The 144179-nt window shown below is 34.3% G+C and overlaps 3 protein-coding genes across 6 annotated transcripts; 2 read left to right on the top strand and 1 right to left on the bottom strand.

Annotated features, from left to right (window-relative positions):
• Positions 1-62835: 62835 nt before the first annotated feature.
• Positions 62836-134347, bottom strand: LOC145690826 (uncharacterized). 4 transcript variants are annotated; one of them, XM_081766143.1, is made up of 2 exons: positions 133782-134347; positions 62836-68341 (listed from the first exon to the last, which is right to left on the bottom strand). In XM_081766143.1, exons 1-2 carry the CDS (start codon positions 134141-134143, stop codon positions 67558-67560), a joined length of 1146 nt encoding a protein of 381 aa, XP_081622269.1. In that variant the 5' UTR covers positions 134144-134347; the 3' UTR covers positions 62836-67557. The 4 variants fall into 4 exon arrangements, with proteins under 4 accessions (XP_081622269.1, XP_081622271.1, XP_081622268.1 ...); XM_081766145.1 differs by having other exon boundaries at positions 68206-68341; positions 133952-134347; XM_081766142.1 differs by lacking the exon at positions 62836-68341 and adding an exon at positions 114765-121941.
• On the top strand, positions 100365-104272 carry LOC145689044 (uncharacterized). The gene is made up of 2 exons (XM_081763175.1): positions 100365-100865; positions 103756-104272. Exons 1-2 carry the CDS (start codon positions 100412-100414, stop codon positions 103776-103778), a joined length of 477 nt encoding a protein of 158 aa, XP_081619301.1. The 5' UTR covers positions 100365-100411; the 3' UTR covers positions 103779-104272.
• On the top strand, positions 106847-110857 carry LOC145688810 (uncharacterized). The gene is made up of 2 exons (XM_081762982.1): positions 106847-107450; positions 110341-110857. The coding sequence occupies exons 1-2, from the start codon at positions 106847-106849 to the stop codon at positions 110361-110363; spliced, it is 627 nt and encodes a 208-aa protein (XP_081619108.1). The 3' UTR covers positions 110364-110857.
• Positions 134348-144179: the final 9832 nt, after the last annotated feature.

Here is a 144179-nt window from a genome sequence, read left to right as displayed (position 1 = left end):
ATTGTAGCTTATCTTTTATGGGTATTTTTACTTGAAATTACACAACTTTAGCAGGCGAATACGAAATTAACTAAACTATTTGCTGCCGCGTAGTGCTTTCAAACGGGTCAGATCAGGCTTTCATGGGTCAGGGGTCGAGTCAAGCCTGCTTGGGACACGGGTCGAGTCAGGTCACGGGTCAGGGCTGTTCTAGCCACGGGTCGGCTCGGGTCAACTTTCTTATGCGCCGTTTCGGCTAAATTCTTCTCGGGTCGAGAGGGTCGGGTCGAGTTGAACGTTGACCCGACCCGACTCATGACCCGAATAGGTTTTAGCCGAAAAGACGCATAAGAAAGTTGACCCAAGCCGACCCGTGGCTAGAGGAGCCCTGACCCGACCTGTGACCCAAGGAGGTTCGACTCGAGCCGTGACCCAATGAAGCCTGACCTGGCCCGTTTGAGAGCACTAGGTCCCGGCACTGGGCTCAGTAAGCGTTGGTGTAACTTCTAAAAGTGCTGAACACTTATGCTGTCAGTCAAATCAGTGTGTATATCGTGTAAATGTTATTTAAAGTTAATTTAAAATAAAGTATAGTAAAATGTAAAAATTATTTGTGATGTGCAAAGTAGGTATTCATAGGAAAAGAGAAGTTGGGGCCAGCCGAGGAATGGGCGAACTACACTAGACGATAGACGATATCTAATCTTTTTGTAACATGAAGATATGATATGACTTACTTATGTCAAGGAAAATCTTGCGTTTCGAAATCTATCGCAAATTTACCTCCAATCGCATTTTTGTGTTGCATTGAGGCCACAAAGGTACAGCTTTTTCAAGTTTCCAACACTGACGCCATGTCTGTTGTTTCACCTGACACGCTTGGGGGGGTGGGGTGGAAGGAGTTGTCTGCTAAGAGCGGGGCGTACTTTCTCGAGATTATACAGCAATATTTAGACGAGTTTGTGTATGCGGGTTACAACATTTTCTTCTCGCCAAAAAGACAGGTATAGAGAGAGATTGCGGCACATTCGCGAGCAGACTCCCGACTGATGTAAGTGGTATTTTTTACATATCAAGGGGGAGGGGAGCCCCAGATCAGCTATGACAAAATACGGATCTTCGTTAAGTAGGGTTGTTGCAGGTTTGGTTACTTAAAAATAAAGTTTCAGATATGTTATTTTACATGCAAACGCAATAAAAATTACTCAAAATTAATTAACGTTTCCCAAATGTCTATATCCAATTTCATATTAGAACTGATTTATGAGGAAAGAACCTTACAATATTTTTGTCAGTGCTTTAATTAATTAGTGTTTCAAAGTTGACTTGAGATTAGTTTTTACTTATTGCACATGTATATATGTTGGGTTTTCTAAAACATGACACTCATTTGTTTAAATAAATGTTTTAAATTCATTACATAAAAAAAAACAATAGCACTATATAAATAACTGAAAGCACCAATTCCGGTATTGTGTGTGTTTACAATAAAAAATGATAATGCCAATTACACACTGTATGAGTTACTATTAAATGTTCCTACTTCAATTTTTTTGTGGGGCCGCGGTGGCTCAGTGGTAGAGCGTTCACCTCTGGTGCTTGGGGTCCCGGGTTCAATCCCAGCCCCCGCCAAGTGAACTTTGTGGTGGACAAACACCGTGTGCGTGGGTTTTCTCGGGGTTCTCCCGTTTCCTCCCACTTTCTTCATTCCACCATTTCATTCATTACTCATCATCACCGTCTCCTTTGGCATAACCGTGGGGCGTAAAACTTAAAGATTTCATTTCATTTCATTTCAATTTTTTTGTAATTAATGTTTTGCTTTTGTATGAATATATGGAATACTATTTATGGGTTCGAAGATGGACTTTTATATGTAATACATATGAGGAATGCCAAGTACATTTTTTTACATTTTTATACAGTGGGCCCTCATTTCAGTTTAGCATGGTTGCCAGTCCGCCCCTACACTTCAATAATAATAATAATAATGATCATAGATGCATAGCAGTTTGCGATGTAATTTCTAGTTTGCATCGCAATTCTAACCTGCGATACCAGTTTTAAAACCTATTTATATATACGTATAGTATATTAATCCATTATTTTGATGCTGGAGTTCGTTATACAAATACAAAACTGCTTTTTAATTTATTTTGAATTTTAATCTAATAGATGTTGGAAATGACTGTCTTCAGAATTGTTGACAACACCGTGCGACGTAACGCCATACCGGCGAGATTATTTATAGAGAAATAACATCTCATACGTTTCAAGTTGCATCTATCATATACACCAAGATCAGGTTTAGGTTGCTAATTCCTAAGATCATGGACCCTTGTTCTATGTAAGTATGACGAAAGGTTATATTGAGAAAATGTTTAACATAACTATGAAAATGTGTTTGTGTAACATGCTTCTGAAATTTTACCCCCAAGTTCATCATGAAGAATGTAAATACTTGCTAGGTACACTTCATCTTTTGCGGTTAGCATCTGAAAGAATACATTAAATAATTCCCCTGACTAATATGATAAACCACGTTTATCTTTTTACTGAATTTATTTGTACCTTTCAAACTATAAGTTTTCCCATCAAAACTTAGTCGTTTTGGTACCCAGTGCCACTAATTTTAAAAGTGGCTTCATCAGAAGAAACGGCTAATTCTTTAAAACTGTAATATTGGGCGGATACGTAAGAACCATTCACAAAGTTATTAGTCCTCCTACCTGGATTATTTTATTAAGGTACCAATAGTTATTGAATCATGGCTCCCAATTCACACTACTCCAAAAATGTGGTTCCACACGTCATTTTGATATCCGCTTCCCAAGCACATTACCTCACAGATTTTTATATGGACTGCGTGAATGTTAACATTATTATCTCGCTCATAGCAATGCTTTTTAATGTTCTCTTTGTTCCACAGTGAAGCTTTCTTACGCCTTGCATTGTTCTCTCTTCCTCAAAACTTTCTCGATTGTAGCTGAGCTAGATGTAAGTCCCCATCATTGATTCACCTAATTCACTATGTTAGATCTCCCAATAACGCTACAGTTTCCATTTCAATTGCTAAAACGATAATGTTGCTGTGTTTGTTGTTTATATTACTAGACACAAAAATAATGAAAACAAATGTCTATGTATGACGTGGGAGACCCAAGTTGGATTCCCGGCTTGAGCTCATGTGGTTCGGATTCCACGTTAATCAGTAGGTCCACGTCTCATATAGACTCGCTGCTGAAGGGGACGTTAAACTCAGAATCAAGTCAAATCAAGTCAAATGTCTATGTAACATATTGCTCTCTCAGCAATGTAATTTTCTATTATCTACTTATCTATATTCAATTTGGGTCTGTTTTATTAACTTCTGTATTTTTTGTGACATGTATATTTAAACAGTGGTTACATTAATACTATGAGTTAATATAATATTTATGTATAATATAATATAATGAATGTTAATATAATATTTTTATATTGGTTCTAAAAGTTTTCATTGTTTTCTTTAGGGAAATTGATAACAAAGGATTGATGAGTTTCAGCAAATGTAAAATGTACGATTTTAACCAATCACTTATTACTAATGTCACATATCTGGAAATGACGACTTCGAGTAACACAAGCAGGAAAATTGTACGTAAGTAATAATTCTGCATAAAACTATATATAATTTCCAAACGTTTTAGCAACCTTTCTCCAGAATAGAAATACAACAAACAATCCAGTCAATTTCTATGTTTTGGAGTCTACCGTCCTTTCCGCGCCAAGGCTATCTGAGATGTTGACATATAGCCTAATGTGAGATTCGAACTACGCGAGTTCCCACTGGAAATCGAATTCGGATCTTCTGCAACCGAGACGAGTACAATATCCACATAGACAGAGCAGGACTTTCGCCTTATAATACGTTAGAATGACTCGAAAATTACTTTCACTTCTGAGTAAAAGTGTTATTTTAGTGTTATGTATGAGGAATACTCTATTCTTATAAGACTTCCATAATGTTACTTATTTAACAGTAGTTAACCACTCTAGCAGAATATTATCTCCTACTTTTTCTGTATTAGCAAACGATCTGTGAGAAGCCTGTGCAGTATATTGAGGGATAAAATTCTACGAACTACTTGAGATTAATCGAAATTTACACTTGTATCTGCCCAGTACAGAATAATTAAGTCATATGATTGCCATGATTTACTACCTTAACCGATAATCATTTTAATCACTTTCCATAATAGCAAAAATAATGATACTCTGCACCTGATACTTACTTATTTCATGAGTACAAGAAGTATGTAACCTATATAGCAATGTATTGTGAAAGCTTGCCCTATTACTAAAATTTGAATCTTCACTCACTATTACAGCAGATAGCGTCCAGCCATGAAACTTACTTTAAAATGTTACATATTTAAAGTAGTACCATAATAATGTAGTGTTTTACACTCTAGCACCCCAAACCAATTTTCACTAAATTTGACGAGAATAAAGACAGCATATACCAAATTCGGTCGTGAAAATGATCAAAACCCCTTTCTTTCCTATTGAATCAACCCATTAGTTAGATTTATTTCTAACTTCTAAATGAATGTTTATATAATTTAGCCAAAACTACTACAGGCTATGCTTATCTTCGATATTTTACAAAAAAATACTGCGGCAAATATTCTAGTACATTAGACAATATTATGATTGTTTATAGAATTTGGGGATAAACTTTTTCTATATAAAATATTTAATTCTGTTATTTTCAACAGACGATTTTATATATTGAACTTTACATTCAACTTTAGGATTTATAAATAATAATGAACATATCTAAAGCTACATCACTATATTACATTGTGGACAATTATACTTAAAAATACAATAATGATCTTCCCATCTACTAGAGGGATCAACACTACAGAAAAGATTATTGCATTCTTCGCTGGTCTACATTGTAAATGGATTTTAGTTGTACGATAATATTGTAAGGATCCCCACATCAGGTCAAGAGCACATGGCAACACAACACGTGCTATTGATTATAAACGTAAGAGCAGAAGAAGAGCCGACACGAAAGGCACCGAGGATCTCTGAAAGAAGACAGACCTCACAGAGGGACCTGAAGATGACAGATAAAAGGCAGACTATCGAGGGACCCAGCATCAGTCGTCCAACTGATCAAATCACCTACACCGTCCTGAGGTCGCACTTGACTAGGGGTACACCTATCCTTACCCGAGGTCGCATTGGACTAGGAATCCTTCTACAACCAAACCTCGCGAAGCTGCCTTGAGCTGAAGGGGCTATCCTTTAAGACTCACCAGAACCGGCAGGTGCCTTGGAGACTGCCTTGAGAGAAGGGGCACCGTGCAAACACCTATTTCCTCTCATCTGGATATAACGAGATAGACACTATTTTACTCTTTGTAATCAAAGACGTTTTGTATTTGACAAATTTTATAATAAATTGGTGAAGGGGATAAATCTCGGTCCATTATTGTCTCTACCAAAGTCATTACAATATTGATCGCGATATATTTCTACTATGTTTTTTGAGGTCTTTATTATATAAAGTTTTACGTATATTTTATTTCATTTTTAATTCCTGTTTCTCTCCTATCTTATAATGAACCTACGACAAGGTGTTTATACCATCTTTGAAAACTAATCTATTATCATCTATACAAATGTGGACAACTTTATTCACGTCTACCTCGTTGTTGTCCCCATTAATCCCCCAATAATAATAATAATAATAATAATAATAATAATAATAATAATAATAATAATAATAATAATAATAATAATAATAATAATAATAATAATAATAATTTAATCATGTCTACACTATATAGCTCATCCTCATTACTTCTAATGAAATTCATCTTATAATATTTTCTCTATTTGAACAAACAGTCCTTATGTTCATTATATTTGATCTCCTTATGTACTACATTTTTTTAACGCCTTCAACCTTTTCATAACATTTTTATTGAATTTATTTTTAAATTGTTTATGTGTTATAACGATTATACGCTGCTTTACTTGAGTGCACTTTTTTATGTTGATCCCACAAGCTCTCCCATAATTGTTCCTTTGACTTTATCTTTCATTTTACCAAATATTTTCTTATTAATTCGAGGTAATTCTTATGTATTATTTTTAAAAGAATCACTTATATCGAAAAATAGAATAGAAAAATAGAACTAAGTTATCTGCGTCAGTATGGCATATTTCAATTTTTTCCTAATATTTTGGTTTCATTATTTATAATGGAAGTTACATTAAATATTTTTAGAAATATAAAATCGCCATATACACATAGATTGCTTTATTCCAAGGGTCAGCGATGGCTCAGTAGTAGATGCATGGGGTTCATGGTCGGTCCCAGCTCGCGCCAAGTGACTATTGTGGTGGATAAACACCACGTGCGTGGGTTTTCTAAGGGTTCTTCCGTTTCCTCTCACTTTTTTAATTCCACCACCTTCCTTTATTTCTCATCATCACCGTTCCTTTAACTTAGCCAGCATAATCATGGGACGTGAAACTTAAAAATTTCATTTCATTTTGCTTTGTTTTATTAAATAATATTTTGATGTTGCTCATATTTACAGGTGCTAAATTTTCAGTATACACTGTTGTGCTTTCATTTTATAATTTATCAGCTTTTTATAATATTAACTGTTTTTATGACATTTTGCAACATTTTCAAACAATGAGTTGTTCATTCATTTCCAAAGTCTTTCTCAAAAACATTTATTGTTTTTTCTCATCTATATGTATTAAGATGTATATAATTAATTCTTTAACTAATCTGACTTTCCAAATTCTATTACTCTACGTGTTATTATCCATTTTAGTTCCAGCAGTAGACATGACATGTTTTATGTTTCAACAGTGAATCACATAGTTTCCTTTTATCATATAAAAGTGGCAACACCTTGAGATTTTTCGAGCTAGGTAGACATATATTTTGAGAAGGAAATGGATAGCCTTTGTGATGATTATGCATTTTTTGATATTCAACATCTACTTCTAATTTACAACACATATTATAATTGTCAGGAATATATTTGTTAAATCTGTTGTTTCTGTTTCTTCCTAATCTAACCACTTAAATCGTTTATACGATAGATACTGACTAACTGCCTATCCATATAAATTATTTGCGTCTAAGTACACTAGGTTAGAATCCTTATCAGTTTTGTTATAATCTTCCATAAATTCATTATTTAACATATGTTTTAAGCATTGATAATTTCCTTCTCTCATACGTTGCTCTATCATCAAAACTAAATAATAATCACTTAATAGTTCTAATTCTATGCTTGTTATTTTTAATGTCTCACTCAAGCTAAACCTGGAGCTGTCGTATATAAAGTTGTATTAAGCCAAGAAGCTTTTATACATGTTCCTTTAAAATTTTCGGATACGCCTACGGATAAATAATAGCACATGCATACTTAAATATGTCATAGCATTCTCCAGAACTTTTAATATGAAACTTGCTCCAAATGGTCTTAGCATGATCATAATCTTTGTCACTAATATGTGTGTTATTAAGCTTGAAGAATGCTTCTTTTGATTGCACTTTTTTCTTTCTAAACTTATCTCAATCATCTGCATAAATATGTGGGCAGTTTTTCTTATTCGAGTTTCAATTGTTCTTGATCACGATAGAAATCTTATGCGTGAACCACTTGTTCTGATAAATTTGATTCTAATTTGTCCAAACTAGACGATTCAAAATCAATTTATAAATTTTAGTTTGATAGAATGAAATCAAAATGAAGTCTTTTAAGTTTTACGTCCCACGATGCCGGTTAATCTAAAAGAGAGTAATGATGAGAAATGAATGAAATGGTGGAATGAAGAAAGTGGGAGGAAATGGGAGAACCCCGAGAAAACCCACAAGCACGATGATTGTCCACCACAAAGTCCGCACGGTGCGAGTTGGGATCGAAGCAGGGACTCCAAGCACCAGAGATGAACGCCCTACCAATGAGCTTCCGTAGTACTACATTTAATGAAAAGAATAGACGGCAAAATCATAAATTCTTTTACGACAACTTCTCTTCATAAATCCTTTTCAACTACTCAAGAGCAAGTAGATCTGTGCTTGTGGTACGATAAGATTAAACAGACTTTTAAATATTCTGTGCTATGTGATAAGGATTTCAAACGAAAGGTACAAGGAAGTCATGACCAATTAACAAGAGTTGAAAGAGATGTGGTGGTTATTAACTTGATAAATAGTCGCTCAATTGCTCTTGCTTGGTATTCTGTGACGGTAAAAAAAAAAAAAAATAGATCAGGCTAAAAGATGAAACAGAGCACACAAGGAGTATGTGAGAATTTTAAGACCGGAGATTGTCCGATTGTATAATCGTGCCATGAGATGCATTATTCTTCTAGATCAACTAGTTTCCTTATATCGGATTTATATAGATCAAGAAAGTGGACTCTCAGATTAATTTTCCACTCAATTGACTTTGAAATTGTAACAAGCTAGGTTGAATATAAGTATAGTTGTTCTGCACTTTCAGTTTTATCCAAGAACACTTGACTTTTTTGCATTTTTGCAAGTGAAATCCAGATAGTCTCGTGAAGGCAGTTGAAGTCAATTGTGAAGAAACGAAGAAGACCTACTACTGTTGAAATCAACTAGTGGGGAAGCCAAAGCACACAAAGAAAAACAAGATTTAACTCCAGAAGTTCTCCGAGACCTTATTGACCACATGCCATATTTAGATGGGAGCAAGTGAGGAAGGTGTTGTAAAGATGAACCGTGTAACATGAAATCACATTTCTTTTGTGGTAAATGTATGGTACATTTATGTATTACGAAATATAGAATTTGTTTCGTAATATACCATCGTAGTACGTAAGATTTCTTTTACATACATGAAACGCAAAAATGGTATTTTTTGTGGCTTACTACAGTTCCTTTTGATATATTCGTAAATATTCTTCACTATTCATTTGCATAAGTATTATTCACTGTTCATATATTCAGACATTTTATTCTTACCCTTCAATTGAATTCTGAAGTTTCATATGAAGATTTAAAATACTTTTATTTACAGAATAAGTAGCAAAAGTAGTTGTCTCACATATGTGTTCAGAAATTAAAATTTTATATATGATTCACATATTTAGTACAATTGGACATAATTATACACATAAAAATTTTGGAAAATCCATGTCAATTTTCAAAATATATGCCAACCTGTATAGTATAATGGCAATAAAGTTTTATTCAAAAACGTTTTGAGTAACACATAATAATTCAGGTCTGAAGGAGTTAAATTGATTAAAACTCTCTGTTTTCTTCGTAATTATCTAAGAAAAATATTTTGACGTCATTTTTTTGTCTACCACATTACCAAATATGTCTATATTTATTCTACAGCACATAGTAATTCCCAATCTAATTTCTAGAATAACGTTTTTATTCTAGTGTTACTTTTTTTCTACTTTGTAAATGGAATATCAATATTTATGTTGGTTTCCTAATAACCAATATAAAACATTCTTCGAATTTATAAACACCGTCCTATATTTGTAGACTTCACTAAACGTTAAAAATAACTTTCAAACTCAATTGCAAGTGTTTCTTCCATGTATAGTAAGCGAAATAGTTTTCAGTCTGTATATTTGTGACGTATTAAATAAACATCACCATAATACTTTGAGTACAAATGTTTATAAAGGTAACCAAGAAAGTTCTGTCGCTTTTTCTCCCATCGTTTCGAACATCGATATGCGATTCAAGACGTACCTGGAAGATCAAAAATAGTCCCCATTACAATCGACGACCTTCTACCAACGTTCTGGAAGACCATGGATTTTATCGCGGTAGAACTTGGTGGGCTGTGATGCGAAGAAGCTATCAAGTGCATTTTGCACCTCTACGGTCTTAACTGGCGTCCTCTAAGGTGATTACCCAAGGAATGGAACAGGGACAATCGAATGGTGCAACATCCGGGGAGCATTATGGATGCAATAGTGTTCCCCATCCAAGGCGTAAAATGGTCTCCCGGGTCTTCCAAGGCGTAAAATGGTCACGTGGGGCTTACGGTTGTCCTCTAACAGAAGGACCCCTTCGCGATTCAGAAGTGTTTTGAGTTTTGAGTTCAGAGTTTTGAGTTTTTCCTCAACACGGCTCAACTGCTAACAATACACAGTTGCATTAATGCTCTGACCAGGTGGTAGCACTTCCCGATGCACGATGCGCGAGCAGTCCATCAAACACACAGGAGGACCTTGTTCTGGTTTCGGCTGTTTCAAAACCGGTTGATGCGATGCTAACAAATGATAAGCCGTAAAGTTCGTCATCACATGTCAACGCCCTATCCAGAAATGTCTCCTTCTTCAGACGAGGCAGCAAAGAAATACAGGTGTCTGCTTGCATTGCCTTCTGGCCCGGAATCAGATCATATTTGACCCATCGTTCCAACTTGTACTGCCTCCCAAGTTGATGGGGGTAATGTCGAACGGTTTCTCCACTCATACTGAATTGTAGTCCCAGTTCCTCACATGCCTGGCCACTGTTCGCCTCAATTGCTGAGTGAAGATCTTCATTTTGTAAATGTATTGGTCTTCCGGCACTTAGTGCATCTTGGAATGTTTTGTCACCGTCCGTATACTTGTTAAACCACTGCTGCACTGTCCACCTAGCCATGGCACCCTCACCAAAGGCCTGGCATATCTTTCTTCGCGCTGCAGCGGCGTTTGACCCCAGTTTGAGCTCATACAGCATACAAGTCCTTATGACGTTATGTAGAGGTCCATGTTCTATCTGTCCTTAGTCAAGTTCACGGTGTAACTGAACTGCCAAAACCAGGTAGTATGTCGAATATACGCATACCAACAACTGACCTTCGCCTTAACTCCATTCGATTTCAACTCACGTTGTGAGGGCCAATTGAACACAGACCTCCACAAAAGAGACAGAACTTTCTTGGTTACCTTTATAAAAGCTTTAACCCTTAAGAGATCCGGGGTTTTGGGGCTAATTTTTAGACTTTCAGTCAAGCAGCTACTGCATCGTCACTATTTATCCTAGGATCATGGTTCATACCTCATTCTCTTCAGAATGGAGCTGGCTTTCAAATTATACCACTTGCATGCTCATACCATATACCAGGAGCAGGAAAAATGATGTCAAAGGGAAAATTTCGGAGGGAAATTTTTTTCTCGCACTTTGGGCCCCCCTGGAACAACCCTGTGTGAACGTAGCCATCTAAAAAAATCTGATAAATAGTACTTGGTATACTGAATGGGTGTGCCAAATTTCAAGTTTCTATCTTGAATACCAAGTGCGGCAGAAATTTTATCAGGAATTCCCACCAAGCCCCAAATTACCGTAAAACACCATGGTCTCAGGTAAAAAAAATCCTGAGACATCCCTAATTACCCTAGGGTCACGTTTCGCCCATCATTCTCTTCAGAATAGAACTGCCTTTCAGGCGGTATGACTCTCGTGTCTCCATCATGTATGTAAGGCGAAAAAATGAGGAAAAATGGGATTTTTTGGGTCTAAATATCCTTTTTTCAACTTTTAGCCCACCTGAACCCCACTGTTTTAACACAGAGATCTGAAAAAAATCTGGTAAATACTACTCGGTGGGCTGAATGTTTATACACAACTCCAATTTTCCAGGTGCAAAAGTAAGCCCGCAAAAAAAAAAAATATATATATATATACCGACAATGTCCCATATTCCCGTATACAGAGGGAAATTTTTAAACATTCCATGAGACATCTCTAATTAGCCTAGGGTCAAGTTTCGCCCATCATTCTATTCAGAATAGAACTGCCTTTCAGGCGGTACCATTCGCTTGTCTCCAGCATGTATCTAAGGCGAGAAAATGAGGAAAAACGGGATTTTTGGGTAAAAATATCCCTTTTTTCAACTTTTTGATCCTCTGGATCCCCCCTGTTTTAACGCAGAAATCTGAAGAAAAACTCTGGTAAATACTACTCGGTGGACTGCATGTTTGTGCAAAATTTCAATCTTCTACGTGCAAAAATAAGCCCACCAAAAAATACTTTACATAAAACCCCGCAAAAAGTATTACACGAAAATATAAATTTTAGACTTATGACGTCATCACCTCCTATGTCTCGACACAGGAAGGTGTGAAACCATCGGCAATGTCTTCTGCAATGCCTCTGGACTTAAAAAAAAAAAACCGGACGAAAAAGCTCAAATAGGAGAGTTATAACGCAATGTACCATGAAACACCCGTATGGTACAAATTGTACCGTAAGATCCCCAAAGGGTTAATATCTCTTGCACTACTACTTAATCTTTCGATTTTTCTTGAAAAGTTTTATCTAACAAATTATAAATGTCTTTCGGAATTACTTTATTTTGTAAGGCTTGTATATGATAGAATTGCAACTTAAGTGTTTGTACTATGGTACCATTGTTTTCTTATAATAAAACCTCTTACTATTTCTTACTATTTTATTTCGTCTATTCACACAACAATTACGAAAACAATTTCTTGAATTATGTAATTAATAAGATTTTAACTACCACAATTAAGACACTTTTGGTTTACAATGTTCAATCAAGCCTCTTACGTTAGTGTAATGTTTTTGAAATTAACTTATGATATTAATCTCTATATACAAACCAAAGAATTTATTGGGCCTAAATATCGACTACTTTATCTTTATTCTTTTTAGTCTAAATCTATTCCGTAAACATTTATTCAATATGTATTATAACTATACCTTTGTTTTGAGTCAATGTCCTTTTCCTTATAATATCATTGTGCATCTTCCATTTTAAGCAAAATCTTTTATGGATAATGGGTGATATCAATGAAACGGAGAAGGTACTCATTATGCCCAATTTTGAAGTAGTTACTCGCATTGGTATCAATAAAAAGAGAACTCGTCTCGGCTGACCTCGGAGAAGCCGCGCCCCTTTGGAGTAACCACACCTCTATTCTTGAGCCGAGTAACTACTCCGCGTTTGATATCATTAAAAATCAGAGACTCCTCTGTGATGCAAGTAACTTCTCCAAATGTGTGAAGCAAGCTCAGTAGGTGACTCCGTGCGAAATATGGCAAAGTATATGATTGTTTTGCTGCGTAGAAAAACTTATAAACTGCATAGAAATGTTGCAAATGGTAATTACAATATATATATATATATATATATATATATATATATATATATATATATATATACAGGTTCATGAAAGAAAATGTAGAGTGATTAGCACAACTTTTTTTTTTTTTTTTTTTTGAGAATCAACCGAAAGTCGGGGTAACGCACTAAGTAATGACGAAAAGACGCGAGTTTTCTTGTGTTACGTGAGTGATCCGGGATTCCAGGTCGTAGTTTCAGAAGATTCTGGTGTGGCTCAAAGTACTATGTCTATGACTACTACAAGTGTAATTGATGCGATTATTGCGAAATCTGAAAACTGGATTGTATCCGGCAAGTGTGCGTAATATGCAAGCAGCAAAGGCAGAGTGGCAAGAAAAATATACAGTTCCGGATGCTATCGGAGCACTTTTGAGACGAACACGTTAATAGGAAGAGCTCCGTCGTGGCGAAGCGGTTACCGTACATGCCTTTGGCGTGGGAGACCCGCGTTCAATTCCCGGTGGTAGCTCTTGTGTTTCGGATTCCACGTTAATCTGTAGGTCCCGTCTCATATAGCTTCACTACTGAAAGGGACGTTAAAATCAACTCAACGTTGATAGGAAGTGGGTATACATGTGAATGTATTTTGTTCATGTCAAGGCGAAAGGGGATACATATGGTGTGGAAAACACAATCAGATGGACGTGCTTTATGACCTGACTGGCTGGACTTTTTAAAAAAGAAAACGAAGGGGCCAAGTGTCTGATTTCGTTCTTAAAGCCAAATAATTTACAAAGACCTTGAGCAACACATGATATGCGTTAATCTTGATATTGCTGGATTCGAATCAACATCATCAGCTCCAATAGGTTCGTTCTTGTGGTTTGAGTATTACTTTCTTGTTTCCCGTTTTTCTTTTTGAAATTAGTTTTTTTTTGTTTTGTTTTACTCTCACTCGAATATTAAAGATTGTCGTTTGAATGTGTGTCTCAGTCGTAGATATATTTGATATTCGTTGCATTTCACTGTAATTGCCTTCAAAGCTTAGCTTTCCTTCGTTTGCTTTCTGGTAACTGTCACTTTGAAAGTACCACTGGAAACTCTTTTATAACATCCACAAATGCACTTTCATTGAAATTGTCGTTGCTACTTGTCCCTTCCATGGCGTTTAGGATACTGCACCATAGGTTCATCACAAAGAAATGACCGCCCGACAGAGGGAAGAAATTAGTAACTACTTCTTTTATTGATATGACTCACTGCTACGCGCAGAAGAAACGCGAGTGAACGTTCATAAATCTGGAGCAGTCTCAACCTGAGTAGTGGCTAGTTTTATTGATACGAAATTGAGGGAGGAGATTACTCCAGGTGTAGTTACTCTGATTCTCGAGCAGGACTTCTAAGGAGTAGTTACTTATTTTTATTGATATCACCCAATTACCATGAGATGTATTAAGCCTATAAGTTTTATTCGTTTTTATTCATACATCCCATTGCTAAGAGAGTAATTCAGTCAGGAAATTTAATAGTTTAGTACAAAAAGGTCCAAGTATAACTACATGAAAATTATGTATGGCATGATCATTATAAAACAGGCTTTAGATTCTAGAAATTGTACTAATGGTCTATATGGGATACGTCTATACGATTCAAGCAGATTATAAACACTTTTTCTTCTCAATGACATATCCAATACGCTTAAACATTTTCAGACTTACCATAATGTTCAATATTACACTGTCCATCTTCAGGTATTTTACGTAATTTGATGCTCTTAAACATTCGTCTAAAATATTCACCTTTCACTTTTTCAACTTTTGTATGTCAAAGCTGTTAATGGTTTTAACCCTTTTCGGATCCCGGCATTTTTTAGACTTTCAGTCAAGCAGCTACTGCATCGTCACTATTTATTCTAGGATCATGGTTCATATCTCATTCTTTTCAGAACAGAGCTGGCTTTCAAATGGTACCACTTGCATGCTCATACCGTATACCAGGAGAGGGGAAATTGATGTCAAAGGGAAAATTTTGAGGGAAAAGAATCTTTGTCCCCCTGCCCTCCCCCTGTTTGAACGTAGAGACCTTCAAAAAATCTGATAAATAGTACTTGGTAAACTAAATGTGTGTACCAAATTTCAAGTTTCTATCTTGAACACTAAGGGCGGGAGAAATTTTATCATGAATTCCCACAATGCCCCAAATTACCACAATACACTATGATCTCAGGAAAAAAAAATTCCTGAGACATCCCTAATTAACCTAGAATCATGGTTCATAACTCATTCTGTTTAGAATAGAACTGCCTTTCAGACGGTATGACTCTCGTGTCTCCATCATGTATCTAAGGGGAGAAAATGACGAAAAAAATGGATTTTTTGGGTAAAATATCCCTTTTTTCAACTTTTAGCCCCTCTGGACCCCCCTGTTTTAACGCAGAAATCTGAAAAAAATGTGATAAATACTACTAGGTAGGCTGAATGTTTATGCATTATTTCAATCTTCTAGGTACAAAAGTAAGCCCGCCAAAAATATATATACCGACAATGTACCATATTATCCTATACAGAGAAATATTTTTTAAAAATTCCCTGAGACATCCCTAATTACCCTAGGGTCATGGTTCATAACTCATTCTCTTTAGAATAGAACTGCCTTTCAGACGGTATGACTCTCGTGTCTCCATCATGTATCTAAGGGGAGAAAATGACGAAAAAAATGGATTTTTTGGGTAATTTTATCATGAATTCCCACAATGCCCCAAATTACCACAATACACTATGATCTCAGGAAAACAATTTCCTGAGACATCCCTAATTAACCTAGGATCATGGTTCATAACTCATTCTCTTTAGAATAGAACTGCCTTTCAGACGGTATGACTCTCGTGTCTCCATCATGTATCTAAGGGGAGAAAATGACGAAAAAATGGATTTTTTGGGTAATTTTATCATGAATTCCCACAATGCCCCAAATTACCACAATACACTATGATCTCAGGAAAAAAATTTCCTGAGACATCCCTAATTAACCTAGGATCATGGTTCATAACTCATTCTCTTTAGAATAGAACTGCCTTTCAGACGGTATGACTCTCGTGTCTCCATCATGTATCTAAGGGGAGAAAATGACGAAAAAAAATGGATTTTTTGGGTAAAATATCCCTTTTTTCAACTGTTAGCCCCTCTGGACCCCCCTGTTTTAACGCAGAAATCTCAAAAAATCTGGTAAATACTACTCGGTGAACTAAATGTTTGTTCACAATTTCAATCTTCTACGTGTAAAAATAAGCGCGCTAAAAAAAAAATCAGAAAATTCCCCATATTACCCTATACAGAGGGATATATTGAAAAAGTTCCCCGACACATCCCTAATTAACCTAGGATCATGGTTTTCACATCATTCTCTTCAGAATAGAACTGCCTTTCAAACGGTATGGCTCACGTGTCTCCATCATGTATCTAAGGCAGGAAAATGACGAAAAACCGGGATTTTTTGGGTAAAAATATCCCTTTTTCCAACTTTTAGCCCCTCTGGACCCCCCTGTTTTAACGCAGAGATCTGAAAAAAATGTGATAAATACTACTAGGTAGGCTGAATGTTTATGCCTTATTTCAATCTTCTAGGTACAAAAGTAAGCCCGCCAAAAATATATATATCGTCAATGTACCATATTATCCTGTAGAGAGAAATATTTTTTAAAAATTCCTTGAGACATCCCTAATTAAACTAGGATCATGGCTTTCACATCATTCTCTTCAGAATAGAACTGCCTTTCAAACGGTATGGCTCACGTGTCTCCATCATGTATCTAAGGCAGGAAAATGACGAAAAACCGGGATTTTTTGGGTAAAAATATCCCTTTTTTCAACCCTTTGCCCCTCTCCTTCCCCCCTGTTTAAACTCAGACATCTGAAAAAAATCTGGTAAATACTACTCGGTAGACTGAATGTTTGTGCAAAATTTCAATCTTCTACGTGCAAAAATAAGCGCGCCAAAAAATATTGAACATAGGCATAATAAATGAAAAAATAAATTTTTGACTTATGACATCATCACCTCCTATGTCTGGACGCAGGACGGTCTGAAACCATACGTAATGTCTTCTACAATGCATCTGGACTAGAAAAACAAGAAAAACCCGGACGAAAAAGCTCAAATAGAAGAGAAACAACGCAATGTACTATGAAAAACGCGTATGGTACAAATTGTACCATAGGATCCCGAAAGGTTCGTTGAATTTGTTGGTTTACTTATAACTTTTCCGCATTTCCTTTTTCCCAGTAATAAGTTTTGTCGTTATTGTTCTTTTTATAGTTTCTCGTATCAGTTGCGGTTTTGGTGATAGAGACTCCTCCTCCTGCTTAAAAACCAACAGTTTGTAACGCTGCGAGTGTAGCGGGTGTCGTAAAAATAAAACCACCAATATGTTCTTTCGGTGAGCTTTTGATTTTTACATTTGTGTTTTGTTTAAGGTCAAATTCCTATATTTTCTTTGATTTTCTCAGTTCTTTTGTTAAGTATTTTCTTCGTAAACATGTGACATATTTTTAAAGTAATTAGTTTGTCAAGAGAGATAGAAAACAAATCCTTTAACTGAACACATCGGACATTTATTATAGACAAAATCTCCAGAAACCTCATTCTGATTTTAATCCTAATCCTTTAGTACTCCAAAAACGAATAATTTGCAGTAATTAATGAAACTTTCTTAGCAAAGGCTCTTCCCCATGGTTGGTTACCGCGTGGCTCAGCGGTAGAGCGTTCACGTCTGATCCATGGGGTATTTGATCCGAAAATGAAATTAAATGAAATCTTTAAGTTTTACGTCCTACGTTTATACCGGTTAGACCAAATTAGACGGTGATTATGAGAAATGGATGAAATGGTGGAATGGAGAAAAAGGGAGGAAACGGGAGAACCCCGAGGAAACCCACGAGCACGGTGTTTGTCCGTTACAAAGTCCACGCGGCGCAAGCTGGAATCGAACCATGGACCCCAAGCACTGCAGGTGAACGCTCTACCACTGAGCCACCGCGCCCCCGTGATTCGATCTCATGTAGCTCAAAATGAGCTTTGTGGTGGATAAACACCGTGTACGTTAGTTTCTCGGGCTTCTCCCGTTTCCTCCGCAGACTAATCCTCTTTGGTGCAACTGTCCATCACTGAATTTCCTAGAGGAGTATCGTGAATGTGTGATCAGTCCACTCTTTACCTCTTAGAATTAATCAGTGGTGCATAGAATACACTGGCACTTGTGCTACAAAGAGCAGTAGTGGTTACGCCCGTCCTACACTGGAAGTAACGCAAATTTGACGCTTTGGTTTTGGGGCTAAAGTATTTTCCAGGATTGTAATTTCCTTCACCACGGATTTAAGCATGTATTTGCTTTCTTTTATTCATTCAAAGCAAATTTCATATTCTCAGCGTAACATTTATCATACATTCTTGTGTGCTTTTCGTTTATGTAATCTCCACCTGTTCTTCTTGACGCTAAAGCATAATGAGAAAATATAATTATATACCGGTATCCATAATAATATCGGTGCTGTTTGAACAGCCTGGGTGTACCAGAGCTATTTTGAAAATATTATTTCTGCTGCTTAACATTCATACCACAGCTTCTAGTAATACGTTCACATCTACTGTTATATCATACACAAATATAATTGGTAAATCAAATTGTAAAATAAGGAACTTGTCTTTCCTAAATAATCTTATGAAGTGCTGTAGAAAATAGCACCAGACACTCATATCTTCTGGAAACACAAATGCAGCTTGTCTTGTTTCATCATATATACACAGTTAATGAGTGGTACTTCCGTGGTGGCGGGTTCTCGAAATTGTCGATAGATGGCATCTATGTGCAATAAGTTTCCTAAAACCTAAGGGCTATTGCGGTTTACGCCAAGTTTCTCCTATATCCATTAATAATAATAATAATAATAATAATAATAATAATAATAATAATAATAATAATAATAATAATAATAATAATAATAATAATAATAATAGTGCTGGCTGAGATCATTATATGTGATAATTGCTTGCTGGGATCACCACAATCCATGTTTAAATTTTAAATTAAATGTTAAAATGATACGCTAAAAAACATTATCGCCTTAAGTGCTGTATGTTTGTGTGATATGTTGAGTTATTATGTGCAGTAGAGCTAAATCTTTAATTAAAAAATAAATTATTGCTTAACCAAAGATCGTAGCCTATTAAGTACGGAGGATCATCATGTATTTTAAAACACTGTAACCATATTGTATCTCCTCACAGTTTGATCGACATGATTGAATGAAGATATTCTTGAAATGTAGTAAATGAATATCATGTTTTTCTGTATCTTAAAAAGAACCAATAAGAAAAATATCATATTTGCTAAGTCTTCGTCTCTTTCAGATTGTCAGTATGGCTGGGAGTATGATACTACTTGGTATAGCAGGACAGCCCCTTCAGACAATGATTGGGTTTGTGAGAGAGACTTATATGTTGCTAACTTCCATTCTTGGGGAAGAATAGGATCAATCGTTGGGACAGCCTTTCTGGGCCATCTCTCAGATATGTAAGTAATACCTCTACAGTCTTGTTTTCAAAAAATCATTGGTACACACCTTGCTTGAAAATGTCATAGGCCTATAAAAATAGGAACTTCTAATACTTGAGTTGTATATAAATATCTCAATTCAGATTTGTTTAATTTGTGACACCCTATATATATATATATTGTAATGACTTTATTTATTTTATTTTATTTATTTATTTAGTCTTATTTTACATGGTGAAGTTAAGTCATGCCTTGTCTCCCACTTGACCATGCAATGATCATGATTTGTAATACAATAATAATAATAATAAAATAAGTATAAAATATATAAAACACTCCCAATCACACACACACACACACACATACACACATGCATCACATCACCTGCACACATGGATCATAACAAATAACCACGTAATATAGTCACATTCATTTAGTGAAAATAAAGAACAAATGAAAGGTAGGAACAATAAAAATCAGCATTTTTTTTCAGACGTTAGTAAGCCTTGATAGACTTATGGAGGATCTGCTCAACCGACTTCTTAAATAAATGGATTGTCTAACACTGCCTTGTGTTGGATGGGAGGTCATTCCATGCACGGATCGTGGATGCAAAGAATGCATTCGAGTAGAATTTTGACGAATGTAGGGGAAGAGAAAGGAGTTTATTTATATCTGATCTTGTATTGTGATCGTAGTGAGCGTTTAGTGGTTGCAAGCGTTGAAATAAGTAGGAAAGTTGTTCAAACAGCGAAAACTTAGAGAAGTGTGAGTCGATTCAAATAAAGTCTATCGGCAAGTTTCAAAAGGCCCAGCTTTATATATATATATATATATATATATATATATATATATATATATATATATATATATATATATAGATAGATATAGGTAAATATATATATAAAGCTTTTATCTGTTCCCCTCCGTGAGGTCCGTCTTTCGGCGTTCCTGTGTGTCTTTTGTGTTGGCGACGTCTCGTCTGCTAAACTGTTCACAATTAATAACAGGTGTTGTGTTGACATGTGCGCTTTTGTCATGATGTGAGGCTCCTTACACTATATATATATATATACAGGGGCGGATCCAGGATATGATCAAGGGAGGGGCTGAACCATATTTTGCCGTTTAATCCAGTGTAAAGCAGGATTGAAGCCCATTTTATCCGGTGTATATCTGAGCGTAAAGGGGGGGGCTATAGCCCCTCCCTTGGATCCGCCACTATATATATATATATATAGTGTTTCAAAATTTATGTGAAAAGTAGAGCATATTCAGTATTTTTAACATTACACTCACTGGAATACGAATTCTAAGCACAGGAGGATTTTCCATAAAGGTATTCTTCCCCCTCGCGAATAACAGATATTTGAGCTAGTTACTTTATAAATATTATAAATATATATCGTTTCAGTTAATGAAATAAAACGTGAAGTGAAGAGACAGTCAATATAAATACATATTTAACAAAGAGGTGCATCGATCTTATTCCCCGAAACGTTCTAGGTCGTCAAATGTACGTATAAATAACCACATCTTGGCACTTTGTAAGGAGCCATTGATGGTTAATATCTGAATATTTCAAATCCGTTAGTCTATAGTTTCTTTTGGACACTAAATTGTGAAAATCCCTAATCGATACTTCTTGGATTTTTGCTTTCTCAGTAAAATGTAGATCCTGTGATGCATGGTATCCCTGGTTCGAATCCCACTGCATCAAGTAGGCTACATGGTAGACAAACGTGGGTTTGCTTGGAACTGTCTTACTTTATTCATTTCACCATTTCCTTCATTCTCATTATTTCCTTCTCCTTTAGTCTGCACGAGATAACTGTGGGACGTGAAAGATTTTATTTCTGAGAAATTACCTTTTAGTTTCAACCAGTTCACTTATATATATGCTATTTGAAGAACATTAAGGTGAAAAATATGAACCACTTTTTGATATAGGTAATTATTTTTTTTTCTGGAATGTGGTTTCAGTTTCTACTGAATAATAAATAGTAAGTAATTGTTTTATTTTCTTTCAGTATGGGACGTAAGATAACATTGTTCATTGCACTGATAACAGTGCTTGTTGGAAGAAGTCTGTGTGTCCTGGTAACTTCGTATTTCCCTTTGTTTGCAGCTGCTAATTTTCTAAGTAATGCTGGTAGTTTGACACTTTATCAAACTCCACTTGCAATAGGTAAGTAGATATTACATTATCAGCTATCAGCAGAGGTGTTATTCTAATTTTTTAACAACCTGTAATCTATCTATCTATCTATCTATCTATCTATCTATCTATCTATCTATATATATATATATATATATATATATATATATATATATATATATATAGGGTCCGATCCAAGATTTTCTGACGCGGGGTGCACTAATAACTACCGGCACCTTTTAATTAAATTTCATTTTTTAAAATACCCTTATAGATCTGTGGTGTGAATGAGGAATACTGTTTCTCCTTGTGAATCCTTTTCTTTCAACCTTCAGAAAATTGACTTAAACTATTGCTTTTTCAAAACTCCGCTTTCTTTTAAGCCCTAAACGGAAACACGACAGCAAAAGTTCAGGAAAGTGTGGCTATTTTCACTGCTAGTTTCGTAGGTTAGATAGTGTATATTTACAACCAAGGGGGTACAGTGCACCGGTACACCCCTAAATCCAACCCTATATATATATATATATATATATATATATATATATATATATATATATATATATATATATATATATATATATATATACGGTGTTTCAAAACAACACCGTCAACGTTTGGGAGGTGATTTCTGACACCAAGATGAGACGAAATGTATCGACCAACCTGGATACACAAACGCTTCCTTTCGGAGTTACGGACTGCCGGAAACATGAAAAAGATGAATTTCAAAGGATCAAAGCTCCAAAACTATAGGATCTATCGTAGTCGGGTCAAGACTTCACTTAGAAACTAATATGTGCAATATCCAAAAATCCATGTTTCAGAATCCTAAGGTATTCACACAACAACTTTTATAGATAAAGTTTGGCTATAGGCATACAATTTGAAGTACTCACAAGTCAGTAACTATCTCTATAAAAATTGTTGCGGAAGTACCGCACCTTGAATCCAAGACGGCAGCTTAAAACCTATGTCGAAAGGATAGACATATCAAACTATTGAAGCTAGGAAAACCAAATTTGGTATGAATGTTCATCAGTAGGCAACGAAAAGATAAGAAATGTTCAAAAACGCGACATATTGTATTTGAAATGCTGTAGGGGGAAGGCGCGGTGGCTCATTGGTAGAGCGTTTACCTCCGGTGCTTCGGGTCCCTGGTTCGATCCCAGCTCTTGCCGTGTAGACTTTGTGGTGGACAAACACCGTGCTCGTGGGTATTCTCGCTGTTCTCCCGTTTCCTTCCACTTTCTTCATTCCACCATTTCACTCATCTCTCATCATCATCGTCTCCTTTGGTCTAACCGGCATAACCGTGGGACGCAAAACTTAAAGATTTCATTTCATTTCAAAATGCCCTGTGTAATGGTGTGTGCTCAATGGGGAATGGAAATGAAATGTAAATATAATGTATTTTAATGAATATTAAATAGAGTTTGAATAGTAATGAGTTAGTTTAGTATACTATGCAAATTATCTAGCAAAGTTGGTAGAGCTAATTAAAAATCGGTAGAACAAAATATTAATTAAACTGATAAAGTTATCAAGCTGAACAAAATGAATTATTAATTATTTAAATTTTGAGAAAAAATGAGACTCTACTTTACAAAGTGTTAGATGTGATTTTACTCCAGGTATTACGAGACAATACTCTCATTCACATACGCAACACATGAGTGTTCAGCACAACGAAGTTTGGCAGGATTAGCATAACTCCAAAGCAGCTGGAAAAGAGATATGACACAGAAAATTTCTACATATCTTGACTGACATCCTAGGGTACAAAATATGCACTTCAAATTCAGGTGAATAAACAGCTTTAATGCCACAACCGCACGATAAATATTTGCACACACACTTCTTTACACGAAGTCGAGAAGAAAAAAATATTTTAATTAATTTTGAATGAAATTCTGAATGTTCGCCGTAATATTATATATTGAATTTAGAGGCCTTTTCTACCACATTGAAAAGTTCGTCCACGTTATACGAGGATGAATGCTGCTTCCTGGATGCTCCTGATGGATTTCCTATTCTTAGCTCCCGTCGTGATCTCATTCTCTTCCCATTGAATGAGACTTATGTCCAACGTTGCCCTCGCTTCTCTTCCCATTGAAGGGAAACTTTCTGGAACTCTGGCGCTTCTCCCGTCGATCTTCTCAAAAAGGACTGTAGCTTACTTACTGCTGTAACAAGTCCTTCTTGCAGTAAGGGCTATGCAATAGAGAATGAATTGACTTTTTCCATTTTCCAAGGTGCACACAATTTGATTTTGATGTAGTCAACCGCTTGTTTCGCCTATCTAACGCGATCCAGCCCGTTAAGTGGCTAATATGTGTCTAACTAATTTTCATCACCCTAATAGCAAAGGGAAGATGACACTGACGTTAAGTTAGCCCGCATGACTTGATTAATCGTCGAATTGCAGTTTTGTTGTTAACGGTTTTAGTCAGTTGCACCCGTGATAACGTTCTGGGCACAATACAATAACCGTAAAAATGATAAAAGATACGTACAATTGCACAGTCTCGTCTTACTAGTCTGTTGTTTGACTAATGGCGGTTAACAGTTTAGCACACACAACGACGAGTCTCTTTGCTTACACACGCAACATAATATAAACCACTGTGATTATTCTCATCTCAAAGTATGAGCAATGAAGTGTCTATATATTCTTTTAAATGTTCGAACAGTAAAATACTTTAGTTCTCCATCTTTATAAAAAAAAAAAAAAAAAAAAAAAACACCAATCAAAGTAAAATAGTTGCACTCCTAGTTCAATCACTGAATGTATTGATTTGGAGCTGCCAAAATCTACGATAAAATCTTCCAGGTTCTTGCAATCAGTATACGTGATTTACCTAGGGCTGTCCTCATCTTCCAAAAACAGCAAGTGGCACTACAAGCTTACGTGTTTCTCTTTGTGTCTATGACTGTCGGTCACTGACATACGTAGTTCATGCTCGATTGTTTCATTCTGAGAAATTCACTTACAGGAAAGAAACATTTGTTTCCGAAAAAAAATATACATATATTGTAGTTACTCATCTGAAATGTAACGCGAAAAAAGTAACGCAAACTAGGTACGTTACTTAAAAATTTGTAACGCGTTACCGTTACAGTTACTTTTGAAAAAATGGGGGCCGCGGTGGCTCAGTGGTAGAGCGTTCACCTCTGGTGCTTGGGGTCTCGGGTTCAAACCCTGCTCCCGCCAAGTGAACTTTGTGGTGGACAAACACCGTGTGCGTGGGTTTTCTCGGGGTTCTCCCGTTTCCTCCCACTTTCTTCATTCCACCATTTCATTCATATCTCATCATCACCGTCTCCTTTAGCCTCACCGGCATAACCGTGGGACGTAAAACTCAAAAATTTCATTTCATTTTCATTTCACTTTTGAAAAAATAACGCGTTACTAGGAAACGTTACTTAAAAAGTTACAAGTAACGCGTTACTTGCGTTACGTTACTTCCCAACACTGATGCCTACTTTCTAAATTGTTGCAAATTCTGATGTTAACGGTCGAAATGAAGCAACTTCAGTTGTAAGAGGCATGGAAGCAGACACGAGCGAACCGTTTCATAAAACGATTCTGCTTCATCATTGAAATCACTTTCGTCTTTGGATCACAGTTAACAAACGTAGTATGAGGAAGACACAAAGCAGGTAAGCCTAAAAACAGTATTAGCATGACTATTTTTATCTTAGATGTGCTTTTTACTATGGCAAATATGGAGTCCTTTTCCTCGAGAACAATCATGAGGATTTCGTTCTTAACACTAGAAGTCCGCTCGGGGGTCTTTTCTGACCCCAATATGATATATTTTACTATATTTTTAAACTTTTAGTTCTATTGTTTTGTTTGATTGTGATTTTGCTTTGGAGAATTTTCTGTGTATAATTTTACAATTTTTATTCAAACAAAGCAATAAACTTAGTAATACAAAATTTATGAAAAACTGTGTGTTGGAGTCCCAAAAGACCTCAAGTGGACTTCGCGAAACTTTCAAAAACGCGAACACCTTTTATTTTCCTGGAGTTATAAATAAAAGGGTGGGTCTGGAATGGGATATAAAATCAAAAATATGTTTTCTAATAGAACATTATTACAGATTTTACAGTGAAATACTGATAGAATCTGTTTCTAAGTTATACAAATTTGTTATTTTGTACTAAATATTGATAATTATATGGGTTATGCGCATAAATGCCTTACTATTATTTAAAATATTTTAATCAACTCTAAATCAGTGAAATAAATCAATAACCAAACTTAATTGCTGCGAAATTAAGTGTCGGGTCGAATGTGAGCCAATGCGGACTTAACGTTACAATATTCGATGCGGACTTCTAGTGTTAAACATGTTCTAAACGTGCTTCTGCCACAGTTATAAAATAGGATAATTGGTTTATTTCTCCAAGAGAGAAATACATCCTATTTTCTATTTAAAAAAAATGTGAATTGAATAAGTGACTACCAATGATTACTATTTGGGTTCTGATGACAAAAAACTCTAGTTGTTTCTTCTAGTGATAATTTCAGTGGATGACTCCGAAGGAGTGAAGTTGGGTTAATCCTCCACGTAGCTACGAATTTCTGCCCGAAGCACTTCTTCTATCTAGATTTTCAACACTTTTGAAGTACTGCTTTCATTCAAAGCCCTCAAAGGATATAATAAGGAATCATTATTGGTTTCCGTATCTTCCACGCATTACGCATGGTATTTTTTCTTCAGAAGTGTTTAAATAGTAAGCTCTAGAAGCACTATGCTTGTAATAATATAAATTAATACAGGAATTGTCTATCGATCGGGATATGTAATTGCTACGGCAGGACATATTTACAAGCTTCGCATGTGTTGAATGACAAAATGATACTGTTTCTTTTGTACTCCTTTATTTAGATGCCAAATTATATATTTAAGTGCAATTATACATTAGCAAGTGTTCTTTAGTTGAAAGTTTTTTTTTAGTAATTCTATCTATATTATATTTTCAGGAATCGAAACAACTCAGAGCAACAAACGCGCCACCTTGTGTATGTGGCAAAGTGTTGGATGGACTATTGGATTGTGTGTTCTTCCCCTAGTAGCATGGTTGGTAAGGGATTGGGTCACGTTTCAACTGAGTACTACGCTCCCTATTATAATCTTCCTTTTTATGTACAAGTAAGATTTGATAAGATCTGAGTATTAATCTTAAAAATAGAATAATTATAACATAACTGAAAACCATGCAAACAAATCGTCACATAGCCTTATTTCATTCTAATATCTAAGTTTGTAAAAGAATAATCCTAAGAATTTTAGTGCTCGGGTCTTTTACAGAGTCTTAAGTGACGTTTTATTTATCAAATGGTCGCTAAATTTTGAGGAACGATTTTATGACTGCGACTTGCTTGCTAAAAATCACAAACCTGCTTTGCAGGAAGTAAATGTTACGTTGGTCAGTCTTAATACACAGTACTTAGAGTTAAGTCGTCGTAAGTACGATAATGTTTTATTCTTTTCTGATACAGATTGGTTCCTGAATCCCCACATTGGCTGGCATCGCAAGGCAAAGTGAAACAAGCTGCAAAAGTCTTAAACGAAATAGCACGAATTAATGGAAAGACGCTACCTTCTAATCATATGGAGATACTAAAGAGAGTGGGTAAACATCGCGAGAAGACATACGGAATGTTAAGTCTTTTCAAAAGCAGGATAATGGCATTTCGAACATTCATCTTCATAATGACATGGTAAGTTCTAATCCCAGTCAATTGTAACAAATGATTGCGTGTCTAATAGTAGTTGGTAATAACAATTACACCACGGTACTGATTCTACCTCAGTGAACTGGATCACAGAATTGGTTGAATGCTTTACGGACCTTAACGGATAAGTAAACGGAAAACTAGTTATTCTTTGCCTTTGAGTATCCTTCCTACCTTACAAGAACCAGTGATCCTGAAGCCTTTTTTCTGTTGTTGCTGTTATGTTTTTTTATTAACCTTCTTTTGTTAATAGGAAAATTCCATATTCATAAAATATAGTACTATACAATATGTTGTATTTTTAATTATTTTTATATTTCTGGGTTGCTAGTCATGTTAAAAAGAGTTTCTGATGAAAATAGATGTATTTTTCAATCGTTAACCTATTTTTAATATTTTTAAATATATTTTTATTTCTTAGAAGCAGCTAAGTATTTAAATAGGTTCCTCTGCTTAGTATGTTTAGATAGCAAAAAGTGATGATATTAAATCAATTTTAATACAGATCAGTGATCTCGTCATTACTACCACTATAGCGTGTTATCTCCAAAGATCCAGCGTTGCATTTAACACAGACCCATTACTACCAGTTTGACACAGAGCCTTAAGGGCATTCAAGTTCGCATGTTGAACATATGCCTTTGATATACTAACAACTGTATTATTATTCAATGATCATACAAACCTTTCATTTGTTAACAACAATAATTTAGCAAAGATAATACAACCTAATAAATAACCTGTGTATCTGATATTTACAGCTAAAGTGTAATTTCTAGCTTCCAATGAAAATCATTAAAAAAATAAGTGCATGAAACCGATGATTTATATTAGTTTTACTTATTATTATTTTCTTAGGAGAAAAGCTTTCCATTTTGTATTTTACATTTGTATCCATTAATGAACAATGTAGTCCTTCACGGAAATAATTTCGTGAGCTCAGTATTCAGAGGGGATTACCCGGCTCGAGCTACCCATTGAGTGCAAAGGTTTTGTTTAATGTACTTGCACCGATAAGAGAAAAGCTCACGAAATTGTCACCTAACGTCTGTTCAGTAAGTACGCCAGAAATTTTTACTTGGGGGGGTGTTCAAAATAAGAGGGGGGTGCTCTCAGAATAGTGATATAATTTTTTAACAAACTCAAACAAGAAAACAGTATATTTTGTTACGCAACTCTTGCAATACTACTACTACTACTACTACTACTACTACTACTAATAATAATAATAATAATATCAGCTTTTCCCAGTGGTAGGTTCAATAAAGTATGTTCACACATTTTATTATTATTATTATTAAACTCAGACATCGGTGGAACCTATTATTTGTCCGTAAATGAGAGGTGTCTCTAAAAGGAAGGGTTCTCTCTCATAACACCACACCACTCATATTTATGGCATGGAAGAATAAGAAAGTTTGTCCTCTTATGAAAATGTCCACTATTGAGAGATGCCCGTTAAGAGAGGTTTCACTTTATTAGGAATTAACCTCCACTATTTTATCCAGTAATTACATGTGAATTGATTACATACGAATTATTGTAATTATTTTGCAAAATTCTGCTATTATTCAATTCATTCACCTCCAGCAAGTTTTAGTGGGTGATTTTTTCCAAAATATTAATTGGGAAAAATTCCTTCGTCCCATGCTCAAATCACATTCGTTTAGTAATTAATAGTGCACATAGTTCCAATTTCAGTATTTTAATATTCTAACACTGTTGTTAACGTTAATTGTTGTAATATTATTTGATCTCTTAATCTCCGTTCCTGCCTCTTCCTGGCTACGTTATTCGCTCTGAATATCTTTCATAAGAAAATTATTCATTTAGATGTTTTCCAGAAATCCAGTTTTTCAATTTACAAACATTTTGTATCTTTCTGTTTTGTCTTCTTTAATATTCCCTAATTTTAATAATCCCAGGGCTTATAGTGATCTGGCCTCTTGTAAATAGTTGAAAAGTGACCAAAAATGGCCAAAAGCACACGAAAAGTTACCAAAATCTCATCATGACCCTTTTTTCCTTTGTCAATTTATCCATCACCTCTCTCTTTGTTTGTTGTTTTGTTTCTTCTTTACTTCTTTTTGAGCTTCCTCCTTTCTTAGGTTTTCAAAGTATGCTTTGTAGTTACGGTAAGCAGATTTAGCAGATGTAAAAAGCTTCTGAGTAAGTGGAAACAGTTCTGGCCTATTTCCGAATTTCTTCATCCCAGACATTATATTTAACTTAGCATTAAGAGTTCTCAAAAACGTGAAATATTTAAATTCACCACCTACTCTTAAGAAGAACATACAAGAAGCATAACACAAGACGAACATGATGAACTACACAAACATACACAACGTTGAACGGAGCGTTAACTATTACGAGAGAAAACTAAAAGATTATTATGATAGAAGAAAGAATAGACACAGAAGGGTTCTCAACTCCACTGTGCTTTAGAAAGAATAAAAGCTGAAGTGAGAATAAAGCTGACTGTTTCACATGTGGCAGCAAGTACTGAAGCTTTCAGAAGAGTAATGAGTAACAAGTTTCTGCCTTTTTCCATTTGTTTTTATATTTTTCTTAGAAAACTGCCAATGTAAAACATAAATAACACGAAAAAGTCACTTTACCTCTCAAAAAAGTAACTTTTAGTGACAAATTTGAAAAAAAAGGAACTTTTAGTGACCAACTTGAAAAAAAGTAAATTTTAGTTTTAAAAAAAGTGACTCGCTATGAACCCTGTTCCGCTCAATGAATTTACGTGAATAAAAATATACTTTACAAAATATTAAGCTAGTGCCAAATGCGTTCCTGCATAACACTAGACTCAGTCAAAAATATATATAATTCTTAATTCAACCGATCACTTCATTTCTAAAATCGTTTTGACTACACCCTCCTAAGGACCGTCCGTTGATACACCACTTGCAGAGCAGGCTCGAAACCAGCCACAGAGCTTTGGGGGGGGCCATGAATATGTTAGGAGGAGTCAAGTCATTAAAAATTCTCTTACAAATATTTAAATTGTGCATTTTGTATTGAGGTCTGGAGGGGACATGAAAAATTTAGGGAGGGCCAGACCTTCCCTAGCCCCCCTCTGGTTACGAGCCTGTTGCAGAGTAGCACTTACCAACTGAATGTGGTATAGGCTTATTACTGTATATTGTCACATTTTTCCTTATTGAGGAGGAGGTAGGTGAATGACCGCTCAAGACGATGCCAATTTCAGTCATCTGCATCTGTCCATCAATCTCTTTTCTCTGAAACGACCGCGGAGCCCAGAAGGGTAGGTATCAGCAGTCTGTTTTGTCAATTGTTTCGATCGAAACATCGCCCGAAACAATTAGGTTATGTGGTTCTCGTAGCCGTACATGAGAACGAGGTCGCTTCGTATTTTGAAGTGAAATAAAATAAATAAGAATATTGCCTTCTTTCCTAAACGCTAAACCTTTTTTAACTTGATGTAATAAATAATCTATATGATAATGATTGATACAATTGGATTTGGGGAGTATTCCTTTTCCATTCAGGGGTGTGTGTAAAGAAATTTGGAGGGGTGTTAGGGGGTTTTGGGGAGGGTATAGATTACTCCCTGCATCTGTTGTCGAAATGCAGAAGGAAAGGCAGCATATCTGCAACACAATGACCCATCTCTCTTCACCTCCGCCCCCACCAAACACACACTAACAAACACTTTTAACAAGCGAATATGTTATTGCAGCAGAACGCTTTAAAACCCCACTCTGACATCTTTCTCCTACGCATGTTTCTTAGTATATAAATGAGGTGAGGTGATTTTGAGTTTAACGTCCCGTTCAGCAAGGAGGCTATATGAAACGTGGACTTACTGATTAACATGAAATGCGAACCACATGAGCTCCCGCCGGGAATCGAACCCGGGTCTTCTACGCCACAGACGTGTACGCTAACCGCTTAGCCACGGAGGGCTCTGTTAGTATATAAATACAATACAGTATATATTTATATACAGGGTGTTACTGAACAATGCTGACAAACTTTAAAAGATGATTCCTCACATCAAAATAAGATAAAAAGCTCATATGGACCTATGGCGAAAGCTGCATAGTTTCAGAGCTAGGGCTGTTCAAAATCGCGAAAAAGCCAAATTTCAAGATGCCCTATTTCGAATTCGAGAGACTGTGGATAGTGGTCCTTATCAGTGTAAAGGAAATCACACATACGAAATCCAAAAATGCAGATTTCATTAATGTTCAATGGGTGTACAGATTAAATCCTGCAGGATGCAATTTTCACACATGCCATCCACCGAATTTTGAGGTATGCTCTGACTTTCTGATTGGTCCAAAGCAGGCAAACGATAAGTCTTGATAGCAGTGAACACGAAATCCTTTAGAGCAATGTTGGAAGTGTTAAGGATCGTCAGGAGCACGTTCTCTCGTACTTGGGAAAACGCATGGTACGATGTTTGATTTCATGCTTATAAGTGAAAAAAACGTGAAATATACCGTGATGAAATACACATTATTCCGAACACGAAGAAACATAGAGCTGACTGTTCCTAACACTTCCGCGTTCCTTCCGAAGCATTGGATATCCATTGTTGCCAAGGTTGAAAACTCTATTAAAAACATATCCGAGAATTGAACCCGGTAGGGAATACCCTCTACACCTACTGACAATTGATAAAATGTGCACTTTTGGATTGTGTATGCATGGCTTCCTTTACGCTGATAAGAAACACCACTTACAGTTTCTGGAATTCGAAATAGGGCCTATTGAAATTTAGCTTTTTCGCGATTTTGGACAGCCCTAGCTCTGAAACTATGCACTTTTTACCACAGGTCCATATGAACTTTTCATCTTACTTTGATGTGAGGAATCACCTCTTATAGTTTGTCGGTATAGTTCATTAACACCCTATATATATAAAATACAATATAAAATACATTAGGAGTCTGAAAAATAATTTTTATGAGCACAGGACCAGTGAGATACTTCTAAAATAGATTTATAAAGCCATCTTTTAGTGAAGGAGCATAACAAAGTCCATAAACCAACTTATCAAAGCAATTTTTAATATATACAATATTGTTACTAAGCAAATTCAAAATAGTAACAATAGAAGAATTATTCAAATATTGAAGACTTACATTATAATCACGTTACAATTAAATTGGCTTACATAATAAGTAGATATAGAAATATCAATACTATAGATAATCTAAACGTGGTAAAATTTGTATAAGCGATCTTATGTAGGCAATACGTGGCATAGCAAAATCAATTTCAATGTTATTTTGTATTAAATTGTTAAATAATCTACACATACTTATCAAGGGTGTATTCAGATGTGCTATAGTTTTGGATCTTTTACAAATAAATGGCAATCTTTTCCTCAGACAGTTATGTGTAATATTAAAATTTAATAAATGCAAACACTCAGGACTATCAACAATTCCATTTACTAACTTGAAAAGAAATATAATTTGAAAATACCTTCGTCTAGCAGATAATGTTCCAACATCAAATAAACTTAGAAGAGTTGCATTTCATAAGAGTTTATTCTATAGGTTTTGTAATATAAGTATCTCAGAAACTTATTCTGAATCCGTTCAATTTTTGCAATGTACTGCTTATAATACGGTGTCCAAACTATACTTGCATAATCAAGTTTGCTTCGTACTAGAAAATTGAATAACATAATAATGACAAATGGATTATTAAAATCTCTAGTACCTCTTATCACAAAACCTAGAGATTTGAAAGCTTCGTTGACAACCTTTTCTATATGAGCGATAAAACACAATTTAGTATTTACAATGACACCCAAATCATTTACTTCCTGAACTCTATTAAGAATAGTGTTTGTTAGGGTATAATTGTAATGTACAGGGTTTCTGCTTTTAGAAAATGTAATTACATTACATTTCTTTATATTAAAATGTAACTTATTTTCAACACTCCATAAATAGCAGTTATTCAAATCACTCTGAAGTTTTAGAACATCGTCAAGTTCTCTTATTTCCTTGTACAATTTCATATCATCCGCATATAATAAACAGTGTGAATGTTCAAGTACAGATGGTAAATCATTAACAAATAGTAGAAAGAAGAGAGGTCCAAGATTAGAGCCTTGTGGTATACCCGAATTAACATTAAACAATGGAGAATTGTGATTATTATACACAACATATTGTTTTCGACCATTTAAATAGGAAGAAATTAATGATAGCAGTTGCTTTGAAAAGCCATAATTAGATAATTTTGCAAGTAATACAGCATGATCTAGCTTATCAAAGCCCTTCGCAAAATCTGTATAAATTACATTCACAGAAAAACCATTATTAAGGGAATCCGCAATAGACTATATAAATAGAAATAAATTGGTAACGATCGATCTCCGTGGATAAAACCCATGTTGAAAATTAGATATGTAAGGTTTGACATGATGAAATATTCTATTATAGAGAATATGCTCAAATATTTTAGCTACTGTGGAAATTAGAGATATTGGTCTATAATTTTCAATACTCTTGGCATCTCCTTTCTTAAGTATTGGACGAATTTTACTAATCTTCCAGATTTCTGGAAATATTGAAGTTCTTAATATCAGATTATAAATGTAATTTAATGAATTTATTAAAAGTTCTCCACATCCTTTCAATAAATAAGTTGGCAATAGATCGGGCCCACTTGATTTGGAAGATTTTAACTTTTTAATAGCCTCTTTAAGTTCACATTCAGAAATGGAATTCACCGTTAGACAATACGGTATGATAGACTTGGTATGGGGGATAATATCGTAATCAGAAGGGTGAAGAGAATAAACACTTTTGAAATATTGAGCAAAGTTGTAAGCTATGTCCGCATCTGTTGTAATTACTTTACCTTTGAAAGTCATATGATTTATTTCTAAATTTTGGTTCTTCTTGTTTTTGATATAATTCCAAAATTTTTAGGATTATCCTTCAATGCCATTTCTGACTGATTTATATATAAAGCATAAGCCCTCTTCATCAACGTTTTTGATTTTCTACGCAATTCCTTAAATTTATTTAAATTATAGTCGGAGGTTTTTATGTGTTTCCTATAATAATACTTTTCTTTCAATATATTAATAATTTCTGAAGTAAACCAACATGGATATTGATATTTCTTAGATATTTTCTTTTTTGGCACATTTCTTTCAATAATACTATTCAGAGCATCGTAAAAATAATTGACAGCTTTATCAACATCATTTATATTATATAGATGCATCCAATCTTGTAGGTCAAGTTGTTTATAAAGGTTATAAAAATTGGCCTTACAAAAATTAAGCAAAGTACTTGAGTTATATTTTATGCTTGATGTGAAATTTCCAAGACTAATATTAAAATTAAGAGATGTATGATGATTATCTTCCGTTAATAATGGAAATACATTTCTAGTTAGGTTAATATCATCTCCAAAATTAGACAAAACCAAGTCCAAAGTTTTCCTGTACATATTTCTTATTAAATTATGCGATGTTAAATTATGTAAAGAAATGAAGTTCGCCAACATATTACAAACAGACCCACGCTGCAATAAATCAAAATCAGCATCCGTAATTGATGATATATTAAAATCACCAACAACAAGCAAACTTTGATCATATATGTCATCAATTTCCTCTAATTTTTGAAAGAAATCATTATAGGTTCCTACTTGACTCTTCGGTGGAAAGTATACCAATACTATATAAAAATTTCTTCTAGATATTGTAACTTTTAGACAAAGTACTTCAATACAATTCACTGTTATGGATACCTCAGATACACAATAATCTCTTAAAATAGCTATGAGAACACCACCGCCATATTTATGAGTCCTATCACACCGATAAACATTATACCTTTGGTCAATAAATTCACCATTGTATATACCCTCACACAGCCAAGTTTCAGTTAGTAATATTATGTCAAAGCTTGAAGCTGCAATATTTGTATATAGTTCTGTAAGGAGTAGTGTCACAATAAACTGCCTGTACGAACTTTACTAAATTCCATTCTTCAAGCGAATGTACTATAGTAGAATCAATATGTTCTTCTCTTGATGACGACAAAATGGGAACACCAATTAGCCTCTCATCACCATCTTCTGTAATAATTATTGATAACCTGCCGGCAGTATCTGTGTCAGTCAAATTTAGCAGTAGTTTTCCGTTCCAATGCACAACTAACGCATTTGATGCACTCTGAAATTGTTTCTTGTAATTCTGTGCAACTTCACTACAGTTTTTCTCTCAGCATCGGTGAATGGAAGACCCATTTATATTGCTAGTTCCTCTACATTATGGCCTAATGCCTTTGCCGTCGCATTCAGAATATGTATTGCTGCTCTATGAGTGATCTTTTATCGATTAAGAGCAACACCAGTCTTTGAGTAATAAAATTAGTTTTTCCCCCGTTTAAATCTCTTGGACGGTCCGGGCACACACGCATTCGTATTTACATTTTCTGTAATATTCTCAGCTAGGTTTTTCTCTTCATTACTTGAACTGCTCCATGTCTTTTGGCGTATAAAGTTCAAACAAATCATTTTCAGAAGTGCATTTTCTTTCGCGTTCCTCTTTCGTTTGAAGCCGTGCATATCCCTTTCGTTCTTTTCATGCCAAACTCATGTCTTTACTTTTAGTCGTGTAAGAATTATTAATCTGAAAAGGAGAATTTTTCACAGGTAATAATTCTTACATGACTAAAGCTATCTGTAGAATAGTGCCAGATTTGTGCTTCTGGTAAAACGATACCTCAAAACGATATGTCACATGACCCTCTTTCTATTTAAAAATTTTGACCTGAATCCAGGATGGCGGATTTCAAGATGGCCGCAATGGTAGTACTATACAAAATTAGACATGCTTCTTGCTCTATTTCTATTATCCAGGGTATCTTTGCATTACTTTTAGCCGTTTCTAAATTACATGAGTTTATTCCAGATTTCTCCCACATACTATGTACTGTAATCGGATTCAAAATTTTAGGTCGCTTGGGGCACCATTTAATATTATTCAATGAAGCTAACTTTTCTCCTGGCTTAATTTAGTCCCATATGGAACCATTTTAGGGGAAGATACCACCCCGCTCTGAAAATTAATATTTATGGACCACCCTAATATATATATATATATATATATATATATACAGACTGTCCCATAATTCCGTGTGTAAACTTTAATTTCATAGTTCTCAGAACTGGTAAAAGATTGAACTGTGAAATTTGCAGGCAATTTAGAGGAAGGTCAGAAGATTTGTTTGATAGCAAAACGAGATTGCGGGTGTTATTGTTTGTGGAGTTACAGGGTCAAAGGTCAAAATGCGATTTTTTCCTTATGGGATTTCAATGTTAAATAGTAGTCTCACATGCCATTTTTTTGAATATCCATCTCCGGTAGCAAAAATTGGTATATCGAAATAAATTCTGATCCGAAACAATGTGATAACGAGAAATTTGGGCAATCGTGACCCGGTGACCTCTAGCAGGTCATCTGTGACCCTTGAAGAAAAAGCTACCTTTTCAACAGCTTATTATACACAACTAATTCAGTTGAAGATAATGTTAAAAACACATATGCACAAAGGATCTACTGAACATCCTTTTTAGCAAAACGAAGAGGTCAACAATATCATCAGAGGTCAAAGGTCACGTAGTTAAAACGTCATATTTGATGTATTAACAAATAAGAAACTGTGACATTGGAAATAATGCTTTGAAGTGCCATAGAACACATGCATAAAGATCCTTCCAACTGGTGTTTATTGGCATAGGGAAAAGGTCATCGTAAGAGGTCAAAGGTCACGCAGTTAAAATTTCATGTTTGATGTGTTAGCAACTATGAAACTAAGACGTTTGAAAAACGATTTGAACTACCATGGAACACACGCATAAAGGTCCTTCAAATCGGTGTATATGGACATAGGAAAAAGGTAAACAATGTCATAAAAGGTCAAAGGTCACGCAGTTAAAATTTCATGTTTGAAGTGTTAACAAGTATGAAACTGCGATGTTGGAAATAAGGATTTGAGCTGCCACTGGACACATGCAGAAAAATCTTCCAATTGGCGTGTGTGAGGTCAACAATATCGTAAAAGGTCAAAGGTCACGCAGGTAGAATTTCACTCTGTATATAAGTGTCTTTGTGAAAATTTTTTCAAGAGTGTCTGGAGTTATCTGTTCAACGGCACGCTGTATCGATCGTCGAAGTTCTTCAAGTGTTACTGAATGCGTTTTATAAACTTGTTGGTCAAGAAAGTCCCATAGAAAGAAGTCGCATGGGGTTAGATCAGGACTTCCAGCTGGCCACTCAACATCAGAAACTATACTTATTAAACGGTTTCCAAACCTTCCTCTTAAAATTTGCAATGTTGCCCTAGTACGATGTGATGGAGCACCATCCTGTTAAAACCACATATTATTGTGCGGATCAAGATTTTGGGATCAAGTTAATGGAAAGTAAATTCTCGCAACATATTTTGGTATGTAAGTTGATTAACGTTTCCTTCGAAACGGCCCTGTTACACCAGTTGCTGTTAGTCCCATCCACACCGTAATACCCCTTTGATCTGCACGGCGTTCAATTCTTTCCGCCGGTGGACTGGGTCCAAAGAACCGTTCATGTGACGAAGACACTGTTCCATTTAAAAAAAATCAGCTTCATCTGACATTATAGGTTGAAATAAAAATATGGGATTTTCATTTAATTTGTCTATCAATCAGTTACAAAATAAAATTCTGGCACCGAAATAATCATCATGTAATTTATTTATAATCTTCATACTGTACGCCTGTACGCAATATCCTACTCAGTGAACTTCTTTTAACGTTGGATGTTCTGCGACGGATTGATTTTCTTGGTGAACTAAGCACAGAACGAACCACTTTGCGTTTAGTATCCTCGGTAGAGATCCTTACAGGTGGTCCTGCCTTTCGTTGTCGCTGAGAAAGATGTTCCTTTCTAAAACAGTTATTTCAAAACTGTTTGCAAAGATGAAGAATTTGGGTATTGCCCACCGTGCAAACGCCTTTCTCCGCGTTTTTGTAATCTACTTCCTACTAAGAACTGTATGCAAATTGGCACGTTGTTCCTTTGTTAGAATATCCACTGTGACTTACACAATTACACAGACACACACACACTTCCAAACACGTAGGCCTATGAGTATAGGGAAAATAAGAAATACAACAGCTTTTATTTTCTTACACACTCACAAGACACACAATATTCCCAAACACTTAAGATTCACAAACTCATTTAATTTTAAGCGCAACTTCACACTCCATTGCCTACTGTCTCTGTCCAACCAGATTATCATTCTAGCAACACCAAACCACCCTTGTAAACGAAACAGACTGATTATTTGGCGTGAGTTCAAAACAAACAGGTCGTGTTTATGCTTCAGTCACGAAAGGGTATAAATAAACGATAAGAGTGCGTCTCTTCCTACATATGGGGAAGCAATTTATTTCCAGTGGAATTATTTTTATTTTCTCAGTTTCCTGGGTAAGCATCAAGGAAATATTAAGGCTGCCATATTTATTTCTCATGAGAATACGGGACATCTTTGTTCTCCCCTCAAACTTCACAACACAATGCATTGCTTGGAAACAGTTTATTTTCAATGCATTATCCTTTTCTTATATGAATACAAAGAAATAACGAACAATCTGTAGTACAGTCTGTTTTCAGGATTTTTTTATTTTTGGAGAATTCCTGACTGATTTGATTTTACATGTGATATTTTCATTAGAAAATGCTACCTAAATAATGTTTTTTAGAATCTAGACGAAAGAAAATCCTGCACCCACTATGCTCTAGAATGTCCTGCACACAATAGTGCGCATTCTATAATGGATTCCTAAATTTAAGTATTCTTGTTATTTAAAAGAAAAGATTTCCGAGAGCCCAAATAAATATTCTTAATTTTATATACCATACCAACTAAATTAGTTCTCAAACATTGCCGTCTCATACTTGCCAATATACGAACTATAAACTTCTTATTTCTTGACCTTTGACCTTTTATGACACTGTTGACCATTAATTATGCATGCATTCCATGGCCGCCTTTTTGCATGTATTCTATGGCAGGTCAAATAACTTTTCACACGTCATACTTCGATATTTGCTAACACAAACTATCATGTTTTAACTGCGTGACCTTTGACCTTTTATGACATTGTTAACCTTTTTCTAAGCCTATGCACTCCCCTTGGAAGGACCTTTATCCATGTGTTCTATGCGAGCTCCATTTATTCTTTCTAACGTCACAGTATCATACTTGTTAAGACATCAAACATGACATTTTAACTGCGTGACCTTTGACCTTTTATGACATTGTTGAGCTTTTTGCTATGCCCATACACATCAATTGGAAAGACCTTTATGTATATTTTCTATGGCAGCTCAAATCCTTATTTCAAACATCACAGTTTCATACTTGCTGATACATCAAACATGAAATTTTACCTGCGTGACCTTTGACCTTTTACGATATTGTTGACCTCACACACACCAATTGGAAGATTTTTCTGCATGTGTCCAGTGGCAGCTCAAATCCTTATTTCCAACATCGCAGTTTCATACTTGTTAACACTTCAAACATGAAATTTTAACTGCGTGACCTTTGACCTTTTATGACATTGTTTACCTTTTTCCTATGTCCATATACACCGATTTGAAGGACCTTTATGCGTGTGTTCCATGGTAGTTCAAATCGTTTTTCAAACGTCTTAGTTTCATAGTTGCTAACACATCAAACATGAAATTTTAACTGCGTGACCTTTGACCTCTTACGATGACCTTTTCCCTATGCCAATAAACAATCGTTGGAAGGATCTTTATGCATGTGTTCTATGGCACTTCAAAGCATTATTTCCAATGTCACAGTTTCTTATTTGTTAATACATCAAATATGACGTTTTAACTACGTGACCTTTGACCTCTGATGATATTGTTGACCTCTTCGTTTTGCTAAAAAGGATGTTCAGTAGATCCTTTGTGCATATGTGTTTTTAACATTATCTTCAACTGAATTAGTTGTGTATAATAAGCTGTTGAAAAGGTAGCTTTTTCTTCAAGGGTCACAGATGACCTGCTAGAGGTCACCGGGTCACGATTGCCCAAATTTCTCGTTATCACATTGTTTCGGATCAGAATTTATTTCGATATACCAATTTTTGCTACCGGAGATGGATATTCAAAAAAATGGCATGTGAGACTACTATTTAACATTGAAACCCCATAAGGAAAAAATCTCATTTTGACCTTTGACCCTGTAACTCCACAAACAATAATACCCGCGATCTCGTTTTGTTATCAAACAAATCTTCTGACCTTCCTCTAAATTGCCTGCAAAATTCACAGTTCCATCTTTTACCAGTTCTGAGTACTATGAAATTAAAGTTTACACACGGAATTATGGGACAGTCTGTATATATATATTAGTGTGTGTGTAAGCCATACTTGCATATTTGGATTCATGTTCAACACAAAATTAGGCCTATGCTGTATTCGGTTTTGCCCCAAAATTTTTTAGCCTCTCCATCGAAAATTTCTGGACACGGGCCTGCGTGAGCGGATGAATTTTCTGACAAAATTTATATTAGCAGAATTGATGCCTTCTCCTTCCGGGGTTCTTACACTTATCGTTGGTGTGTTTTAGTCCATAAAGCCTTTTCAAAATGTCGCAAAACCAAAAGCACTTGACACTGAATTTGATTACTTTGCTTATACTATTTATTACGGTTATAATCTACGTGTTAGAAGAACATTTGTTCTTTATTGGTGCATGTACATATTCATCATGTCAATGTTATACGTGCTCATGAGATTCAATCAAAATTAATTCTTATTTACTGTACTTTCATTATCCTGTCTTTGTTATATGTCTTTTACTGGTAAAGATAAACATTAAACTACAACGAGAAGACTCCTTCTGATTTCATATTAAATTATAAAGTACGGTATACAGTAGACTTCATTTAGTTTGACATTCAACAGGTGCGGATTGCCCTACTGCATCAGGCAGGCATGATGGAGTTATTTTTTTTACTGAATTTATTGTAGGACTACAACAGTACAGTTATTCTCTATCAGTTTTTATTGTTTAAAATGTACAATTGAAATTAACTTTTGGTTGTATATGATTGAAATGATTATTCTATTTCTGCCAAACATTATGTTATAGGTGAATTCAGTCTACGACTTGGCAATTCGAGATAGGAAAAGGCATTGCCCGATTATCCGGCATTTCCGGTAATTTGGCAATGATTAAGTCTCGAATACGCTGGATTATCGGAAGTCTTAATGACACTTGAAAAAATTTGAAAAGACGTAAAACTGAAACTCACTTATCTCAAATTTGTGTTCTTATTATGTTGTGTTATGTTTATAATACTGTTCGTTATACTTTTTATTCTTTACATTTTTATATTCCTATCCTATAATCATTCAGGAACTTAGGATTTTCTTCTCAAACGTAATATATTGCTTATTCTATGTGGCAGTTTTTTTTTAAAAAAAGCATTATTGTTGTTTTGAAATACAAAACAGCAAGCTAGAAATTAGTAAATGTAATGTATATGACAAAAAATGATAAAGTTTGGTACTTCACTTGATAGGATATTTTGTAAGAATATGTTACTAATAAGTTAAAGTTTTCACAAAGCTGACACTATTTTCTCTGAAGCATTTAATGTAATAACTAATGCTTTTAAACAGCGGCTGTTTAATAGATTTGTTTCATGGACAAAGTTTAATACATAAATGAAACTCAATTGCTTGGTGCAATATCATACAGAAAATGACGGACATCATACTCAGATGCAGTTAGTAAGGGATGTGGAGATTCAAACGTGTAAATACGGCAAAGAACTACAGGAAAATGCAATGTGAACGAATACACGGTACAAGCTTGTTTCATAAAACTGCTACGATATATTCCGATAAGTTGAAAGCGATCAGCGGATGTCACTAGACTTTAAGAAGGTCCTTAAAGTTTATGATTAAGAAATTTGGAGAAACTGGAACAAATCTAACAGATGCTACACAAATTTACCGAGAACCAAATAAAAATCTGGCGCTTTAAAGTCTGTTCTATCCTGCTTCCGTGCAAGAGAAATGAGTTGCTTCTTGACTACACTGAGAAATCTACAACGATAACGTTGCATGTATCATTGGCAATTTGTGCCTATTTACAGAAAAGGGATCAGAGGCGAATTATGTGAGCAATATAATGTATAATGAAAAAGAAAGACATATAGAGATTTCGAGATTATTATTTTGTAATCGGTAGCAAAAATATGAGTTGTTGTTACTATAGCAACGATATAAATAATTGTACATATACGTAGACATCTTAACGAGTAAAGAAGTGTGTATGAAGGTCTATATATATTTTATTATATGTGCAGAAAAGTTAATTATATATACTCATCGTGGTCAAATATTAAAAGCCAATTAAGAAAGTGATAAAACGCGTTAAGTTATTTAGAAGATTAACCTAAAATACGAACCAGGCCCTTATAAATCGGAGAAGTGAATCTTGTATGAAAACATATAAATTCTGTCAAGGGTTAGTTTGCCCTTTTAATTTAAAATATTTCCAAAACTAACGTTTCTTCTAAAAAATTCTATACTGAATGTAATGTAATTCATAATTATAGTGATCGATCTATTAGTTTACTTAATAATGCCAAAAGAACGGAGTAAATAAACAAAACACATCAGAATCGGCAACATTTATGTCAATCATAAATTGATTGGTCAAAGGAAAGATCGAATCAAGTTACACGATAATAATATGGATAAACAGCGCTTCAGAAATTGCACACATTGCCTGAAACTTTGCTTTATTCCTCGTACTCCTCACATTTTGCCTAATAATTTACAATTTTACTGATCGCTGGTCTTGCAGTATGTCGGTACTATTTATATAGCACTAAAACATTATTCGTTTCATAAATATTTATCATTTCTGAATTAAATGGTAATGTTTTTAGCCGACAGAATTGTGTTGATAAACGTGATTTTCTTTCTAATAATTCCATTCAATATTATGTAAGTTATGGAGATTTGAGTTCTGCAGATAAAAATTTCCCATTAATTTTACAGTAACTAAATTTATACGAGCAAAAATTAGTTGTCATATAAACCGAAATGTTTCAAGAGTACTATGATAAACATAAAGTTAAATAACTTATGTCTTGCCATTATACTTCCTACTTCATATTAAAAAAAATAAACTAAACAAAATATTTGACTTCCACCGATATAAAATGATGAAACTACTGATATTTGTAATACAACTGAGCCATTATTTAGGGTATTCCAGAGAGAGATAAATCATGAGTGTATTAATGGATGACGCTCAACAAGATAGGTTTTGTGAAGAACTTGATGAATTATAGCGTCTCTGTAGTAATCAACGAAACAACGTAGCTAGATAAGGTAACGGCTAAATAACAATTTCGCTGTAAACAATAATTTCTTAACTATAACTAGAGCGGAATTTGTAATGTAAAACTGCAGGAATTAATCATCTATGAGAATGATTTTTGTATCGTTGTTATAGTTACTTTATGATTTCTTCCCGCCCTGAGCTCCGTAAATCCTGTGTTATCGGAAAGTTTCCCTACGTTAGGAAGAAATGTAGCCAGTAACAACCATTAAGGCCACTAGTCAGTTTGTTGGCAATCAGATTTGCTAATACTTACGATTACAGCTTAGCGTAATCGATTCCATATAACGAGCATTTGATGATATTCAAGAATGACTGATAATCCAAAAATGCATAACATTTTTGAAATTTATTTAACGTTTTACAATCTATACAAAGCACATTTAACTTTGTAATAATGAAATTGATAAAAGTTCAAACTGTAGTTTTCATTAGTCTTTATAACATATATATTAATTATAAACGCAGGGTCAATTCGTCACAGAAAGACCTACACTGAATCATACTTATGTAACTATCCTTTTTGCATTACTCTAGGTACAGGGACGTAGCCAGGATTTTGCAATAGGGTGGGATCCGTGACGAAATACTGTAATTATCACACCAGGTGCTCATCATTCTAAACTATATTTGTTTGTTTAGCCAGGATTTCATAATGGGAGGGGAGCGTGATATGAAATACTGTGGTTACACACCAGATCAAGTGATCGATCAATCTAAACCATTTTACTGGCAACATACCCATATTAGTTTGTTAGGACAATAAAATGTGGATATGTTAGTAAGTATTTTAATAAAAAACTATGAAGAAATCTTGAGTAAAGATTATAAAATAATATTGAAAAAGGTGGTCTTCCGAAGTCATTGGAACTCTGTTCACTTGTCTTCCTTCTTCTTTTTCTTATCTTCGTTTAATGCTGTCAAGGATAGCAACGAGATTTTTTCGGGAGTAAGGATATCCTATAGAATTGATTAATATTACCGCGAAATACAAACTGACTCATATTATTGGTGATTCTGGGCATTTCTTAAGTTCGAACCGGTTTATCGATCGTCGTTTCTAGTCCATATGATTAGCAATGGAGATAGGTGGAATTTGGAATGCTTTGTTACAATAATATCCATTTTCAACTTGACCCGCAACCTCCACACAAATCTCCTCATAGAAAAGATTAACCAAACGCTTGCTGTAGCTTTTTACTTTTTACGTTGATTAATTTTTTCTCGTTTCTTTTTGTTTCATCCTTCCTTAATATTTTTCATTTTTGGATCAGAAAGGGGGGTCCGGACCCACCCATTGGCTACGTGCCTGTCTAGATATATCCTATGTATCTTTCTGTGTCTTTCAGGTCTGTGTGCTCTTTAACATATTGGATTATTATGCTAAACTTTAACATAACAGGAAATCTATTTCTGAATTTCTTTCTAATATCGTTGGTGGAAATGCCTGCCTACATCGCTGGAATGTGGTTGACAGATTCTTATGGACTTCGGTGGCCAAATTCGTTTGTTTTCTTCACTGTTCCTTTGGCAATAGCAATAGTCCTACTTGCTGTTCCAAGTAAGTGCCATAGAAGATTACGAACGCAAAAGTAATTTTAAAGAAGATATGGAGTCAAATGTAGTGTTGAATCTTGAGTGTAAGTGGGTTGATGTATTGTTTCCATTGATACTAAATTCTATACAAATTTAATGTATGCTGAGCGGGCCTAGGCTAATTATTATTATACTTCCTTGTTAATCAAAAGTTGAGCTGTTGAATATTGTTGCTGCTAATTCAGACTGAGGTTTTCCCCAACTATCTCTTTCTATGTATATGGAATGATATTTTAAAATACATGATGGCCCAAAAGTAGGTATACACTCTTGCATTGATCAAATATAACATTCTAGCTAATGGGTTTATTTGCCGCGGCTGTTCCAAGCTTAAGGTATAAGTAAAAAGGCTTTAAGAACAAATAAAAAGATACTAAGTCTATCTGATAGATAACAATAAGAAATTATATAAAAAGCAACGAGTTGATCAGTACCGGGCTGTATACCTACTTTTGGGTCATGTATAGCTACTAGCTGACCTTCTTCCACTTTCCCAATTGATATTTTTATGAAATGGAATTCTTAGCTAAGAAAACTATTTTCTCAAATCATAAGGCTTGATACGTACAACCATTCACAAACCTGCTTTAGATCGGGTCCACGCTCTTGCTGGTGTTCAAACGCCTAGTCAGATCTAACGCAACTTACACGTAACCATCAACTATTGCTAACAGATTGTAGAGCAGAGTTATTCGTTTGCTCTTCTGTAAATGCAGACAAATGGTTGTGCTAATTTTAAACAAAAAGCAAAACATATTTCTTTTTGTGAGCTGACAATAAATAATTGCCTTTCCTGTACTTCTGGCCATGGAAACCTAGATGGCATAAATAAAATATTTCGAAAAAAAAAAAATATATATATATACTCCAGAGTTTTACGTCCCTCACACCTGCGTTTACAGGAAAATCTACATTCTCTCTATTCTGCTACAAAGTAACATGCCCATTTCGAGCAAAGAATTTTGTTTACGAAAACTTACGTTCTTTACAACAAAGCATGTGTGTTATATTGCAAAGAGTATGGATGTGAGAAAATTATAAATAGTAGTACATTTAACCAAATCGTAAATTATTCTTCTTTTCTCCGTGCATATTCTTGAGGGGAAACTAACGTAGAAAGTGCGCATCTACATCTTTAGTATTTCAAGCAAACGGAATCATATGGTTACTACATTATATTTATAATTTCAACCGCAACCAATGGGAATAATCTCGTTGGCTGTATAAAATAAATAACACTGGTCGGCAAAATGAAACCTTTTCGCTCCTACGAACGAAAATAAGTGATTCCTACAGGTTTCGTATTCCTGAGTTCGAATCCGTATCCCGTTTCTCTCCAGAACGTACCAATTTTCAGGGAGGAGCGGAGTGTTTCAATGTCCGCACAAAGATGCTATTCTCCACCCATAATAATTTGCACGTTATATATTAAATATAAATATAAATCATGCAGATAAAATTGCATAAAAAATTAAACTTTAACACTTAACTTAAATGCTTCACCATCCCGGTTCAGGGCCTTGACGAAGCCCTTCATGAGCCCTAATTGAATATGAAGGAATGGTAAGAATATTTTCTCCGGATCCACAAGACGTTCATTAGCCACGTTCATCTCCCCTTGAACCAGTTGCTTCCTTGGCGGCCATTTTGTGATGGTGTACTGATCTTTGGGTCGACTATCCGAATGACACAAGAAGCAGTAGTGCTTTGTGTTACTTCCTTGTAAACCGGTAAGGATGGCAATAACCTTAAGGTCAGCAAATAACCACTGGAACTGTTCGCACTTTATTTTCTTCAATAGGTTTCGCATGTTCTCGTATGTTTGTTGCATATGTACAGCATGAGCAATAGGGATGGGTGTCTTTTCATTGTCATTGTGTAGTAACACTGCCTTGAGACTTATCTTAGAGGAATCTACGAATAGCCTCCAATCTTCAGTGTTGTAGTTCAACTTCAGTTGTACCATAAGCGATGGAATCACTGCACTACACCAAATCACCATTCTTTGTAAAATTAGAAACTAGGCTCACCTCTCTTTTCCTATACATCTATATATTCACATCTTGGTTTAGTAGATTCCATTGTTGAAGTCGTGATGCAAGCAACAGGGCCTTAGACTTGGGAAGGCTTAAGTCTCTGATCAGATCATTCGACTCTTCCTGGCTTATCATATGTGGTTCATTAGTGTCAAGCACTGGAGCGTAATTGGGATCTGACTGTGTACTCGAAGATTGTGCATCATCCTCACAAACAGCAGGTTCTTCATAGGATGAAACACTCCACAGGATGTATCAGTCTGGTGGTACGAGTACAGGCGGACAAACATCATGTTTCACAACTGTTCTCGCGGAATCCAAGTTTGGATACTGTATTTTATGCTTCATGTGTTTTGAGAACCCTTTTATATTAGTCAGGCAGAAGTAAGAGTCTGAAACATAATCACGGGGTTCGCGCTAAACTATAGGTACGGCGAACGGCATCGATTTATGTGTACCTTTCAAACATTCTGTGAGAGTACGCGCACACGAGTTACAACTTTGTTTCAGAGCCCAAACGCGATCCTGGTCGCCGATTTTTTCCCAAAGTACAGATGATAGGCTGTCTTCAGGAACGGTGACAATGGCCTACTTTGTTCCTTGAAAATCACTTCCCCACATACGAAGCAGAATGAATCTGTCGAATTATTGCAAGTTTTCGGCATGTTCGTTTAACACAAACGTCAATATTACACGCAGAAATATTTTCCCCTACGGTATACACAGACACAGCGTAACACCACCTTCTAACACGAAGATCAACTCGAAACTGAAATAATTGTTTCACGCGACAACGTGGTGTATGTCTTGGCGCCTTTTTTCAACAATCTGTCTGTAGTCTAGACAAAAGGAAGCCGACGAATGATCGCAAGTTGATTACGAAATCTTTCTCCGTCAATAACGCCTAGGTTTTAGTGTATACAGTGTGGAACGACAATAAATCTTTGCAACCCAAGGGGAGGGGGTAGTGATGGGAATATTCCCGGGAAGATTCCCAAAATGGGAACTTATCCGGGAATTTATGTTTAATCAGAAAGAAAATTGCATTCTATTACTATATTATGATTTCAAAGTTGAATTAATTTTTATATCACAGCATATTATTACTGTTGTCCACAGAGAATTATTTAAAAAGTATAATCTGAACGGTACCATGTTACTTTATTAACACTTTATTATATTTAGAAAGTACGCAAAAATGTATATTTATTTACAATATGTTCTATTAATTAAATATGTGTGAAAAAATTATTTTGTAAATTATATAGTAACAGTTTAAATTTATATGTAAATGGATTTGCTCAACTTGACTCTATTACTGATATTATAAACACATTAAATTTATAAATGTTGTAAACCAATTAGATTGGGTTAATGATAGAAGATACCTGTCTCACTAATAAAAAGACACCTCAAGTTACTGTTACTCAAACATCTTTTCTATGGTTTAGATGAATATCTTCACTGTGATCTTTCTTTATAATGTAAATATCAAAATTTATTTGAATTTTAAAATATATAAAACAAGGTAAATTTATATTTTCTCTAAAAGTACACTTAGTTTGTTTTATTGTTACGTATATATTTTATATTATTACTTTATATATTGTATTAATATATATTATTTTTTTAATAATTGTAATACTAATTGTAGCGTATCTCTTGCAATTATTATTATTATAACTTGTAATAGTAACTGTATCTCTTGACGAAGCCATGAACGCTAAGTTCTTACGGCGGAAAATGAAATAAATAAATAAATAAATAAATTTATCAACATCTGCGCATGCATATTTATGTTCACCACATTTGCAAGATACTTACTTATCTTTATATTTTAGCACGTAACTTCGCCATACACGACCTTTCGTTCTACCTATTTCTCGAAATTCCATACATTAATTCACATGTAAAAGAAGTCCGAGTACTTCTTTAGAAATTCGAGTCAGATAGAGGAGACAGCCCGACGTCTATTACTAATTGTGGTTCAGGGTTTATTAATAGTACTTCATCTCTATTTCTACATAATTCTAAATTACCTTACAAAATGGTTCCTTTTCATCATTTATAAAGTAGTGCTTTGCTAATTTTGGCATTTTTAGCATTGGGGGCCAGAATTTGCACCTAATTGTTTGAGGTATTCTATTCCGATGCGTTTGTTTTATGGTTTCAGGAGTTAAATTACGTTACAAACATTAAATTCAGACAGCGTTGCAGAGCGAGCGTTAGCGAGTGAAGGCGGGTTAGAGCCCCCCCTTATCACGTTGTTTTCTATCTTCGTTACCAACAATTCACTTTCTTTTCTCACATAAATCACTTTCACATACCTTTCCTTTTTGTATAAATAAGCTACTGCCTAAAAAAATGTGCTCGATACTTTCTTGACAACTAAAACATCACTATCAACTCATTTCTTCCATAAATCATCCTACCTATTGCTAGTTTTGGCCCCCAATTCTAAACAATTACGTTACTTTTTAGTGCAAATGGAAATGGAACTTAAAAAATCATATTATTAGTTAAAGTACTGTCAAATAATTTTAAATTTTTTAACCTCGAAATTCTTTAAAATCTAGAAGTAAATCGTAATATATTAAAATAAAGTAATTAGTCATATGTTTCCTATAATTTGGAAGATAAAGTAAATAAAACAGAGAAGTTATACTTTCATCTCAGCAGCTCCACAACTGATACAAAAGAATGCTCCTCAGTTAATCTATTAGGAATATACTTAGATACAAAATTAAATTGGAATGTGCATACTATGCAACTTTGTAAAAAATTATCAAGGGCAGTATATGTGTTACGTAAATTAAAAATATCTGTAAGTAAAAGTCTATTAATCACTGCATATTATGCTTTCTTTTACTCTCATCTTTCGTATGGCATACTATTATGGGGTAATTCTTCCGGGGCACAAACAGTATTTAAGTGGCAAAAAAGAGCGATAAGAACGATAACAGGAATTCCAGAGAGAGAATCTTGCAGACATTTTTTTAAAGATTTTGGAATAATGACCATCCCATCCTTGTTCATATTATCGTGCCTTATGTATATCAAAGAAAACTGTACAAATTATGTTACTCGAAGTAGTGTTCACTCACACAATACAAGGCGCAAAAATGAAATAAATATTCCCCATGTGCGGCTGTGCAAAACTCAAAATAGTTATAAATATATAGGGATGAAATTGTATTATCTGTTGCCACTCACGGTGAGAGAAATGGAGATTAAAAATTTTAAATGTTTTTGTAAAAAGTGGCTCTTAGAAAAGTGTATATATAGTATTTCAGAATTTCAGGAAGAAATTTCAGGATTAGAATAGAAAAGTAGTACTAGGTAAAATATAAAATATTGTATTGATTAATTAAAATTGTAAATATTACATGTACGCAAACTTAAATTTTGACGTTGTCTATTACAACATCATGTTGTTTAACGACAATAAATTATTCTTATTCTTATTCTTATTCTTAAATAAATTCCTTCCCGGGAATTTATAGGCCAGGGAAAAAACAAGGAATATTCCCATTTTTAAAATTCCTTCCCACCGGGATTATTCCCACTGCCCATCACTAGGAGGGGGTATGTTTCCGGTGGGTCGTGAGCTAGAGAAAAGAATGTTCCCTGGGATATAGCCTAGTAACAGTTCTTGGATTAAAATAAAAATTCAGAATTATGCACTCCAAACACGGAAAACACATATTAAATACGAAAAATACGATTTTTCTGTCAATTATGGAAACAGCACCCCGCCACAGAAAAAAAAAGTGCTGGGACTTTCTCGATGAGATATTCGTAATGAGCTTCTCAAAACCTATCCGGTACACCCTTTCACCCTCGTGAGAGGATTTTAATGCCGACCAGTGTAATCTCATTCAAATTCGAGAAAAAATTATTTTGTAAGGAATATTCTAAAGGAAATAGTTTGGGATGTAATATGATTTATCAAAATATCATAATTATAAACACTAAACAATATAATAGTGAATTAAAGAAAATGATCAAAAAGCAAGCAAGCGAGCAAAATAAAGCAACGCGAAAAGTACTAATATGAATTACGTTTACAGCATAATCAAGTAATTAGTGTACTTTGTTGCCACGCGGCAGATGAGGATTGGAATCTTATCCCCTCTACTAGTTTTTTACGTTTGGTTTTGTAATTCGATTAAATCATTACTAGAGAAGAGTTGAAAACTTCATACAATGTGTTATTGTTAGTCTACTTATTAACATCAAGGAAACGTTAATTAAAACCTGCGTGGTTCTTGGTTAGAATGAATCTCATGCTACAAGACAAGAATAAAATCTTTTCAAATATTCTTGCTTTTATCCTGCTGATTTTGATATATTTTTCATAAATTTCTCGTTTGGCTTCAATTTGGATAACTGAAGGTCTTCTGATACTGAAGGTGAACTGATAACTTTATGGAATCTTGAAATGGCACTGAAATAAGAAAGAAATCGCGTGAAACAGACATTAATCATTGTAGTCTATTTGTCCTTCTGATGTTGCTTCTACTTCTATACCGGTCTTTTTAATAGTTCTAGGTTAAAAATATAAATCACATATTAAATTTCCTACATAAAATTACCGTACTTTCGTGTAAGGTAAATATTTTTGATACACGTGTACAGGGAAACAAAACTACATTATGCGCTCAGTAATATTATCATTCAATTTCCAACCCTATCTGGGGCAGAAGTACATACAAAATTAGTGAGACATAATGGATCTCTGTTCAATTTTTGGATTCAGCTTTCTTACGAGCCGGCTACGTTTCCATGACCAATACTATACAATAATATCACTTCACTATTTTTAAGAATAAACCCATAATAGAGTCTTATTTTACAATAGAATCTGCTAATTTTATATTTTGTTTTCAGCCTCCAGTGTAGAAGTAAGCCTGATATCTCTGTCTGTGTTCATCAGATTTTCCAACACTCTAACATTTTACGGAATGTATCTCTACGGAACGGAATTGTTCCCAACTTGTCTGAGGGAAACAGGAATGTCTTTGGGATCCGTAACTTCATCTATTATTGAGACTTTAGGGCCATTTGTAGCAGGGCCTAAAATTCAACGAAATCACAGCTCCACACTGGTAAAAATTTTATATAGTATAGAAAAACTACTTTAGTCAGCATTTGTTTTGACATATAATCAGTGTTCTGTCCAGTACATCAAGTTACCAGCGACCAAAAAATATTATTATTATTATTATTATTATTATTATTATTATTATTATTATTATTATTATTATTATTATTATTATTATTATTATTATTATTTTGTAGGAAAATTTTGGCATCTAGAGCAAACAAAAGGCACATTAGGATACATATTTAAGTTGCATTGTATTAAACCATAAGATACAGGAAACAAACCGGTAAGAAAAATAGTCACACTGCAAGAAAAAAAGTCACTTTTTCTTACATAAGAATTTCAGTCATTTCTCCGTGATCATCACGCTCTCAGTCTGTTTTCTGCTGAGGCAAATACACCGTTATACCAGGGCTGTTCCTTTGACTTCCTACCAACTTCAAAACGCCTTTCCTTTCTGGCCAGCCATTTCATAACATCAGGGGTTGGGCTAAAATCTTCCAACGGACCCTTATTTATATTAACGTGAAGGTAATTTTTCACAGTAGTGGGAGCCAAAGAGAGTCTGTTATCTGTTTGTTTTCAATATGTCGTAGTCACTTATAAGTCTTTCAACATCGAAAGAAGATGGTTTTGAAGCAACAACTCGGGCTAGACTTGTTGACAGAGCATGAAATGACTGATTTCCACAGATTTTCATGAGAAGGCTTTTAGCGTCCAGACCTTTCAACATACTGCATGATGATGCCTCTCTATATTGCATTGCGAACTGCAAAAGATCTGTATCAGGACAAATAACTTTGTGGCATTCTCTTAGGGCATCATCAGTTATATCCTATTGCAAAACACGCAAAGGCTCCAAAGCAACAATACTGTCTTCATACAGCAAACGCTTACTAATAAAGTTAATTATGGAATCCAGGACTTTGTAGCCTACTACAGTAAAATCTCTTTTCTCCCTGACATATTTGTTATGGGATTTAGTGCGACGTGTGTTACGATGAAGTTGAATACCATGTAATGAGTACTGTATTTCTCCGTTGACGTTCTTTTGCACACGTTCGTTTAAAAACGTTTCTTCCCACCCGCCTAACAGAGGTTTCTCTTTCATACTCTCCAATTGTGCTACAGTTCTATTTTTATTTGTTATTATGTCCAAATGAAACATTTTATCACTCTCAAACTTGTGCTGGCAGTTCTTGAAAACATATAGAGCGTCTGTCACAAGACACAGAAGATGAAAGCGATCTACTTCTATCCATTTACGCAGATGACCATTGGCTTCATTACAACCATGGCTTTCCGTTTGCAAGTAAAAGCAGCCAATTTTTTAGGAGAGTAGTGAGCATACTGAATGAAAATTCTGTCCACCTGACGTCAAAATATTCTGGGTAGTGCAAAACTTCTAAGTTATTTTCTGAAGCTACCATTGTTAAACTTTTCGTTCGTTGCCCTGAAGAGTGATAGAAAGCACACAGTCCAGATGCTGCTTGTATGACAGATGAAACTTCTTGGACATTCTTGGTGACATCTTTCCATGCTAAATTAATGCAATGGGCAGCACATCAAATTGCGGATGCGATGCGGATACGCATCAAATTGCGTTAATACGTGAAACGAATAAAAATACTCCGAGTTGGTGAAGTACTTTTCCACTGACAAGACCATGTACTCTTTTACCCAACATGCCCAACTTGGCCCAAATTTATTGCGTTATAGGCTACTGCCTACTGTACCTGTTCATACTGCTGACTGTGAGCGCGATTTCTCAAAACCGGGTAATATTTAGTCAGTAATGGGTGCTCACACTAAGAAATTCCTGGAGGGATCCCTGTATAGTTTTACTGAGGCTTTGAATTCCAATGTTCCATATAAAAATAAATAGACCTAATGTCCAACGCCCAGCAACATGGAAAATTGAATATCCTATGCTGCTTGTAGGCACAAAGTACCGGTAAATCAACTAGACGAGAACCATGTGTCAGGTGTAGTGTCTGCTGGCATAAAGACGAACTAAAGGAACATTGGCTTACCTTTTGTTTCTTTATTTCCTTCCTCTGTTCCATTTTCGTTAACCAAAGACAACAATGCAGCATCGTCACCAAATAGCGAACACTAATCTATAGAAAAAAGAATTAACCCGGGCCGGTTAGCGAGATTTTTTCCCCATGAAACTTACGAACGGATAATATTTCCTGGGTTATAATTAGTTGTTGAGAGTCTACCTTGCTTCGGCTAAATTTTTGGCGGTTATTGATGTATGTTATCTCTGGTAGTACATATTTCTATAATGGATTCAAAGGATCATGTAATTTTTATCTACAAAACAACACATTTCTTTTATCGGAAAAGTGTAATGTCCTATTGAAACAAGAGATAAACGTGTAGTTAGTTGCATATTTTAATACTATATGAATGCAACCGAAAACGTTTGAAAACTAAATATAGTTAAAAGGTTCCTTCACCTCAAAATTGACAATGGTTTTACCTGCCATCTAGGAGACACCTATACGCATTAACTCTGGCTTAATGTTATATACTGGCAGTTATATGAAATTGAGTAACCCATTGCACAATGAATGTATTGAATCAGTAAGACTTAGTTTGACACACTAAACACGTTTAAATGCATAATCTGAGAAAAGTAAGGTACTCACATTAATACCACTCCACACTTTAACAATTATAGTTCCACACTTCTTTCCTACAGTTCCACAAAGTGTGGAGTACTCCACTCAATTTTAGGCCCTGATTTGTAGTTTATTTGGTAAGATGTAAATACTGTCATATTTGGAACATAGCTATACTAATGAAAATTACAAATAACATATGTATTAATATACTCATATTTAGCTAATACGTACTTTATGATATAAATACCAATAGTCTATTGTATTGTATTGTATTTATTTCGTCCTTTTTTCATACATTTAGCACTGTAATACAATGCATATGAAGCGGACACGTCATTTATATATGAATACAGAAGTAAAAGAAACAATAATAGTGAAAATTACATACACTAGGTTAGTAATTAAGCCTTACTTCTTACATCTTATTACACTATACATTTTACATGACATCATTGTTAAAAATAAACTTAGCAATTATTACTTGCAGTGTATTTAGAAACCCTCCAACAAATACGTAATGCTAAAAGCAAGTAATGACATTGATTTACTGTATATCCTGTAACGTTTCTATTTACTTAGCAGTTCATGTATTCCTCTACCGAGTAAAAGCAATGTTGTAATAAATATTTCTGGAGTTCTTTTTTAAATTTAGCAACAGAGTCCTGAGTTTTTATTTCTTTCGGAAGTTTATTGTAAAGCATGATACCCGCGTATTTACATCCTTTTTCATATAATACTGTTCTGTGTTCTACAATAGAAAAGTTTTCTTTGTTTCTTGTGTCATGATCATGTTGCTGTTCTACTCGCGTAAGGATACCTTGTAGGTGTTTCTTTACAAATATCAATAGATTTAAAATATACAAACAGGGTACTGGAAGTATACGAAGTTTTTTAAATATTGGTTTGCAATGATCTTTTGGTTTAGCAGTTGCCATCAATCTTATTATTCGTTTCTGTATCGTAAAGATGACTTGGGCCTTGTGTGTATTTCCCCAAAATATAATACCATATGTTAAATTCGATTGGAATAATCCAAAGTAAATTGTTTTTAAAGTAGACTCTCTTAAAACATTTTTAAGAACTTTAATTGCGAAATATATTTGGTTTAATTTTTTACTAAGCTTAGTTATTTGCACATCCCAAGAAAGATTTTTATCTATCCAAATTCCTAAGAACTTAGTTGAGTTTACATATTCTATTTCATTATTTTGAATTATAATGTTCCTAGGCTGTGCATGTTTGTTGCGCATGTGATGAAAATTAATTGCTTGTGTCTTTTCAATATTTAATTTAAGCTTATTTTCTTTAACCCAGTGAGAGATTTTACAAAGGATTTCGTTTGCACTACCTTCAACAACCTCATTTGTTTTACCTTTTACTATAATATTAGCGTCATCTGCATAAAGGGATGCTTCTGCTGGAGCAATATTACTTGGTAGGTCGTTAATATATATCAAAAATAATAGCGGCCCTAATACGGATCCTTGTGGCACTCCACATGTTATTTCTTGTTTCTCTGATATGTAGTGTGTAGCTTGGTTTGTATCCCTGTTATTGTATGTAATTTCTACTACTTGCTGCCGATTTTTCAGATACGATTGAAACCATTTGGATGCAATGCCTCTTATTCCGTAACCTTGTAGCTTTGAGAGAAGATTTCTATGTGACACTAAGTCAAATGCTTTCGAAAGATCCAGAAAAACACCTATACATTTCTCCTTACTATCTAAACTTTTATGTACATTTTCCACGAAGTTATATATTGCGGTTTCCGTTGATTTCCCTTGTAGGAAGCCATGTTGCTCGTGTGTTATTAGATCATATTTAAGTAAAAAGGATGCTAGCCGGACACTCATTGTGGTTTCTAAGATTTTTGAGAAAATTGAGAGAAGCGAAATAGGCCTATAATTTTCAAGCGCTGATTTGTCGCCTTTTTTATATATTGGTTTTACTTTTGCAATTTTTAATATACTAGGGAATTCTCCACTTAAAAACGACATATTTATGAGGAAACACAGAGGGTCAGCAATATATTTAATGCTTTTCTTTACAATACTTGGCGGTATGCCGTCTACGCCAGCTGACCATTTACTTTTCATTTTCTTTACCACCTTTATTATTTCTGCATTAGTAGCTGGATGTAGATACATTGTATTGTTGCAAATTTTTGAGAATATTTTCGAAGTGGACAATGCTGGATCATTATTGTACGTATGTGATAAGTTGGTGTAATAGTTATTAAATAGGTCAGCAATTATACGAGGGTCTTTTATTATGTTGCCATTTTTAATTACCTCTAAATTACCGTCATCATTACGAGTGTTTAAACTTAACTCGCTCTTCACTAGTTTCCACAACGCCTTCGACTTATTATCTGATTTTTTAATGATTGTGTCATTGTGTAATTTTTTTGCTGCTTTCAGAACCCGTTTGTATATGTTCTTGTATCTTTTGTAATATGTCTCTGTATGTGGTGATAGATTTCCTTGTGTTTTAGCTTTGTTAAGAAGTCTCATTTTTTTGCTTGCTATTCTGATCCCTTGTGTTACCCAGGGTTTTGATTGTTTTGTTGAAGTTACACATTTTACAACAGGGAATGCTAGATCGAAATAGAATCTTATGGTGTCAATGAAATAACTGAAAGCTTCATTAACCTGATTATGTATATAAAGCTCGTTCCAATTTTCTTCCCTGAGAAGGTGATTAAAATATTGTATATTTTCGTCATTAAATTTTCTTTTGTACGTTACACTACTTGCTTTTGCATTACAAAAATTTTTATTAGGAGTTACATGTATGTCGAGTACTTGGGCAAGGTGGTCTGAAAAACCACTGTTGAAGACGTCTACTGTGTTGTAGTTAAGATGTTTGCTCACTATGAACTGGTCAATTGCACTTTTAGAGTATTTTGTAATTCGTGTGGGAACTTTAACAATTGCTTCCATATTAAATGAATCTAGAAGAAGTTCTACCTTGTGTTTTATAGGCTGTAAAAAGTCTATGTTGATATCGCCACCATAGAAGGAAGGTGATTACATATGATAATAACGTAAACCAATTTTCATTATTGATTTTTCAGAAATATTGAAATTTTACCATAAAATTATGTAAACAAATTGTGTAAAAGAAACTTCTCTATTATATTTCTTTCCTTATCTTTTTCTGCTCTACCTACATTAACATATTGTATACTTTCTTGTATCTTAGGGAAACTATATAAACAGGGAATATAATGTCGGGGCCATGGATAAACGACTATTTTCCCTGAAAGAGGAAAAACTTTCCTCTATCCCCTGTGGCTTAACAATCGTAAACTTCACTGGGGTTCGCGAAGGAGTCAATGTTGCCAGATTTCTAAACTGAACTAACGAAAGTTTCATTTTTAAAAAGGATCCTCTTTCCCTTAGAATGACATTAAAAAAAAGAAAAAAAGAAAGAAAAAGAAAAAGCGAAGAGTGTAAATGCCTCTAAAAGGATACATATTCATTCTCAATTCTTCCATGAGTCTCTCTTTTGGTGCTACATTTTACAACTAATGGCAGGTAGTAGGGTTATTTTCCTTTTTTCTGTTTGAGTTTTATAGTTTTCCGGATTTTGCAAAAAGAAGAAAAAGACATTTTGACTTAGGTCTTCTTGATCCATGAATGAGCAGTAATGAATATAAAGAAGTTAAAACAGTTTTTTTCTACTGTTTTGAAAATTAAAGAAACGAATAAAAAGATAAAAATCTTAGCTTACAATGCTTTCTCAATAAACTCCTTTCCTTACAGACAGATTCAATTTATTGATTATAGCCATCAGTAGTTCACTGGTGCAAATCCCTTAGATGTGAGGAGTCATGTCCCTTCAATCTTGGAACTGGTAGGATTGTCCCTTCCAATAATCCAATTTGAAATTATTTTTTGGAAAGAAATGTTATGATTTGTGAAGACATCCGAGACTATAAATTTCCTTATTCCATCAGAGCATTACGTCGTTTGTGACATAGTATGTTTTTTTTTATATATATAAATCAGTTTTAACAAAAAGCACAAAATGTGAGTCCAATGAAGTTATTGCTTAGAGGTCTCGAAGAAATTAAAGCTTACCGTTCCGCGGGATACTGTGACGTATACTTAGACGAAACTTGATGCGATAGCAACACGTGCCAAATGAAAAATTGGTCCGACGACTCTTGGTAATTGAACAGTTGCAACTTCGGACAAAAAAGAGGAAAGGATCGTTATTACGCACTTTGGTTGGCCGATTTGCTTTTGTGGATATTGCTTCATTTATAACTCACGAGAAAATGTCTGATACGCCTGTCGATTATCATGGGACAATAAACACAGAAATATTCGAGAATACTCTATACTAAAACGCTTAGAGGAGATAACGGTATCAGTTATGTTTTGGATAATACCTCTTACCATAGTCGTGTAATTAATCCGAAGCCTAATACTTTGTGGAGAAAAGAAACTATTCTTAATTATATGCGAATCCACAATAGTGCCATATCTAGTCCGGTTCCAATAATGCCTGTTCTCAGAATTATTGATGAACAACTGGCAGAGAACGGAAAAAAGTACGCAATAGACGAACTGGCTTTATCATATGGGCATGTTGTTTTAAGATTACCTCCATATCATTGCGTACTTAACCCAATTGAAATGGTGTGGTCAAAATTAAAACGGACGGTAGCATCCCGGAAGATGAAAGGCGAACCCCTACCAAAACAGGTGTCTATTAAATAGTGCATTCAACAGAATTAGAGTTGACAATTGGAGAAATTACTTAAGACGCGTGCAGGATATTGAAGAGTTACAGAAATCTTCAGAGACCTCAAGCAGTTTTAGTGGAAATAACAGATTCGTCAACAGACGATTCTGACTTACATCAGGAGTAGTAGTCCTATTTTGTAAGGTATGACAGTACTCCGTAGTTTTTAGTATTCTCTTATTTTCATAGATCATGTACCTTATAATATTTGTGACTGATTATTGTTCAATTGATTTTTTTCTTGTTCAAAATATTTGTATTCACGAATAAGCGAACATATAATTGCACGTTTTTACAGAGTCCCCTATTTAAAAATAGTTTCCCCATTGATTTTTGTGATTTTTTGATATATTTAATTGCAAGTTTCTATTTTGTTACATAACGCTTGCTCTTGTAGAAGAATTCACATACAGTTAGAGTAGTACGTAACAGTTTTATTTTCTTATCACTGGTAATACAACATATTAATTTTATTCTTTATGATTCATTACCTGAAGACCGAAAATAGCTTAGAAGCAAAGTTATCTTATATACAACCAACAACGAGGTGAAAATTTCAGGACTGCTGAAGGTAGTCGAAGACGAGCTAACCCCTGGCCACCCTAGCTATCGATCTGATTTCCATATGAACATTGGTTAAGAAACCTGGGCGATATGTATCTTTAATTAATGCTAATTATTTAACACCTATCCCCATAAAGCATTTAAATTTCTTATTGCTAAATGTAAAAATTTACCAAGATACTTTTAAAAGTCAAGAATATAAAATTACTGGAATTATTTTGTGACGAGGTGAAAAAGAATTCTTTGAGAATCGACACGAGACTTCTTTAAACTTCACAAAACGTCTCTTCTCGTGAGCAACACTAATCAAAATTGAGTAAAATCGTTTCCGCGCATCCCAATCGGGATAATATACATTAAATCTAAACAACATTTCTTTAATATCGTCTACTTATTCGCTTCAATGATGAGAGCCATAAACCCAGCCCAAGCCACTAACCTTAGGATACATTTTCATGTAAGACAATTGCAAGCAACTGAATTATATTGATTTCAATGCAATAGTAAGATATTTACATACAAGTCAAATTTAGTTTACTGACAGCTTTATCAACCAATCGCTAATCAAATTACAATTTTCTGATGTTTTGCACTACTGTTTGTTTTTAATTATCTGGGACTTTTTTATATAAAACTAAAATTGTATGTATAATATTATAGAAAATGACTCCATTTGCCCTTTTCAGCAACGGAATTTTTATAATAACTTCAAGGATTCGTGAGATACTCTATTTTTACAAAAAGCTGTTTGAACTCCCTTTTACTCCCCTATAAGACGCTTCAAAATAATATATTCTTAGTCCTTGATTTTCTCATAAAGGAACATTCTGTATAAATTCGTGTTTCTACCTATAATAGTTTGACTTAGTTATTGACGAGTAAGTCATTTTAATCTTTTTATATAATAGTGTATAGGCCCTGTCTTTTTTTAAAGAAAAAAATGATTTTCGCTCGATTTCAATTATGTTGTAGGCAATGGATAATTTAACATTTTTCTGAAACCATTTTTATTACACAATTTACGCGTCAATAACTTTCTACTACAGTTTGCGCTATGGCTTTCTCTAGAAGAGAAGAAGATATGATGTCCAGGCCTTTTCAAGAAAAATGTGACAACCTTGTTTCCCAGAACGTGCGGAAAAAATCCTTCGTGGTCATTTGTGGTTATGTTTGCGGAAGGGGCTCTTTCTTGCGAATGGTATGGGTAAGGGACATTTATCGGTGGCCGCAACTGTATGGAACAATTCGGTAAATAACACACATAATTCATACAACGTATATTCATTACACCAGCGAGTGCAACAATATGAGTGCGGACCTAAGTTCAACCAGTCTATAGGCCTATTAAACTTGAAATTGTATCAACATATTTGTTGTTGTTATGACGATTATATTCTAATTAAACTACATATTATAAAAGTTCACTTCAAAATTTAAGTATCTGGTAAAAGAAATATATCAAAAAGCGACAGCGTAATGAAGTCGAGTATGAAACTTACTTATCCAGTCGCCTTGTTCCCCGCAATTCCTCTCATGCATTTGAAAGATTATGTTAAATGAATGACAACCCAATCCAATACCGTTTCTTACAGGAAATGAAAAAAAAAACTGCAAGAGGAAAATTAAATTTCTTATGAAACTGATAGCCTAATGCATACGTTTGCTCCAAATGAATTGTAGGGTTCTACATTCATACTGATGGTTAAAAAGTAAACTTTGAAATTCCCTCCTTACTGCCAATGAGAGGTATTTGTAATTACCATGTATTTATTTCCTTGATTTTCTTTTATTCTCTAGATGTTTTTTCCGTCCTGCTCAACTGTTTCATCTACTTCCACCAGAGAATTAAGTCTAATAAGTTTATAGGCGGCATTATATACCTAAATCTGATTAAATTATAAGCAAAACTGGGGTTTTAGATTTATAAATTTATTTTCCTTACAAAACAAAGTGTTTTGTCTTTTAACAGTCGTATAGCAATAAATCATAAATAACAAAACGCATGGAGAGCCGAATAACTGTATTGTTGTACAGGTAAGGTATTTAATAGGACCCGGTTTCGCACAACCATTATAATGGCAAGTCAGTATGAATAGTTCTACTAGGATACTAAATTTAGAAAACTAATTTTCTGTATTTAATAATAAGTTCATACAATTAAGCCTTACCTGGATACTTTACATTATTCTGCCTTATTCTTTGGCCTATTTGACACAATGAAAGACTACTTAAAAAGTCCGTAACCAGGTCACTATATAAAACAACCTTTACCCGTGGAAAATCTCTCTATTGTATTATTTGATATTTGTCAACATTTCCATATCGTAAAGTTTGTGAAATTCTTAATTCTTCTGCTCTTTTAGTTTGTCAACCTAATCTTTTCCCCATAATTTACTTATTAACCGTATGACACTCTATTTCCCTGCGAACAATCCCTTATTAAGATATTAGCTCATATTAAAAAAAAAAAGGAACAGTGGAAATATTTTCATTCATGAAAAAATTCTTGTCTTTACAGGGAAGCGCATATAATATTTACTACCCATATGTAGTAGTAGGTGTGATCAATTTTATGGCAGCCATTTCAGTTCTGTTGTTACCAGAAACACTCAATCAGAGTCTTCCATCGACTATAGCAGAAGCAGAAGAATATGGAAGGAATCAAAAGTTTTGGAGTTTGCCAAGCAGAAAGAAAACGAACACCAATGACAAAATAGAAACACATCAAAGCAGCACTCTACTAAAAGATTGCAGATAGCGATCTTCCAAATGGTGTGTATGTAGACAGAATGCAATTTTCGAGTGAGAAAACAAAAACTGTTACGAAATTGCGGAATAAAAGCAATTTAATAAATCTTAATTCATTATTGTAAATACATATACTAGAAAGTAAATATGGATACATGAAGATAACAGTGGTGATGAAATTATTCCAAGAAGTATTAACTGCCCTGCTGTTGTTTAGTTGCCAGCTAGACATTCGATTCACACTGTGAGAACTTAGATTCATTACTGTTACACTCTAAATATTTAACCTTAAACTCTAGGTCTTTTTCTACACATCATCTTTGCAACAGTATATTACCACCTCCTAGATCATTATGTGTGATCTTTTCGTTATACATCTAGAAGTCAAAAGGTAGTTCTGTATATCTTCGCATCAGAACAAAAGACGCAAATACAGACAATCAGTATCCTTTACAACATTTATAACATGCTGTTCTAGAAATTAAATGAAAAGCCTTATTTGAAGTAAATATTTCAGTAGCATTAGCCTGTTGTGTGTATTTTAAGTATGCGGCTTTTCATTGGGACAATCGCCAACTGAAGCAAAGCAAGAATCTTCAGTGGAACATTAAAAGTTTACTTTCCTCTTTCTATTCCCGGAAAGAGTTCATGATCTAATCTGAAGCCAATATTGAATTATGGTCGAAGTTATTACTAGTTTCTTGAGTTCATCCCGTTACGTTTCCCTCAGTTGTAACCCCTTCGCTCGGAATAGCTTGTGTTTATATGTCGCCCATATTAGCTACCACGACACAATCAACACACGTTAAACATTTCATTTCATAGAATGTAATATTTGTGTTGGAAACTAAATTATTTGTTTCGTTTAAATATTTCAACTGTATGTGTTAACACTATGCTGTCAAATTTGAGGTATGTTTCCAAACATGGACAAGAATACGAGAATACCGAATTTCTGTTGTGGGATTTTTGGCATCTGCTTTTGCCATACTTGTGACGTATTCTCGCCTATTTTATTTGTACATAGACAATTAAGCTGTATAGTATTGTTTGAAGAAAAGAGATATACAGAGCGCCTTCTTTATTCATGTTGTTCACAATGTATTTAATATGAAACTATATATTGTTTCTTTTGTAAATTCTGAAAACAATAAAGCGGATGAGGCCTCACGAGCAATGCTCTCAATCCTCTGACGGCCCTGGACCAATCAGAAGCCATCACCTGGTTGTCAGATCTACAAAATTTGATAACCGGATGGGAACACCTGAGTTCCAATTGGGAGAGGGTAGTCGGCGGAGCCTCTTCAGGACGCTTGGAAACCTCGATTGACTTACTAGATATCGATTGAAAAGATTGCTGGTCGAACCACCTTGAATATTGCAGTATTCCTCGATCAATTAGATCGTCAATATTTTTCAAAACTTGTCTATTTATTTGCTGTTAATCACAAATTTACCATGAGAATTGGTGCGAAACATTTTCAGTATAGAGTAAAATACTGTCAAAAGCGAATGTCTAGTTTCTAGAGAAGTCGTACGTGAAACACATTAGATCTACGGTGTCAACACTCCTTTCATACATATTGTACGTGATGATCATTTCTTGTTATAGAAAGTCGACTGCCTCGTCAATCCTGACGAAATTGTGGTTAGTAGAAACACCATGCATGATCTTATTTTTCTTTCTTTGGGAAAATATGAAACTTACGCCATATGTTTGGTGAAAACAAAGATAAAACTGTTCGCTGTTGATGGTGTTCTTAAAGTTAGCTCAAGTGGCACCTCTGTGTTCTCTTTCATTATTTTACCAAGCAAACTTAGGTTATGATCTTTCAATCTTGAATTGGGCAGTGGTATCCTGGTGAACCAATTTTCTATCGTGATGTTTCTTCCAAAATCTGCTATTTTTGACACCATTCGCTCTAACACACAAGCGGAGAATTTCTAATCTTGATGGTCTATCAGGTATTTACTAGTACAAATTTTAAGATTTTGTTAAGAGGAGACTTTTGAATCTACAAAAGCGAAAATTTTATGGAAGTATTGCCGAAAGGCTACCTCTGAATTTTTCGAGCTTCTCGTCCATTGTAACATTTTTCTCCTACAGAGTAATGTGCCTTACACTGTTCAAAGAAATTTTTAAAAATATCTTATTATTCCAAGTTTTACAATAAGAGATTGCTCTGCTGTCGTTGATTTGTCGTCAGAACACAGAAAAGTAAGAAAATGAAATGAAATTTTTGAGTTTTACGTCCAACGGTTATACCACTAGGCTAAAGGAAACGGTGATTATGAGAAATGAATCAAATAGTGGAATGATGAAAGTGGGAGGAAGCGGGAGATCCCCGTGGAAACTCACGCACATGGAGTTTGTCCACCACAAAGTTCACTTGTCAGGAGCATTTATGAACCCGGGACCCAATGCACTAAAGGTAAACCTCTACCACTCAGCCACCGCGTCTGCCTGCAGAAAAGTAAGAGACGCATGCGTCAAGGTCATTGTATTTCACAATATCTCTACAACCATACATTCTCTCAGACACAAATCATCTAAGTTTACGTTGTCCCTATTGTAAACACCGGCTATATGATGCATTATTTCTTTAGGTTCCCTCATGTTCATCATATATTTGGGGTAGCTTGTCTATGAATTTCTTAGTGTTATTTACGATTTTAACTTGTCATTAGTAAGAAATAACTAAAAGATCTTTGAACAACTGTATAGTTATTTTACACACTTCGCAGAATTGGAAGACTTTTTTTTGATAATATTACTTTCTCGTGTTCTTGCATTCATAAGTGGTGCTGTCTTGCTCCACTTTCCGGCACCCACTTCACATTCGTAAAAGTTCAAACTTACTGTATTTCTGTTATCTAAATTTGTATCCTTCACAGATTATGCTTAGTGTTTATTTTCATTTGGATGCTCCGATCAATAATTTCTACCCTCGCCGCCGTCCACAACATATTCCACTTCTTAGCATCGTTCTCGCAATTGCCTGATACTTTCCGCTTCAGAAACAATTATTTGTAGAATACACAAACAATAATATAGCAAAGAAATTCAAACAATAACCAGATCTTTCTTACCTTTAGTTCGTATATGAAGGCAGAACCATGACTAGTATGTTGGGATAATGGACACCATAAAGCAAAAAATGCATAAAAACGTTAACAATTCTAATTCCTGAAACTTCAAATATATTGCAAATATGCACGAGTAATAGCTACCAGACACAAGAAAAATTAAAATCATTGTTTGCAAATACCTAAGAAATAAACTAATAGAACTGGGGTCTATAAAATAAGGCATGGTTAATATGTCCTGCCAAATATGATATTCGAATAAACTCCTGTGTACACTTTTTGCATATATGATGAATATCACGTGTATGTGTTTACACGTGCCGTGTCAAAGTTTCAGATTAACTACCTTTTTTTCTGAGCACCAAATTGTTCACCTACACGTAGCAACAAGAGCGATGTGGAAGGTGATATTTCAAGAAACCATTTCCGAAACCCCACATCGTATTTCAACATATATTTTAGCTTGTAATATGTCGACTGAATTCTTTTGCGTACTTCCTGCAGGTATGACTTAATCAGCATCGTGTCTTAAATGGGGCAGCCAGTCTTAATTTTCTACAAAATACTTTCCCACATTCCTGGTACTCTGGAAATTATTCTCGTGTGTATTCAGAGACTTGCGGACAATATTGATCTTTTTCAAAAAATTTTTCTCATGTCTTGCTTTGCCGAAATTGAACGACTAAATCTTTCGCATACTCTTGAAGCTGTTTGTCTCCGAACTGGTTGTATTACTATTTGCGTTTCAACACTCGAAACTTTGATTAAACCCTCTTACACACATTTAGTATTTCCGAATTTCTATGTGGCAACGTATGAACTCCCAAAAAGATTTTTCATTAACCATTTTCACAGGTTTCCCATGGGTGCTACTACTACCTATGTATATATATGTTTTTTTAACCCGTACTTAGGCTAAAAGTTTTACTATCATTAAGTAGATGTAACGTTCTTTACTTGTAGATACCAACATTTGATTTGTCAAAGGAGAAATATTATTGAATATCTTTTGCGCACATAATGCAAGTATGACGATTTTTATCTATGCGTATTTTGATGTCTTGACAAACCTAAACGTTGACTAAATCCTTTCCCGCATCTCTGGCATATATGAGACCTTTCACCAGTGTGTACTTTCATGTGCCTTGCCAAATTTCCAGCTTCACTAAATCGCTTTTCGCATATTTGGCATGTATGACGTCTTTCACCAGTGTGTATCCTCATGTGTCTTGCCAGAAGTGAACCTACACTAAACCCCTTTCCGCACCCTTGACACGTATACGGTTTTACACCTGTGTGAATTTTAATGTGTGTTGCCAATGTTGAACTTTCAGAAAATCTCTTTCCGCAAATTTCGCATGTATGAGATTTTTCACCTGTGTGTATTCTTAAGTGGCTTGTCAAATGTGAACTTTCACTAAAACTCTTTCCACACGTTTGGCACATATGAGGTTTTACACCTGTGTGTATTTTCATGTGTCTTGTTAAATGTGAATTTCGACTAAACTTCTTTCCGCATGTTTGACAGATATAAAGTTTTTCACCAGTATGTATTAACATATGTGTTGCCAAATTTGAACGTTGAATAAATCCCTTGCCGCATGTCTGGCAAGTATGACTTTTTTCACCGGTATGTATTAGGATGTGTCTTGCTAGGTGTGACTTTCTACTAAATCCCATTCCACATTCTTGACAGGTGTGAAAATTTTCCCTTTTATTTGTTAATTCGTGAGATGTCCTACTCGAACGTTCACCAAATCCCTTTCCAGAGTCTTCGCTCGATTGAGGGCCTTCGTAGCTGTGTATTAGTTTATTCGTCGTTCTGGAAAAATAATATGAATTGAACTTGTAATAAACTCAGGAAAGAAAGAACTGGAAATATAAATTAATTATATGAAGCACCAAAGAAATGCGCACGCTTCCATATAAAATACTTTAAAATGTCTCATAAATGGAAGGCGTTTGCAGTTGAATTGAGTAGTAGCAAATGGATCGATCTGGGCCAGACCTGGAACAGCGTTGAACAACTCACAAGCCACTGGGAAAATGACCACCGTGCACCGTGAGCCCACGGTCTTTTACGACCTCCATTTTAGGGGTGAATATATTCCCTTTTATGAGCACTTTTAAGGGGGTGTATTCGTTCTCTTTACGAGCACATTTTAGGGGGTGAACTCATTCCCTTTTATGAGCATATTTTCCAACCCCTATGAACGAACAGCAGAACAAGGGTATACTCGTTCTCTTTCATGAGCACTGTTTCAACATAGCAGACAATGAACATAGCAAAGGGGTACGAACACATAACATAACAAGGGTGTACTCGTTTTCAACCCCTATTTTAACATAGGAGATAACACATAAGATTACGAACACATAGAAGAGAAGATAACACATAACACTACGTAACACACAGCAGAACAGATAACACAAAAGAGTACGTAACATAACAAGGGTGTATTCATTCCCTTTTATGAGCATATTTTCCAACCCCTATTTTAACATAGGAGATAACACAAGATTACGAACACATAGAAGAGAAGATAACACATAACACTATTTTAACATAGCAGATAACATATAAGATTACGAACACATAACATAGCAAAGGTGTACTCGTTCCCTTTTATGAGCATATTTTCCAACCCCTGTTCTGAACATAGCAGATAACACATAGAAGAGCAGATAACACATAGCACTATTTTAACATAGTAGGTAACATAAGATTACGAACACATATAAGAGCAGAAGACTACATAATATAGCAGGCCTCCATTTTAGGGGTGAACTCGTTCTCTTTTATGAGCATATTTTTCAACCTCTATTTTAACATAACAGAAATGACATAAGAATACTTAACTCATTCCAACCCGAGCGAGCATAACGAGCAAAGATTACAATCGAACACCCACGGTCTACAGATAATCATTATAGAGGGTGTATTCATTCATTCTCTTTGATGACCATTTTTTCCACCCCTAATGAAATTACATAGGAGAGCAGATAATACATAAGATTCGTTCTCTTTTACGACCTCCATTTTAGAGGGTGAACTCGTTCCCTTTTATGATTACTTTTTCAACCTATATTTGAACATTTTAACATAGCAGAAATGACATAAGCATGTCCTCAAACTACTGACCATCGTGAACAAAGGTCAAACTCGAAAACGAAACAACATATCGAGGTGCTGTTTCCACATTTAGCAAATGGTCATCAAAAAAGTACTGACCATCAAGGTCAAAAATTAAAACTCGAAAACAGAGCCACATTTAGTAATTGGTTATCAGGTACTACATGTCCCAAAATTAGTGGCCATCGAGGTCAAAGGTCAAAACTCGAAAACGGAGCCACATACTCAGGTGCTGTTTCCACATTGAGTAATAGGTCATCAGGTACCACAAGTTCCAAAATAGTGGTCATCGAGGTCAAAGGTCAAAATACGTAAAACCCAATAACTCGAAAACGAAGCAACGTATTGAGGTGGTGTTTCCACATTGAGTAATAGGTCATCAGGTACCACAAGTTCCAAAATAGTGGTCATCGAGGTCAAAGGTCAAAATACTCAAAACCCAATAACTCGAAAACGAAGCAACGTATTGAGGTGCTATTTCCAAATCTAGTAATAGGTCATCAACTAGTGCAAGTTCCAAAATAGTGACCATCGAGGTCCAAGGTCAAAATACTTAAAACCTAATAACTCAGAAACGGAGCCACATATTGAGATACTGTTTCCAAATCTAGTAACTGGTCATCAACTACTACAAGTTCCAAAATAATGACCATCGAGGTCAAAGGTCACCCTACTTAAAACCAAATAACTCTTAAATGGATCCACATATTGAGGTGATGTTTCCACATTTAGTAATTGGTTATCAGGTACTACAAGTTCCAAAATAGTAGCTATCGAGGTCAAAGGTCAAAATACTTAAAACCTAATAACTCGAAAACGGAGCCACATATTGAGATGGTGTTTCCACATTTAGTAATTGGTCATCAGGTACCACAAGTTCCAAAATAATGTCCATCGAGGTCAAAGGTCAACATACTTAAAACTTAATAACACGAAAACTGAGCCACATATTGAGATGCTGTTTCCACATTTAGTAATCGACCACCAACTACTACAAGTTCCAAAATAATGACCATCGAGGTCAAAGGTCAAAATACTTAAAACCTAATAACTCAGAAACGGAGCCACATATTGAGATACTGTTTCCAAATCTAGTAACTGGTCATCAACTACTACAAGTTCCAAAATAATGACCATCGAGGTCAAAGGTCACCATACTTAAAACCAAATAACTGAGGTGATGTTTCCACATTTAGTAATTGGTTATCAGGTACTACAAGTTCCAAAATAGTAGCTATCGAGGTCAAAGGTCAAAATACTTAAAACCTAATAACTCGAAAACGGAGCCACATATTGAGATGGTGTTTCCACATTTAGTAATTGGTCATCAGGTACCACAAGTTCCAAAATAATGTCCATCGAGGTCAAAGGTTAACATACTTAAAACTTAATAACACGAAAACTGAGCCACATATTGGGATGCTGTTTCCACATTTAGTAATCGACCACCAACTACTACAAGTTCCAAAATAATGACCATCGAGGTCAAAGGTCAAAATACTTAAAACCCAATAACTCGAAAACGGAGCCAAGTATTGAGGTGCTGTTTCCAAATCTGGTAATTGGTCACCAGGTACTACAAGTTTCAAAATAATGATCATCGAGGTCAAAGGTCAACATACTTAAAACCTAATAACTCGAAAACGAAACCTCATATTGAGATGTTGTTTCCAAATCTAGTAACTGGTCATCAACTACTACAAGTTCCAAAATAGTGGCCATCGAGGTCAAAGGTCAACATACTTAAAACCTAATAACACGAAAACTGAGCAAAATATTGAGGTGCTGTTTCCACATTTAGTAATCGGTCACCAAAGACCACATGTCTCAAAAGTGTCAACCATCGAGGTCAAACTCGAAAACGGAGCCAAATATTGAGGTGGTGTTTCCACATTTAGTAATAGTTCATCAATCACTGCAAGTTCCAAAATAATGACCATCGAGAGCTTGTAAACGGAGCAACGGATAAATTTTGTACAAAGCAGAAAAAGTGAAGGAGGAATAAATTTGAGTGGCCTATTAAATTTTGTACCAATGAGAAATGCCATTTTAACTAGCTGAGAATTATATGTCTTCTTGTACTAATTAAATAAACGAAGGAATATTGTACCAATGAGAAATGTCATTTTTTCTAGACCATGTTCTAATATTTAAACAAACGAAGGGGTGAATTTGAGTGACCTATTCAATTTTGCACCAACGAGAAATAATTGCGTATTTTAAACAAACAATCGAATAAATTTAACCGGCTCAGAAGTTCAATACTATTTTGTACTCTTGAGCGAGCTTTCCAATTTTGTAGCAAGAAGGACCATTTTTTAAACTAACTCAGAATTTCATTTCATTTTGTAATACTCAAATTTGGATGGAGTGTTTAGTTTTGTACGAACCAGAAACATTTGATTGGATTATTTCCTTATGTACCAACTGGAAAAAGTGAAGGGTCATTATTCAAATAAACGAAGGAATACCAACTAGAAAAAAAGAGGTGAAGTATGAATAAAATTTAGGTGGACTATTTTCTTTTGTACCAACTGGAAAAGAGAAGAAGAGCCATTTTAACAAGTTCATAATTTCGATGTTCTACTTTTTATTCCAACGAGAAAAAAAATGAACTAGCTGAATATTTAAATATACGAAAGAACAAATTTAAGTGACCTATTCAATTTTGTACCAATGAGAAATGACTCAGCAAAAGGCCAAGAAGGACTATTTTATATAATTTTACTACTCAAATAAGCAATGGAGTATTTAGTTTTGCACCATTTTGGAGTATTCAAATTAACAAAGGACTTATAATTTGTGTCAACTTCAACAAACAAAAGAAAAAGCAAAAAGGACCATTTTAAACTATTTAAATAAACGAAAGCATAAATATGAGTGAGCTATTTAATTTTGTAGCAACCAGAGGATCATTTTATACCATTTTGTACTACTCAAATAAACGAAAGAATAAAATTGTAGTAACCAGAAAAAGCAAAAAGGTTCATTTTAACTAACTGAGAATTTCTGTACCTTTTTGTACTACTTAAACAAACGATGGAATAAATTTGAGTGGCCTGTTTTTTGTACTAACCAGAAAAAGCGAAGAAGGTCCAATTTAGCTAACAGTGTACTATTTAAACAAACGAAGGTCTCTTGAGTGAGATTTCCAATTTTGAAGCAAGAAGGACTATTTTCTAACTAACTCAGAATTTCATTTCATTTTGTAATACTCAAATTTGGATGGAGTGTTTAGTTTTGTTCGAACCAGAAAAATTTGATTTGATTATTTTCTTAGGTACCAACTGGAAAAAGTGAAGGGCCATTATTCAAATAAACGAAGGAATACCAGAAAAAAAATAAGTGAAGAATGAATAAAATTTAGGTGGATTATTTTCTTTTGTACCAACTGGAAAAGAGAAGAGCTACATTAACTAGCTCATTATGTACTGTTTAAACAAACGAAAATTGACCATTATGTAACTTTTGAAATACTGAAATGTTCTATTTTTGTATCAATCAGAAAAAGCGAAGAAGACCCATTTTAACTAACTGAGAATTTCTGTACCTCTTTGTACTATTTAAACAAACGATGGGATAAATTTGAGTGACCTGTTTTTGTACTAACCAGAAAAATCGAAGAAGGTACCTTTATACTAGCCCAATGAACGAAAGAACAAATTTGGGTGTTCTACTTTTTTATACCAAACAAAGAAGAACCATTTTGTACTACTCAAATAAACGAAAGAAAAAGCGAAAAAAAGACCTTTTTAACTAGCGCAGAATTTCTGAAACGCAAAAATTAATTTGGATGGAGTAACAAGAAAGAAAGCAAAGATATGTCATATTAACTATTTAAATAAACGAAGGGATAAATTTAAGTGATCTATTCCATTTTGTACCAAGGAGAAATGTCATTTTTATCTAGCTTAGAATTTCTATTGCATGTTGTATTATGTAAACAAAACGAAGGGCTAAATTTGAATAGCGAACATGAACCATTTTACTCAAATTTGGATGAAGTGTTTAGTTTTGTATGAACCAGAAAAAAAGTGAAGAAGGACCATTTTAACTAGTTCAATATTTCTGTATAATTTTGTACTACCCAAATAAACAAAATTTTATTTTTGTACCAATCAGAAGAAAATCAAAGAAGGGTCATTTTAAATAGACAAGCAGAAAAAAGGAAAAAATTAACACTGTATTAATCAAGTAAACGAAGGTATAAATTTATTGTAGTATTGTAGTATTGTAATATTACAAATTGATCCAGTTAACAGTTCAAGTTCTTCTATTTTTACACAATCAAATGCATATGCTACAGTGGGCTCAGTGTTCATTTACAGAATTAAATAATTGTATAACACATGTATCACTAATACTTTGACTACTACACTCGCACTCGTTAGCTTCCACTTCAAAACAGTTAATATTTGAAACACTGTCATCATCACTTTCAGGGAGTATTTCATCATTATATCTATTGTAGCGTCTAAAATAATGCACTTGTTCTATTTCTTGTGTTGGATATATGATTCTCACTTTATCACGTAATTCATCTGGCAAATCGGGGTCAGACGGTTGTATTAACAGCATAGGTTTCTCGTTTTCACGCTGCATTTCTTTTTCTCTAGGTGAAACATAAACATTCTCCTTGCTAGTCATTTTTCTGCCCTTCATAAAAAACAAATCAAATAAATAATTTTATATACCTACAATAAAAGCATTCTATGTATTCTCCGTGTTTAATAACATGTTTTCAAGGCAATATAACATCATGATGTATGTTCTATTATTTTCCAAATATACTCCATAAACTTATATTCCATTATAATAAAATACATATATGCAAAAATATATATTTGAAGTTTCATATACTTTACTTTAGACGAGGAAAAAAGTTTTAAAAAATAATTGAATCGTTGAGCAATACACAGTACCTTAGGACCCTAACTGCAGCAACATGGAACTTTGAAAACTTCTCTTACTTTGATATAATCTCTTCTTCTGCTGTGGTTCAAAATGGTCAAGTATGCTGTTACGCAAATTGCTATGTAGTCTGTTCTACACAACTATGACTCAACTCTGGTTTGTTAAATCTCACGTTCAATATTTTATGAGCCTTTCTTAGTGACGGGAGAGGCAATTTAAATTGTTCTCTGGATGACACAAAAATAATACAAAATGTAGCACCACAAAGGTATAAAATTCTGAGCTGTTTTCTTCTGATTGTTACAAAAATGAAATAGACCACCCGTAATACAAAATGGTATAATGGACCTTCATGGTTGGTATAAGTCACACAAATTTATTCCTTCGTTTATTTGAATAACACAAAAAGGTACAGAAATTCTGACCTTATTCCGTCGTTTGTTTGAGTAGCAGAATATCGTATTTCTTTGTTTATTTGAGTAGTACAAAAGGTACAGAAAGTAGACCTTCTCCGCTTTTTTAATTGCAAACAAAATTTATTCATTCTTCAATAGGTCACTCAAATTTAATAGCACAAAAAGATTAGTTACCATTGACCTTCTTTGCTTAAGCCACTCAAAATTTATTCTTGCCTTTTTCTGCTTGCTATAAAAGTGAATAGGTCACACAAATTTATTCCTTTGTTTGTTTAAATTGGGTAGACCAAAAAAAACACAAAAAGCTGTAACATGCTGAGCTATTTAAAAATGGTATTTCCTTGCTTTTTTCGATTTGATACAAATTTTTCGAAAAGGTATAAAATTCTAAGCCAGTTAAAAATGGTTCTCGTTGGTAAAAAAGAAATAGGACACCTCAATAAATTTATACCTTCGTTTACTTGATTAGTACAGTGTTAATTTTTTCCTTTTTTCTGCTTGTCTATTTAAAATGACCCTTCTTTGATTTTCTTCTGATTGGTACAAAAATAAAATTTCGTTTATTTGGGTAGTACAAAATTATACAGAAATATTGAACTAGTTAAAATGGTCCTTCTTCACTTTTTTTCTGGTTCATACAAAACTAAACACATCATCCAAATTTGAGTAAAATGGTTCATGTTCGCTATTCAAATTTAGCCCTTCGTTTTGTTTACATAATACAACATGCAATAGAAATTCTAAGCTAGATAAAAATGACATTTCTCCTTGGTACAAAATGGAATAGATCACTTAAAATAATCCCTTCGTTTATTTAAATAGTTAATATGACATATCTTTGCTTTCTTTCTTGTTACTCCATCCAAATTAATTTTTGCGTTTCAGAAATTCTGCGCTAGTTAAAAAGGTCTTTTTTTCGCTTTTTCTTTCGTTTATTTGAGTAGTACAAAATGGTTCTTCTTTGTTTGGTATAAAAAAGTAGAACACCCAAATTTGTTCTTTCGTTCATTGGGCTAGTATAAAGGTACCTTCTTCGATTTTTCTGGTTAGTACAAAAACAGGTCACTCAAATTTATCCCATCGTTTGTTTAAATAGTACAAAGAGGTACAGAAATTCTCAGTTAGTTAAAATGGGTCTTCTTCGCTTTTTCTGATTGATACAAAAATAGAACATTTCAGTATTTCAAAAGTTACATAATGGTCAATTTTCGTTTGTTTAAACAGTACATAATGAGCTAGTTAATGTAGCTCTTCTCTTTTCCAGTTGATACAAAAGAAAATAATCCACCTAAATTTTATTCATTCTTCACTTATTTTTTTTCTGGTATTCCTTCGTTTATTTGAATAATGGCCCTTCACTTTTTCCAGTTGGTACCTAAGAAAATAATCAAATCAAATTTTTCTGGTTCGAACAAAACTAAACACTCCATCCAAATTTGAGTATTACAAAATGAAATGAAATTCTGAGTTAGTTAGAAAATAGTCCTTCTTGCTTCAAAATTGGAAATCTCACTCAAGAGACCTTCGTTTGTTTAAATAGTACACTGTTAGCTAAATTGGACCTTCTTCGCTTTTTCTGGTTAGTACAAAAAACAGGCCACTCAAATTTATTCCATCGTTTGTTTAAGTAGTACAAAAAGGTACAGAAATTCTCAGTTAGTTAAAATGAACCTTTTTGCTTTTTCTGGTTACTACAATTTTATTCTTTCGTTTATTTGAGTAGTACAAAATGGTATAAAATGATCCTCTGGTTGCTACAAAATTAAATAGCTCACTCATATTTATGCTTTCGTTTATTTAAATAGTTTAAAATGGTCCTTTTTGCTTTTTCTTTTGTTTGTTGAAGTTGACACAAATTATAAGTCCTTTGTTAATTTGAATACTCCAAAATGGTGCAAAACTAAATACTCCATTGCTTATTTGAGTAGTAAAATTATATAAAATAGTCCTTCTTGGCCTTTTGCTGAGCCATTTCTCATTGGTACAAAATTGAATAGGTCACTTAAATTTGTTCTTTCGTATATTTAAATATTCAGCTAGTTCATTTTTTTTCTCGTTGGTATAAAAAGTAGAACATCGAAATTATGAAATTGTTAAAATGGCTCTTCTTCTCTTTTCCAGTTGGTACAAAAGAAAATAGTCCACCTAAATTTTATTCATACTTCACCTCTTTTTTTCTAGTTGGTATTCCTTCGTTTATTTGAATAATGACCCTTCACTTTTTCCAGTTGGTACATAAGGAAATAATCCAATCAAATGTTTCTGGTTCGTACAAAACTAAACACTCCATCCAAATTTGAGTATTACAAAATGAAATGAAATTCTGGGTTAGTTTAAAAAATGGTCTTTCTTGCTACAAAATTGGAAAGCTCACTCAAGAGTACAAAATAGTATTGAACTTCTGAGCCGGTTAAATTTATTCGATTGTTTGTTTAAAATACGCAATTATTTCTCGTTGATGCAAAATTGAATAGGTCACTCAAATTCACCCCTTCGTTTGTTTAAATATTAGAACATGGTCTAGAAAAAATGACATTTCTCATTGGTACAATATTCCTTTGTTTATTTAATTAGTACAAGAAGATATATAATTCTCAGCTAGTTAAAATGGCATTTCTCATTGGTACAAAATTTAATAGGCCACTCAAATTTATTCCTCCTTCACTTTTTCTGCTTTGTACAAAATTTATCCGTTGCTCCGTTTACAAGCTCTCAATGGTCATTATTTTGGAACTTGCAGTGATTGATGAACTATTACTAAATGTGGAAACACCACCTCAATATTTGGCTCCGTTTTCGAGTTTGACCTCGATGGTTGACACTTTTGAGACATGTGGTCTTTGGTGACCGATTACTAAATGGGGAAACAGCACCTCAATATTTTGCTCAGTTTTCGTGTTATTAGGTTTTAAGTATGTTGACCTTTGACCTCGATGGCCACTATTTTGGAACTTGTAGTAGTTGATGACCAGTTACTAGATTTGGAAACAACATCTCAATATGTGGTTTCGTTTTCGAGTTATTAGGTTTTAAGTATGTTGACCTTTGACCTCGATGATCATTATTTTGAAACTTGTAGTACCTGATGACCAATTACCAGATTTGGAAACAGCACCTCAATACTTGGCTCCGTTTTCGAGTTATTGGGTTTTAAGTACTTTGACCTTTGACCTCGATGGTCATTATTTTGGAACTTGTAGTAGCTGGTGGTCGATTACTAAATGTGGAAACAGCATCCCAATATGTGGCTCAGTTTTCGTGTTATTAAGTTTTAAGTATGTTGACCTTTGACCTCGATGGACATTATTTTGGAACTTGTGGTACCTGATGACCAATTACTAAATGTGGAAACACCATCTCAATATGTGGCTCCGTTTTCGAGTTATTAGGTTTTAAGTATTTTGACCTTTGACCTCGATAGCTACTATTTTGGAACTTGTAGTACCTGATAACCAATTACTAAATGTGGAAACATCACCTCAGTTATTTGGTTTTAAGTATGGTGACCTTTGACCTCGATGGTCATTATTTTGGAACTTGTAGTAGTTGATGACCAGTTACTAGATTTGGAAACAGTATCTCAATATGTGGCTCCGTTTCTGAGTTATTAGGTTTTAAGTATTTTGACCTTTGACCTCGATGGTCACTATTTTGGAACTTGCACTAGTTGATGACCTATTACTAGATTTGGAAACAGCACCTCAATACGTTGCTTCGTTTTCGAGTTATTGGGTTTTAAGTATTTTGACCTTTGACCTCGATGACCACTATTTTGGAACTTGTGGTACCTGATGACCTATTACTCAATGTGGAAACAGCACCTGAGTATGTGGCTCCGTTTTCGAGTTTTGACCTTTGACCTCGATGGCCACTAATTTTGGGACATGTAGTACCTGATAACCAATTACTAAATGTGGCTCTGTTTTCGAGTTTTAATTTTTGACCTTGATGGTCAGTACTTTTTTAATGACCAATTGCTAAATGTGGAAACAGCACCTCGATATGTTGTTTCGTTTTCGAGTTTGACCTTTGTTCACGATGGTCAGTAGTTTGAGGACATGCTTATGTCATTTCTGCTATGTTAAAATGTTCAAATAGGGGTTGAAAAAGTAATCATAAAATGGAACGAGTTCACCCTCTAAAATGGAGGTCGTAAAAGAGAACGAATCTTATGTATTATCTGCTCTCCTATGTAATTTCATTAGGGGTGGAAAAAATGGTCATCAAAGAGAATGAATGAATACACCCTCTATAATGATTATCTGTAGACCGTGGGTGTTCGATTGTAATCTTTGCTCGTTATGCTCGCTCGGGTTGGAATGAGTTAAGTATTCTTATGTCATTTCTGTTATGTTAAAATAGAGGTTGAAAAATATGCTCATAAAAGAGAACGAGTTCACCCCTAAAATGGAGGCCTGCTATATTATGTAGTCTTCTGCTCTTATATGTGTTCGTAATCTTATGTTACCTACTATGTTAAAATAGTGCTATGTGTTATCTGCTCTTCTATGTGTTATCTGCTATGTTCAGAACAGGGGTTGGAAAATATGCTCATAAAAGGGAACGAGTACACCTTTGCTATGTTATGTGTTCGTAATCTTATATGTTATCTGCTATGTTAAAATAGTGTTATGTGTTATCTTCTCTTCTATGTGTTCGTAATCTTATGTGTTATCTCCTATGTTAAAATAGGGGTTGGAAAATATGCTCATAAAAGGGAATGAATACACCCTTGTTATGTTACGTACTCTTTTGTGTTATCTGTTCTGCTGTGTGTTACGTAGTGTTATGTGTTATCTTCTCTTCTATGTGTTCGTAATCTTATGTGTTATCTCCTATGTTAAAATAGGGGTTGAAAACGAGTACACCCTTGTTATGTGTTCGTACCCCTTTGCTATGTTCATTGTCTGCTATGTTGAAACAGTGCTCATGAAAGAGAACGAGTATACCCTTGTTCTGCTGTTTGTTCATAGGGGTTGGAAAATATGCTCATAAAAGGGAATGAGTTCACCCCCTAAAATGTGCTCGTAAAAGAGAACGAATACACCCCCTTAAAAGTGCTCATAAAAGGGAGTAAATTCACCCCTAAAATGGAGGTCGTAAATGACCGTGGGCTCACGGTGCACGGTGGTCATTTTCCCAGTGGCTTGTGAGTTGTTCAACGCTGTTCCAGGTCTGGCCCAGATCGATCCATTTTCTACTACTAAATTGACATCTTATACTCTGATGTTATTACATGAAATCTTGTACAAATATGAAGCCAAGTACTATCGAGGGGTTTCCAAATCATTTCTATTCTCCAAATAAGAGGAAGTCTTTCCATTTGCTATCTCAAATCATATCTATTTTCATATATACACAATAAAACTTGGTAAAATACATACCATGGTACACACGATATAAATATCTAAATATTATAGGTGAAATTGGAGGTAATATGTCATTGAAAATGTTTATGTACTGTTACATAATGTGTTGCAATTACAATTAAAGGAAACTGTTCCTAATATGATAAAGAAACAAAGGAAGGCTATAAAATTTTGCATAAAATATATTTCAAGCGGTATACCGATCACTTGTGATGTTTCTTACACTACCTAGGTGCTTTGAAATATAAAATTTCAATCACATTACACTCCATTGATATACAGTATATCTATGGTTAGATATGACTAGGGATGGGACTTGGGTATTTACCCACTGGGTAGGTAAATAAAAAATGGGTAAATACCCGGTAAATACCAAAATTTTATTTTCCTACCCAAAAAATGGGTATTTATTACAAACTGCAAGATTACATAATAAGAAGACGTAAGGGGTTCTAAAATAACATTTGAAATGAACATGGTACCAAAGAAAGGAAAATCCTTGAAGAAGACAATGACATGACACTTTTTCCGTGTGTGAGATAGGTGGAGACATCAGCGGCGGTGATGCCATATATTCATTCCATATATCCGATGAAGCTAATGAATAATCTTGGTAGAAATGTTACGTTATAACGAGATAACATGTATAGCTAGAATATTTCGAGAACGCTGCTAATTCTTGAATGTTCTGTAATTCATTTCTTCTTTTATTAGCTTTATGCTAGAAATGCCGTGGATGATGATGCTGTCAAATGAGATGTTAGAAACCAGAGTGAACTAACGGCATTTTGCCGAATTCTAAATTAATGCATGAAATCATTTGAAATAGGCGTATGAATCTGATACCATACAATCAGAAACTAATTTAAAAACTGACGTAATCGTCATGAGAAGCCCATTTTCCAATGGTACTTTGTTTTCAAGAATGCTAATTTAATGCAAACATGAAAATAGAATTACATCATTTTGGCTTAAGATAGCGACATTTTTATTACATTTTGATGTGTAGCTAGCATGTGAGTGTTAATGCGAAAGTCCCCACTCATACTCATGCTCCTACTGTTTTATTTGTAGTTATTAAAGCATGCATAACGTAACAGAAAATATATATTTCAAATCATGTCAATTTTTATAACTTGTCGCTCATAGTCATTTGTAGAATGTAAATTAAAAGAAAGACACTTATTCGCGTTCCATGTTCTATTTTAGTGGGTCAACAGTTTTTAAAAAATAAGTTCTCTAGAGAAACATACTTGTTTTGTGTTACTATTATCAAAACAGGAACGACCACGTAACTTATTTATATTACGGAAAATAATAAATTTACTGACTTTTGACATTTGTTTTAGTTTCTACTGGATCTACTGTTACTTTTTAATTACTTTTACGTACTGCGAAAGAACGCCTGTCTCACATATAGGGTTGAAAAGGGAAAAACCCGTATATTTACCCAATTTGGGTAAATACCTGGGTATTTACCCAAGGTATATACCCAAAAAATATTTACCGGTAAATATCCCATCACTAGATATGACACATATCTAAAGCACTATTGCTAAATAATGTCTTTTGAGAAACGGCGAGTTTTCAATTCAACGTCATTCCTTACTATGTATAAAGAATATCTAAGGTTAAGATTCAGGAATTCGACTATAAGGTAGTAAGAGTACACATAGATCACTCGTTTCCCGTAGGTTATTACTGTAAGAGACTACCATAATTTGAGGTTCAGGTGCTGTTAAGTCTCTAGTTTGCAACACATACAAATAAATGTGTTATTAGTTTGTGTTTAACAGACATAAGTTAAATTTGTAATAAGCTGATGCAATGGGATTCCAAGAAACTAAATTGTTAATTGTGTTTGGAACGCTGCTATTGCAGGGAATGTCAAAGAGATCTCCGTTTTGATATTTACATTATAAGAAGTTGTTTATTGTTCAGTAATTTAAAACCCAAAAAAGCGTGTGAAGATGAATGCTACATTCTGAATATTAAAAAGACTAAAAAAAAAAAAAACATACAACACATTACATTATAAAACAAAGTAATGTCAATTGTTCGAAATAAATCACCTCCGTTGCGGCATAAGGCGGTAGATACCCTGCCCCAAGCCCCACACTGTGGGGTCCTCGGATTGTAGGTTCAATATTATTACTAAAGAAACTTGTTAACATTAGCCAAACAAGGACCGTCAAGGTTTATGACTCGCACCTTAATTAAAAGTAAACCCAATTAATTGTTAATAAATAGTACACAAATAGTGAATGAAACTACAGAAATACCTGCCTAAAAAAACTAATCAGTGCCGGTATTCCGTATAGGCTAACAAAGCTATCACTTAAGTCCTAACTCTCTTGAGGAACCGCAGAGAAATTTAAAGAGAAAACTGAATATGGTGTTAAGAATGAATGAAATAAAAGTTCCATTATCTTAGGCCTCCCCTCTAAAAAAAATTAAAGGAAAAATATGTACGTGGGTTAAAATATGAATAAAATAAAAGTTTTACTCTGTTGAATGACCTGAGAGAAATTTAAAGGGAAAAGCTGAGTGTAGATTAAAATATAATAGAAGAAAATCGAAGTATTATATGTTGTTTATATCCTAATATTCTGGTGCCCATCTGCTAGCCTGCTTTTTAAAATATTTGTTTATTAATTTATCAGTTTAAGGGAAAGGCACAAAGAATGGATTACGTTCACAATGCTTTATTAGGGTACTAGCATTCTGTTGCTAACTAAAAATCTTTGATGTAGACGCTTTAGGGGAAGGACACAAAGAATGGATTACGGTACATAATGCTTTATTAGGGTGCTAGCATTCTGTTGCTAACTACAAATCTTTGATGTAGACGCTATAGTCGCTGATTCACTTATTGTTTATTGTCTATTTTTCTCTTGTCATTTACAAAGTGACTTTTCAGCGAGCCAAATACTTTTTTTGCTCTTGTTTTTTGGCATAGGAACTTACATTTTAGTCTACAAATTTGCAGTGAAGAAAATGTTCAATAAGAAAACAAATGATCAAATATTCAAGAAGAAAAATAATTACGTAAATTGTATGTTATATTGCTTCTTTTTATATTTTTCCGTCTATATTGCTTCCTTCTAGTTATGTAAATAAAATAGAAGTAAATTTTTAATAGGCGTATTTCTGTGGTGTGTCTCAGAAGGGCAAAGACGATTATCCTAGTTTCTACATGAGGTTCTAAACGAATTAAGATAAAGTTCGACAGCATATACTTGAAAGCGTGAGAAGAGGAAAATACTTCAGCATTATATTGATTAAACTCCTGATTTTTCTCATGTGCAGCAGTTGTCACAAATCATTCGATATGTTGACATATAACGTGATTCTCTTTAAGTTTGGTAAGCATTTATTTATTTATTTATTTATTTCATCCTTGTCGGAGGAAAGACTGCTGAAAGTATTTCTGCTAAAATACTGAAGAAACTTAAACGTGATACCTTGATATTCAAAGACTGCCGAGACCAGTCTAATAATAATCAGGGTACAATGGCCAGTCAATATTCTGGAGTTCAGATTTTGATATTGTATATAAATGGTTTTGCCATTTCCGGTCCTTTTAAGTTTCTTGCATTGAATCTTGTTGGTATACATGCTGCGGAAAAGAACCGTGTGACACTTGGACTAAAACGCTTGATAACCGAGGAGACGCTGTTTTTCTTCTTGCAAGTATCCGATCAGTTAACTTTATCGCTTTGCTATATTTCTTGCTCGACTGCACAGGTTGAAGTGAAGCACAATATCAATGAAATTCTAGTTGAGGTAAGAGAACAAATGTCTGACCGTTTTACTCAGATGCGTGAAATTAATGACAGATTTGGATTCCAGTGTTTTATTGCCAATCTTGTGCAGTAACTAGATGATGAGAGCGAGCAAAGGCTAACAGCATGGAGCTCTGATTTGGCTTTCTTCTATCCTAATGACCTGGATAGCGTAGAATTATTTCAGGATTATAAGGATATAATCAGTTCACTAATGTGTGCTTAGAAAGCTAAAGGACAACTTGACTTTTCCCCCACAAGACATACTGAAATATGTATCTTCAATGTGACTTGAAGCTTACAAATGTTTGGCAACCGCTCTTCAGATTTTGGTAGCACTGCTTGTATCTGTCGCATCATGTGAAAGTGTTTAAGCAAAATAAAACTGATAAAATCTTACTTGGACCCCACAATAAGTCAAGAAATACTAACGAATCTGGCCATTCTTTATATTGAAAACGAAATAGCATCTACTTTAAGTTTTGATCATATAATTGAGACTGGCATCTACCAAAGCAAGGAAGGTAGCATTCTGAATGCTGGTAGAATACAGGCTAATAAGGTAGTGGAACTATCGTTAAAAGAAGTTTCATGTTTCAACTTAAGACAATAAAAATAGAAAAGTACCAAAAGAATTACAAGAAGTTGTCAATATCTGTCAATTGACTAGGAATGGGTGATAATGAAATATAGGATGGTACACTCCGCATCAGAAAAATTGCGACAGCTAACGCCACCCAAAATACACCTTCTTATCCCATAATCGAATCAGGTAAAAAGGCCATCTCTCTCTCCTCCTTTCTCTCTCCCATACTAAAATTAGTTGACAACATGAGCGCAATTCTAATTTCAAATTACACATGTATTAATTTCGACAAAACGAAATAACAAAACCGAGACGAAACAAGATTGATAAGTTGATGGAGGGAGAAACTGAAACACACATTATAAAAGATTGAAACCGATCGATGTCTATTACACAGAGATTCAGAAATGAAGCAGAGAGAGAGAGAGAACAGAAAAAGAAAATGAAAAGGGAGAGCTGATAAAAAAATGTTGAATTCAAACGTAGTAAGAAAAGAACCTTATAAAGTTCCGTTTCCAGAAATCCAACAGTTATATAGAAATAACGTTTGTTTTTACATACTTTTTCAGAGCTATTTGAATATATAGAGGATGCTTTAAACATTCGTTATGTCAGTTTCATAAACGATAGCATACTCAATTTCCAGTATAACTGTTGATCTCTGAGTCACATCTAGGATAATGTCAAAAGTTTAACACACATTCTTTGTTTCCGCCTGATTCGACTGGTTGCATTTTGCAGCACAGGAAACAATTCATGCACGGTCTAAATACAAAATAGAACTGTGGTAATGCCGAACGAGCAATATAAGTTTATGTTTTAATGATTGTTTAAAGTCTTAATCCATGTCCACGACATTAACAGATCATATAGGAAATGGAGTAGAAATAGAATAATACTGATGTTATAACAAGAAGTATAGATACAGTTCATGAATTTGAGTATTTTCTGTTTTAGAAAAAGAATAAAAAATATACTGGAATAAAGTTACAAATCTTTTATCCATTTAACACAATTGTAATACAGCTGACGGTGTGTTTAATAAAGATAGTGATTATACTCAGAAATAGTGGTAATATCAGCATTGCAAGTAAAGGCAGAGTTTAAAGATAGTATTTTATATGAAACTGCTTATCCATTACTTTTTCCTGTTACAAGAAACAAGACTGATGAATTTGAAATTAAAGTAAGAGATGAGAATGATAGCTCGATTGACTTTGATAGCGCTATAATAATTACACTTCTACAAATGAAGATTTTCTCTTAGATACATAAGAAGGAAATGTTTAATCAAAGTTTTACGTTTAGCATTCCTCAAAGTACCTTATGATTTTAAAGAATTATGATGTATTAACTTTGAGAAAAACAAAATGATAAAGCTTAAAATTCGAAGAAGGTTAATGTATCAATTTAATATTAACTATAGCGCCAATGAAAACCATTAAGATTTAACCTAGCGGACACATTTCTAGTTTTATCCTTACAATACATGCTATTCTTGCAGCAGTTGGAGCCTTATACTCTTTAGCACTAGGTGCAGCAAATATTGCGAATAGTTAACTAAGCGAAAAAGAATAAACAAGAATTACTGCAACAGAAAATATATAATTTAACATTCGAAGCAAAGCAAGGTCGAAAAATAGATGGAAAGTCCGAAAGCTAAAACCAATAACCAACTGCGATATAGGATATATGGTAGTAGAATAAAAGATAAAAGAGTTTAGTTTTATGAGTGAGAAATTACTTAAAATCTTTACGATAAAAGGAGAAGTTTGCTTAGATAAAGCTGAAAATATTGTCACTTATTGAATATGTTGTTGGAAAAATAAAGATATTACATACGTGTTTAACTCTTCTTTATGTTTTTCACTTAATCCATTAATATAATATCCTGGAATCAAAAACCTATTTTGAAATGATCATCGTATACAAGATACAATTCTGTTATTTGTGGGCATCTTTGTGTTAAAATAATGAAATCATTGATTAAAGGTTGTTCTTCTAGCAATGCTTTGATTATAATAAAAATCAATAAAAATGTGTTTAACTGATTTTTTGATTATTTCTTAAAGTTTTACTTACAGGTGGAGATACGTATAAGAATATTGTTAAATATTTTAATTATATTCACTACCACATGTCTCTTTATGAAACTAATAATATGTTCGTCAAGGATATAGATCTAAAAGGTGGAAATGTTTCACAAGAAAAATTGATGAACCAATTAGTTGATGTAATCCTTGATATTTTATACAATGACGAGTATAACAAAACTCCTCCGGTGTTACTAGATGAATTGATTAGTAGTTACCAAAAGCGCAAAAAATTAGTAGTTAAAATCGGTGTCAGTAGTATCCTGTAGGATATCCTGTTAACGTACGTAAAAGAATAAATGCAAAAGTGACAAGGAAACTACGGTACAGCGCCATAAAAGCTTTACAAAACACAGTTCTGCTTTGTCTTCAACTTTACGTAAAAATAATATTGATAAAAAACTAAGAGCCTTTTTGATCTATAATATACTATTATAACCTCTAAATATCCTAATTAGTAAGGGAGATACAGAACTTCCTTTATACCTAAAAATATATCTTACTGCAAGAAACCACCGATTCTGTCCAAAAAGTATGTTACAAAAGAAACTTTTGTTTTTTGATTCATAGTAAAATTCTCAATTAAAAGTTATTCAATGCGAAAAAATACTGGTGAAAAGGATAATAGTTTTTCATCAGAGAGAGGGTTGGTTTTATTTTTTTATCCGTAATAGGTTTCATAATTTCACTCAACTTTATACCGTTATCAAATTTTGGGCTTCTTTTGCTTTGTAGTTTTTTAGAGACGCAGTATGGTAGTCAATTACTATTTGTGTACATATTTAGATCATCATTACAGTCTGTTGGATTATTTTTAATTAATAATTCACAAAATTCTTCTGTTCTTGGATAATGTTGATTATTAATTTTGAAGTCATCGCCATTGCTGTTAACTGCCGTATCGCCTATTATGTTTTCTATTTTCACATTTTCATTATACGTCTGTATTCAAAAATTCTTATCATCATCTGTTACATAATGTTTTGAAGCAATTTTCCCGAAACGTATTTCTTTAGCAATTTGCTACACTCCTTATACTTTATCTTTAATTTATATTTATATAATTTATTTCTTGTGTTACAGGTGTATCACTTTCACTTACGGTAGCTCCTTCATGGCTAAGTAGTTAGTGAATGCGCCTCTGGCGTGGGAGACACGGGTTTGTTTCCCGGTAGGAGCACATATGGTTCGGACTCCACGTTCATAAGTAGGTACACGTTTCACATAGCCTCGCTGCTGAACGACACGTTAAACTCAAAAACAACTCAACTCAACTCAACTTTCACTCACGGAACTCTCATACATTGAAGGTGTTTCGAATAAGCTTAAATCAAGTCTTGCACTTTTATGTACAGCCGGAGCTAATGTTTGTAGGAGATTTTTATTCTCTTCTGTTATTTTTGATACATTTTCTGATAAAACTGTAATTGCATCGATAGCAGGCTGATTTCGTTCTTGAAATTTCTCATATGTACTTCAATTAGTTTATTTAATTTTGTTAAATATTTTAACAAGGTTTTACCTAACTTAATACATCTTTTTAGTTTTATTAACACCCATTATATATAAAGAAAATAAAATAAAACGTAACATACCACCAACACCTAACATTTTTCATAAAACCTTGGATTTATAGCCATCGTTGTGGTTTCCCAATGTACTGTACCAAAGAATTCAAAGCAGCTTAGAAGGTACAATTTTTCAAGCTACGAGGAAACTTTCGTCCGAAAGGCGAGGTGTACTGAATAACTTTGTATTGACGACAATGTACTTGATTTCGACCGTAGAAGGCTAATTTAAAAATAAATAAATAAATAAAGAAATAAAGCTTCATTTCCATTTTACGAAAATATTAGTCCATGAGAATGAAAGCTCAGACTAACTTCACTCAGAAATCAACTTATCGTAATAACGATCATGTTGCCCTAAAGAAAATGTACTCAGAATCACACAAGGTTACTTACAAGATTCAATGTTTGAATCTACTAGAAGCATATCTTCACGAAAATGTTACTGACAATAAAGATTGACACTAATGTTGCCTAGAAATCTATTTACAGTCGTAATGTTCTCTGTCATTAAAGGAAACATGCACGGAGAAACCAACATTATGTATAAGATACAATTTTAAAAGGTATTAAGAGTATATTTTTTCGAGAAAGTATTTTATATATTTACTTTGCATTGGTAAATGTATTTCAAATCTGCTATAGATAACTTTCAATATGTTGCCATATATAAATATATATAACAATTCGTTACTTAAAAATACCATATGCAATATTTATACTGATTATATCATATGGTTAATTAGTAGCTTCAATATCTCTCCACTCCACTCGTATAAGGCGGAAGAATATATATATATATATATATATATATATATATATATATATATATATATATATATATATATATATATATGCAAATTCTGATGTTAGTGGTGTTACCGACGATTTATGTTGAAATAAGCTAACCACAACTCCCACAGAAGGGTATTAAATCAGGTTAACTCACAACAAAAAAATAAAATTTTCAACAAAAATTGAGTTATGATACACTACTACAAGAAAGGAAATAAAACAAAGCAGCACTCGTATATAACAAAGTCAAATATGTGTAATATATTAGTAATTTTAAGCACAGACAAGAAATAAAATTCCTTCTTTTTAAAATCTGTTTTAATAAAAACTTTTCTACAAAATTCAGATTGTGATTCATTCACTCTTAAGAGATTAGAGAAAACAAAATATTTCACTCATATAATCAAACTACGACAAGGTCAAAACTTCATCCAAAATTACAAGCGACACTAACACAAGTAATAGGCATAATTTCATTACATTTTAAATGAAACAGAGCTAAGTTACTCTGTGATTTGTATCTGGGGAAATTTTCACGTCAGCCTAAAGTCTAGAAAGACAGTAACTCCTGATTCATTTTACTCATCTAGTAAGAAGCATTTGATCTTTACTTATATTCTCTGAAGTTAGAAGCAAAATAATTGGCAATAGCTGGTCAAAATTCGAAACCTGTTTCGAACTGTTGAAACATTTGGGATTTTTTTCATGGCTTGTACCTAGGAATATTTTTTGCGTTTCTCTAAATTCTAAAAATTGGATCTCAATTTGTGTCATTCGTCTAAAAGATATTGATGCGATCTCAAATTATACCATCCGCACTTAGAAGGAGAGAACGCGGCGTTTAGATGCCCAAGTTTAAAGAAATTCCGTCAACGATCGAGAAATTTTTCACTATTTATCAGTAGAGTTAGCATGATGATAAAATATACACTTCTACTATAGATTCAAGAGTGGCAGAAATAAAACTTTCGCATTCGAAATGTGTTTCAAATGGAAGGAATGGACCTTTCATTGTGGCTTGAAGCAAAGGCACTGTTACTATTTTCTAAATTTCAGAACGCTAACATCTTATTTTATCACACTTATCTAATAAAACTGAGAAGATCTTAAATTATACATTGCGCAATTGATGTAGAATGATTGCAATTAAATAGAGCAAATACGAAACATGTTACGACAGAGTTACTAATGTTCTAATTGAAATAATACCAAATTTGCAGTTACTAATATTAATTTTCTGCTTGTCAAGGCGAAGGATATAATTTCAAATTTTGTTATTCTGATTAGATGGGTGAAATGAGTCATCAGTTATTAGTGTATACAATCTGAAAAATGTAAGAATGTCCGTAGATACGAACAGCAAAAATTATCAACTGCTTAATTTATTCTAAATTTTTATTTATTATTTACGCCGCTCTGAGAAATTAACGCGGAAATGGTTCATTTGGAATCACGTTATCGGTACTTGATAAGGGAAACAAATTATTATTTTCTAGAATCTAGAAATATGTATTAACACCCTAAGAATGAGATATGAAAAAATACCCAATCGTCTATTTCTAAATATTTTGATTAACATGAGATATTGTGTTCTCTGACATTGTGGAATTTATTTGTCCCACTGTGAATATTACAGACTGTTTCTGTTTTTCTTTTTTATCAGTGAAATAAAATATATGCCATATTTTCCTGGATTACTGGAAACAGTATAACTATGAATAAATACCATAAATAAATATGAATTATCACTTAGGCCTATATTTCTTGCGTATTTCGTTCAGAAAGTGATTTGAAACAAAGAATATTATCAACTTTCTTAGCTAAAAAATATTATTATAATACTGTACAAACCTGTATTTTATCATATACTAGTTCAAACATCAGCAATTGCGTGAAAACGAAAAGTTTTAGGCAAAGCTATTTGAAGTTAATAACTGATGAAAATAAATAAAGAAGAACACTCTTGTTGTAAGGTTCACGTCTTTCAGGTACAAATAAAATGATCATATTTATATCAGTAATAATAATTATTATTATAACAGCAAAATAAGTATCTATGACCAATTCCCAGAAAAACTTGAACAGATTTCTTGACTTGCCTTGGTTTTAGTGTTATAGAATCTTCCACCACTTAGCTCTGCAATTTGAGACCATAGATTTGAGAGAAAGAGACCACTATTTGTGGTAGTAAATTTTACGTTCACTGTCTCACGATAAATTCAAAAAATACCGTAAATCTTTCTTCATAAGGAAATCAGTATATAATATTTCGGAATATGAAGAGACTTGTTACATACAAAATATCAGTTTATAAATGAAACTTATATTTGTAGCCGGATAAAATTAAACTTATAGGTCCTTATGCAGAATCGTTTTGAAGTGCGTTTAGTGCTATACTAAAGAGTTCGGCTAAAATAAATCTCCTCCAGTAGTCAGTGGTTTAGTATGACGCTTATCATGTCAAAACGACTCTGCATAAAGCGGATTATCCTTTGGGTGGTCGTTAACCTGAGTAAATAATGTATTAAATCGTCATTATTCATAGTATTGTAGAGAAAGCATCAGTTTGGTGGTTTAAGTTATCTCATTTTTATTTTATTATACATGATACATAGAAAATATGCATCCATAGAAGGCGCTGCCATAATTTCTTTCCTTAAACCTTTTCTGGCAGGACGTAGTTCTAGACATTGCTTTCATTATTATTATTTTACCCTGTATTTGAAGACAGTCTGTGCTCCAGATGAATCATCCGAAAACATAATTCAATATTCTAAATGTGTATTGAAAAGTAAAACATTGTACAACGCTAAAAGAGATATTTTTCAATTGCAGTATCTACAGAGGTGTACTCAAAAAGTTTTCGTTAGTAATCTACTCTTGAAAACGGTGTTATGATGAAAATAACCATTTACTCTATATATTACTACTGGGAAAAATATAACTGAATCCAGTCGATATAAAATTAATATATATGTATCAGTGTCGGTCTGGCTAGATCGGCTGCTTGGCAATCGCCGAGGGTCCGAAGGGCCCGAGAGCCTTTGGGAGGGCCCGGACGCATAGGAAAATAAATATTTAAAACTTAAAAAATAACTTTAATTATAAAATGTTTAGAATACAAAACAGAATTAACTACTGATAATTTTAAAACACAACAACATAGTTTAACGTAATGCTTCAAAACCAGTTTAAAAAAAACATCCAGTACAAGTTTTACACATAACAAGCTATAGCTTAAGGCGCCACTCTTGTAGGGGCCCCCAAAATATTAAAAAAAGTAAGTTGGACATAATGACATTTTTTCCTATCTAACTTTAATTTTCAGTTCACAGTTCATACGGTATGTTCTTTAATAACATTACCTAGATAGAGTACGGAAAACTATTTATCTGTTATACTATTTCCCTTCGGACTTTATACTTGCCGCACTTTCCTTTGTGACAGTTTTCATAGATTTATTGTTCCTTTCTTTTCGTATTTTTCATAGGTTTTCCGAAAATTTTCTAACATTAACATTGTATTATTTCCCGACAAAAACGAGTGAAATAGTTTACTAAACATTTTTTTTAAATTCCAAGATATTTTCCTATGTGTGTTCTCTGCATGTATAACTTCCTTCAAACAGTCATTTTATCACTAATAAAAAAAGATTGAAGCTGTAGCTTAATCTATTATTGGATGTTTACAGTGGGGTGAGGTCAGCGTTAGCTTGTCACCGTCGTTTCAGTGTTAAGCTCCACCCTTTTTTGCTTCTTATTTTGACAACAGTGGACAATGAATCATCTCAAGTCAGGTGCATGTGGATGCAAACCAGCGAACAGTGATTGCTTTTAGGTGAAGCGAAGTCAGAGGTCATGCGATAGTATTTCGGAATCACAAATCAGAAGTGGTGTATAGGAAAATATATTCGTATACGTTCAGGCTTGTTTTGTCAACGAAACTGTTAATGATTCGTATTTCGTAATCTCTATGTCCGGCAAGTTGAAAAGTCCTTGGAAAATCTCTTCTTCCGATTTTGAGAAGGTACATGTAACAAGCTGTAGAAAATGAGTTCACCAAATGGTGCTGTAAAACGGAAGAAGACAAAAGAAAGAGAACATTAAAAATAAACACTTTAATTCATTCATATTTTCGTCGTTCTGCTGAGAGTGAACAAGGAGCTGAGGTACTGCTTTTGTTGTTACAGGTGCGAACATATGTATATATCACTCTTATTTTTAATCAAAGAAATACAGGGCAGTTTATTCCAGGTTTTTTTAACTCCGTTCTTTTTTACAAGGAAACATATAGAGCTACATCGGTTAACCATGGAGCTAGAACGACGATGTGGATATGGAAAAGATCTGGGTGGATCAGCATAGATCCCACATATTTAAACTAGTGAGCTAGAACGACGATGTGGGTATGGGACAGATCTAGAGGGGCCGACATTGATCCCACATAGGCCGGTATAATTCAACCAGGGACCAAGATCGATGATGTTGATAAAAGGCAGATCTAGATGGGGCGACATGCATTAATGTGGGGCCAACATTGATCTGGATGAATCCACATGGGACCCACATATATCAACATGGATGCCGATGTCGATCGACATAGATTTGCCGATCTTGGCCATTGTCGGCAAAATATTTGCCATTCTGCACCGATCCGCATCGACACTGACATCGATCCCTCCAACAAATCACATGTTGATCGACATTGGCCCATCAATTGTGCTACTGGGGTCAGGTGTGAGAAAAAATGTGCGTAAGACGGCAGACAGGAAGAAATAGTTAAAATGCAATTAATATGTAACGACTGAAAGCAGTATCGCCATCGTTGATTGTAGTTCCAACGAAGCAGTTCTGCCATGGTGATTGAGGTATGAAATACAGAAAATGACAGGAAAAAGTACATTCTTTTCTATTGAAATTGATATTCAAGAAATTATCTGCGTAACTTATACCCCCTCTTGGATATCTTTTTAAATCCATCTTTCCCAACTGGAAGTTAAACAACCTATAGCAAGAAAGAATGGATGTAATTTGTAAATTCACTGTGTATGTTTAGTAAAATTAATTGCCTACACAGATCTTGCCGAATTAATTGCCGAAAACCTTCCGTTTTTACGTGAGACTTTTTAATTCACTTAGTTCTTACAGGTTAATTTTTATTTTCAATCTGAAGAACGAAAATCGGGACAAACAGGCGTCCCGAAAGCATTTTTCGGGACAATTAATTCTTTTATTGAAAACCGGGACGTCTGTCAACCTTATATGTCACAACTATGTATATTTTTGTTTTTTTATGCTTTGACAGGTCTTAGTTATATATGCGTGCAATCAACGGTCATATACACGTGCAATGAATTTGTGCAATATGTATGATTATAAGACTAAATAAAAATGCAGTGAAATGTCGACCTTTAGAAATCAAGAGATAATGACACCCATGATAATAGATCGCTTTCGTACACAATAGTGGATTGCTTCATATTATAGGACTGTTCAGAGTTACACTTTTACCTTTTGCATGTAAATGACCTTGTTTGTGTGCCATGAATATGTTTTGTCATTATGAGGTAGCACATATAAAGCCCATATTTAATTCCAACTAATTCTTAAGTGTTGACAATAAAACCTTATAATCAATGTTAATTTAGCATACATTAGAAACATCATGACAAAAACAATATTATAATAACTAAATCCTGGAATTGATGGAGAAATAAAAGCCCGAAAATGGCTGGCAAAATTGCAGAATAAACACCCAAAAATGACAGGTAAAATGGCAAAATAAAATAAGCAATCACGAATTGGGGAAAATAGATAATAAAATATGTAAAAGCTATAATAGGCTACAATTCGTTTACTAATCGCATAAAATGTTTCATTTTGCACTTTGTACTTACCACTTAAAATTCTGGAAGCTTGTGTAATCCGTGAAGAAACGGCATCTAGCAATTCATTCGCCATTCCTCAGTAGTAACAATGAAACAATAACTTAAAAACACAATCAGATTTTATTCACACGCGCTTACATTAGCATAAATATTCAAAGCATAAGAAATACTAAAGTGAAGTCATTTTACATTACACTAGCAGTTTATTTTCACGTACGAAAGGTTTTTTTATTTTTTTTTTTTGTTCTCTGAAATTATTAACATCTTTTTAAGATTTTCAAAGGAAAAAGTTTGTCTCCTGTCAGAAAGAATTCGCTTTAGATGTAAAAATGATCTTTCCACATCTACATATGTCGCTTGAGCATACTTGAAACTTTTAATTTGGGATGTCACTCTCAACAGTTGTATCAGCATCATCTTCCGTGACACTAGCGATGTCCTGCAATTTTCCCAAATTTGGAAAGTACTCGCCGTTGTCACCAGGTACAACACTCAGTTCGTTAAGAGTGTCACTGAAGGTTTTCAGAGAACTAGCAAGTCTGTTCTTTTTCTTTTTTCAAGCCTGGCAATAGCATCTGGTAACTTCGCAAAATGTATCTTCCATATCTATTTCGGAAAATTTTCTATCTTCCATAATGAAATGTCCGCGTTAAATAGAACTTTACACAGATCATTCGCAATACTGTTAGTACAAGAAACGAGATTCGTGTCTGTTTCAAAAAGATTTTGAACCTTTCCACCAGCGGATTTGCGTGTCCTTCCAGAATGGTGTTTTGCAGTGTTTATGTGGTGTGTTACAAAATAACGCATTTCAGCCACAGTTTCACATAACTAACAAAACAATACAGAACCGTCTGTTGGAAACGCAGTACGCCAGAAATCACTAACAAATTTTTCAAAATTCTGTTGTTTACAAAGGCAAACTTTCGGCATTTTGAAATATTGAAATACACAAAAATAAGAGTTCTGTATCTCGCACGCCTAAGATTAACAGTAACTGCCCACCTGGCTAATTCTTGAAAGTAAGCATGTTCTTTTGTGATTCCAAGAACCGAACACTGCTCCAAAATGCCAAGAACTGAATAAGCACTATCATCCCCCTCTACTTGTCACATTCCAACGGGAATAGACCAGTTATTATCAGACACCGAGATCGCTTATTCAGATAAGGGCAACTCAGATCTGTGGCATGTTATTCTTCATAAGTGAATAGAGTAGTGGAAGAGAAAACCTCTGACGATAGCAACAAGTTTTTTTTTCTAAACTGTGAAATTGTACTCTTCCTAAAAACAGCATGAAAATTGCAATAAAGGCACTTAGGGCATTTTGCTATTACTTACGGGCTTTAATAATAACATATACACAGTTTAAACTTGTATTTGCAGACGTGTTGGCAGAATGGTCAAGCGCTTACCTCTTGTTTGTGGTGTCCTTGGTTCGATCGCCAGCCAAGTAAATTTCTAGTGGACAACATTGTGTTCGTAGGTTTTCTAAGGATACACCCGTTTTCTCCCACATTCTCATTTGCCAACTTTTTCATCATCATTCACTTGTCTTAATCATCCGTTTCCTTAGAACAAAGTGCATAACCATTGAACAATAAACTAAATATTTCCATTTTAATTTTCACTTTCATCTCGCAATTTCTGATAGCTAACTTTAATACAAAATGTTATCAGATATCCCATTATTAATACGTTGAAGATGGTGAGAAAAAATTATAATCCTATTAATATCTATTCGTTTAATATTCAAATTTCTCAATACTTAATCAGAAAATGCTAGTAAATTAAGGAATGATTTGCTTAAGTTGGATATGTAAAATTTGATATTTGAACTTTCAACTAAAAGTAGTAAAGTATAAATTTCGGCGTGTTCAAAATTACACTTCTACCCCTTGCTTGTGAGGTTTGGGCAGAAATACCTTTTACAGAAAATTCATCCAGTTAAGAAAATAAGAGCACAAAGTGGATGATTAATTATATTAAAATATTGGAGTAGTTTATTTTTAATGTTTTATTTCACATTATATTATAAACATTTTTAATTTGCTGTAATTTTTAACATGTTTAATAAACATAAAACATACCAATCCTAATTTAGACGCTAGGACTTTGGTTTAGGAGTTATGACATGGCTTGCTTCCTATTACAAAACCTATGATTTTAAATTCACGTACCATCACTACTTAGGTTTCAAAAATGTGGTACATCTGAAATACTATTACTACCAGGGATAGATGATCTGAAAAGGTGAGGGTACGATAGGTAGCGGGATGACGTCACGCAGTTTCCCCTGCCTATTATTGCCCATTGCAATTGTTTAGAAACTGGGGGCTGTAACCCACCCAAGTTTCATAATAAAATGAAATTTTGTAAATGGAAAATTTTGTGAGATGAAACTCCAGTTTACTGTTAAGTCGGTTATTTCTCTTGGAGTTGGAAGCACTGCTTAACCTTCGGTTAGATTGCGTGAGTCGTCGATCGGGATGACGTCACGTTGCAGCCGAGGTTCTGGCTTTAAGACTGAAGCGCTTCGCAGTGTATAAAATGAGGTAAGAGTGATAGGTCCTCTGAATGAATTAATGGGTCTTTAAATTAATATTCTTTCCGTATAATCGTATAGTTTAGTTAACTTCTTTTGAAATCTATATCAATTCCTGACTATGGTTATTATTTAGAAGCATTATTATTATTATTCAATTTATTTTGGAAGCATATATTTCTAAAAATATTGCGAAAGGAAAAGTAAGAAAGGAAAAAAAATGTTAATTGAATAGTACATGTTACTGGTTTTGTGTAGGCAGATTATGCCTTGAGTTAAAACATGTTGATTCTTGTTTTTCCTTGTTAAAACTAAAGTAAAGTCGCTGGTCAGGAAGTTTAATATATTGAAATTACGGAAAATATTAAGGCTAGTGGAGACTTCAAATGAATGATTTATGTCTTAGGTCCGCTTTGAAAAAGGAAAGAAAAAAGAAAGGATTTTATAGAATTACAGTTGAGCTATTGCTCGTAATTCATACATTTTGACCCATATTTAAGAAATCATTTCCTCCCACATTTTCATTCCAAAGAAAGCCACTTTGCAGTAACTTCGAGTTCCATACATTTTTGATTATATTGTTATATAGGTTTCTAAATTCTATATTTTGGATTTACGATTGGTTATAATAATACTTCAGAAAATTTTGTTACTTGGAAAAAAAAATCCTTTTGGGAAAAATGTTACTTGCTAACGGCGATTTCGATTAATGATATTATTACTTGTTAAAATTGTTGAATGTTTTCTATATTACTATTTATATAACACGTTTCGGATTTGTTATAATAAAAATTTTCCATTTTGTTAGAAAACTTTTACATTTTTCAAGTAGTTGTAGACAAATTCCTGATTATCTTAATAGTGATATTTTTGCATACAGTATAAGCCTTTTCCAGTATTGAACCTCACTCTTCACGTCGTCATTATTCTCAGCCGTGGGGGAGTGGAATTCTCCTTTCTCTCTCCTTTAAAAATTCTTGTATTCTAAAGGGGGAAGTGGGGTGACGTCCGTTCTCGCAGGACTGTGGGTAGTGGGGGCTATTTAAAGATTATATGTGTATCGTTCATCCGTTACATATATAATTTTTAAATAAAAATAAATTTTATACACTGCCCTGGAAAGGCAAATTTATGCTGGCTTCGAGGTCCGGTTCGGGGAGGTCCAGCAAATGTGTTCCCCTTTATATTCTAAAATTTATGTGTATTTCTTTGGTGAAATTAACCTCTAAATTAAATAACATATTTTCATTATACTATGCTTTTCTTGTTGAGTAATATAAATGTTGTATATGAATGTTAACGTAAAATACTTAATACAGTGTTGCCGGGGTCGGATACAAAATTTATGGTTTAGTAGGTCATTGTGTAATAAGCAGATAATTATTGATAAGGTTGTAAAATTAATAGTAATTATCCTTTTGGTTTCTTTGAGCTTAATATTTTGTGGTGTTCCTGTAAGGATGGCACAGTCAAAGGAGACGCATGTAAAGTCTAGATTTTCGGATTCTTCAAGTTCTAGTGGGGATGAATTTCTTGGATATTCTTATGAATTTAGTAATCCTATGTTTGATCATTTAAGGCCTTCAGCCCATATTCAAGTGAATGCTCACGAACCTTTTCTAGGTGGTCAAAGTAGACCATTTCAGGATCAAAATTATAACGTGGATCCACAAAGTAATGTGGGACACAGTACACGGTTTGCGAATTCCTCGCCTAATTTAAGAGAAGGAGGGAGTCAGAGCTTTCAAAATAAATATAGAGACCGACCATTTAATATGGCAGCTTCATTAAATTTAAATTTTGAGAAATTTGCTTCGGAAGGAATCTATAAATCTTTGTTGCATGATATTAATAGTCTACCTATAATAGATGGTACCAATACTGAGTCTACATTTCAGTTTTTATTAAAACTTGATAGTATTGTCAGAGGTAAGGGTTTGCCTTTAGATCTTGTGTTGGTAGCTTGTCTTTCTCGTACAAAAGGAGAAATGCAAGAAGTTATACAATCGTTTATTGGGGACGCTTCCCCTTGGCAAACAGTTTGTAGACATTTAGTGGTGCGATTTATTTCCACTATTGGTAGAACACAATTCATGCGACTATTTTTCTACGTTCCCATGCGGGAGGAGCAATCATTATATGAGTTCGTAGATAATAAATTATCGATTATTCACGTACTTGATATGTCCTTTGATGAAGCCACCACTTGTAGTTTAATTACTAATATGGTAACGCCTTCTGCCCATCAATTTCTAGCTGAAAGAGGTATGCCTATCGATTTAAATCAATTGTATTTAGCTGCAGAACACTATGACGCCTTGCATAGATATAGGAAAGATTATTATCGATTACGTAATCAAGGTAGTAGCGTACGGGACTTGGTACCACCCCGTAAATCATCTTCCTTTATCGGAGCGAAGAATACAAAACAGCAAGTAGTGTTGCAATCTCGTGAACCAAGAAATTTACATAAAACTTTAGTTTCTCCAGCTATGTATTCTTTACCATCTAACTATAATAATCTTGGTAAGGCGGAATTTTCTCATAACCATAATTTAGAATCTCAGTTCTTAACTCAAAATAACTCAGATGTAAATCAGAATGATAGTGAATTGAAAAAAACTATTGGCGATTTCTGTTTATATTGCGGGTATGCGTTTTAAGTGCTTAATTGATACTGGGAGTACGAACTCTTATTTGGCTCGACATCTTTATGATGAACTTAGAAAAAAATGTAAAATAAAAGTAGAAAAGGTGAACGTTCAGACTATCGGCTTAGGAAATGTACAAGTTAAAGTGGATATGAGAGTAAGACTATATTTTAAAATTGGAAGACATCAGTTTAGTGAAATTTTTTTCATTGTGGACTCTAATGAGTTTGATCTTCTGCTTGGAAATGACTTTCATACAAAATACAACGCCATAATAGACATTGCTTGTAATTTATATAATATAAAAGCTCGGAAGTTAGTGGTTCCTATGATCCGAGCTGATGAACTTTTGTGTGTCCAGACTTCTCTCGCTTCTGCATATACTTCTAGGAATGGGGTGAGTGGAAAGCAGCCGCCATGCGACCTTGGTTGTCCGAAAGCTACACCTCAACCTAGATCTTTTGGTAATTCTCATCAGATTTTGACTCCATCGACATCAGTAACCAGAGACAGCGGAGTTAATACCACGTTTGACCCAGGAGTGGAATTCGTTTTTGATCAGTCCATATTGCATCCACCGGAGACTAAACCGGAGGAATCTCAAGGTAATTATACGGTTCCTGATCAATTATTACTATGCGATTCTAATTTACAGGAATATGTTAATAACTTGTTAACTTCATATTCTGATGTCATTGGAAACAAAATTGGTAGAGTAAAAAATTTCACTTACAAAATTGAACTTGCCGATAAAACTCCCATTCGATTGCAACCTTATCAGCTTCCAACGCATAAGCAAAAGGAATTAGATTCTTTTATTGCCCAGCTTTTAAAAGACGATATTATAGAGGAAGTAGATTATTCTCCCTACACATCACCCTGCTTTCTAGTAACAAATTCAGATGGAAGCAGGCGGCTTGTAATTTCATACGGAGAGGTGAACAAAAAGGTGATGGTAAACAGCTATCCTTCTCCTAACATGGAGAATGTAATATCTAGTATTTCGGACAATAATATCTTTTCAAAACTTGATTGTAAATCCTGTTTTCATCAAATTCCTCTGTCTGAAGAGAGTAGAAATATTACTGCTTTTGTGACAAAAAATAAAATCTATCGATATAAATCGGTACCAATGGGATTAGTGTTATCACCTTTTGTTTTAAGTAATTTGATGTCAAAAGTCTTTGAAGGGTTAATTGGTAAGAATTTAGAGATATATTTTGATGACATAATTTTATTTAGCAAAGATATTGAGAGTCATAAAGCTCTATTAGAGGAGGTATTATCTCGACTAAGAAATTGGGGAATTACTATATCAGAAAAGAAGTCCTGTCTATTTCAAACTAGTATTAAATATTTAGGGTTTCGTTTTGAAAATGGCAACATGTCAATAGACCCTGAGAGAATTAAAGCTATCCAGGAGATACCAAAACCAAAGAACAGAAAAGGAGTGAACAGAATATGTTCATTTTTCTCGTTCTATTCAAAATTTATTTATGGGTATCCAGAGTTAATTGCTCCCCTTCAAGAATTAAGATCTGTAAAAAAGCCTTTTAAATGGACTAAAGTTCATGATGAAGCCCTACAAAAATTAAAAGATGCCTTTTGTAGTCAGGTCATTTTGAAAGTCCCAGATATGGATTCCAACTTCGTAATACATTGTGATAGCTCTTTGCGTCATTTTTCTGGGGTTCTCAGCCAATACGATTCGGAAGGGAATCTTAGACCTGTATCTATGTTTAGTCGGGCAATTCCACAATCTGATTGGAGTAAAAATATATACGAATTAGAACTTAAGGCTCTTTCTTTATCTTTGGAAAAATTTGAGTATTACTTGGCAAATCCCTTTGTAGTATATACTGATAGTAAGAGTTTAACTTGGTTACTTAATAACCATAAAAGACAAAGGAGATATGGAACAATGTTAGAGAAAATCTCGAGGTTTAAATTTCGTATAGTCCATGTAAGATCAAAAATAAATAGTATAGCCGATTTCCTTTCAAGGGTTGGAAACCATCTAGAATTCTATACAAAAGACGATAATACAATGGAAGTCGTAAAAGATCATAATAAAACAGTAAACTTGTCTTTCATTAATTTTTGGCAAAATCCTGTGTTTAATGTGCCTCTTACAGATCACCAGAGGAAGGATCCTGAATTAAGAGAGATTATCAATAGGTTAGAGCAAAAGGAAGAAGTTCCTCCGTATGTATTAAGAAATAAGATCTTGTTTAAAAAGACAAAAGGTAAAGGGAATAATGGATTTAGAATTGTAATACCTAATTCTTTAATTCAGTCGATTATTGAGTATTCTCATTGTCCAATAATTCATGGTGGGCATATGGGATATCGAAAAACCATTGCTAAGGTCGCTGAAAAGTATACCTGGCCTACTTTATATTCTGACATTAAGAATTTTATACAATCTTGTCATTTGTGCCAAACCTGTAAAGATTCCAATCGAAAACCTATGGGTCAATATTTTACAAAAAAGGTAATGCACCCAAATTATACTTGGTTTATTGATATTGCGGGGAAATTGCCTAGTAGTTCTGGATTTGAATATATTTTAATTGTCACTGACGCCTATAGTCGCTTTGTCTTTTTAGAACCTTTAAGACGACTAACCTCAAAAATCATCTGCAATAAGTTACAGGAATTATTTCTTCGATACGGCTTTCCTGGTAAAGTCCTAAGTGATGGCGCTTCTTATTTCGTGAGTGATTACTTCTTGAAATTCTTGTATAGCTATGGTATACAGAGTGTAAAATTCTCCCCATATAACCCACAATCGAACAGAGCCGAACGCACGGTGAGATCGGTTAAAAATTTAATTCGTATTTATGTTGATAAGTCTCAACAGAATTGGGCCCAATTACTATCTAAAATTGCTTTTACTATTAACATAAGTATGAATGAAACTACTGGGACTAGTCCATGTGAACTTTATATGGGACGAAAATTTTACCATCCATTAGATGTTAAATGGTTGATGGATTTAGATCTTTTAGACGATGACCAGGATAAAGAGCAAAAATTAGTTAATATAAATAATAATATTGAACGCGCTTGGAAACATAGTGCGAAAGTTTATACTCAAAAACATAGTCCTGTTAATTTAAATATTGATGATTTAGTATTGGTTAAAAGGTTCATGAAAATTTCAGCAGAGAAACATTTCAAACCAAAAATCGCCCCTCAGTGGGAAGGCCCATACCGCCTTATTTCTAAACCTACACCAAATACAGTTTGGCTAGAAAATATTGAAAGACCTTATGTTCATATAAAACGTCATGTTCGTTTTTGTAAGAAATATTTTCCACCGAAACAAGTTAATCAATCTAACCCATAAGGTAACACAGAAAAAAAAAGATTTGATGTGAGAATTGAGGTTAACTAAATTATTAATATTGTACTTATATATATATTTATATATTTTAGGATGTTTGTTCGAACAAATTTTGTGTGTTGTATGTATTTTTTTTATTCCTGCAGGAATGCCTCGTCCGAGAAAGTGAGAGGTCAACCCTTTTCATTTTGTAAATACCTCATCATCATCCTTTGTGTATGTTGTGTAAGGAATTGGAAAAATTACTGTAGAAGTTTGTAAAGAAGGCGTTAGCATTTGAATATTATGGAAGATTTGGTAATGTATTGAAATTATTTTATTATTCAACTTGGGATTTGTTATGGTTAGGAATTTTTTTTGACCGACCCTCGGATATTATGTAACCCACCCAAGTTTCATAATAAAATGAAATTTTGTAAATGGAAAATTTTGTGAGATGAAACTCCAGTTTACTGTTAAGTCGGTTATTTCTCTTGGAGTTGGAAGCACTGCTTAACCTTCGGTTAGATTGCGTGAGTCGTCGATCGGGATGACGTCACGTTGCAGCCGAGGTTCTGGCTTTAAGACTGAAGCGCTTCGCAGTGTATAAAATGAGGTAAGAGTGATAGGTCCTCTGAATGAATTAATGGGTCTTTAAATTAATATTCTTTCCGTATAATCGTATAGTTTAGTTAACTTCTTTTGAAATCTATATCAATTCCTGACTATGGTTATTATTTAGAAGCATTATTATTATTATTCAATTTATTTTGGAAGCATATATTTCTAAAAATATTGCGAAAGGAAAAGTAAGAAAGGAAAAAAAATGTTAATTGAATAGTACATATTACTGGTTTTGTGTAGGCAGATTATGCCTTGAGTTAAAACATGTTGATTCTTGTTTTTCCTTGTTAAAACTAAAGTAAAGTCGCTGGTCAGGAAGTTTAATATATTGAAATTACGGAAAATATTAAGGCTAGTGGAGACTTCAAATGAATGATTTATGTCTTAGGTCCGCTTTGAAAAAGGAAAGAAAAAAGAAAGGATTTTATAGAATTACAGTTGAGCTATTGCTCGTAATTCATACATTTTGACCCATATTTAAGAAATCATTTCCTCCCACATTTTCATTCCAAAGAAAGCCACTTTGCAGTAACTTCGAGTTCCATACATTTTTGATTATATTGTTATATAGGTTTCTAAATTCTATATTTTGGATTTACGATTGGTTATAATAATACTTCAGAAAATTTTGTTACTTGGAAAAAAAAATCCTTTTGGGAAAAATGTTACTTGCTAACGGCGATTTCGATTAATGATATTATTACTTGTTAAAATTGTTGAATGTTTTCTATATTACTATTTATATAACACGTTTCGGATTTGTTATAATAAAAATTTTCCATTTTGTTAGAAAACTTTTACATTTTTCAAGTAGTTGTAGACAAATTCCTGATTATCTTAATAGTGATATTTTTGCATACAGTATAAGCCTTTTCCAGTATTGAACCTCACTCTTCACGTCGTCATTATTCTCAGCCGTGGGGGAGTGGAATTCTCCTTTCTCTCTCCTTTAAAAATTCTTGTATTCTAAAGGGGGAAGTGGGGTGACGTCCGTTCTCGCAGGACTGTGGGTAGTGGGGGCTATTTAAAGATTATATGTGTATCGTTCATCCGTTACATATATAATTTTTAAATAAAAATAAATTTTATACACTGCCCTGGAAAGGCAAATTTATGCTGGCTTCGAGGTCCGGTTCGGGGAGGTCCAGCAAATGTGTTCCCCTTTATATTCTAAAATTTATGTGTATTTCTTTGGTGAAATTAACCTCTAAATTAAATAACATATTTTCATTATACTATGCTTTTCTTGTTGAGTAATATAAATGTTGTATATGAATGTTAACGTAAAATACTTAATACAGTGTTGCCGGGGTCGGATACAAAATTTATGGTTTAGTAGGTCATTGTGTAATAAGCAGATAATTATTGATAAGGTTGTAAAATTAATAGTAATTATCCTTTTGGTTTCTTTGAGCTTAATATTTTGTGGTGTTCCTGTAAGGATGGCACAGTCAAAGGAGACGCATGTAAAGTCTAGATTTTCGGATTCTTCAAGTTCTAGTGGGGATGAATTTCTTGGATATTCTTATGAATTTAGTAATCCTATGTTTGATCATTTAAGGCCTTCAGCCCATATTCAAGTGAATGCTCACGAACCTTTTCTAGGTGGTCAAAGTAGACCATTTCAGGATCAAAATTATAACGTGGATCCACAAAGTAATGTGGGACACAGTACACGGTTTGCGAATTCCTCGCCTAATTTAAGAGAAGGAGGGAGTCAGAGCTTTCAAAATAAATATAGAGACCGACCATTTAATATGGCAGCTTCATTAAATTTAAATTTTGAGAAATTTGCTTCGGAAGGAATCTATAAATCTTTGTTGCATGATATTAATAGTCTACCTATAATAGATGGTACCAATACTGAGTCTACATTTCAGTTTTTATTAAAACTTGATAGTATTGTCAGAGGTAAGGGTTTGCCTTTAGATCTTGTGTTGGTAGCTTGTCTTTCTCGTACAAAAGGAGAAATGCAAGAAGTTATACAATCGTTTATTGGGGACGCTTCCCCTTGGCAAACAGTTTGTAGACATTTAGTGGTGCGATTTATTTCCACTATTGGTAGAACACAATTCATGCGACTATTTTTCTACGTTCCCATGCGGGAGGAGCAATCATTATATGAGTTCGTAGATAATAAATTATCGATTATTCACGTACTTGATATGTCCTTTGATGAAGCCACCACTTGTAGTTTAATTACTAATATGGTAACGCCTTCTGCCCATCAATTTCTAGCTGAAAGAGGTATGCCTATCGATTTAAATCAATTGTATTTAGCTGCAGAACACTATGACGCCTTGCATAGATATAGGAAAGATTATTATCGATTACGTAATCAAGGTAGTAGCGTACGGGACTTGGTACCACCCCGTAAATCATCTTCCTTTATCGGAGCGAAGAATACAAAACAGCAAGTAGTGTTGCAATCTCGTGAACCAAGAAATTTACATAAAACTTTAGTTTCTCCAGCTATGTATTCTTTACCATCTAACTATAATAATCTTGGTAAGGCGGAATTTTCTCATAACCATAATTTAGAATCTCAGTTCTTAACTCAAAATAACTCAGATGTAAATCAGAATGATAGTGAATTGAAAAAAACTATTGGCGATTTCTGTTTATATTGCGGGTATGCGTTTTAAGTGCTTAATTGATACTGGGAGTACGAACTCTTATTTGGCTCGACATCTTTATGATGAACTTAGAAAAAAATGTAAAATAAAAGTAGAAAAGGTGAACGTTCAGACTATCGGCTTAGGAAATGTACAAGTTAAAGTGGATATGAGAGTAAGACTATATTTTAAAATTGGAAGACATCAGTTTAGTGAAATTTTTTTCATTGTGGACTCTAATGAGTTTGATCTTCTGCTTGGAAATGACTTTCATACAAAATACAACGCCATAATAGACATTGCTTGTAATTTATATAATATAAAAGCTCGGAAGTTAGTGGTTCCTATGATCCGAGCTGATGAACTTTTGTGTGTCCAGACTTCTCTCGCTTCTGCATATACTTCTAGGAATGGGGTGAGTGGAAAGCAGCCGCCATGCGACCTTGGTTGTCCGAAAGCTACACCTCAACCTAGATCTTTTGGTAATTCTCATCAGATTTTGACTCCATCGACATCAGTAACCAGAGACAGCGGAGTTAATACCACGTTTGACCCAGGAGTGGAATTCGTTTTTGATCAGTCCATATTGCATCCACCGGAGACTAAACCGGAGGAATCTCAAGGTAATTATACGGTTCCTGATCAATTATTACTATGCGATTCTAATTTACAGGAATATGTTAATAACTTGTTAACTTCATATTCTGATGTCATTGGAAACAAAATTGGTAGAGTAAAAAATTTCACTTACAAAATTGAACTTGCCGATAAAACTCCCATTCGATTGCAACCTTATCAGCTTCCAACGCATAAGCAAAAGGAATTAGATTCTTTTATTGCCCAGCTTTTAAAAGACGATATTATAGAGGAAGTAGATTATTCTCCCTACACATCACCCTGCTTTCTAGTAACAAATTCAGATGGAAGCAGGCGGCTTGTAATTTCATACGGAGAGGTGAACAAAAAGGTGATGGTAAACAGCTATCCTTCTCCTAACATGGAGAATGTAATATCTAGTATTTCGGACAATAATATCTTTTCAAAACTTGATTGTAAATCCTGTTTTCATCAAATTCCTCTGTCTGAAGAGAGTAGAAATATTACTGCTTTTGTGACAAAAAATAAAATCTATCGATATAAATCGGTACCAATGGGATTAGTGTTATCACCTTTTGTTTTAAGTAATTTGATGTCAAAAGTCTTTGAAGGGTTAATTGGTAAGAATTTAGAGATATATTTTGATGACATAATTTTATTTAGCAAAGATATTGAGAGTCATAAAGCTCTATTAGAGGAGGTATTATCTCGACTAAGAAATTGGGGAATTACTATATCAGAAAAGAAGTCCTGTCTATTTCAAACTAGTATTAAATATTTAGGGTTTCGTTTTGAAAATGGCAACATGTCAATAGACCCTGAGAGAATTAAAGCTATCCAGGAGATACCAAAACCAAAGAACAGAAAAGGAGTGAACAGAATATGTTCATTTTTCTCGTTCTATTCAAAATTTATTTATGGGTATCCAGAGTTAATTGCTCCCCTTCAAGAATTAAGATCTGTAAAAAAGCCTTTTAAATGGACTAAAGTTCATGATGAAGCCCTACAAAAATTAAAAGATGCCTTTTGTAGTCAGGTCATTTTGAAAGTCCCAGATATGGATTCCAACTTCGTAATACATTGTGATAGCTCTTTGCGTCATTTTTCTGGGGTTCTCAGCCAATACGATTCGGAAGGGAATCTTAGACCTGTATCTATGTTTAGTCGGGCAATTCCACAATCTGATTGGAGTAAAAATATATACGAATTAGAACTTAAGGCTCTTTCTTTATCTTTGGAAAAATTTGAGTATTACTTGGCAAATCCCTTTGTAGTATATACTGATAGTAAGAGTTTAACTTGGTTACTTAATAACCATAAAAGACAAAGGAGATATGGAACAATGTTAGAGAAAATCTCGAGGTTTAAATTTCGTATAGTCCATGTAAGATCAAAAATAAATAGTATAGCCGATTTCCTTTCAAGGGTTGGAAACCATCTAGAATTCTATACAAAAGACGATAATACAATGGAAGTCGTAAAAGATCATAATAAAACAGTAAACTTGTCTTTCATTAATTTTTGGCAAAATCCTGTGTTTAATGTGCCTCTTACAGATCACCAGAGGAAGGATCCTGAATTAAGAGAGATTATCAATAGGTTAGAGCAAAAGGAAGAAGTTCCTCCGTATGTATTAAGAAATAAGATCTTGTTTAAAAAGACAAAAGGTAAAGGGAATAATGGATTTAGAATTGTAATACCTAATTCTTTAATTCAGTCGATTATTGAGTATTCTCATTGTCCAATAATTCATGGTGGGCATATGGGATATCGAAAAACCATTGCTAAGGTCGCTGAAAAGTATACCTGGCCTACTTTATATTCTGACATTAAGAATTTTATACAATCTTGTCATTTGTGCCAAACCTGTAAAGATTCCAATCGAAAACCTATGGGTCAATATTTTACAAAAAAGGTAATGCACCCAAATTATACTTGGTTTATTGATATTGCGGGGAAATTGCCTAGTAGTTCTGGATTTGAATATATTTTAATTGTCACTGACGCCTATAGTCGCTTTGTCTTTTTAGAACCTTTAAGACGACTAACCTCAAAAATCATCTGCAATAAGTTACAGGAATTATTTCTTCGATACGGCTTTCCTGGTAAAGTCCTAAGTGATGGCGCTTCTTATTTCGTGAGTGATTACTTCTTGAAATTCTTGTATAGCTATGGTATACAGAGTGTAAAATTCTCCCCATATAACCCACAATCGAACAGAGCCGAACGCACGGTGAGATCGGTTAAAAATTTAATTCGTATTTATGTTGATAAGTCTCAACAGAATTGGGCCCAATTACTATCTAAAATTGCTTTTACTATTAACATAAGTATGAATGAAACTACTGGGACTAGTCCATGTGAACTTTATATGGGACGAAAATTTTACCATCCATTAGATGTTAAATGGTTGATGGATTTAGATCTTTTAGACGATGACCAGGATAAAGAGCAAAAATTAGTTAATATAAATAATAATATTGAACGCGCTTGGAAACATAGTGCGAAAGTTTATACTCAAAAACATAGTCCTGTTAATTTAAATATTGATGATTTAGTATTGGTTAAAAGGTTCATGAAAATTTCAGCAGAGAAACATTTCAAACCAAAAATCGCCCCTCAGTGGGAAGGCCCATACCGCCTTATTTCTAAACCTACACCAAATACAGTTTGGCTAGAAAATATTGAAAGACCTTATGTTCATATAAAACGTCATGTTCGTTTTTGTAAGAAATATTTTCCACCGAAACAAGTTAATCAATCTAACCCATAAGGTAACACAGAAAAAAAAAGATTTGATGTGAGAATTGAGGTTAACTAAATTATTAATATTGTACTTATATATATATTTATATATTTTAGGATGTTTGTTCGAACAAATTTTGTGTGTTGTATGTATTTTTTTTATTCCTGCAGGAATGCCTCGTCCGAGAAAGTGAGAGGTCAACCCTTTTCATTTTGTAAATACCTCATCATCATCCTTTGTGTATGTTGTGTAAGGAATTGGAAAAATTACTGTAGAAGTTTGTAAAGAAGGCGTTAGCATTTGAATATTATGGAAGATTTGGTAATGTATTGAAATTATTTTATTATTCAACTTGGGATTTGTTATGGTTAGGAATTTTTTTTGACCGACCCTCGGATATTATGTAACCCACCCAAGTTTCATAATAAAATGAAATTTTGTAAATGGAAAATTTTGTGAGATGAAACTCCAGTTTACTGTTAAGTCGGTTATTTCTCTTGGAGTTGGAAGCACTGCTTAACCTTCGGTTAGATTGCGTGAGTCGTCGATCGGGATGACGTCACGTTGCAGCCGAGGTTCTGGCTTTAAGACTGAAGCGCTTCGCAGTGTATAAAATGAGGTAAGAGTGATAGGTCCTCTGAATGAATTAATGGGTCTTTAAATTAATATTCTTTCCGTATAATCGTATAGTTTAGTTAACTTCTTTTGAAATCTATATCAATTCCTGACTATGGTTATTATTTAGAAGCATTATTATTATTATTCAATTTATTTTGGAAGCATATATTTCTAAAAATATTGCGAAAGGAAAAGTAAGAAAGGAAAAAAAATGTTAATTGAATAGTACATATTACTGGTTTTGTGTAGGCAGATTATGCCTTGAGTTAAAACATGTTGATTCTTGTTTTTCCTTGTTAAAACTAAAGTAAAGTCGCTGGTCAGGAAGTTTAATATATTGAAATTACGGAAAATATTAAGGCTAGTGGAGACTTCAAATGAATGATTTATGTCTTAGGTCCGCTTTGAAAAAGGAAAGAAAAAAGAAAGGATTTTATAGAATTACAGTTGAGCTATTGCTCGTAATTCATACATTTTGACCCATATTTAAGAAATCATTTCCTCCCACATTTTCATTCCAAAGAAAGCCACTTTGCAGTAACTTCGAGTTCCATACATTTTTGATTATATTGTTATATAGGTTTCTAAATTCTATATTTTGGATTTACGATTGGTTATAATAATACTTCAGAAAATTTTGTTACTTGGAAAAAAAAAATCCTTTTGGGAAAAATGTTACTTGCTAACGGCGATTTCGATTAATGATATTATTACTTGTTAAAATTGTTGAATGTTTTCTATATTACTATTTATATAACACGTTTCGGATTTGTTATAATAAAAATTTTCCATTTTGTTAGAAAACTTTTACATTTTTCAAGTAGTTGTAGACAAATTCCTGATTATCTTAATAGTGATATTTTTGCATACAGTATAAGCCTTTTCCAGTATTGAACCTCACTCTTCACGTCGTCATTATTCTCAGCCGTGGGGGAGTGGAATTCTCCTTTCTCTCTCCTTTAAAAATTCTTGTATTCTAAAGGGGGAAGTGGGGTGACGTCCGTTCTCGCAGGACTGTGGGTAGTGGGGGCTATTTAAAGATTATATGTGTATCGTTCATCCGTTACAGGGCGAAGTACATAATTTTTCGTGGTCATTGGAAGCCATCCCCCTGCGTTCCATTTCACTTTACCCCTGAGTACAACTGTTGATAACAATAATATAATTAATGGTAATATGTACACTTTTCCAAAGTATATTTTCACGCCTGAATTTTTTCTTAAAATTGTTATTTTTTTTATTCGGAGTAATAGGGGTGAAAGTAAGAAAAAAACGTGACTTTGTGATTCAGCGCAGAATTTGCTGTTTGAAAGTCTCAGTTCCTGTTTTGAATTTTCATATAATTATACTTTTAGAACAAAACAATAGTTTGGTAAATGCAAAAACCCTTTTAAAAAACACATGCGCTTCCTGATCAAGAAAGGAAGGCCATGAATACTTTTTAAATCTGGTTCAAATCCCACTAGCTAATCTTTTTTTAATTATCTGCAATTCTTATCGTATAGATATTTTTATTACACTAGTTAACAAAGGTTTTGTTACATAAAAGGAAATACCTGTTCTTAAAGGAACTTTTTGCGCTGAATTCGAATATGCACTCGGTTTTTCTCCATCACGTACGATTTTCCCGTAACAGAGGGATTTTCGGGAAAATCCCTCAAAAATGTCCCTTTTCGTTTATTTTACACCCCAAGATCTTGTCCCCTTGCATATATTAACATAGGAATTATACCTAAGTATACTTTGATTCATATTTAACAAACCCTCTAAGTTTCGTAATAATCGCTTTATTCTTTCTAGAGAAATAAATATGTTTGTATGTATACTGTGTGAACTGTTTATTGCACCTTATAGTAATGCTTTCAGATCTCTTAAGTTGAGGTAAAACGTTTTTGCTTTATTACCACAAACACATATATAAAATATAATACAATATAATTTACAAGTGTGACAATTTACAATAAACAATAATACAAATGTACCAAAAGGTCATGAAAAGACAATCAAAACTATCACAATATATGAAACTTCCATTGGGTTACAAAAACGTACCCTACTTCCTTCTTTTGTAAGAAATGTTGCATTCTCTAACAAGACCCCAACAATAGTCCCCCATCATTGAAGGATCCCATCGTCCCTGGTACCTTTTCTCCATTGCCATTATATCTTGGTGGAATCTTTCCCCCTGTTCGTCGCTGAGAGAACCTAGATTAGCAGGAAAGAAGCTGAGGTGGGGGTGCAAAAAGTGGATTTTTAAAGACATCCTACAACCCAACTCTTTGTATTTCTGTATCATGTCCTGTACGATTTCTGTGTAACTCTCAGCTTTGTTATTGCCCAGAAAGTTGCGCACAACACACTTAAATACTGTCCAGGCAGCTAGCTCAGCACTGTTTAACTTGCTGTCAAAGCTATCATCAAGCATTAATTTCCTAATTTGGGGACCAGTAAACACTCCCGCTGAAATCTTAGCATCACTCAGGTTAGGGAAGTTATCTCGCAAATACTTGAAACCTTCACCAGTTGTGTCCATGGCTTTGACAAAGTTTTTCATAAGTCCTAACTTGATATGAAGTGGCGGTAGTAATATCTTATTAGGATCTACAAAAGGAGCGTATTTGACGTTGCATTCTCCAGGTACGTAATTCACTCTAGGTTCCCATTCCTTCACTTCATAATGTTTGTCATCAGCTCGGCTATCCCATAAACATGAAAAACATTGGTACTTCGTGTAACCGCACTGGAGTCCCAATAAAATACCAACTACCTTGAGATCACAACATATTTGCCAACAATGGTCCTTGTAATTTATAAGATTTAGCAAAGTTGACATGGTGTCATAGGATTCCTTAATCTTCACTGAGTGCGCAAGTGGTATAGAAGGTTTTTTATTTCCATTATGTAAAAGGACAGCTTTAAGGCTGACCTTTGACGCGTCGATAAATAACCTCCATTCTTCTGGAACGTAAGGAATTCCTAGCGCCGCCATCAACCCATTTATATCCGTACATACGCACACATTATCTTGCATTGAGAAATAGCTTGAAAATTGAACATGCCTTTTCCTGTACACTGATATGTTCGGTTTCTGCATCCAATAAGTTCCACTGCTGGAGCCTTGATCCCAGAAGTTCCGCCTCTTGTTTTGTCAGGTGCAAATCACGGACTAGGTCATTAAGTTCACATTGCCGGATGAAATGTGGCTCGCGAACACAGTCAGGGATGAACGTTGGATCCTTGGATGTACATGTTGATGTCGATGGTTCATCAAGGTCATGATCATCATCAGAGTCTTTTGGCCATATCTCTTCCCAGTTGGTAGGGGGCTCGGGAAGTGGAAGTTCTTTTGCATTCTGTTACATTTGATAACAAATGTTGATAACCATTTCATGAACAAAACGAAAAAACTTGGAGAATTGTATATATATGTATTAAGATATACATATACTGTACGTTTAAAAAAAATATACGTTGGAAGTACATTCTATTTTTATACACGTTTCTAATTTACAGAGAGCAATACAAGTGTGTTGTTGACTATTGTAAATATTCATTTTTATGTCTGTGTTTGTAGTAATAAAGCAATCGTTTTTACCCCAACTCAGGAGATCTGAAAGCATTACTATCAGGTGCAATAAACAGTGCACACAGTATACATACAAATATATTTATTTCTCTAGAAAGAACAAAGCGATTTTCACGAAACTTGGAGGGTTTATTAAATATAAATCAAGGTATACTTAGGTATAATTTCTATGTTACTATTAGTAAGGAGACAGGAGCTAGGGGAATAAAATATCTGAAAAAGGGAAATTTTTGAGGGAATTTCCCGAAAATCCCTCTGTTACGGGAAAACTGTACGTGATGGAGAGAAACCGAGTGCATATTCGAATTCAGCGCAAAAAGTTCCTTTAAGATCAGGTGATTTTTCTCATGTAACAAACAAAAAGTTTAAATTTGTTAACTAGTGTTATATATTTTACATGGGAGTGATTGACAATTTTCAATCCTAGCCTTTTCTTACAATGATTCATAACACTGTCGTAAACCAGAAAATTTGGAGTTCTGCTATTAGAGAAAATCACATCCGTCAATACTAGGTCGTAGTTCATTTTTGTCATAGTAAAATATCCTCCTTTATACGTACATTCAAATTTAATGTGTAAAAGTTTTACTCTTACGCAGATTGGGATGAAAAGCTGATAAAATCGATAGGTAGAGTAGTATCTCGATTGGGATAGTTGATAGAAGTTAATTTGTATTACTACCATACTTTCATACAAAGTACTGGAATATGTAGAAATGTATATATATATCTATCTTTTTCAATCCTGATATTGAATCAAACATTGCAATATAGCCAATTTTATCATACAAACAAGTTTCATCTTGAGACTTATCCCTGTATTACAACCGGAAGTTATAAATGTAGCAGCTTGAATTTAATACAAAAAACCAAAATTTAGAAATATACCGTTGTTTCACAATACGAAGCGCGGGACACTTGTTCATTGAAGGTGGAAAATTGAAGACTAGTTTAAGTTGTCAGTTAATAACATTGATGGGACGATAAAATATTAAACTCTATAAGGGATTTCTACATATGAAATAAACTAATTAATACCATTACAACTATTACCGTCTATATAATCGACCTGTGCTGTCTATTTGATCCAAGAAGTCTTATCCTGAAAGAAAAGCGACTTCTTACCGTTGTTGTCGTCACTTCTTCTTATTAAATACTACAGAACTTCATCTTTATAAATTCCTTTGTAATTTCCTTTTGAACAAAAATTAGTCAGCCCATTCAAGCATTGATTTTTTCATAGATGCTAGTTTTTATTAGTAATGCTACTATTATTAATAGGAACGGAGCAGGGAAAAGATTTGAAGGTATTAGATTAGGTGAAATAATATTTTGTATCCTGGAAACAACGCTTAACTCGCACCCTACAATAATTAACGAGTTGTGTTAAAACTATTAATAATAAGTTACTAATTACATAACCAAATTGTTTGCGGAGTCTATTGACACGTATCAAGAAGCATCAGGGAATAGTGCACAAAGTTTACGATCGACTAATTAAACTGAACCACGGCAGCAGTAATGACTGTAGAACGGAAACGTCAAAATTAACGGAGAAAGATTAAAAGCTCACTGGTAGTTCAACTGGCATAACGTTCGAATATATTGAAACGAAAAATTAAGTGAGGTATAGTGGTTTTCAAAGCTAAACCAAGTTTTCTTATCAGCAGTAAAACTGTCATATGGTTGTTAGCAGCCACATGCGGTTTGTCAACCAGTTGGATGTTGTCGGTACTACAAAAGCTGAGCCGCACTCCCTGTCGCCAGGGTAAACAATGAAGTCTCGAACTATTCTTTCTGAGTGTTGCAAACCAATAAGCAGATACATAAACCAGAATAACCACTTAAAATAGGGATAGAATACGTAGAGGTCATTCAACAAGTAATTTTCTCTCTTATTAATAATAATAATAATAATAATAATAATAATAATAATAATAATAATAATAATATGATGTCCGAGACGTTTCGGGCTACTATGCATTTTCGGTAATGCTCGGAAATATAATAGATCCTGGACCACAAGTTGGACCGATAATGTATTTTTATCCGTATGAATCGGGTTTGCCCGATTGAATCGTATGAATAGGGATGACCTGATAATCCTGTTTTTATGAAAACAAGCTTAGTCTGTCATTATTGAAAATGATGTGTTGTTTATTTTATTATCATAACCCAAATTGTTCTAATTATCATGTACGAACTCATAACGAGTCTATTGGGTCAAACGGTCCAAACAGGCCAAATACGGATCAAACGGGTTTATCAGGTCTAAGGATCGAGTAAACCAAACGCAATGGGTACCTGGCGGGTAAAGTTTATCTGAAAAGTTCAAGCACTAATTATAGGTTAAAGCCAATACTTAGGAGCTTTAATTGTTTGCATTCACTTTTTTCTTCTTTCTTTCTTTTCTTAGTTAGCCGACCAACGAACTTGCGGATACATAAGTATAAATGCTCAAATCTAAATTATTGCAGTATATCTCTAAAACGCATGACATGAATTTTATCGTAGTTTCCATAACATGGATCTTTTTTGACCTATACTCAATTTCAATTGTATAGACGTATTTGGTATATTTAAGAGATTTTATTTATATTTTCTCATTAATTCAATGGTTTTTGATTGAGTTCTTTATTTATAATGCATTTTATTGTTTCGTTTCAAGGCATTATTATTATAATATATACTACAACATGAAAATGTATTGTTTTGACTATACATTAGCAAGTATTGGGTCAAGTTACAGATTAAAAATAGATATTGTTAGCTAATGTAGTTATCAGTTCAAAGTTCTTATGTCTACAAACTTACAATTTCTAAATTTTTTTTTTATGAAAACAGTTTCAAAGTATTTACATTGCAGGCCCTTCTCTTCAATATTTGCAGTCTTCACAAACAACTAATGCAACTGACATTTTTCATACTTTATGCGAACTTTGGAAGACTTTCTGTCTTTGTTTGTGGGACATTTCTAACATCTCTTCCTTTTTCTACCGACCGTTTCATTCTTCACAAGCAACAAATGAAACTGAATGTTTACTACACACTCACATTTTGCATCTCATACTTTTTGTCTTAGAAGACTTTCCGTCTTTTTGTGATATTACTGGCATCTTACTAGCCGCTGCAGTCTTCACAAAAGCAAATGGTACTGAATGCTTAGCACTCACACAATTTTCACAGTTTATGCAAACTATGGAAGACTTTCTTTGTTTATGGGATATTTCTGGGACCTCTTCCTTTTCTTACTTGCCGTTACTAGTTGAGGTCCTTCTTTCCTAACACAATTGACTCCAATCCTTTTCATAGCAACCAAAACATATTTTTGAAGTGTAGGTGTACTCTTTCTGATTATGATGTATGGTTTGATAAGTTCGTCACACAAACCTGTGAGAAATAATCTTCCCTGATACATCACCTTCTTGTAATAGTTTGGGTGTAGTACAATAAATAAAATACAAGCGTTAAGAGCTCCAGCATCTAACATATTGAACCAAGTGACCATAGGCCATCTACGACTTTGTCGTTTGACAGTGTAGGTATTGAGCATTTTGTGAATATTAACGAGATGCTCATAGTAGCTCGAGTCCATGTTCAGATATGCTTATAGTTGCCAAGGAAGAAGAACAAAAAGAAAATAATTTATAGAACATGTTGAGAATGTATTGCACATTGTAAATATTGCGTAGAATGGCTGAAAATTTATTTTGCAACGAACAAACGATAATGAAACATTTAAAATATAAACAAATCATTGTATTCTAGTAAACGAGGGGGCCGCGGTGGCTCAGTGGTAGAGCGTTCACCTCTGGTGCTTGGGGCCCCGTGTTCGATTCCAGCCCTCGCCAAGTGAACTTTGTGGTGGACAAACACCGTGTGCTTGGGTTTTCTCGGGGTTCTCTCGTTTCCTCCCACTTTCTTCATTCCACCATTTCATTCATTACTCATCATCACCGTCTCCTTTAGCCTAACCGGCATAATCGTGCGACGTGAAACTCAAAGATTTCATTTCATTTTTTACTAGTACACGAGTTTTTTGTAGACAGTTTAGAAAACTCACAAAAAGCAATTGTAACTAAGAGCCATCTGTTTGTTAGCCATCAAAAGGATTAGTGTGTTCAGAGTATTTATTTCTAAAAATATCTTATTCAGAATACAAGACTAATAGTAGTAATACTACTACTAATATAATTACATTTTAGTAAAACAACTACTAATTTGTCATAGTAAAGGACTAATCTAATACTTATATAGACTAGTATTAGTATTATATACTAATACAAATATAAAATACCAGTCTAATACTAAAATATACCACTGGTCAGAAATGACCCATGATATGTACACTACGTATATAAATGTATATAATAAAATCTTAAAAATAAATGCAAAAAAACTTAAATACATTATTTTTAAGTTTAAACAAACCAATAGAAGATGTCACTGAGAGCAACTACAGAGCAAGAAATATTACGGGCTAAGAAGTACACATAAATTACTGGTGGGTCATTTTTGACCCATGTTCTGCGTTCTAGGGATATTATTGCAATGAGCATCAACGTGATTTACTATTAGGAGTTAGCGTGATGCACTAATGTTAGTCTTTTATAAATCTTTTTTATTATTATTATTATTATTTGTTTATGCCCTTCATGCAACTTAGAATCAATCTCACATAAAGCACTCTATCAGACCTGATTGAATATTATTTTGAAAATTTTCTCACATAAATAGATAAAATAAACAATTGGAACTTCACACTTCAAGAGTTCAAAACATGTCCCCGTTTTCCTAAATTTCTGAGGATGATTGATCTATGTTGATGACACTATGATCTTTGTCTCCATCAAAAGTATTTTGCAAGACTCGATAACTTTGTTGCATGTCCTGGGAAAACATTATTATTATTACACAGGCCATCTGCCTATAATGCCAATTTAAAACTTTTTTACACAACACATTTACACCAAGTAAAGAAGTGCTTTCGCTGTCGTGATATTTTCTCAATTTATATTAAAATCAGAAGCTGTAGCAGATTTCGAGAACTCCGGTTGTAGTAGAAATAATAGATTAAAGGAGGGATATATTTTTAGGGCGCTTTCCTGACTGCACAAAAACAGCACTCTTTAGTCTACAGCAATGAGTGTTAAAATCGGAAGTAGACAATTTTCTGCCAAGGGAAACCGCTTTTTGATATATATTACGTGTTTGGTTCTACAGGGAACAACATTATCACTGAAAGTGGAATATATCTTTAATTTCCACTTCAATAGGATTAAGAGACAAGTTGTTTTCTATTCTTTGGGTTCTAAATCGATTTTTAAATAAAACGCTTGTCTTTATCTTTGAACATTTTGTCTGTGCAGACCTAAATGGAGATAAAAAATTGTACTCCACCTCTATTGATTCCGGTTTTTGTACAGTGTAATATAGATGAAATGAAATGAAGTCTTTGTGTTTTATGTCCCACGTTTATGCCGGTTAGGCTAAAGCAGACGGGTCAATACAGATTAAACGCATTCTTGGGATGGTCAATCCCTAGTAGAAAATTAGCTTTCCGTATGCATGTTTTCGTTTTTTCTTCAGTGATCAACGTTAAAACCCAAAAATCGTTTACTTTTTTTATTTCAAGCTTGATTATGGCCTAGGCACTCAAACTCGATTCCTAACATGTCACTAAATACTGAAAAAGTTTAATGGTGATGGGACCAAGTAATTCTTACGACGTTTTCCGTTTTATAGACGGACGGACACACGGGGTGTGTAAGTAATAACAGAATTTTGATAACTCACGCCCCTAGCAAGATTTGTTCGTTGCTGTGCTACTCTCATCTACTAAATGGAAGTTTTTTTTCGACCAGTGCCGGATTGGATTCCCAGATCCAGAATTATAGAGAGAAGTGTTGATGATTTTGTTGTTTGTCACTCCCGCTGCTGAGATCATAAGTAGCATGCCACATATAATTGCGCCTACCAATTTCTTTCGCTGATATCAGCTGTAAATTAAAGTCAATGGAGAATTGTTTGAGAAACGTCTCTGAGTATCACTGTGCTTGTACGTGACTCTTATCACCGCCTTGCTTTTTTTCGTGTAATGTAAGCTTGCTTTTAATATCTTGGAGGTTATATGCTTTTAAAATGCATTCCGTCCAGATCTTCCATGCTCGGGAACATTACCTCCCAGCGTGATTCCTATATTCGCTTCTTAGTTTGTTTGCTGAATACTAACTCCCATGACATGCTTCTCTGCAGCCTGACATGTTTTTGTATTTTTACTCTTATTGTAAAGTACCGTGCGCACAACGGAAATCTACGACGTTGCTTTCCGTTCGTAAAGTGTTAAACCACTAGTGCTATATTTTGTGCATTATTATCTTTTTTTTTCATTATACATTGTGAACCGTATGCAACATACGAATTTTAGGAGTGCTTTTCTTATTTAAAGTGCTAACTAGTGTCTCCTAATAACTGAGACTTGACAACGTTCATTACTATCAAGTTGTATCAAAATTTGAAGCATGTATGGTAGAGAGAGTTGAAATTTATTTTGAGCGCGGGACATAGATGGATTTGTGTTACTGTACATTGTAAAAGATTGTGGTCATATGAAATAGCAATACTTAGTATTTTATCCATTATACTTGCAAGGGCTTCAATTTCCAGTTCAAGGTTAGTTAGTGTGACAGGATTATAAACATCAATAAGCTTTGTGTTTACTTAAGAAGCTCTCATGGGAAACAATAGCACTCTGATTTCTTTTCTCTTTCACCTGTGTGTATTTTGATGTCTTAGCAGACCTAAACGTTGACTAAATCGCTTTCCGCATCTTTCGCACATATGAGATTTTTCACCACTGTGTATTCTCATGTGTCTCACCAAATTTGAATTTTCGCTAAATTTCTTTCCGCACATTTGGCATGTATAGGGTCTTTCACCAGTGTGAATTCTCATGTGTTTTGCCAGAAGTGGACTTTCACTGAATGCTTTTCCGCACCTTTGACACGCATGAGGTTTTTCACCTGTGTGTATTTTTAAGTGGCTTCCCAAGCTTGAACTTGTAGTAAATTTTTTCCCGCATACTTCGCATGTATGAGGCCTTTCTCCAGTGTGTATTCTTATGTGCCTTGCTAAATGAAAGCTTTCACTAAATCTGTTTCCACACGTTTGGCACGTATACGGTTTTGCACCAGTGTGAATTTTCATGTGTCTTGTTAAGTGTGAATTTCGACTAAACCTCTTACCGCATCTTTGGCACATATAAAGTCTTTCACCTGTATGTATTAACATGTGCAATGTTAAAGCGGAACGTTGCGTAAATCCCTGACCGCATGTTTGGCATATATGAGATTTTTCAGCTGTATGAGATTTTTCAGATGTATGTATTGTTAGATGTCTTGCAAGGTCTGACTTTCTACTAAATCTCTTTGCACATTCTTGGCATGTGTGATTTTTTTCTTTATTTATAAACACGTGAGATGTAAAATTCGAACGTTCACCAAATCCCTTTCCAAACTCTTGGCTCGTAGGACGTCTCTCGCTGGTGTGTATTAATTTATTCGCTTTTCTGGAAAAAATATGTTTATAGAACGTGTAACAAATTTAGGAAACAACGAAGTGGAAATCATCGTAAATAATATGAGATTCTACTGCTTATAGGTAAAATACAATAACATAAATAGGTGGCGCTTCCAACTAAAGTCCTATCTGATACCATCGTATTATTAAATGGAATCTAGTAGAAATATTGTACTGAGTATTATGGGAGAGTTTCAATATCATTTCTATTACCAAACATAGTGAGGTTTTTAATTTACAATCTGAAATTGTATCTAAATTTATATATACGATATCACACTTAACTAAAATGAATACCTCGGTATATATGGTAGACTATGGAATGAATATATCATAATGGGTGAAACCGGAGGTACGGTGTCATAAAAATGTTTATATATCATATAATAATTTGCTGTAATTACAACTACGAAGAACTGTTTCTATTATGACTAAGAAACAGTAGGAAGGCTATAAGAATATTGCACGAAATACGCTATTTCAAGCAGTACACCAATCACTACTAATGTTTCTAATACCACCTATGTTCTTTGCAATATATATTATTCCACATTACGGACTTCTGATATATGTCTGTGGTTCGATGGGTTACTTGTCTAAAACACTTTTAAAAAATAATGCCTTTTCAGAAACAGAGAATTTTCAATTGAATGTTATTCGTTATTATGTATAAAAAATATCTGATGCTATACTCCGTGGTTTGTGTAAATTCTAAGGTCAGTCTAAAATCTAGAAAGAAATTAACGATTTACTTCACTCACGTAGTAATAAAGACCTGACCACAAATTATACGTTCTGAAGTTAGAAGCAAAATAACTTGCAATAGCTGTTCAAAATTGAAACATGTTTCATGTTGTTAGACCCTTTTGGGACTTTTTCCAAGGCTTGTACACTCATGTCCAAAATTACTGACGCATGCCTATAAATACGTTGTTGTAGGAATGTAATTTGATAACGAACTCGCCCAGTATTTCTTATTATGTTAGTATGTGTATAATCGACAAAGACATGTATGTGGCTAATTTCATGTCAAAAGAGCAATAAATAAGGAAAATGAAACGAAATTAAAACTTTCTTGTCCATTTCGCAACATTTTGGTTTATTCATTCTAATTACTTATTTATAATTATCTTCATATGAAATTTCCCACAAATATACATTTCCCAATTATACACATAGTATCAGTATTAAAAGTACCCTGCAAAATAATTATCGAATTATATTCTTACAAGAAGGCAGTTATAGATATGCGACTATCATTTTGGACATGAGTGTACCTAGGGATATACTTACGCTCTCTTAAATTCTCAAAATTGAATCTCAATTTATTACACTCGCCTAAAAAGTAATGATACGACCTCAAATTATACCATCCACAGTTAGGTGTAGAGAAGGCGACGATTAAATGCCGAAATTTGAGAACAGTTCTCACAACGATCGAGAATTTTTTCACCGCTTGTCCATAGAGTTAGCATGATGCCAAATATACACTTCTACTATAGATTCCAAACTGGCGTAGATCACATATTTAAATGTTTGTATTGCAAATTTGTTAAAATGAAAGAAAGCGACTACCATTGTGGCTGGTAGTGCTCTTGCAGTTTTCAGAAAGTTAGCACTCGTATTTTATTAAAGTTATCTAATAAAAACAAAGATTTTAAACATTGTGCAGTTGAAGCAGAATAAGTGCAGTTAAAAAGTGTAAGTCCAAAATATGGTTACAAATGAGTTCCTAATCTTTGTATTTGAAATATTATCAAACTTGGAATTGTTCATAATACATTTTCTGCTTTTCAATGCAAATGAAATTAATGCAACTTTCGTTATTTCTATTAGATGAGTAAAATAAATTACTTGATACAATCTAAAGGGTCAGCAGATACCAGCATATAGTAATTATTAATTAGTTCATTTCTTCTAAATTTTGATCTCTTATTTACGCCGCTTTAAGAAATTAACGCGGAAGTGGTTTATTTGAAATCATGTTATTAGTACCTGATGACAAAAATAAATTATTAGTTATTATTTTCTACAATCTAGAAATAAGTATTAATGTGTTAGTTATGAGGAATGAAAAATGTCAATCGTTTTACATGTAAACCATTTTCGATTTTCACTTATTAATGGCAGATATTACGTTTTCGAAACTGTCTAATTGTTGGCGACACTGTCAATATTAACTTATGTTTTTGGCATGTCTCTTTTATTATATCAGCCAAATAAATTATATGCTGTATCTCTTTGCATTACTCAAACAGTATGATTATCAATAAATATTTTGCACTAACATTCGTTACATATTTTGTTTAAAAAATAAATGAAATAAAATGTTTATTGAACTTGCTTTGTAAAAAATACTGTTTTAATAATGATAAACTTGTATTTGACCATGGGCTAGTTGAAACAATAGTAGTTGCATGAAAACGAAGATGCTTATGGACAATGTTTCGAAATAAATAACATAGAAGGTAAATAAAGAACAATGGTATTGCATTGTCCGTGTTATTTCCAGGAAAATTCCAATGACCGTAATTATATTAATAATTATTATTAGCATTATAACGGACTAAATCAGTATCAATGAGAAACTCCTAGGCAGCCTGAGAAGTGTTGATGATTTATCTTGGTCTTCATGTTATGGAATCTTCCACCACTTAACACTGTGACCTTTAACACCACAGATTCGACGCTGGTAACGGAGATTTTCCATTGTTTTCACATCGCTCCCATTCCGAAAAACTACGCCACGACGTAAGCGTCGGTAGACCACCGATGGGCAACTAGCGATCTCTCGCCATAAACTGACGGCCGCAAAGCGACGATCCACGATGCCCCACTTCCGTGTTGAAAATAATATCACCAGTACCAGGGGCGCGATGAGATTTCAATGAAGCACAAAATTACTCCACTAAAATATGTGGAGATGCCTATATACGTGATTTGTTAACATTAAGGTGAGTCTAAAAAACACTTATTTTTTTAAGCACCCAGGGATGTGCGCAAACCATCAACGTTACACTTACTAGGTCCGTGCTATTCCGACTTCGTAACAGACACGATGAAGAAACCCCAGTTCTAGAACTATAAATTGTTGAGGATTTTTTAATTTGGCTTATCACAGTGCTCCTTTAATCGTGTATATTCGACGATAATCGTCTGGGATCACATAAAATGTGTTTCCCGTGTAATTTCATAACAAAATGACGCGCTTCTACTTAACATAATTCATATTTTTCATATGTTCACTTTCTAATGATGGGCGACAGCTTATATCTAAATTCATACAATTGTACACACTCATCTCAATTTTTTTTTCATTTTATGATCTAGAAGGAGGCTTGCTCTTGACCCCCGGAGCACACCTCAGGAACAACACATCACGAAAAAATAATACAGTGCATAATAATAACCGTATGCAGAGGCGGTAGTTAATAGTGGTCCCTTCGCGACTCTTCGCAACGAATTGAAGCATCGCGGGCCACAACAAAGTCATCGAAACTACGGCGCGATAACTTCAACACTACGACAATAGATACCTGCTTGGACTCGACGAAACACTATCTCCAGTGGCTCAGTAGAGGCAATCCTTCGACGCGTGAGAAGCCTACCTACGTAAAAATAATCAAGATCAAATCTGTTATGCACGATTCCCTCACAAAGTAGCATGTGGCTTTGCTAGTGAAATTAAATATCGAAAGGAAAATGTGGTAATTCATAACCGGGAACTATCGAAATGGCCGAGACTTAAGGGGATCTGATACCTCTTCGCTTAGGTTTCTAACTCTTCATTTGCTAACATGTAAAATTTAATATGGTAATTTTGATCAAAGTATTGCAGGTAATGACTTGAAATTTTTAATATAGTAAGTTTGGCAACAGAGAATAAAAAGTATGCAGCAGTGGAGAGAGGGCTGACCATCTGTTTGCTTGTTAGCTGCTTTTAAAAGGACGCTCTTACCAGAAAAATCACGTTGTGATTCTCACTTCTCAGTGGTTAGAATGGTCTGGACTGTAAGCGCCCAAAACCACTTCTTTCTTCCTTTCACGATTTGTTTGTTTCTTCCATTCCCTGCAGTCACAAGAAGACAATTTGTTTCGGAAAGCATTTTGAATTAGTAGCAAAAAGCAAAACTGAATGACACCACGAACGGATTAAAGGGAGGGCGGTCACTCCCTCCGAGAACATTTGAATACTTTGAATAATCGGAGTAAGAAACTAGAAATTGCGTAATCTAATAAGAAAAGTTTGTTGAAGTATACAGATCAAGAAGCATTTCAAGTGTTACAGTACAGTCCCCTCCCCTCCCAATTCCCTTCTGAAAAAGTTTTGTTTCTCTGTTCCATATTAGCCTTTACACTTTCACTATCCAGTATTGATTTTCACCATACCATGTGCACAGCAAGGCTAGTAAGGTTTACGAGTCCTTCCTGCCCCCCTTTTTAAAAATAGCTAATTATAATAAAATTTATCGAAAACAATTCATCTCAATGATAAAGACTTATACACATTCATTATTGCAATATTAAAATAAACTCGCCGCCTGTCGCGTATGCTAGCGATCTAATATATACGAATAGATGTAAAGTTAGTTTGAAATATTGTTTTTCTGTAAATAAGTCAGAATTCATATTTGTTTCTATTGTTGCATCGACAAAAGTGAGTGCCAAATCGTTTTAGGCTCGTTGGTCTTTGCGAGGTCCCTAAAGATGCAAGGCCGTGGGCAGTCGCCCACCACTTGAAACGCCTCTGCACTAGATGTCTGCACGTGCTCGGGCCTACAAAGCATACATCACTTCGGGCCCGGGAGGGGTTCGGGCAGTAGCATCATTTCATATATGGCTTGGGGGGGCAAGACCCCTTGATATATGTAAAATTTCGCGTTTTTCACTGACTTATTACTATTCTATTGATAAAATCTATATAAATCTCAAACTAAGAGGGGCAAATGCCCCTCCCTGCCCCTTAAATGACGCCCCTGGGTTCGGGCTGTGAATTTTTAAATATACAACCAATTTCTCGGACTTTTTTGGCCTAACTTTGTAAATATTATGTAAAACGATACAAATTGCACCTTTCTTTCTGGAGGACTTTTAAAACACAACTGCAAAACCAAACCTCGAATTGCTGTAAATAAAAATACAATTTTGCATTAATAATTAAATTTCTGTAATTCGGACTTATTTTGGGCTCATTTGATTATCACAGAGCTCAGTCCGGGCTCGGGCCTAAATACTAAGACATATTTCGGACTGGGGTCGGGCCTCACATTGTAAATTCACGGGCCGGGACCGGGCTGAAAATTCCGGCCCGTGCAGACCTCTGCTCTGCACCCGCTCACATTCCTTCCTAGTCCAGAAAATCTCCTCCCCTCCGCATCGTCAATAATAGTAAATTTGTTCCTCGTATATTTGCTTATTATTGTAAGAGAAGTTCAAACCAGAACTCCAAAATTTTTTCGTTCTCTGGGGTAATGTGAGTAATGCAAATTAAGAAAGATATGCGTAATATACAAATGTCAGAAAAACTTGATATCTATTTGAATAGACCTTGTACGTAATGTTTATTTTAGAAATGGAAAACTTATGCAAATATATCGAGACATATGAAATTTAATGTTAAATAGTGGCGAGTGAGCCAGAAGGGGCGTGCACTATTCAGTTAGTCAAAACTCGTAGCTTGAAAACTACTATTTAAACCAATATTGAATTAGACAAATTTGTAAAAAGTAAGATAACCATAGTTGGAAATAGTGTATGTATTTTTTTTAGGAGGAAACCCAGAAGTACATTCTCGATAAAATAATAATAATCAGTGGCGTATTTAGGAGGGCTTCCAGGCTTAAGCCCCCCTGAAATCTTACTATAGTAAAGTATATGAAATATCTTGCAGAATTTTCACATTTTCAGGCAAAGCCCCCCCGAAACAAAATCGTAAATACGCCACTGATAATAATAATAATCTTCCTCACTTCAATCATAGGTTGATGGGCAAGAAGGAAATTTTAAAACTTTTCTCTCCCCTGGGAGAACTGTTCTATAATTTGATAAGGTCTCTTCTTCGTTACTGCATCTATCCTTGGTCGGGCCGCGGTGGCTCAGTGGTAGAGCGTTCACTTCTAATGCATGGCGTTCTTATTTCGATCTCCGCTCGCACCAAGTGAACTTTGTGGAAGACAAAAACCATGTGTGGGGGTTTTCTCGAGTTTCTCCCGTTTCCTTCCACTTTCTGCATTCCATCATTTCCTTCATTTCTCAACATCACTAGCTCCTTTAACCTACCAGGCATAACTGTGGGACGTAAAACTTATGATTTTTCTATCCTTGGTCTTCCACCTATCAAAACGGTGTGCGATCTGAGTGTCGAATAAGATAGGTAAGCATGCTCTTTCTTCTCTTTCCTATTATCTTCATAATCTGTCGTCCTTTACTAGCTTCCTTTAGTACGTCTTCATTCCTTTCCTTATTATCATTATTATTATTAATCTTTCTATGGGTACATCTCGCTTTTGTGGCAAGATTCGCCCATTCTAAGGTTTTAAACTTTCGCTCTTGATTATAAAAATTCATTATACATTATAAAAGTCTATACAAAGAAATGTATAGGTCTACATCTTATAAATAGTATACATCTTACAAAAATAAATTATCAACGAAATACCTCACTACTGTCAAACAACATTTGTACTGTGTATATATTTATATTAATTATATAGACTGTTATGTCTTTTAATCTCATGGCTACCCAGCTTGCCTCACGACGATGGGCAGACGCCAATAATTTGAGTATTCTAGCAGGGAATCAAACCTAGAACCAGGCGATCAGGAGTCGAACGCTCTAACCATTAGACTATGAAACCCCATTGAATGACTACAAGGTTAAAATTCAAATGATTCTACAATTATCAACGAAATATTTCACTACATTTCTAACACTAACGACGTTTATACTGTTGATACATTTATATTAATTACTTTATGAAAACGAAACTATATATCTGAAATTAAAACGATCCTACAAAAAGCATTTTTTCCCAACAAAATACCTTACTATTGTCAAACAACATTTATACTCTGTGTACACATTTTTATTAATTATATTATAGAAAAGAATAGAATGATTATATGCTTGAAGTTAACTCATCCAAAAAGCAATTATCAATAAAATATCTTAATATTGTACACTGATTACATGTACTGTACACTTTGTATATTACCAATACACGAATGTCTGAAAATTGAATAAAAATATTGTATGTGTGAAATTATTACATTGACCCCACAAAACCAATTTTTGCCAAGTCTAATACCATCTTTCAAAGACATTACTTTTAGTTTTATTACAAAGTAGAGCATTTATAGCATCTTATACGAGAACAATATAGAACTTCTTATTATGATAAAGTACATTTAACACAAATACGTTATTTAGATGCAATATTTTTGTTCGTTCCAAATTTTTAATACAAACTCCTGCTGCTGTTGTCTTTTTACATTTACTGTCTTCGAGTTTATTTTTGTTTGTCGAATCTAACACTGAGGTTCATGACGGAGAGGAAGTGACTGTTCCAACCGAGAATCAACAATTCCAGAGAGTATTACTGCTATTTCTATAGACAGCCGACAAAAGGGCAAAGCTGCCTAAAACAAGTTTTTGAAAAAAAGGAAAAAAAGAAAGAAAATTAGAAAGAAAAGATCAGAGGCGACATTAGTTTTTAGCCTGAAGCGCTCATAAATAACTACCACGTGTCGCGAAGACTAGTAGAGCTAGAGCTTCCGAGGGCTCTCAATTCCTTCAGAAAGATCTATCCATATATTACATACAGCATAGTTGCCAAACTTACTGAAGAATATATTACAATTAATCTAACGCATGTAACGTAAACTGGAGACCGTGGTTGGATTTATATGGGTCTTATGTATTTGTATTAAAAATTTCAAGACATTACCTGCAATAGTTTGTTAGAAATTACCATATTAAATTTTACATGTTATCAAATGGAGAGTTAGAAGCCTAAGCGAAGAGGTATCAGATCCCCTAAAGGGAGACACATAATTGCAAAATATCCGTTTGTTGTATGTTATTTTGGAACCCAGATATGTGAGCAACGAAGATATATTGGTATGTTACACATAACGTTTTTAGTAGCGTACGAATACATAATGCAGCAAGTCAGATAAATAATCTTTCGCTATATAGTATTTTGTAATATTCCCATTTATATGTATAACGCATTTGGTGATACGCCTGTATCAAACCAACGCATCGCTTCCCTTACTCTCGGGACAAAATTATGCGTTTCTGCTTTGAATCAGTTAAATAGCATTCTTGCTTTCAAGGTTACAACTATCAAGTTCGTTAGTATCTTCTCCATAATAGTTGTTATCGTGTACGTAAAGTGGAGTCTCCCTAAAATAAAGCTATAAGGAAGATTTCATATCTGCACGTCAAAAATGTTAAAAATACAAAGGTTGATTTCCTGACAAACAAATAAATATGTAATGAATTTATGTATGGGTCTTTATTAAGGATTAGCAGTGGGAATATTCCCAATGAGAACGAGAATAAAAATTGGGAATATTCCTATGGGGCCGCAGTGCCTGAGTGGTAAGCGTTCACCTCTCGTGCTTGGGGTACCGGGTTCGATCCCAGCTCCCCCCAAGTGAACTTCATGGTGGACAAACACCGTGCGCGTGGGTTTCCTTGGAGTTCTCCCGTTTCGACCCACTTGCTTCATTCCACCATTTCATTCATTACTCATCATAACCGTCTCCTTTAGCCTAACCATCATAGTGTGGGACGTAAAACCAAAGATTCCATTTCATTTTCATTTTCGAATTTCGCTCTCTGAGAAAGAATCAAATTTTGAATAAAGGAATCTTTGTGGTCGTAAATGCATATATCTTGAAAATGTAATATTTATATCAAAATTAGGTCTGCTTCTCAGGATGTTTTACTAGTACCCGTGCTAAATAGGACACTCTTACGTGTGTATTCATGTACCAGTTTAGTTCTTACGAATTTTCGTAACACAGTTTATATATTCGAAATAGCCTATCTTCTTAAATTAGAGATTTAATAGTACGCAGTAAGAACACAGTGGAAAAGCACAGTGTACCTCAAACTAACATTGTGTATATGTGTCATCCCTTACACTGGCAACCTTAAGAATTTTACGAAAGACTGCGTATGTTTTTTGGCAGTTACAACCTAATTTCTTTATAAGATTTAAAAATTCAACATGATTATAATATTGGTAGTGAGTTTGTTTGGAAAATTTAAAGTGTTTTATCGGTGACAAGGTACGATAACACGGAGCTACTTTGCTCAATATTTAAGTAATTTTAAAGAAAATCCATTATAACTTAGAAAGGAAATGACTTAAAACACTGCATTTTAAAATATAATAGCAAAATATATAAGGAAAACATTAGTGCAAGTACGCTAGTAAACATGAATTATGACCAGTTATTCAAATATAAAGTTTAGTGCAAAGTAACCTCATACCTGGGGTCAGTTCGCACAACATACAAAAATTATGTTCAAAATACGAAGTTAACATTTCTATGCAATCTTTTAATTTTAGTATTTAACATTGGTTTCTACACAAAACTGCAAGCAATCTATAAATGTTGATATTAAAATGAAGATACGGGTATCGATATTTAATATGAATATTTGAAAAGAAGATTGTGCATTCTCTGGTACCGGCATAGGAACTAAATTCTATGTTGAGCATTGTCCCACAAAAATGAAAATCCAGGGAAAAAATTCCCGGAAACTGAATTGCCTTGGTAATTCCTTATATCCAACAATATCACCCCACCGTAATCAGTGAAAGATTTACAGGATTTAGGTCTTTCATGCTGAAACCCACTTAAAGTGGATGATTTTCTTTTTAAAAAATCTAATGTTAGTCATTCTTTATGCGTATGCGTTTTAAAAATCCAGAAAAGTCTAAAAATTTCTAAAAAAAAAAAAAAAAAAAAAAAAGTCGTGGAGATGTACATTTCTTATGATACAGTTGTGCGAAAGGCATGGTGTTGGAAAAGAAGGAAGAGCATTTCGACGGCTATCTATCGGAGTATTTACTTAAGGAACGCATACCCCAGGTAACTGTTGTACAGTATTTTCTTCTTGAAAATGGAAAAGCTCACAAGCCTCAGTTTTGAAGGTAAGTGACTTCTAACTGAACGGGAATGTATTTCTGCAGCGCGTGCAGTAACTGTATTGTATGTTAACAAGTGAAGCGTTTCAAGTATGAATCTAAGACAAGTGCTATTGAAATTTTATGATCCCCAAAACCCACGTTGTCACTACCCTCGCTTACGCGACTGGTCCCTTTGGACGTACACCACCGCTCCGCCCGAGGCCCGTGGCTTGGATAAATAACATTCGTGCTTTAGTGGCCACCTAGCACACGTTGGTTTGTTTTTGCACAAGTTTTTATACCCGTAATGTAAAGTAACGTCATGCAAGGTAACCTTATGTAATTCAACAAAATATAACTGAATGCAGTACGTTTTGGTGCTTTATTCAGTTCTCAAAATGGCCCGGCTATATTGCACTCATGCCTAAAACATTTTAAATAAACATACATGTTTGCGTAGTCTCTAAGTAGAATAAAATAATAATAAAACAACACAATTTCGTCAAGAATACACATTTTAAAGCATCATCCGGAGTCAATAATAATAAGTATACTATGATAAAAACGAATTTTATTTTGAAATCGTAATATAGTAATTGAACGTAATTTTCTTTGTCTTTGTACATAAACGCCCAGAATATTCCCACTTTGGGGAATTTTGACGGAAATATTCCCGAAAAATATTTTCCCAGCAATTTACCTATCATTATTCTTTACAACAAATCTGCACTTATTTATTGTTACAATTACCACCTATTGTTCTTGTTCTTGGGAATTGTTTTGCCCTGACGTTGAGTCTTCTGGGCAGTTCAGTTAGACTCGTCTATATTGGGTTAGATGTACTATTGGCAGTCCTTACAGGAGGATATATCCCACTTGAGAGTTATATCAAGCTGTAGTACAAGAACTAATTAAAGCGTAATGTTGTTAATTATTATGTATTGCTGGAGGTGATACATTACTGTTCGAATATTGTTAGCTAAGAGAAAGGGAACATTCACTGGTGTGGTATGATGGAAATGATGAATTACAGTATATAGGGTGGTAGGGTAGGTTGGAGTTCACTTAATTACCACCTATCTAGTTTTGATAATACCTTTGGAAGCCCTTCGGAACAGTATGGCTAGGCGTATTCGAAAAAAATCGTTGGTAAAATCATAAATGTCCATACTTTTTGTTCCAGTATTACACATATAAGTAAAATTTGAATTTGTGAAATTTTCGGATTCCCTTCAGTCACATATCTCTTCTTTTACACAAAGATCTATATATGAAACACTATCGTAAGGCACCCATATCGTATATATCGTATATATGTACAGCGGGGGACACTTCTAAATGGTACAGCCATATGGAGATTTACGGCTAAGGTGTACCATTTAGAAGTGTCCCCCGCTGTACAAGATGTGGTGAGAAATGTGTTATCTAAAATAAAGTTATCATTAGTTAATTGGGATGCGAGCTGCATGAGATTTGTATGAGTGGTAACGATCACTCCTGTTTTGTGTACATCTAGTCAATGTGTGCAGTTCCGCTTCCAAATTGTTAATTATTAATTTCCGTTTGAAGTATCTTACATAACTGTTTCTCGCAAAGTATCGATCTTCACTATATAACTTCCTAATGCATGGCACCGTATTATATATCTGAACCAATTAATATATATAAAGTTTAACATTACCTTTTGCGTCCAACTGTCTTTGAACTCCTTCTTGTTAACTGTTTGCAGTCGTTAAAGGATGACACGGAAGTCTCCTCAACCGTTGTTTTTCTCACCGTTTCTGTATCGCTTGCAAATGCAGCATCTTCTACTGAAAACTCTGGTTTGACTGTATCAATGTTTAAACTTACATCTGAGGAATACGTAGCTACATCCTTCCCCATTGTTTGTTCTTCTTCCGTTGTAGATAATACTAATTCTTTGTTGTCAGTCATCAGTTCGTTTGTCCACCCTTTCCCTTCATGTGGATCTTCCTGAAGAAAGTCATAATCAATTTCTTCCTTGCACAAAAATTCCATCTTAACAGATGCCTCATCTGCCATTATTGCATCACATTTAATACGAATTCGGAACTTCGCTTCATATTTCACTTTATCTTATGCTGCCAGTGTTAATAAAACGACTTAGAAGAACACAACTTGATACTTCCACCTAAACATAAGATCAGATTAAAGTAACATTTCCTTTAATAACACACAAAATAATTGCGTTAGAATAAAACTAACGCCTCGGTTCAGGTTCAAGGTATTTTCCTTCCTTCTCTTCGGAAGTTTGGATCCTGAAAAAAAAAGAAAAGTAAGTATTGCTCTCTTTTTTTTTTTTTTTTCATTTATCGTATTCCATTTTCTTTTTCCTCCTTACTTGCAGCCAGGCCCGTGCTGGCCCACTGGGACACCGGGACATGTCCCGGTGCGCCCTCCGAAACATCACATTATATATTTATTAATCTTCTGTATGGCACAGTTCTATACAATGAATACATACTTTTATTGTTGGTAAAGAACCTGAGAAGGGTACACTTGTAACCATACGGTTCAGCTCAGTCAATTTTTAAGAAGAAAATTTTTAACTTTTTAAATGAACCTCGCATAATAGTGCTTCCAAGAATTTTTCTCTCAGCCAACAAACGAATGTGCATATATGTTTGTGCGTCTCAATTGCCACGGAGATCGCAGACTTCCTCTCTCCTTCCCATATAAGGAGCTAAAATTCAGCACAATGGACAAACGTCGTCTCAAAACATTCCTGTCTATGGGCTGTCATGACTATTTTTAGCTCTTGACATCACCAAACTGCGTAGCAAACCGATTCTTTGGCCTAGCAACCAGACGAGACGGAAAGAAAAGGTGCTTTAGTCTGACTTACGTACACGGGGAAGCAACCACGAACGAATTAGCTGGTACAAACATACAACAAAAATGAAGTATTTGTTACATACGTTAAGTAAACTTCTACTTAGAAACTAGAACGAACTATCAAAATGAACAAGCGACGTTGAATAATATTGTAAACAAGTACAAATGAAGTGATTTTGGCAGTATGGAATTGGAGAACGGCATGCAATTCAATTCGCCTTAAAGAAGATGAGAAGAAACCAACCCGCAACCTTCTGGACATACCCTCAGGAGCCGCCAATGGCAATTCCTTTTCAATTGTCACAGTGAGTAAACAGTGCTAGTGAATAACAAAATCAACCATGTGACGAAATATAACGAATGATTCGTGTCTACCGCGACATCCGCGTCTTTCTTATTAAATGGGTCTAAATTATTGGTTATTAAAAGTGAAGTGCCACTGTTTGTGTAATATTTGTTCATAAAGTTTTAGTGTTGTGAATTAAAAGCAAAGATAGAAATTCGAGTATCCTTTCAACATAATAATCATGGTTTAAATTTACATATGTTTATTTTAAGAAATAATCTAATTAATTTTTCTTTGCAGCACGAGTGATTAGCGCCTATGCAACTTAGTAATACACACATTAATAAATTGCATTAGCGCTATAGAATACAATTAGAGTTAACTTTGTGCCGGTTTCCCGTAACGTTCTGACCGAACTCTGAACCTGTTGTCCGACGGCTATATGGTCAGTTGCAATGGTCGATCAAACCCACCAGATAATGCTAAAGAAGACATTCGAGCGGTGGAGAATCGAACCCCAGACCATAGTAAATGCGTAAGCCCACTTTGGGACCGTAGGACACGAACCACGTACAGTAACAAAAGGGTTTATCCCGATAGGGAGTGAGACGTACCTGGATCGAACCCAGTACAGTTATATATGAAAACAGACAGGGATAGACGAGAATCGAACCCAGGACTGTAATGTATGGCTTTCTTTTGTGGGAACGTACCAGGACTCGAACCCTGATACTGTCATAATATGGCGCCCGATATCACAGGAACGTTCGGTAAAACCGCATAAAAGCGACGGTAATTGTATTTTCTCGATTAAGGTAAATTGTAGTGCCTTATTAGTGCTATTTAATTTTGTTGTTCTGGCATTAGTAAATTAATCATCATGTCCGTAAATAGAGAAATAATTCCTGTCTTGCATGAAATGCGAAAAATATGGAAAGAAACAGAGTACTTGATAGTAGAAAGTCAGTTCAGATATAGAAAAGAACCTTTTACATTGTCAGAAGTCGAAAATGCCTTAAAAGTAGACCAAGAAGTTTGCAAAATTCGTAAAAGAGCTAAACAGGAAATTGCAAAATCTCTTTTGGAAAGGAACATAGAATATAGGGCTGAAATTGAAGATAAAATTGTTGCTAAAATGTATGAAATACGCAAATCTGATTTCTATCGAAAGGTCAAAGATGAATGTATTCTTGAATCAGAATTTATTTCCTTGTCAGACATTAAAGGTAAATTGAAAGTTCACTATGAAAATTCAGACATTGTACGTACTGCAAAAGAAAGATTAGCTGAAAGAATATATAAAAGATATTCAAAGCAATACAATGTTAGTCGTAACAGGGATTCCAGCGATAATCAGAAAATAAATTGTCAAGTTGTACCACCAAAACGGGTTAGGTTTGCTGATCCTCTCGAAACTGCAACTTTTGCGCATCCTTTTGTAAAGGTTAATGAGTTAGAAAATACTCAAAATTACGAAAATTGTCAAAGAAAAATAGTACCATTAAAAACAGAACTTGCTGAAAGTAATTTAGAATTTGTTGAACGTGAGTTTGAAGGTATTTTGTGGGACTTTGCCCCCGTAGCTCAGAAAGCATACGCACGAATAGTGAAAAATAAATGTGTTGAAACTTGTACTATTTTGCCATGTGTTAGGTCTCAGTCACCTCCTATTGTAGTAAATCAAGCCAATATTGAATTTCTTGACAATGAATTTGAACAGGTTGAAGAAATGTCTGAGAGTGAATTAAAGGTAGAAAATGAAAGCATTTCTGTTGTCAGTCACGTTAACATTGAGTTAGGCCAAGCCAAAGAGTTTGTTTTGTCTCTGTCAAATAGTTTTGTAGGAAGAAAAAAGAAGAACAACCCAGCTGTCTTGCAAACCCTACCAACCAAGTCGATCTCGTCTAGCGTAGTTCTGTGTGTGAGCGAGCGATCAGCTGTTCCAGCTGTCATTTGTTTGTTTTGTAAAGGAACAAAAAAATGCATTCATGGATGCAATGCGTGCTTCACTACAGAAAGGTTTATTAGAGTTGTAATAAATTGTGTTGAGGATGAAGGCAAAAGCGGCCTGCCCACGCAGTCTTGTAGTGTATGTTTATTAGAGGAAAATCGCCTCTATGGCACCTTGCTAACCAGTAAATTAGAATGCGTTCCGTTTCTCAAAACTTGTTTATTTTTTGTGTCTGTTAGGGTTGTAGAGATTTGTCAAGAGAATAGTAGTTCTTTAAGCTGTGAGTTGAAAGTTAAAAGTATACAGATAGGACAAATGAATTATGTCACCTTTTGCATAGTTACTTGCACTTTAATTGTGTATTTAGAATATAGTACAAACGGCTTTACGCCAGGTAGGCCTAATGGTAATGAACATAACTCAATAACGTGGGAAAAGAAACTAAAAACCTGTCAAGAATATTTTAGTAAATTACGAAATGTTGTTTGTCAAAGGGCAAGAAAATATAGTTTACAGGTTCAATGTGGCAAAAGGCACCGGCAACATAAAAAGAAAGTACGTAAAGTCAGACGGAAATTAAAAAGAGTTAAATGTATGCTGTATTGTTTTTCAAAATTTTCCAAGTATGTTCGTAAATGTTCTTCCAGAAATAAATGTAACAGTCGCATTAATGTTCAGACAAGTAATCGTAAATGTCAAGTTGTGTTGTCGCATCACGGGGATCAAAATTTTGAATCAAATCACACTAGTAATTTAGCGATCCATGGCGCAATAAATAGGTCAGGTGCTGACCATTCATCACCTACAAACAAACATCACGAACCTTTTCAGGAAGAATGTGGTAATCGGGTGAATAAATTTTTTACGTCTAAGCGATCTGAAAGTGAACGTAACAGTAAAATTAAATGTCAATCACCAACTATTGTCAGTGATGTGCCATCAGCTGATCGCAACGTCATAACAATAGCTAAGCATACAGGTAAATGGAAAAACCTAGTGAATCAAAAAATGCAATTTAGGATATACTCTGAATACCGTAAAACTGGTGCACAGCGAAAATTATCACAAAAGAAAAGTAATTGCAACTCAAAAAGTGATAAATTAGTCAATTTCTTGTGCTATGCAGCAGTCATACATGTTGAGAAACCATTCACGCTATTTGTTTATTGGCAAATGAAACCTTTGAAAATTGTTTTTGTGTTGAAAAAACCTCGAGTAGGTGTAGGATAAACAAAAAACTTCGTTAAGCCGGACTGCTTGTATTGTATGAAACCGACATTTGCAATGGTTTTGACATTTAAAAAAAAAAAATCTTGATATTTCAAACTCACGTAATACGAAATTACTTGTAATAGTATATTTTTTCGTTAACGTATTTACAACGAAGTTTAATTTTTTGAATCATAGAAAATATAGTGTTTCTTTTCGAAGTACAAGAGTAAATTTGCGTATTGAAAATTCTCAAATACAGTGAAAGGAAATAAGTTTAAATGGTGAAGACGTAGAAAATCTATACAAAATATTTTATCACAGTGTTGCAATTTTACAAAATTAAAATGTTTTGAACCACGAATTTAAATATTTTGGTAAGAAATCTTTTGGTAATAAAACCTGAATAAGCATACTTTAAATTAACGAATTAAAGATTTCAATTTTAAACAACAACCATGCGTCAATTAATAGTAATGTATACTTACGATGTGTTGTATCAATTTATTTGTTTTAACCAGTCAGTATGCCTCTGGGATTAGTAATCAGCTGAGGATACTTGAATTTTGGTGTGGTAAGTTATTGTAGTAGTATGGTTTTACACTTGTACCCACCTTCAGGCGCGTTGTTAAGTTAAAAAGAATATATAATGAGACATCTTACTATAAATCAGTACCAAGTAAGTTGTGTACATGTTAATTGTTAGCAACTATTGTTGCATTCACTTTGTAGTAATTTTTTCGTTGAATACGAAAACATTTCAAGTAGTACTTGAAGACATTGAAGCAAAGGTTCCTCCAATATTATGGGTTACTCATATTATGTAATGCCCGGAGTAGGCAATTTTCTTATTAGTCCCCTTCTATATTATTTTTAAATTTTACCCAAATATTCTATCTTTTCACTTTGCTTCGGGGATGGAAATAAATGATATTTTATTGTGGGTAGGTATCTTCGAAATTTCGGAGGGCAGACACTTTGAAAAGTGTAATGGTTTGACAAACCATCCACTGCTCAGTCCATTCTTGGTTAATTTTTAACCGGAATGTAATAAATGTAAATATTATGATATTGAGTGCTGTTGTAGATTTAAGTAAAAATTTTCAAACTGTAACCAATATTTTAAAAATATTTACGTGTGCTGATACTTGAATTTAATTTGTGTGCTATATATTTGATTTATAGTAGTAATGGTAATTGAAACAATACTACTAATAATAATATTAATAAATGAAAGCAGATATACAGTCATTGCATTAGTTTTCAAGAATATTAGAAGTTGTTTTCAATGAAAGTAAATATTGAAAATGAATGCTTTTCGATAATAGTTAGATAATTAATTCAAGGTACATTTAAGAGTACAAGGCACTACATTAGCAAATATTTTAGGTTACAATGATTATTTAATATACTTGTAATGTCTTTGTGTTTAATGGTAAACAATGATAGTAATTAGTTACTCCAATTATCAAATATGTTATTTTAAAGGAAAATACCAATAACTTTGTTTATATTTTGATGTGTTTGAAATTGTGGCACTTAAATATTTTGAAACAACAAATAATAATAAAATGAAAGACATTGATAAACTTTATTGAAATTATGGCCCAACCGTAATCCGAAATTCGTTTCGCATGGCCCACGTATTCGTTACCGTATTTCCGAAAAAACTTTGAAAATTTTTTCGTTATATCGTCACGAGAAGAGTTAAGTGATGTTAACCCTTTGAGGACCAATGGAAGAAATTTAGTGACAATGGTGAAGTGATCAGTGTTGCAGGGTTCTATTTGTTTTTCTCTCTCCCTCAAAACAAATGTCCTGCCGAGCGCCAATGTAACCATACGGTTCAGCTCAGTCAATTTTTAAGAAGAAAATTTTTAACTTTTTAAATGAACCTCGCATAATAGTGCTTCCAAGAATTTTTCTCTCAGCCAACAAACGAATGTGCATATATGTTTGTGCGTCTCAATTGCCACGGAGATCGCAGACTTCCTCTCTCCTTCCCATATAAGGAGCTAAAATTCAGCACAATGGACAAACGTCGTCTCAAAACATTCCTGTCTATGGGCTGTCATGACTATTTTTAGCTCTTGACATCACCAAACTACGTAGCAAACCGATTCTTTGGCCTAGCAACCAGACGAGACGGAAAGAAAAGGTGCTTTAGTCTGACTTACGTACACGGGGAAGCAACCACGAACGAATTAGCTGGTACAAACATACAACAAAAATGAAGTATTTGTTACATACGTTAAGTAAACTTCTACTTAGAAACTAGAACGAACTATCAAAATGAACAAGCGACGTTGAATAATATTGTAAACAAGTACAAATGAAGTGATTTTGGCAGTATGGAATTGGAGAACGGCATGCAATTCAATTCGCCTTAAAGAAGATGAGAAGAAACCAACCCGCAACCTTCTGGACATACCCTCAGGAGCCGCCAATGGCAATTCCTTTTCAATTGTCACAGTGAGTAAACAGTGCTAGTGAATAACAAAATCAACCATGTGACGAAATATAACGAATGATTCGTGTCTACCGCGACATCCGCGTCTTTCTTATTAAATGGGTCTAAATTATTGGTTATTAAAAGTGAAGTGCCACTGTTTGTGTAATATTTGTTCATAAAGTTTTAGTGTTGTGAATTAAAAGCAAAGATAGAAATTCGAGTATCCTTTCAACATAATAATCATGGTTTAAATTTACATATGTTTATTTTAAGAAATAATCTAATTAATTTTTCTTTGCAGCACGAGTGATTAGCGCCTATGCAACTTAGTAATACACACATTAATAAATTGCATTAGCGCTATAGAATACAATTAGAGTTAACTTTGTGCCGGTTTCCCGTAACGTTCTGACCGAACTCTGAACCTGTTGTCCGACGGCTATATGGTCAGTTGCAATGGTCGATCAAACCCACCAGATAATGCTAAAGAAGACATTCGAGCGGTGGAGAATCGAACCCCAGACCATAGTAAATGCGTAAGCCCACTTTGGGACCGTAGGACACGAACCACGTACAGTAACAAAAGGGTTTATCCCGATAGGGAGTGAGACGTACCTGGATCGAACCCAGTACAGTTATATATGAAAACAGACAGAGATAGACGAGAATCGAACCCAGGACTGTAATGTATGGCTTTCTTTTGTGGGAACGTACCAGGACTCGAACCCTGATACTGTCATACACTGCGCCCTTTATGTAAGGCGCCCTTTCGAAACCACATCAAATATCTATAAACGGTTTTATTTATTCTTCTGTATGGCATAGTTCTATACAATGAATACATACTTTTACTGTTGGCAAAGAACCCGTGAAGGAACACTGCGCCCTTTACATAAGGCGCCCTTGCGAAATCAGATCAAACCTAAACGGTTTTATTTATTCTTCTGTATGGCACAGTTCTTTACAATGAATACGTACTTTTACTGTTGTAAAGAACCTGTGAAGGGTACACTGCGCCCTTTATGTAAGGCGCCCTTACGAAAGCACATCAAATATAAACGGTTTTATTTATTATTCTGTATGGCATAGTTCTGTGCAATGAATACGTACTTTTACTGTTGATTAAGACTCATTTAAAGGGTACGATGCGCCCTGCGAAATATCACTTCATATAGGTGGCTTCAGTTGTTCTGTAGCATACCATTTCAGTATAGTAAATTCATATAGTGACTGTCTGTAAAGAACCTGCGAAGGCTGTAGTTCGTTCTTATAAAAGCCGGCCTACAAAATATCATATTACAAATATTTTTTTAAAATTCTTCTGTGTACTAGTTTTGTATTATGCATTCATACAGTTGCTATTGAGGGAGAACAGGTAAAGAGTACAATCACCTTTCAAATTATGTATATAGCCACTAAAGCAATTAACATGCAGGTCTATTTGATAAGATGATGTAGGAGTTTTTCGTGCTGTATTCATTTATTGGCATAAAAAGTTAAGCGTAAACGATATAGCGTAGTTTAAAGAATTCAAGTTTATTTTAAGCTCTTTATTTACAAATTTGATTGTTCCTGTGTGTTTTAGAGCAGTGTTCGAACAATCAGTGCCTATTGTATTTTTAAAATGTAACTATATTCATTTATTAGTATATATTTAGCTTCATTTTGTTGGACAAAAATTTATTAGAAGACATAATAATGTTTCTCTAATAAAGACGTTTTCACGGTTTAGCTATTTATAATACTAAATAAATTGGGTGAATTTAATACATAAAATGGAACAATATATACACAGGAGTAGTATGGGCCCCACTTTGCCTAACTTTTTGGCCCCTGGGTCCCTGCCTCAGGACCCATGGTCTCTGGCCGGGGTCAATGACCTAGGGGTACCTAGGACCACCCCCTCTAAATTTTGGCAGGGGTACCATGGCCCACCCCCTAAATTTTGGCAGGGGTACATAGGACCACCCCCCTTAAATTTTGGAAATTGCAAAATCTAAAAATTTGGTATGGTAGCCTAGGACCATAGTATGTACCTCTATTAGTATTGGGTGTCTATGTCGTTCCCTTTCATGGGTAAAAAATTGCCAAAAATTCAAATTTCGGGGGTTTTTGACCTAATTTATCTCCTTGGATGAGGTGTTATTACCCTATATGGTTATATGGGCGTATACAGGGGTCCATTACCTTTTATAAGACATGGGTACATTAATGCACCCCTTGAAAAATTTGGGAGGGGTACCTTGGCCCACCCCTTAAATTTTGGAAATTGCCCAATTTCAACATTGGGTATTATAGTACAGGACCCTAATATGTATCACGATAAATTTGGATGGTCCACCTCGTCCCTTTTTAGGGGTACAAAATTGCCAAAAATATAAACGTAAGCAATACGTTATACCACGTGTTTGGTTTTCGGCCTAATTTATCTCCTTGGATGAGGTCCTATTACCTTATATAGTTATATGGGCGTATACAGGGGTCCATTCCCTTTCATAAGACATAGGTATATTAATGCACCCCTTAAAAAATTTCGGAGGGGTACCTTGGCCCACCCCTTAAATTTTGGAAATTGCCAAATCTAAAAATTGGGTGTGGTAGCCTAGGACCATAGTATGTACCTCTATCAGTATTGGGGGTCTATGTTGTTCCCTTTCATGTGTAAAAAAATTGCCAAAAATTCAAATTTCGGGGGTTTTTGACCTAATTTATCCCCTTTGATGAAGTGTTATTACCCTATATGGTTATATGGACGTATACAGGGGTCCATTAGCTTTCATAACATATGGGTATATTAATGCACCCCTTGAAAAATTTGGGAGGGGTACCTTGGCCCACCCCTTAAGTTTTGGAAATTGCCCAATTTAAACATTGGGTATTATAGTACAGGACCCTAATATGTATCATGATAAATTTGGGTGGTCCACCTTGTTCCCTTCTAGGGGTACACAATTGGCAAAATATAAACGTAAGCAATACGTTGTACCACGTGTTTGGTTTAGACCTAAGTTATCCCCTTGGATGTGGTCCTATTACCTTATATTGTTATATGGGCGTATACAGGGTTCCATTCCCTTTCATAAGATATGGGTATTTTGTGCACCCCGGGAGGGGTACCTTAGCCCACCCTTAAATTTTGAAAATTGCCCAATTTAAACATTTGGTATTATAGTACTGGACCCTAACATGTATTATGATAAATTTGGGTGTTCCACCTCGTTCCCTTTTAGGGGTACGAAATTGCCAAATTTTAGTACAACCACCTGTTTGGTTTTTTGACCTAATTTATCTCCTTGGATGAGGTCTTATTACCTTATATGATTAT

Source organism: Thermobia domestica, chromosome 7, assembly GCF_964235325.1.
Source record: "Thermobia domestica chromosome 7, izTheDome1.hap1.1, whole genome shotgun sequence".
In the NCBI taxonomy this organism is placed as follows: Eukaryota; Metazoa; Arthropoda; class Insecta; order Zygentoma; family Lepismatidae; genus Thermobia; species Thermobia domestica.
This window is presented reverse-complemented; position numbering and strand designations above follow the sequence as displayed.

Bases quoted from the DNA above. Each gene is read 5' to 3' on its own strand.
- LOC145689044 (XM_081763175.1), top strand. From the start codon at position 100,412: ATGAGAGTAAGACTATATTTTAAAATTGGAAGACATCAGTTTAGTGAA. The intron at 100,866-103,755 runs GTAATTATACGG...TTATTCCTGCAG, and splicing joins TAAACCGGAGGAATCTCAAG to GAATGCCTCGTCCGAGAAAG.
- LOC145688810 (XM_081762982.1), top strand. From the start codon at position 106,847: ATGCGTTTTAAGTGCTTAATTGATACTGGGAGTACGAACTCTTATTTG. The intron at 107,451-110,340 runs GTAATTATACGG...TTATTCCTGCAG, and splicing joins TAAACCGGAGGAATCTCAAG to GAATGCCTCGTCCGAGAAAG.
- LOC145690826 (XM_081766142.1), bottom strand. From the start codon at position 134,143: ATGGCAGATGAGGCATCTGTTAAGATGGAATTTTTGTGCAAGGAAGAA. The intron at 121,942-133,781 runs GTAATGTTAAAC...TATTTTTTCCAG, and splicing joins AAGACAGTTGGACGCAAAAG to AAAAGCGAATAAATTAATAC.